This window comes from Zonotrichia leucophrys, chromosome Z, assembly GCF_028769735.1.
Source record: "Zonotrichia leucophrys gambelii isolate GWCS_2022_RI chromosome Z, RI_Zleu_2.0, whole genome shotgun sequence".
In the NCBI taxonomy this organism is placed as follows: domain Eukaryota; kingdom Metazoa; phylum Chordata; class Aves; order Passeriformes; family Passerellidae; genus Zonotrichia; species Zonotrichia leucophrys.
Window position 1 is genome coordinate 63,535,407 of NC_088200.1, and position 144,179 is coordinate 63,679,585.

The following is a 144,179-nucleotide window of genomic DNA, read 5'->3' on the forward strand; positions in this document are numbered from 1 at the left end:
ATTTTTGAAGTCATCACAGTAATGTGGAACACTAGTGAAGCCACATTTAGCACAGATTTGAACACCACAAACTGTCTCATGTGGTATAAGAAAATGAAAAATATGATTTCCAGGGGATCAAAGCTTTTTCAGATATTCCTCTCACTAGTACAGACAACTGTTACAACACCCTGTTGTAACAGTTGTATTTTTTTGGGTATCACTGGGTACAATTTGTGCAATAAACCTTATTTCTCTTTCTTCACAGAATATTCCAAGTTGGAAGTGACCCACAAGGATCATCAAGTCCAACTTTCAAGTGAATGGCAGTACAGGCTCATATCCATCTATCTGATAAGTAAGACAGGGGGTTTATGATGAACTCATTAATGAATTAATGGGGGGAAAATACTAAATAAAAACCATACCCCACCCACTCCTTCAGAGAAGAACAACACCCAAGAATTTAATACTTAACATGGGTTTCCTTTTAAAACCAGTCCAGCAAAATGCCACTAAGCAGAAATAAAACCAAGTCTTTCTGAGAGGTCCCTTACTGCAAAAGAGTAGGCAAGTAGACATATAAATTTTATTGACAGAATTACACAGTTCATCCACAGTATTATAGAGGAAGGCAAGCTGGACTGGGCAGTGGCTTTATCAGGTAAACATTTTTAAAGTCCTGTCTCTTTCAATACTTTTCAAATAATGATTTTGCTTTGTGAATGCCTCTCTTTGGTCTTTCCACTACCAGATTTCTAAGAGATGGATAATTACCATAAAAAGATATTAACCCTTTTGATTTCACTGCTGGTTAAAATACTCTAGTCCTGAATAAACAGCACAATCCAGAAGTAGCAGCTAAGGTTCAGTAAGGACCCAAAATGCAATTTATCCTAGTACTCAGTCCGCTAACAGGACATCCCAATTCTGACTACAGCTTTCGAAAATCTTTTTTAAGGATAAAATTTGTTATTTTTATTGTACTAGACCTTTGAAGTCAATAAAGAAAAGCTTTATTTTAGTGTCCAACAGTTGTGCATGAGCTTCACAGGCAAATAAGGCTCTTTCATTAAGAATAATTTTAAGGTAAAGGGCAACTTTGCTTTAGGATAACTTTAGCAATGATTTCCGAACAAGTATTTTTTAAGACTGAAAGTTTCATCAATATTTCAAAACTGTTGTGGAAGCTACTAGTACTGCAACTAGGATAAAACAACTGGTTACCTAAGGTCGTTGTGGAAGTGACTCCAGAGGTTTGATCTGGCCTTCAGCAGGAAACTGGAAAATGCTTCTGACTCTATTTTACACTAAATTTTGTAATAGGTAACTATTACAAAATTTTCAGTAGCAGTTAAATCTGGAATTCACATACTTGGTGCATTCCTGCAGCTTATTGCCTACTAGAAGTTCTTCTATGACCTTTCTGCTTCTTTTTATCTGAAATTCTTTTTAAGCGCCACCTTCTCCCCAAGGGTTTTCACGTTTCCTTTCTGTGGCTATAAGGCACATGATGTCTACCACAGGAATTAACTGTAAAGCATTGCTTACTTCCTCTCTAGACACAAAATGTTTTCAGGAATTGAGATGGCGGGGGAATTCATCCAGGAATTTATTTTGCCTGATTTAACTGGAACTGAAGAAAGCAGAAAGGGTTCTTTGTTTTGTTTTCTTTTTTAATAGTATTTCTTCTTTTGAGTTGAAAATATGACCTGCATATCTAATGAATTTCTGTCATGTTGGATCTCCAGTGGTCTAGCCAGCTGCCTCTGCAGCAGCAGGAACAACATAAATCCTTGCAGATTTGAGCTGGCTGGTACCTCCTGCATGGTGGTCTCTGACCCATGATCTTCCCACCCTCCAGGGCAATACACTGCGTCAGAACTATTTGCATATACCCCTCTCTGCACTCTCTGTTTGAGACCTGTGCAGATCTGAACTGGAGAGCAATTAATCAGGAACAGCCTCACAGGGATCTGATCCAACCTCACCTACCAGAGACAAAAGAAGGATACTTTCTTTTTTCTGTTGATTCCAAGTAATAGAATTTCTGTCCTTGTAAAACACATAATTGGTTTGTTGTTCTCTTTCATTTAACATTTCCCTTTCTATCAGAATCAAAAGCCTCGATACAGCTGGAGCCTGTTCATTCTGTTCACTGAATACCTTCAGGACAAAGGAAGTTTTCCACTGCAGCAGGGTACTCCTGTTTCTCTGTATGCTCTCCTCTAAATAAGGACAGATCATGGTCATCAACTAAATGTAACACAGTGTTATAGGATGGAATTTGCTCAATTTCTCCAAGGCATTTCCAGATTACAGTATTAACTTTTCTAAAGCACTCAGTGGATTGCTACTCAAAAGTGTTTAGACATTTTAAAATACACCATGTTTCAAAAGTTTACAGTTTTCTGTTTTTCTTTTCAGCATTTTTTCCCAAACCAATGCAAAATAAAACTAAAAAGTTGATGACTCTGCATCTTTTTAGTCCTTCATGAAATTTAAAAAACAATAAATGCTGAAAAACCTTTGGACTGTAAAATTTTTTCTGCAGGTATTACCTTGGTTTCCTTTACTGAAACACCCTGAGCCACCAGCACTGAGCTCCCATTCTGCTGCCAGACCCTGAACACCTGCCCCTGGGTCTGCAGAACAGCAGATGTCAGCACTCAACACACCTCGGTTTGTTCCTAGAGATCACAGGGCAAAATTGCCACAGGAACAACTGCAGCAGGAGACAAACCATAGAAATGTGCAGGCAGGGATGAGCCAGGAGATGGGGATCGGCCCGGCTCGCACATGGCGGCAGAGTGAGGCGACCATAACGCACGCTAGAGACGATCCATACAAGAAGCAGCGAGATGTGGTTGAATTTACTTTTAAAGGTGGAGTTCCTGGCCCAGGGGCGCTCTGCAGCTGGAACCGGGGCCCTTCAGGCCCTGCCCCGACACAGGAGACGCCCGACGGGGCCCGGCGGGCTCCCTGCGGTTGTCGGGCCGTGGGCTCTCGCTCGCGGCTGAGGGCAGGTGGCAGGTCGCTGCTGCATGAGAGGTGCCAGCCACGTTCCCCTGGAGCGCGTCTCCCCGCTTTCCCCCTTTTCCTTGCCCAGGACCGTTTAACTTTGCGGGTGTGCTGGCCCTGGGCGCTGCTGTCCCCGAGAGGAGGAAAGGCCGCTTTGTGCAGCAGGGCTCAGGCCCAGCGGCTGCAGCAGGGCCGGGTTGGCCGGGCAGCGCCCCGGCTCCGGCTGCGCGCTGCTCGCTGCACTCGCGCCTTCCTCAGCAGCAGCAGCGTGGCGTGACATTCCCCACACAGCGGGAACAAAGCCACAGTCAGCAAAGGGCATCACATGAGTGGGATTTCCAGAAATGACCAGTTCTGTTGCCAGACACTCCTGAATGTGGGTTGAGTTCTAAGGAGATTAAACAAGAAGGTCCAAAAATCTACAAACCCATACTGCAGTTTGTTTGCAGATTACTTAAAAAAAGTTAACAGCATCTATGCGATGCTGGATGAACTGATGGAGATATAATGTGCTTTCAATCTTGATGCTGTAGAAAGATTAGTACAAAGATTAGTTTGAAGAAGACAAAGCCTACTCCTCTCTTGATCACTTTAGAAGAAACAGGATTACGTAGTATGTCAAATCAAGACAATCCATTCTTTGGATTGTCTTAATTTGTTCACCCAGTGGTATTTGCTGAACTAAATTAAAACAGATTTATCATAACAATAAAAAAAACAAAACAAAAACCAGAAGGCGGGATAGCCTCAAATAATAGACATCTTAAATACAGGGATTTAAAGTTTATTAAATATTTCATAGTACTGGGATAAAAGTAATGGAACCCTAAGGAAGAATGGGAGTTCCACTATTCCACTCAATATGGCTTCCAAACAATTCTGACATCTGCCTGCACATTTCTATGGTTTGTCTCCTGCTGCAGTTGTTCCTGTGGCAATTTTGCCCTGTGATCTCTAGGAACAAACCGAGGTGTGTTGAGTGCTGACATCATGCCAAAAGCAAAGGCATATACTGTAATAATGTTTGTTGGAGAACTGCTACTGCTAGACCAAACCACAAAATTTTGCCTGGCCAGGGGGAGCAGATGCAGGGGGAAGGAAGACCGTGTGTGAGGTGTGAGGGTTATGTGGAAGAACTCGCCTTCTTACAGTAGAGTTACTTTGCTGGTGGGGATGATCTGGCTGTACAGGCCTACACTAGTTTTTCCAAGCATTCTTACCATGTGAAGAAAATATAAGGCTTTCCTATGACACTGCAGGCATGCATTTTTTGGACATGGGCTTTCACTGGGACAGTGCCTCTGAAGGAAAAAAAAAAAAATTTGGCCCAGGGGCCTGGCCAAGGGTCTGTCTTAGAAGAATTGTTTCAGAAGTATTAATACCTGCGCAAGATTTCTTGTGGCGACAAATGGGCTTTCCTAAAAGTTTTGTCTTTTCTGGATGCCGGAAATTCAGTTATCTCTCTGGGTTTCTAAATGCCTGAACATGTATCTATGTAATGAACCTGCATGTCCTAAATGAGAAGGTCTGCAGTGCTGTTTTTGACAGTTTTGTACCACATACCCTATCTCAAACCTGCTTCCCTTTTTAGAGCTTGTCCACTGCAGCCAGTGGGCTCACCAGCTGCCTATTGTTGCCAGACCCCCAGCGCTGAAAAAATAAAGATGATGCTAGCGTCCCCAGGCTGGTATTTGCACTGTGAAAAAATTGCATAGAAGGGAATGCCTTGCCTTTGCCAAGGTCTCAGAGGAAGAATAGTCACTACCACCTGCAGAGGAGAAACAGAGACAGAGGGGGCATAACATTCACCCCAGGGAGGTGAAAGCTGGAGACGTGTAGGGCAGCTCTATAGTGACTTTTCTGCTGGCACTGTACTTGCAAGTTCCTCCTTCTACCATGTGCTTTAACAGTATCTGGCCAATTCACATCTTTCAAAGGAGACTTGTAAGTCTCCCTCTAGCGAAAGAACTTTATTAAGTGAACTTCCACAAGCTATAGAAATGCTGCAGTGAAAAATATACTGTAATACTGTGTGATCAAACACATGGCAATGCAAGCTGCATAAATATTGCATGCAGAGCTAGAGCAGCACACAGATCTGAGATTGTATCTACCATTCAACCCTCTACATGTATCAAAGGGACGCTGGAGAACTAATAACCAAGAAATAAATTTAAAATCACTACTAAGCAAACATTACTATGGCTTAAGCATTATCCACCCTATTGGGCATTGCTCTTTTTAGTGATGTGAGTTGGCTTACACACCTTGGACTGCTCTTTGAACCTTTCCTGCTGGAGTATAAGTAAAAAGTCATTCTTCCCTTTTAATGTCAGAGCGCTAGGCCTTCAGTTTTCTGTGGGATACCTGTTACTTTGTTTTCAGTTCTGTAAAAGTTACTCACAGTAAACAAGACCTGCTGCCCTTGACTCTCCTGTCCATCCAAAACATCTCCAGTCACCTCTGTCCTCAGGAAACCCAGTTTGTAAATTGTAGGTACCCAGATGTTTCTGGGTGTTCGCCTACCCCCAGAAGAACTGCTAGCAACTAAATGCCTTAGAGAACATCTGTTAAAATCCCAGTGGAACAGACCAGGCAGAGGGCCTGCCTTTGGATGTGGAGATAACGCTCAGAGGCAGTGCTATGAGATTATAAAGCAATACCTTCCTATTTCTCCAGCTTTCCCCTTACATGGGGAAACTGTGAAAAAAGAAGGTGGCTTAAATCACTGGACTTTCATAGTTTGTACCTGAAAAAAATGCCTATTTATGTATGTTTCAGCAACCCTTTTGTAAAATTTTGTTCCTCAATAGCAAAAGGAGTGGTTTTGTTACAAAATTATCATTGTTCTTGTCAAAAAATTCCAAAGCCAGTACAAGTCCTTAGATATGTAAACAGCAACAACTATTTATCATCTGTGTAAAATAGTATGAGGCTTTGAAACCCAGCTGTACCAGATTTTAACTATCCAAATTTCATACTTCTTAAAGTCACAGTCTCACAGAGATCTTGTGTGTGGGGAACAGGGCTGCTAACAGGTCAGCAGTGCCAAAGCAGGAGCTGGTTTTTTGGTTCACATATATCTCCCAAACAAAACAAAATAAGAAAAGAGGAGGCACTTTATTTCAACTTACCAATTTTTAAAGCCCTTTTTTTACTAAAAGAAATGTAAGTTGTCAAAGCAGAGGGCAGGCTACTGTGCCAGACAAAGAAATGGGTGAGGTGTGGTGGAATTCTACATGGCAGGATAGCAAGACAGCGGTCCCATGAGCGTCAGAGGCTGCAGCTGGTCCTCCCATGCTGTGCAGCCCAGACTCAACCCAGCAGCTCCTGCTCAAGCTCACATCATGGCTCTGGCTACACCTGCACACTGCTGGAGCACACGCACAGCCTTTGTGCTTATAAAAATGTATAAGTATAAAAATGGAGCCAACACCCTGCTTGTTTGAAAAAATAAATAAAAAAGAAGAGGAGCAAAACCAGCAGAAAGCTTTTCTTTCCTTCAGCAGATCACAGGGAGCCTAGCATTATTAGCATTGGAGTATGATTGGCTGGGTGGATGGGGATGCGCTTTCTATAGTTACTAAGAAAGTGTCTAAGATTACAGATCAGGGTGTTCTGCATGAGGAGAGATTCAAATTGAAGCTCCTGCTTTCAGTCACAAAGAGAAAATCTGCCTTTTGATGGATGCTGAACAACCAGGTTTAGAAAAGTGTGCACAAATGCCTTCTTCGCCCTCAGCTTTGCCAAATATAAGTCAGGGAAATTTTTTTTTTTTTTGTATTTCTGGAAGGGGAAAAAGCCCAGGTATATTTACAGGGAATATTGTGATCTTAGCTTTAAATTCAGGCTGCTTCAGCTATCCCCACTTCTTCCACTGCACCATTGTTTCTCTGTAGGTAAATATTTTTCTGGAGAAATACAATTTCTCCTGCTCCCCACATGAGCACATCCAGACTGACCATGACATTGCAATCACTACACCTGGTTTGCTGGCTTGCAAATGACCTGTCTGGCTGGACTCTCAAACTGACAGCTAAACATGGCTGGCTATGAGGAACTGCAACAAACACATAGGAAAAAAACAGCATGAAAAGCAGAAGTGGTGCATTCATCTCTTTCCAAATTCTGCCTGCTTGCTTTTGCTTTATCTCTTGAGCAACTCATTCCCCTCCTTAATCATGTTCTTGTGACAGAGTTTCTTATCAGTAGCCTCTCTCCAAAGTGATAATGGTCCTTTCCCCTCAAGAATGTCTGTATTTTCCACAAGTCACGTGACTGTGGACTAAAAACATGATTGTCAGCCGCAGTTTAGCACTGTTTTCCAGTTGTCAATGAGGTGTTTCTCACAAAGCAGAAGAAATAAAAAAATATAATTTCACTAAAACATGGTTGCTTTTTATTTTCCTGACTGCTTCTCAGGCCCAAAGGAATTTCAGATGTTTGCCATGCCATAGCCACAGTATTCAGATCACAACTGTATGCTAGAGTTTCTGATATTTCTAGTCCCCTCATCTGTTTCCTTGTATCACACACTAGCAGATAGAGATGATCAGAGAAAGCAGATAACTCCACTGAAATCTCACAGGAAGTGCTCTCCTGCTCTGCCTCCCAATGCTGTTTTGGAGTTGTGGAAAACAGGCCACTGCTGGTGGCCAGTTTGAAGCAACAGAAAGTGCAAAGCTCACACCAAGATTGAGGGGAGCTGTGCAGGTAACACTGCCTGCTGCAATGACACCACATGTACAGGAGGCAGACAGGATGCTCTACTCATAGTTCCTTCAGATGAGTAGCTAAGAGATCTAGTAGAGACCTATGACCTCCTCCTCTTGCTGAGAACCAGTCAGGCATGCAGCTACAGAGTATACATAGATATAATATGCCTCAGATAACATTCACACTGATAATTTTCACTAGTTAAAAAATAAAAATGCATTAATTCCTACAATGGAATATTTCTATTTTCTACCTACTCTCAAAATGTATCACTCTAATCATAAGCACAGTGGTGGATAAAAATGCATGGGAAATGTCCCTATATTAACAAGCACTTTATGAAACCTTCTCGTTCAGCAATGTAATGTAAAATCAGCCTGTAATATGAAAACCAGGCCTTGATCACAGACAGGTATGTGTAGTAGAAGCAGTTTTAAAACATAAAAAATAGTTATCAGAAAAGAAAGGAATAGCAATGTTGCTGTTGAGACAGACACATGACATACACACATTGTTGTGTAGACACAACAATGGCTTTTTCTTTATTACAAGTTGTTCTCAAGATTTATACTCTTAACCAGGTGTGATGTTAAGTCATTAGTTGCATCAAAACAGTTTATTGTATTCATTGGATAAAGCAATAGCTTATTGTATTTTATTGGTATAAAGCAATTAAAGTCAATAATTAATTGGTAAGAGTTTATAACAAATCATTACTAAGGCACGTATGCTGCTCACTAAGGCACGTATCCTCTAAATGTAAGTATCTTTTATGTGTCTATCCATTTTTATGCTAATGCCTTTATTTTTTCCTTGCTATGGATAAACTTGCATTTTATCAATTTCTTCTGCTAACTCAGACTGGTCTGCAGACCAGCTGCTAAGCTGGTTCCATACTTCTGTACTTCCCCCTTTTTGTATTTGATCTACAAAACAGTTGTTAAGGATTTTTGTAGGGCTCTTTGTAAAAATCTGAGTAGGTATGGGAAACACAAACTAGTAATTACAATCAATAATAAAATTCCCAACCTAGTCTTCAACAATGACCTTAGCCATCTAGTGATGCTGTAAAGTGTTGATAACAAAAAATTAATAGTTGCTTTATTTTGTAAAGTGGTATGTCTAATGATGTCTATATCTAGTAGTAACCTATTTAAAGTTACAGATATTATTGCTTTGTTTGTTTAGTTAACAACTAAATTTATTAAATGTGGTTCAAGTGTGAGCTGTAGCTACTCTAGGTGTTAAAACAGATGTAGAAATAATAGAACTAGGTCTTTAAAAGGTTACATCATCATAACACTGAGAAGTAAATTTGTGTCGGAGTGATCATGTATTTCTTTTTATTTTTTGATGTATTACTGTTATGTTGGGGGTTAGCAGAGTTAATCACTCTGAACTTTAGGGACCTCCTGTTATTTTACTTCAAGTAACAACTTAAGTACAATCACTACAGGTCAAAACACACCTTTTGGCAGCTATAAAGGTATATTTAAAAAAAATAAGGTTTTTTTGCCTATAAAATACAAAATTTAACACACAAACTACTTTATCTAATCCTACTTAATCTTGCTGTCTAAATCTGTACTCATGATACAAAATTGACAGTTGATGATAACAGATCCAGTTTAATGTTTTTTACCAATTCTGTGGCAGTCAGGACAACACCTAATCTCTCTGTCCCTCATGCTTTCTTGTGGCAAAGTGTTTTGGGTTCTCTGGGAAAGAAGATAAGCATATCTATATATGATATAAAGAACACATAAGGACTGACAGGCATGGGTATAAGACGATTCTATATTCAGAACCAGACACAAGGTTTTTCATCCCAGTGAGGGGGAATTGAAGATAAACAACTCCAGACAAGCAGCAGAGGAAACATTATAGGATTTTGTTGTACAAAAGGAAGAAAGAGCATTGGGCACTGACATGGTTTTTCCAAAGTACAAAGGCAAAGCAGCAGTTCAAAACAAATAAAGAAGTGAATACAGGAATGCCTAAAAATGCAATTTGTCCATAAAAATCCACATTTCTTTTTCTGAAAAGCAAAATCAGTTTTAATAATGTTTTTTTAAACAAAGCTTTGTAAATGTTTTTCAAAACCTCTGATGGTATTTATCAGTATTTTACAAAAAGTAAAGGAAAAAGGAATCTATAAATTATTCAAAGGGGTACTAGTGTCTCTGTTGCACAAAGGCAAACCTGCATACCCTGACCACCAACATGTATACAAGTCCCATATCCAGAACACTCTTTTCCTTCCCTAAAGGCACATACTGCAGATCATCCTTCCAGGAAAAATTTATGAGCATTGCCTTGGTGCAAATCCTTATGTACTTCCACAACATCTTGGGACCTATGCTTTTCCTTCTTAATCAGATTTTATGGTTTTGGTTTTGGTGCGGTTTTTTTTCCCAAGGGAAGTGTACACTTCCAAAAAGAAATCTAAAGAATTTAAGGATACTGTCTCTCTCTGAACCTGATGCATCATTTTTAGAAACTGCAAATTCAAAATAACAGCAAGCCCTCAGCCTTCCCTCAGAAGGAGACCTATTTGCATGGAAATGGTCAGTCGTAACATCATCAGTCTTTTTTTAAAAAAGCTTAGCAATTACACAAAAGGATGCCTCTAATCGGTCTCAGGTCACTTTCTCATTATCCAGTTGCGGCTTTAATTGGAACTGTGGTAATGCTTCCCTACTGACACATATAAAAATTGCAGACATTGACAGCCTGAAGTTGCAGAGGTTCTGTCACTTGCTTGCATTTGCTGACCCCTTGATTGAAAATCTATTGGCGAAGATCATCTCACAAAGAAGTATTGGATGACTGTTCCTGTCAGGCCCACTCAGTCGACTGCCATGAGTGCTGGTCTTGGGTCACAGGCAGTCTGTTAAAAGTGCTGTGGAGAAATGTGAAGGCTAGACCAGCAATGAATTCTGTGATTCCAAAATACATGTTCTCACATGTGATGTCAAGTGTTTTAAGAGCCTGTAGGGAACCATGACAAAAGGCAGATTTAATGACTGGCAGCAGAAGAAGCAGTTACCTCTCAAAATTCTGATAGCAAAAGAGCCAGTCACATTTGGGATGATGTTCTGAAGCAGTTTGGGACAATATGACTCTCACCACATTTTTTAGAATATGAACTCTCACTAGAATTTTTTTAGATCAATAATTTATTATGAAGAATCAGTAAAGTTTTGTTGTTGTCAGATTGCAAGATAGAGATTGAAGTTGCATTAAGAGGCACTTCTTTATCTCTCTCTGATTTTCCTCCTGCTGAAGAAAGTTCCAAATTTAAAATATATCCATGCGCTTTTTCTGTCTTGATTTGAAATGTAAGTGGAACAGTGCAAAAGAGCAAATGTCTCAGCAAGCACATTTGACATCAGCAGGCTGGAAGACCTTTTAATTAGAATATATTTCCTAGGGGTCTAACTGATTTTATTTTGCCCCCACAAAAGAAAGAGTAATTACTCTCCCTCCTTACTCCAAAGAGGAAAAAACAGGCAATCCTATATTCCCACAGGATGTTGACTCCATTGGGAAAAAGACAAAAGGAAATTAATATAACTTACAATGGAGGAGAAAATTAGTACAAGATAAAAAAGGTAACAAAGCAAAAAGTGAAAAAATGGTAGGCTTGCTCAGGGGTTTCAAAGGTAAGAATGAGAACCATTTCTGTTGGTTTTGAGAGCTTCTTTTATACTTTGAAAAACAAGAACTGATTATAGTGATTTGCATTTGGGGATGGCAGGAAAGGAAAGTGCTGCTTCTGCAGTTTCAAGACCTGTATCTGTTGTCTGTGATTTTCCAGCAGCTGGTAGCCAGATTTCTACAGCTGTGAGAAGGCTAAGGTTGAAGTGAAGACTTCCCCTAGATAATTAAAAGTCAGCACATTTTTCATAAAGCCAGGCAACAGCAAATTTAGCATATAAAATACAAACTTCAAAAAACAGTAATAAATTCCTGCTAGCACACATAAGGACCTTTAATCTGCAGTCTCGTATACAGAACATTACAGACATAGGTTCAGGCATTCATTCTCAACACGGTTTCTTGAAAGAACAAGAATGGGTAAGAGCATGAATTGGGTGTAAAGAGAATGGTTTTAGTGGACATCTTGGAAAGCCACTGTAAATAAATATCTGAGACTCAAAGGCTTTTTTATCTGAAAGAATCTAAATGTCATCTTGATTCACTCTTACAAATCTCTTGTCCAGTTATGTATACCTCATAAACCTGTTTTCTCTATTCATATGAACACCAGGGTTTAGATTCTCCACACACTACATGTTCCCTAGATATTGTTTGTGCTGTGTCCATGTTTCCCAGAAGACCAGAGTTTGGGAAAACCACATTCCTCAGTGAAGCCTGAGTCCTTTTGCTTATGTGTCATCATTCTGGACCAGCAACTATCAGAGATGACCTGTTTACAGAAAGATTGCACTTATATTATTTTTTTTCTCTTAAATATGGATAGATGAGTTCAGAGAATTTCACTGTTCTTATCTAGTAAGAAACACTCTGATTCTCTATGGCAGCCACCTCCAGCTCCACTGATTTTCTGATTGTCATAACAGGTTTTAAGAATTAACAGACTGCAAATGAATAATGAAAAAAACCATTGCTCTGTAATACTTTAAATCGGTCTGAAGAGGAGTCTGCAGGCATGCTGAAAGAGTTTAGATAACAAGCAGATCTATGAACACTGGGTTCAATCAAGCTTAGTTTTCTTTGGATTTGTATCTTATTACTGACCCGAATTCTTAACATAACTTGAGTAGTGTTATTAAATGAACTCAGCTCTTAGAAGGCACAGGAGACTAATCACATACTAAGCAGTAAAAGCTTTTCATTACTGTTTGCATGCAGGAGACAGAGAGAATTGACTATGCAATGGATTCTACTGTATTCCACACTTTATAAGGCTTGGGCAGAACATCAATTACTAGTGCAGTAGATTCTCTGGGGTCTGACAAGTAGAGGGGCTGGATTCTTGCCCTTCTCAATTGCCTGCTTTCACCAAACTCAAAACGCAACACTTTTAATATTCTTGTTGCTCTTGAATGTGCGTTAACACAGACAGGAGGCAAAGATATTATTGTGGGGAGACAGAGTACGGTCATTTCTTTAGAAAACCTAAAACTGTGAGACAGCTACTTACAATAAGTGGTGCAGAAGCAACATTTGGACACACCAATCCCAAGCTTATGAATGAGAGCAGTGGGGGTCAGCAGAGGGAGATATGCTGACCTCTTTCTCTGATGACCAGCAATGGAAATGGATAAAGAAATGAAATGAAGATGCATCAGGGGAAGTTTCAGCTGAACATTAGGCAAAAGGTTCTTCAGTGAGACAGAGGGCACTGGAGTGGGCCCCTGGAGGAGTGGTCACACCACCACACCTGTCCAAGAAGCTCTTAAACATTGTCATGTCATTTAGTTTTAGGTAGTCCTGTGAAAAGCAAGGAGTTGGACTTAACGGTCTGTATGGGTCCCTTCCAAGTCTTTTAAGTCTTGACTCATATGCCACTCACAGGAATATATACCCTAAAAATGGAAAGGGATATAGAAGTGAATACATTGTAAGAGTTTCATGTTCTTAATGACTGCTGAGGTAAGATTTTTAAGAGGGAGTGTAAGTCTTAAAAAATTAAAAATCAGCACCTGATATTTAGAGTGTTGAGAAATAGTATCTCTTTTAAACATTGTAGTATCCAGACACTGTATCAAAGTATTTGAAACCATTTTCACCATGCCTTTATTCCTATACTGAAGCATATCCTGACTGCAGCAGTTTTACCCATACAGAGAAAGCTTATAACTAAAAGGAAAAAATATGACCAAACACAGGAAGCAATTAGTCAATACTTAAAGCACACTTGCAAGGAAAATATCTGGGAAGGCAAAGTCCAAGGACCACATAAAATGCCTGGAGGCAAAAGTATTTTACTATCATACTGCTTTACTCTTGTCTGCTGTGACACATTTGCACAAAACCAAGTGGCATCTAAATGGCATTAAACTGGATTCTTTCTCATATTATCTTACTATTCTGGCTTGCTGATATTCTACCAAGTGTTTTAGGCTCATCACTCCTGTGATTATGAAATAATTGTAATTTAAGTCTTACTCTGTTACCTTAAATGCAGTCCCTTTTCAATGCATGAACTCTGCTTTTTGCTTTGGAGGATGAAGCTGGGCAAAGCTAGAGCTGCTGCTTGCAATAAGTCAAATAATTGACGAAGGAATACTTGTTGCACCTTGTCAAAGATGGCATGGCCTTTCATTGCTAAATGCCCAAAGCCAATACATGAAAAATGTGTTTAAAAATTTTGGTTTATTTGAAAAATATTAAACAGCCCTGTGGTAAGGTTGTGCAATGTAAAAAACCCCAGGAGTCCCAGCAGAAGGCAGAGCAGATCAACAGGATCCTAAACTACCTCCTGCAATCTTATTTCATCTCATATGGTGTTGATTAACAGATTAAAAAAAGAAATCTTTCAAGAAGGAACACACACACATAAAGTATGGAATTGTATCTTCAAACAATAAAAGGAATTGCACAAAGGCCATGTGCAGCTGGAAATTCCTATCCACCTTGCTTCACACTGACCTCCTGTGTAGACAACAATGGATAAATAATAGTACTGCTGAAGATTCTGCGGATACTGCTGTGGCTATACCAGGAAACATTCTTACATCTATTGTTTCAATCTTCTTGAAAAAATACACAATACATTCACCTCTCTGGTCTCCTCTTTCTGCCTTGAGTTGAAGCATAACAGTAGATTCTTTACTAATGTAAATATGTGTCTCATTGTGCTAAATTTAGAAATAACAATGTTATTTGGCACAGGGTGAGAATGTGGGCGATTCCATAAATTCAAAGGAATTTAATGAAAATCTGGGGGAGAAAAATTAATTCCTCCGCATACCTTGATCTTGGCCAAGTTTTGAATCTGTTTTATTACAACAAAAATGAACATCTGGCAGATTGAAGCCATGAAGAGCAACATGATTAGGGTAGTATTTAGATGAACCGGTAGAAGCCAGATATCATTAAGCCATAAACCACTCAAATTGTCATACTGAAACATGGTATATAATCACATAATAATAATAATAATATTCATTTGCCAGTTGGAGATTGGCATACTGTAAAAATGCAGAACTGCTGTTGAAGCACTCTTTCACAGAATCACAGAATATGCTGAGTGGAAGGGACCCTCAAGGATCACTGAGTCCAATTCCCAGCCCCACACAACACTGTCCCCAAGAGTCACACCATCAGCCCAAGATTATTTTCCAAATTTCTCTTGAACTCTGTCAGGCTTGGTGCTGTGACCATTCCCCTGGGAAGCCTGTTCAGTGCCCAACCTCCCCTCTGGGTGAAGAACCTTTTCCAAATACTCAACCTAAGCCCTCTGATACAGCTTCAGGCCATTCCTTCATGTCCTGTCACTGGTTACCACGAAGAAGAGATCAGTGTCTGTCCAAGTCCTTCATGAAGCTGTTGAAGAGCACAGAGCTGAGCATGGAGCCCTGTGGAGCCCCCAGTGACAGGTCACCAGTCCGGTGTCACCCCATTCACTGTGACTCTTCTGCCTGGACTCTGAACCAGTTGCTCACCCCTGGCATAATGTGTTTATCCAGCTGTGAGCTGGACATTTTCTCTAGAAGGGCTTCTCAAGACTGGAGGGCCAATACTGAAAGCTTTACTGAAATCCAAAGAGATTGCATCAGCTGGCTTCCCTTGATCAGCTAGGTGGGTTATCTTGTCATGAAAGGAAATCAGGTTTGATAAGCAGCACTTTCCCCTCATGGAGCTGTGCCAGCCAAGACTAGCAACTGTGTTGCTCTTCAGGTGTTTTTCATTATCTCCCAAAATAATCCTTCTGTAATTTTACTGAACATTGAAGTGAAACTGACAGGCCTGTAGTTTCCACGGTCCTCTTTCCTGCCCCTTTTTGAAATCTGGGACAATGTTCATCAGCTCCAATTACCTGGGACATCTCTGGATTACCAAGATTGCTCAAAAATCAAAATAGGATTTGCCATGACATCATCTAGTTCTTTGAGGAAGCCCATCAGGCCCCACAGATTTGTAGATGTTCAACTGGAGCAGCAGATCCTGCACAACTTCAGGGTCAACTGGGAGTAGATCATTCTCACAGTCAGGGTGAGACTCTCCAGCTCAGGGTACTGAGACCCCCTTGGTTCATTATCCACGTTGAAGACACAGGCAAAGAATGTGTTAAACATTTCTGCCTTGTTTCTGTGCCTCTCAGCAGATATTTCTAATTGCCACTAATATGGCATTCACAGTGATCTGATTCTGTTTTTCTGTGCATGAAGGAATACTCCAGGTTAGAAGAAAGGACTGGATAAGTGAATGCATGAAAATAAAATACCCAGAATGGGTCAGAATTCACAGGAATACAAAATAAAATGAAACTTCACTTTAAGTTTCATCAGCTAAGAGAAAAACTAAGACAGCTATTCTACACAGTTGAAAGGGAAGCTGAGAGCTGGCTTTCACCAACCCTACCCTTTGTTTTCATTATATTAGTCTTTATTCAATGTATTGGCACAACTGATTTGTGATCATTAGCTTGGAACATTTTCACCAGACTGCTGCCTTTTCACCCCTCCCAGGATGGCTGTAGGAGTGACTTTTATATGAACTGTTACCAAATCAGGCTAAAATATTCCATGCTAAAAGCTGCTCAAGAAAATCTGGGCCTTTGGAAATTACTTTCTGTTAAGAATTTGCTTTATTTCTATAATTCTTTCTCTGTTCCTTCTCATTCTACTAGTATTTTTTATTGTCTTGGGGTGGAAACCAAGGTTCTCCACTCTTGCTGGGAAATTTTGATTGTATCTTCAGTTAGTTATGTGCAATGGAACAAACAGAAAAAACACACACACACACACACACACATGTATATACATATTGTGCATATGTAGTGTACAACATGGTAATCCAACAAGGACTCCAGGAAACATAAAACATGAACTGCAACTGAACTGCATAAATTTTGCTGCCTCAAGGCTGGGAATACCCTAATAAATTGTTGTTTCTTACTCCACTGTGAGATTGCAGGAACAAAGGCACTATTTCTGGAAAAAATACACAAAAAATTTGAGGAAAGAGGGGGAGGAGAAAAAAGAGGACTCCCAAGTAAGTCTCCTCTTTTTCTTCTGTGACTAAGAAATTTTCTCTCCATTTTGTTAACTTCAAAATGGAAATAGCTCCATAATAGCAATACCAGAAATTAAATCAGTGTACTCTGACTCCTCAGACCTCATAGCTGTCAGAAATGAAAGGACAGTGCCTGTGTTGTCCAAAGAGTCATTCTGCTGCTGCTGCTAGGAACTGCAGTACTTCTGCAACGCTGACACTTAATCCCTTACATTAGAGCTCAGCACTGAGATCACCAACTAATTTCACAGAGTCTACTCAGTATATGATTAAGGGCACCAGTTCCCTCCTTGAAAGGATTGCAACAGCTAGACTTTTCACAGACTTTCATAACTTCCTAGCAGTTCTATCACTAGGAGCACATATCTTCTCATCTGAACTAGAGTCCTGTGAGCCCATGCTGGATTCTAGCTGAACCATGCTGAATATGAAATGGCCTCACAAGATAGTGCAAGACCTTGGAAACAGGAGTGGAAATTGAAAGTAGTTAAATCTGAGAACATACACAAACACAAGGAGCAGACTGGCTGTCCTGGTTACAGCTGAGGTAGAATTTATTTCTTTTCAGTAGCTGTTACACTGCTGTGTTTTGGATTTAGAATAAGACTGGTGTTGATAACACACTGATGTTTTGGGTTTTGCTAAATAGTGTTTATCCTTAATCAAGGGCTCTCTTTCTCCCTTGTCTCATGCTGTGCCAGTGAGGAGGTATGCAAAAAACCCAACAAAATGGGAGGGAGCATAGCTGGACAGGTGACCTGAACTGGCCAAAGGGATATTCCACACCACAGAATGTCACGCCCAGTCCATAAACTGCGGGGAGTCACCCAGAAGCTCCTCCAGTCTGGGTCCAGGAGGGGCTTCTGGCATCTGTCAGTGGGCAGTGAGCAATTGCATTGTGCATTACTTGGCTTTTTCCCTTTTCACTATTCTTCTTCTTCACCTCTATTATTGTATTTTGCTTTATTTTCATTTATTAAATTGTTCTTGGCTCAACATGCAAGTTTTACTTTGATTTTCCTCCCCTTTTCACTGGATTTCAGGGAGAAGGGAGGGAGGGAGTGGCTGTAAGTTGTTTCATTTCCACGGACTTGTGGGCTTTAAAACCATGACACCATCTCACCTATCTGACAACATAAATACTGAAACAAACAAGCCTGTCTGACTTCTGTGTTTATCATGTCCAAAACAAAGAATTTTCTCCAAAAGGTTTAAAGGACTCATCAGACACATGTAGTAGAAACTGTATTTTACGATGAAACCCTTTTCATTTGATATACCATCACAACTACTTGCATAAGTGATGGATTTTACCAGTGCTGGATTTTACCATGTTACTTCATTATAAAATAAAATAGAAAAAAATAGTTTCACTTAAGCTTGCAAGACTTACTTATCCAGGACTAACCATTTCCCATTTCCTATAAAGAGGATTAAAACGATTCACATATATTGCAGACACTGGTATGGATCTAAAGCAACGAGTTTCTCAATACAGCACATTTCAACATAGCACCATAAAGTGGTACAGATTAGCAGTAGAAGTAGAGTAAGTTCAATTAACCTTACTTGAACTGGGTGTGGAAAACCTATCCAAGGAAGCGCAGAGAAAAAATTGGAAAAAACCGACAAATTTCAGTGTTAACTGAAGGTACTAGAAATGTGTCTAGAATCACTAGAAATGTCTCCAGAATTTCTGGAAACATGATAATGTTGTTATGACATTGCAATTAGTTCAGTAGAAAAGCTTGGGAGCAATACAGCAAGGGTCTAACAAAAAAACTTAACATTTGCACATCTATCTGAGGATGGCAAGGTTAAATTAGTTCTGTATTCTTTCTATATTTAACTGAAACATATATAGGTGGAATAAAGATAAGTAAACATGAAATAATAAGTAATAAGATAAACACAGATGAAGATATGCACACAGCCAGAGGTAGGTCTGCCAAGAGTCACAAGGGAGGCAGAAGGAATGAGGGAAACTTGCAGACGACAAGTGGAAAATTGAAGATGACAGAGAGTCTTGCCTCATCTCTTCCCCCTTATCAGTCCATTCCTGGGTATCAGGAAGCTACACTGTGTGGAGATGTCCAAATCAGTCATTAAGCACATTATCTAACTACCAGCAGAAGCATGGATGTTTTGTAAGAAAAAACCTTCCTCCGAAAACTTTAGGAAAAAGCAACTTAGGCAAATAAGAGGCACACAGAAAAGAAATAACCTGCTGAAGATTACACAAAGACCTCCAGTTTTCCAATTATACACATTGACAAGATGGACTTTATAGTCCTGATCAAGTAGCACACCAGAACACTGGTGGTCTCAGTAAAGCGTAAAAAGAAGTTCAGTTTTTTCACAGAGGATGGCATATCTGTCTCTCCAGCCTTTCCAGCTCTCCCTTATGCAGGAAGAGCTGCTCATGAACTCTCTCTAAGGACCAGAGCAGCAGGAGACTGAATCAGAATGAAGTCATGCAGTTCATACTCTATACCAAACCTTGCAATTTATTCCATTGAGAAAGGGAATTAGGCATGGAATGTGTGATAATGAATTCCACACAAGAAACTGAAAAATTAAGGCATGGTTTTGTTTTCTTTCTCAATTAGCTACAGAAAATGCTATAGATTTTTAATCCTTAATGTAGACAAAGGTGTTACTTAACTATTAACTATTAATTTGAAGGACAGCTGTGGAAATGCTGGATAACATAAATGATATCTGCCCAGACCTGGAAAAGCACTCTCAGCTGAATGCAGCAACTGAAAACTCTTTTTGGCTGTAACTCTTCTTTTCTTCTAACTAAGAAATCTGCTTTGTACTTTAAACCCTAATTACATATTATAGAGAGACAGAACATCTAAAATTGTAAGGGTAGTAGGCATCAGAATCTTAGCAATTCAGAAACTTAACAATTCCAAAAATGTGCAGCATATATTCAAAGTGGTAAAACACAAAACATAACTTAGGAAAAAAATATCACAAAATCAAAACTCCTGTTTTTTTTATTTCACCAGTTAACATCTTTTTTGCTAACATATAACAAAGCAACTTGTGAAGAGGACTGGTAATAATCAAAGCCACTTGATTCTTTCTTACAGAAGAAAAAAATGTATTAACTGGGAGAATGCCATAGGAAATTGGTTAATTGTACTTATATTAAGTGACTCTAACTAGATGTTACACACCAGACAATTAACTAGACAATGATTTAATGATTTTACTCAGCTGTAATTATGGAACAGAGATTAACAAAACTACACTTAATACAGAAAGGTCCTTCCTTAAATTAGTTTCACATGCCATTAAAGCAAGCAGCTTTTGAGCAAACTGCAGTTTTATATATCGGTATATTATTTGCAATTACTGCTAATTGCTATGAGCAATGATTGCAATATCTCTGGAACACATTAGTTGCTAACACTACTTGAATGTGGCAACTTCATGGCTAACAAGTGTACATGTCACTGATGTATCATTACTTGTAAGTGACTGACAGAAGTGTTCTACCTTTATAATTGGAATTACAATAGGCACTTTATCTCGCATAACGGTAGGTCTCTACTTTTGTTCCTAATAGGCCAGTTTATGTGTGCAAAGGTATCGAAAGTAGCATTAATCCTCAAACAGTCTCAGCTGGATCAGGGGATTATTCATGTAATCAAGTACAATACAAGTACTTATTATCAGGCACTCATGCAGCTGGAATAGTGGGAAGACTGTGACCAACACATGGGATGCATGATAACCTGCTTGTGAGGGAAGGTTCTCCTTCACACACCACACCATCTGGAATAAGGCAAGACAATAAACATCCCACTCCAGTGACAAACACATTTAAACTGTCCATGCTGTAGTACATATGTGACAGGCAGATACCAGACACATGCTGGCTTTCAAAGAAGAGCACATTTTTTTCTAAGCTGACTTCAAGGAATAAACCATCAGAGAAGAGAGACACTTTCAGTCTCTGGGAATGATGATACAATCCCTGCTTGTGCCACGTCTACTGTAGTAGATAAACGTACAGCCTCACAGGCTACAGCAGCAGCTGGGGGATGCACTGAGCTGCGGAGACAAGACCTGGGGAGAAAAAAAATTCCAGTTAAAAACAAGTTATTCGAGACTCAAGCATAGACCTGACAAGGAACTTGTATCACTCATATTGATTAGATACATGACAATGCTTCTGAAGTTTTTTGAAGACGCATGGTGGTGCTAAAAATCCTGATCACTACAGCCAGTGTGAGATAGGTAGGAAGCATTTCCATAGGTTACCAGATGATTACCTCACCAATGTTAACCTTGGCATCAACAAAACTCATGCCCAGTGCAGATCCTCAGAAATCTGGAGCTGTGGCACTGTCCTTATGCATATGAATGGGCATCACATACAAAGGAAAGGAAAGAACTAAGAGGAATGGAGCAAGGTGTATGAATGACAAACCACTTTAATAACAACTATGGCCTAATGCATTTTTAAAAATGAAAAATGTAATATCTAAGGACATCAAGAGTCAGACTTCACCTAGCGAATCCAGTTCCAGACTTTTACTTATTGAGGAACAGTTGGAACTGCTGTCAGCAACAACTCTAGCAGGAATTCGCACCCTGAATTCCACCCATTGTGGAAACATAATTCCTGAGACAGCAGACATGTGGCAAGCTGGTAAGCACTTGAATACAGTGGCTCTTTGTGACAGAAGCTTACAGGGACCCCAAGAAATTATCCAAGACCATTCACCTGACACCATGGCAAGATCAGCCATGTCATTACTGACAAGTTTGCTTAACCTACTCTTGCAGACCACCCAGAAGCTGCATTCAAGCAACTGGTTCCCATGCCTCCCTCTCCTACAGTTCAGAAGCACATGGGCATTCCGTACATGTACCATTGGTACTACCAACAGGAGAAAGTTGATCTTTATATAGTGGTATTTTGTATATTTGCATATTATGCTTCTGGGCAGAATCTTCTCTGCCAGGCTAAGCAACCAACCACCCACCACTAGAATGCCCTGTTTGTAGTTAGATTAAATAGATCCCAGGTCTCTCTTATCAAATTCCATTCTCTTTCTCTCCTACTAGGCCACATCTCTCTTGGAGTACAGTGTCTAAAACAGACCATGGTTTTACAACTGGATAGGGCAGAAGGCCTTCACGTGAGTTTTTTTCAAATCACATTCTTACTCAGAAAGGCTTTAAATTGATGGTTAATTATAACTAAAATCACATTTGTTATTTAAAATATTCTAGATACTTCTTTGTAAGCATTGTGAAGGGTCTTATCACAACTGACATCTGGGGTTTCCCTTCTCTGCCTACTGCTAGGATGAGGCAGTTTTAATTTCTGTCAATGATTCTGTCTGATATTCCTTAGAACAGAGAATGGATTCAAAAATTTCTCTGTACATGGGATCAAGGGCCTAAAAGCTACTTGCTGACTTATTAAGTCCTTGTTCCCCACAATTCACCACTGTCAAATTTACTCAATGTAATCAGCTCCCTAAGGATTTCATTTTCTCTCAGTCCTTTTGAAAGAAGGCTGAAGTGGCAGTTCAGGGTCTCTCACAAGTGGCTCATACTTATACATGATTCTTCCAGTACTGTCTCATACCTCAAATAACTCTCCTATCTATGAACCTAATTGATTTGACATAGTTTTGAAAAGTACTTATATCCTTCTGCCACATTTTAGCCAGGGAAACTGAAATAACTGAGAAGCCATGGCAGCCCAGGGAATCCCTTCCTCCTGCAAGAAATCCGCTGTCAGGAGTCAGCTACTTTAGAAATCAAGAGAGTAAAAGGCCCTTCTCTCTCAAATATCAAAGCTGACTCTGAAAACATTTTCAAAATCCCCCAAAACAACCAAGACTGCAAACTCAAGTTTACCACTGCATTCTAATACTAAGGGAAGCATAAGATCTGTTTATTCTGTTTATTTAGTAACTTAAAGAAAAATATGAGACCATGGAACTTTTAATTCAGAATTTTGATTGCAAGAACTGATTTGAAATTTAGACAACCACTAACAATCCAAATAAATCTACCTTTTTTCAGCCCTAAGTATGACTAATTCCTTCTGTTTCGGAGCACCAAACAAACAGCTTAATCAATCAATGCTATATTTCATAGTTGCCAAGCTGGAGGCTCCTGACCTTTAAAGGGAAATATATCAGAAGCCTATTCTTGTATGCATACTGAAACAATAACAAAGTACCAGATTTTAGTGAAGAGGTTTTACAGGTATGTAGGCATTTCCAATTACATAACTTGCATATTTCTTTTAACTTTGAAAGGACGACAGTTATGAAGTTACTGACTCTACTTGAAGGATCATGAAACATAAATTAATAAATCCCCTAAAAATTTTAAACATGTTTTTATCACAGTCTTTAGGTAAAACAATTCTTTTCAGGCCTTTTGAATAAATTTGGGAAGACAAAAAGTTAGCTCTGTACATAAGCAAAGTGCATCAACATTTTGACAGCATATAAACTTCACGTACTTAATTCCCATTAAATCAGAACACTTCTGTACTAAAGTCCGTGTTCTACTCACTGTCTTAAATCCTTTCTTTATTAAGATATGCCCTACATATTTCTGATGCTTTGCCAGAAATTGCAAAGATACAGAGGACATCAGCCCGAGCAATGGACAGCATTAGTGGCCATTGAAAGCACCCTTGATTACAGTTTCTAACCACCCATGATGCCTAAACCAAGCATGTTGGCAAGAAAATCTAACTGAAAAGAAAAAACACGTGAAGGAGGACTGCAAAATTGGAGGCAGCAACATCACATACCGTGACACAGAGAATGACAGGAACAATATAAGGCAGACAGCAGCCACTGACCCTAATCCAACAGCAGTCATGTATTGCAGAGTGGGTGATAAATCTGAAAGAAAGCATCAAACAATTCAAACAAACCAATCAAATAGTGCAGCATCAGTCTGCTCATAGCTGAAGTATAGCAACAAAACCCAGATGCTGAATGTACAGCTCAGTTAATGACAGTAATGGAGCTGACTTCCTAGTAGTTACCATCCAGCTGAGGAATAAAGATTAATTAGAGTACTAAAAAAAAAAATTGGTAAAAAATATACCTGCCCTTATAGCACTATAACACCAGTTTCCATCAGCAAATTACACATCTCTAGAGAAGATGCCAGCCCTGCATAAAGGTTGCAGAATTGTCTTCCCTCCATGTTGTCGACTGAATATCATGAAAAACCCTAAAACTTCATTTAACTTCTTTGTGGCAGAAGAAAGTGTGCTTTTAATACAGTTTTCTACCTTTTTAATGACAATTATCTATCACACAATGTCTAGCTAGATGGCACCTGAAACAGGGCCATTTGGATTAAATTTAATTTACAGATTTGCCTTCCACAAGTTGAATTAAGAAATATTTCTCAAAGGGTTCAGCCTCTCCAGCTGCATAAGTACATTAGGGTAAAGGACACTGACTAAAAGTCCATTGGATAAAAAGGCAAACAGATTTACACCAAAAGCCTGACCAGTCCTTCTCTCTTCTTTCTATGCTCATTCTTTTAGCCCCAAAACCAAAATCCACCTATTTTTAAGACAGCCTCTGATGATGTGCTGCCTGTTGATAAATGACAAATTCAGAACAGAACAGTTCTCTGTCTTTCCATAGTTATTCTACAGCTATTGCCTAAACAGTCCTAGCAATAGAACCATTGAACTTAAGGAGTCTTTGATCTTAGCACAGCCTCCACAACAAAGAGCTGCCTGCATTATATTCTAGGTATGGTGATAAATGAGCTAGGTCCTAAGAGTAATTAAAGAAAGAGTAACTAAACAAAACCTAGAAATAAACACAGAGTTGTCACCACAAGATCAGTTTTAGTAATAATTTGATATGGAGGAGGTGCACCTCAAACACTCCACGCACCACATGATTTGACATAATTCCAAAGTACTGCCTCATTTTCCAGCATTACTTCCTTTCCTAACTCAAATTTGCAAGACTTTCAATTCAAAAGCAGATTTTAGGGCTCGTAGGAGACTCCAGTGGTGCTGCTTTCTTTGTCAGGAGAGGCAGATGTTTGCTTTTTGCTGAGACACGAGGTGTGAAGAGGAGCTATGGTGGAAAGGAAGGAAAGAAGTGGATCCCAAACTGCTCTGAGATAAACTCATTAATTGGAAATATTTTAAAGTCAAAAAGTAAATCAAAATAAAACCACACTGAGAAATTTACAGGGTTTTAAAGTTATGCTACTTTTATACTTAAGAAACTGTACTTACCAGTATTCAAATTAGCCACATTTTTCATTTTTGCACAGTATCTTCTGGTTTTTTAAGACTGTAAAATTCTTGATGGACCATCTGAACATTCTAAAATAAAAATATTGCCTCTAAAAGCTAAAGCATATTGTAGCAATATGTTTGTTGTTGTTGGGATTCTTGTATTTTGTTGCTGGTTTTGGTGGGGGGGGGTTGTTTGGGTTTTTTTTGTTTGGATTTTTTTGTGGTTTTGTGGGTTTTTTTGGTTTTTATATATTTTTAGTTTTAGTTTTAGTTATTGTTTTTGTTCTTTAACTGATTTTTTAAATCTTTAGACCAATATAAAACTATCTTAAAATACACTTCCAAAATGTCGCATTTTCTGTGCTTCAAATCCTTTGTGCACAAAAATTGCTGTAAAGATTTAGATGTGATGCAAAGAAATAACAACAGTGAAAACCAGGGAAAAACAGGAGAGTCCATTTTAGAATGGACTGCTGAATCCATTGGAGTGGAATAGTGAAAAGCAAGAAAATTTTTCACTCTCTAATGTTTTCAATCCTTGAAGTCAACAGATCATGAATGGCAAAAAAAGAAACAGCCACAGCAATTATTAGTTTATGCTTCCAAGCAAAGCCATGACAACTTAGATTTTTTGCTGAAGGAAAAATTTACTTACTTTTAATTTGTGCCCAAACAGCACAGGACTGTGTTCTTACCTAAAAAAGAAAACACAAAAAAATCACTGTTTCTCATGAGAAAAATGTATTGTTATTAACACCATCTGAAAGATCAGCCATCAAAAAAAATTACTATTTGGAATGGAATTTGTTATTCCCTTGGAATAACAATATAGCAGCCTCTATATTGTCTTAAGAGATTATAAATTATAAAAATAAGATTAGACATAGAACTTTGCTGAAAGGTTGGCTCTAGCTTTTAGCTCATTATTCTTTCTTTCTTTTTACAACCTTCCTCCCATGGAAGGCTTTTTGACATTGCTTTGATCAGGGTTCAGAATTTATGAAATGTGAAGATAAGGATAAATATACTGTGTTAACTCTCTCCCATGCAGAACATGTAGGTTAAAGTCAGGTATCTGACAGCATGTTTTACAAATACTAGATGCAGCATTTTCTTCAGTTATGATAACATGCTTGGTAATTTTTAATAGCTGTATAAAATACTTACAATGAAAGAAATATTTATCATGGGTCTGCTTTTGCAGATTTGTTAAGCAAGTTTGATTTTTTTACAGTAAGCTTTGGTCTCTGTAGAGCATTTTTCCCCAGCTCTTCATAGTCATAGATACACAAAAAGTTCTATTATAGGTTCTATTATCTATTGTGTAATTACTGTGAAGTGTATTTTTGTAGTGCTTCCTGCTAAATGACTTTCACAGACTTTCTCATAATGCATACACGATACATGCATTTTTCATATTGTAGCAAAGTGTGTGTTATGATGTTCTGAATAACTGTATGTTTGAGAAAGGCTACAGTTTGAAGCTTTTAGATTAAAGGATGAAGGCACATTTGTGTGAATAATCTCACTTCTGTGTGTCTGCATGCTGAATTGTCAAACATCAATGATTCTTAAACCCATTATTTATCAGGAGTTTTTCGGTTAATTAAAAACACAAAAGACTGACAAGAAAAATCTTCTTAGAAGTGGGAAGATAAAGGGATGGGTTTAGAAACCCAATCAAATGCCAGATTCTGGGGCAGAGGTGTGAGCACCATCATTTTGAAATAGTTGCCTTCATGACACACTCTAGTGTGCAGAAAATCAGACATCTCCTGCCTATCAGAGAAGTTACTGAGGTCTCATGAAGCTCAGCGAAATAAAAAATAAATAGAAAGTAAAAACCTCACAGCAGGCACCCTTTTCAGGACCTCCAAATCTGAACAATGGAAAGATGAACACAATAATATGTTAGGGATATTCAGTAATAACGTTAATAAAAATCAAAACCAAGCAATGATTTTCCAGCATGATAATACAAATTGTACCATTTTTAGTATGAAAGGAGACAGAAGGGACCCTTAAGGATGCCCAAATATGAAAGGGAATAATGAGAACATTAGTTAGAAGCCTATTACATCTATTTCTAATTTGTCTGTATTCAAATGGAAATGTGCTAAGAAGTAAAAGACACTTCAGAAATGCTGATTTCACAGGTATTAAGAATTGAGGGCCAAGCATTTTTTAAAAAAGAAGACTGAGCTCTTGAATCCAAATCAGTTACTTAAGTAATCACATTTTTAGAAATGTGACAAAACCCAACAAACTCAACAACCTGCAATTCATAATTCCGATTTTTTTCAGCTAATACCAGCAATTGCACAAAATAAAAGGGCATGACACCTGAAGATAAACCAACACTTTTGAACCAGCAGTCCAACTTCCATTTTGAAGAAGCACAGCTGCAAACCAAAGCAGTTTGGTATTTGCAACCCCAATAATGATTCACAACTGTTGCATATAACTCTGTGTATTTCATCAACCAACAAAAGCCATACAGGAAAGTGTACCTGAGGGAGATGATGCATTTTTAATGGTAGGAAGCAAGAGTGACCTCTACAAATAACTGTAATATTAATCCATCAAATCAGTGCCCTAGAAAGCACATCTGCAAATATCAGCAGTGAAAGATCAAGAAATAATCCATAAGAAATAATAATGTCAGTTAGAAGCAGCTTCACAAATGGCTGGTAAAGATGTATAAGAATCTACTTTGCTCTGTGCAGCAAAAACCTCCGCAAAATAAAAGAAGTTAAAATACTCCAGTATTAGAAAACACTGAGGGGTAAAGAGCTAGGGAAGCCAATGCATAAACCCCCAGGATAAATAAACTAAGCTCAAAGATATATTTAGTAGTTCTTGAGGAGGCCAAACTTTGACTGATTAACAGTCCTGCTCCACAGAGCACATTTTTCTATGAAATACAGTTCATTGTCCAAATTACAAGATATTTTGGATGTCAATGTTAATAACTTTACACTACTTATGAAATGAAATGCCTTCTACTATAATTTTCCTACCTTACCCCTCACACAATTAATTAAAAAAATTATGACAACAGACTTGTATCAGGATCCAAAACCACTTCATCTCTGCTATAAAAATTTCTTAGGCTATTGTTAAATAGTACTGCACAGATTAGTAGATACAAGAATCCTCTTATTAAATGCACTTGTTTTATTTCATTGACTTTGAACTGAGGCAGTTACAGGTAAAAGGTAAATCCTTTTCTCTAGAAATATATTTTGATAGCAATACACTACTAGGATAACAGCACTTTAGAATATGCATAAATGAGGATGTTACTCACTATTTCTTAACAGAAGCTGCTTTAACTTACTGAGATTTGGGTGTAGGCTTCCAAAATTGCAGAGAATTATTTTTAAGTGACTCACGGATCAGTTTTTGCATGCCTCCTTGCTTTGTGCTGTACACACAAAGTCCTAAAAACTCTATTTTGATGGCAAGGTAAGGTGCTGTTTAGGTGTTTCTTTCTTTATTAGAGGTTGCTTAGTTCAATTTTTGTATTTGACATTCAGGAATTGTATTGCACACAAGGAGTTATCCCTTTCCCATAAAAGAAAAACTTTCTACTGCTGAGACTTATATTATAAAAAAATTTAAAACTGTTGACTACTGAGACAGGTACAACTGGAAAACTAGATGATATGTGCATTTTAGAAACTTTTTGTTTCTAATTAAAAATGCGTATTTACTGTAAAAAGATAAAAACTAATGATAAAAATATACTTTTTTTTAAACAAGACTTCCTCAATGGAGCTGGAGCTTACATTCACTGTTCTTTGGAAGGTAACAACACATAACAAAATATATTTTTCCATGTAATTTGGAGAATTGGGACATTTTAATATAAAATATTTAATTAAAAATTAAAATGGGTGAATTCATCATTGCTAAGGAGTGATTTTAAAATTATCATACTAATCTCTTTTAGTAAATTCTGGAACAATACAGATATCTTCAATTACTGTGGGCAGGGATGGCCATTCATTATTTTCCATTGTTTGACTTCTGGCATTCAGAGTTGCTTCAACATTACAATGACCTAAGTACCATTAAGGAATTTTAAGAGATATTTAAAGAGCTTCAGATTTAATCTAATTCTGTCAACTAGGAAATCCTTGAAGTGTCATAAAAATTTAATACCCAGCTAACATTTTCATCTTTTTCCCCAGCAACATTTCATTCAAGAGGTGTAAAGAAGAGGTTTTAAAACATCCATTACCTTATTCCACTCACTTATTATTTTCAAAAAAACACAATACTCTTCTCCCAGCTTTAGAGGAGCATTATAAAACTTCCCATAATAATGTCTGTCTCCAAGAGCAATTGACATATTATCAGCAACATCCTTTGCCCGAAATTCAGCTGCCACATATCCTTTAGTGTCAGTGGTGTTACTAAAGAAAGATGTAGCAGCAAAGGAGTCACAAATAAAAGTGCTTTGCAAATCCAGAGGAAGCACAATCACTTGATAAAGACTAGAGTGAAACAAAAGAGAAAAGTAAATATTAGCCCTCATTTCAATGAAATAGGCATCAGATATTAATTAATCCATACTGTTTTTTCTCTATTTGTAGCCTCTTAACTGTTTTTTATTAACAATGTCCAATACAAACACTTCTTATACTAAAATATTTCTCTGTGTGTGTGTTCCATTTCAATTTTAACTAAATGCACTGCATGCACGGCTTAGAGCTGGGTCTTCTCATCACATTCATGTTATTGCTACATGCTTATTGATGTTGAGAAGAACATAAAACTGACATCAGACTATCTCCTCCTCCTCCTCACACTGAAGCTCACCTGTGAAATAATATACAATTTTCTCAAAAAATTACTTGTAAGTTCAAAGAAACAAGACCTCTTCTGTTGAAAGGAGGAGTGGACAGGTACCATTAAAAAAATTTCATCAAACCTGTTTTCATACCTCTCAAAACAAGGTTTAGTCTATTGTATTCAACTACAGGAAGACTATGGTTGTTACACCAGCCATCCCATGAGACCTTCCTAGCTTTCAAATATTTTCTGCTTCAGTGTAATATTGAGTAACCTTTCATTTCTGTCTCAGTAAGGGGTCAATCCTTTTACTCCAGAAATACATTTTGATAGTACTACACTACTATAAAAATAGTACTTCAGAATATGCAAAAATGAGGACATTATTCACTATTTCCTCTGGTTCTGGGGGGAAAAATGTACCATTTGCATGAGTTCATTGGAAAAGAAAAATCACATCAGTAGAGGTGTGTTTGTATCCATCAATAAAGATCTACTGTAACCTCACTGTAGATAAAGGGAAAAGAAAAACAAAATCAAACCACAAAGCCAGTGGTGAAAACTCACAATTATCCAAACTAGGATTTTGTTCCAGAAAACAGCAAAAAAGCCTGGGGCTAAATATTACTCTGCTAAGGGGAGAGAAACTGGGAGGTTCAGTTCAAGTCTTTTTCTCATTGCTAAAAAAATAATCTTGTCACCCAAAACAGTTCTAATCTGTATGTAACATGAATCTGCAGAATGCTTTTTGAAAGGGTGAACAGCACAAAGACAAACCTGATTGGTCCATTTTGATCTTCTGCTTTCCGGAGTCTGAGCAAAGGTGCAGAACCTTTTACTGCAACAAATTCTACTTCTGGGAAAGGGGGATCTGAAAAGTGAATAAACACCTGTGGTTCAGAAAGGTTTTAGAAATATTTCAGGCATCAGTTCCTATCAACCTTTCAGTTCTTTTTTCAACTGCTGGCTAGCTTTTCCGCCAAAACATCCTCAATTGAGACTTGAACCCCAAACAGCTAAAGCTTCCAGGCAACATAAAACACAGAGACAAGAAAAACACAGAGCTAATATGATCAAGGTGGTCTGGCAGCCCCTGTACTTCTGCTAGCTGGGAAAAAGAGAGATGCTCAAAAATGGTGGTTGACTCCAGAGAAATGAGCCTTTCTGACTACAGAAAAATGACGGCTTTGTTGGAGGAAGCAGTATTACTTACTAGACTAATTGAAATGGTCAGGGAGAAGAAAAATATCAAGCTGTGCACAGAGCCCATTGCAAGAAATACAATGGTATGAATAGAAGAGAATTTAGTAGTGCCAAAAGTACTTTCAAGAAAGCAACTTCCTTAGATACTGCTCGTAGTCAGGTAGCAATCTCCAGGCCCTTAAACTGGATTTCAACATGGATACAGAACCCTAATCTGTTTTAGTGGGAATTTGCATCAAGGGCAAGGCTGGAAAAATAGTTCTTCCTCTAATTCCAATGGTAATGATGACAGCTGCACACTGAAAAGGAAATTACCACTACCAGCCTGGAAGCAAAGCTGAAAATAGATTCAGCGTGTACAGCCAAGGGGGCAGAGTGTGAAGCATAGACATCATCTAGCCCAGAAGTCTAAAAGAACTTGCACAGGTCAATACAGGTATAGTTAGGCTTTTTGAACACCAGTGTATCAGGCTGCTGATATGATATCTGACTGAAGAGTAAAAAATGCAGTGCTTATGCACAGAACCAACGCTTCAGAGCTAGAAAGAATAATCAATATCATGAAGAGAAACAGAAGAAAATCAATGCAGATTTCCCAAACTTAAGTGACATCAGGCAGAATATTGCAAGATGCATGGATTTTCCAAAGATCTGGAATACAAATAGCTGCATGTATCTTTTGAAGTGTAGAAAATCATTAGTTTTGCAGGAGAAAATGAGGCTTGTTAGAAAAACTGTCAAGAGGGTAACTGCTAAAAAGGGAGCTAGAAAATCATGTTGAAAGCAGAAGTACTGGGGTGCAGGAAGGTTATTAGAGGTTAGTACTGCTAGCATTTTGGTAACAATCATGGTGCAAAATCCCAGTATGTACAGATTAATTTTGCTGCTCAATGTTAGAAACACAGAGATTTTACAAAAGGAGAATTGAACCACCCTAACAGCTGTTGTTGTTCAAAACTGGGGTTAAATTCACTAGTACAAAATAAAAGACAATACACCTGGGCTTCTAAGAAGAATTTATGCTAAATATTCTAATTGCCTTTGAGTAGTAGAAATGGCATATTAGTGTATCTCAGAATGAGTGCTAGGCCCCAAAATGACAACAAAAAGCAAAAATCCAGAAGGCTGCTATAAAAGGCATATGAATCAGGCTAACACTAGAATAGTAGCACCCAAAATACACAAGGCCCCTGTGTGATCATTTCATATGACCTCTGCTTTAAACACAGATGAAATTTATGAGGGGGTACAACTTTGGCACAGTGTGCCCAAAATAAAGCTAACAGGCCATACAAGCATCCCTATCAAGAAAAACCTCTACCCCTTGACAAAAATCATCCTCAGAAGAACCTCCTGAAAGCCTACCTACCCAAATAAATTGCTTTGGTAGTTCCCTTTAACAGGTTATCTTTAAAACCACGGTATGGGTGAACGACCAGAAAAGAAACCAGCTGTGAATGTTTAGGATTGAAATGAGAGTAAGATTTATACAATGGTCTACAGCTTCCTTGCCTGGGAAAGCAGAGGGGCATGCACTGATCTCTCCTCTCTGATGACCAATGACAGGACCTGAGGGAATGGTCTGGATTTGTGTCAGGGGAGGTTTAGTTTGGCTATCAGGAGAAGGTTTTTCACCCAGAGGGTGGTTGGGCACTGGAACAGGCTTCCCAGGGAAGTGGTCACAGGACCAGCCTGACAGAGCACAAGAAGGATTTGGACAATACTCTCAGAAGGCACAGGGTGTGACTCTTGGGGTATCCTGTGCAGGGCCAGGAGTTGGACTTTCACAATCCACATGGGTCTCTTCTCAGCATATTCTATAATTCTCTGAAAGCAATTGCTCTACAATGACTTGCTTCCCTCTAGTAGAGTCAGGGCAGAAAACCCTTTCTGAGAGTTTTCTGAGTTAATGAAATGTACTGCATGGCTTCCTGCTGGAACAGGAAACATTCTTTGCTCCTGTTTTCAATACATCTGCAGCCACAGATACTGTAAAAGGTACAGGCAGAATTTCTATCTGAACAAAATAAATTAACAACTAATATTTGACAGCCAATCTTTAGGCCCTCTGCACTTTGCAAACTTAAGGAAATATTAATTAAGAGACAAAAATTATCTCTTCATTTCAGTGGTTTCTTAGCACAGACACTATCAATAGGGAGAGTGACAGTAAAATATATCTCTCAGGGTGGTTTTATCTGGTATACTCCTTCTATCTTCCTTTCCTTTGACATTTAGTATCACCACAAGACATTATTATTAATTTTCCTAAAGAATTTTTCAATTTCCAAGAAAAACTTGGGAATTTCTTCTCTAATGCCAGCCAGAATGACCATTGCATGCACAAGAGGAAACCGATGTGGACTCAGATGACAAGAAGATGGATGATGACTAATTTCATAACAATTTATATTTTCTTTAATTTGACAGGAAAATACAAATAATGAAAATAAGTAGCCATCCAGAACTGACAGCCCTAGTAAGTAAGTAAAAGAGAGAAGAATCTGAAGAAACACATAGTGCTGTTAAAGGATGGAGTCTTTTGCTATGTTTAGTTTCTAGTAAAAAATACTAGTTATTAAAAACATCAAGCACGCAGAAGACAATCTACCTGTTTTAATAAAAAGAGTGAACTGTTTGTAGCAATGTGAAGGAGTAATAACACTAATAATAATATAATTGAAACGAGTAGTTTAATTTTTGCTTTGGTGATCAGAAAATAAACTCTGAAGAAGTTGTTCCATATGCAGTATTTGCCCACTCTGACTTTTTTAATAAAATAAGAACTTTGCCCAGAAATTAAACACCTAAAAATATAATTTAAAAGAAGTCTGCTGGGAGGTCAATATGATTACCAACCTAAAAATTCTCTTCTTAAAAACACTGACTTAACACCACAGAGAACAGCTGGAGGGAAAAGGGGAATACTACAGAGAAGAAAGGACTTGCACTAGGTGAAGAAAACAAGATCCTCCAGTCTGTTCAGGTCCTGTTACCACCTTGCCTTTCTTAAAGAATTAATTTTTTTAAGTCTTCACAAGCAGAACAGACTAGCCTATCTGTAGCAACACCAGGAAAACAGAGAAGGGCACAGTAAGAAATCAAAGTATATTCATAGATTTATGCATACATTGTCCCACTCTAAGCACTTCCTTGTCATATCAGTCTTATGGTTAGCAACACTTGAACATTTAATACAAAGACTAATTTTCTACAGTGAGAATCCATCTTCTGATTTTCTCTCTGAACCTGAAGGCAAGCCACAAGGAAGAAAGTACATGCCAGGAAGTGCTTCCTGCTGCAGCAACACTGAGAATCATCCCAGGCCTCAATGCTGGAGCCAAAGCCCGCTTGGTGTTACACTCTAAGGGCAATAACAAAGCTTTAAAAATAATAATGTAATTGAACAACAAAGTTCAAATTCACATGGCAATTCTTCACCAAACTTGACATTCAAAGAATCCAAATCAAAGACTCTTCTTAAGGCTGGGTTTTAAATAAAACAACCCGTTAGTGAAACAAGAACACTTGCATGAACTTAGTTCCCTGTACACAAGGGATTTCTTTCATCTGATGCCTATATAACTTTGATCTAAGTGACAAAGTGTTTCTATAGCTTGAGTTATAGGACATCAATATAACCTGATATATCTATATAACCTGATATCAGTGCAACTTGAATCATAACTTTATATAATAAGTAACCAGAATCATACCCTTTTATACCTATATGAACTGAATCATAACTTTTTATACCTATATAACCTGGTAAAAAATAACTTTCTGTACAATGTAAAGGCTAGTATATGTTTAACTAGCTGATTAATGCTGAATAGACAAAAAAGAAGAAAAATCACACCAGGTGGATAGCTTCAGAAAGAGATAAGTATAGTACTAATGAGAAATTGGCAAATGTAAAGCCACTTAGCCAGAAAACAAAGAATTTAGGCCAGCCAGGACCAGAAAGACCAAGGAACACCATAACCGTGCATGCTCCAAAGACAAAGCTGAAAAGTTCAGATGTGAGAAGACCTTGGAAGCCTTCATCAAAGACCCCTGATGACCCCCAAACTGGGGAGGCACAAGTGCAGTGCAGAGAGCTTTTTATAACCATGAGATCATACCATGTAAATTAGCTCTGGCATTTATGTGATGATGTTGCAGTGACATAGTGACACGAATCAATACTTACTGTATAAATATATACCACAGCACTTGACAAGGGTGGGTGAGCTAGGTGGAGTTCTGTTCTCACCACCAGCACTAAAATAAACAAATACCTACTCTACAGACACAGTTCTATGGGGTTTTATTTACAGCCTTTTTTGGGCATCACATGGTTATTTGAGGGCTTTATGTCCAAAAAGTTTTTGCTGAATTTTAAAACAAAGAAATAAAAAATACTGCTGTAAAAGTAAAACTAAAATAAGGTAGAGATATTAATAAAATAGAAAACATTGTTTACTGTTTTTATTACTGTTTGACGAGTAATTAACTTTACTGCACATATTTAAATCAAATTGTTCTAGTACAGAGTGAGAAGAGATTTTGCAATTAGAGAGGAACATGATGTAAAAAGAAGGAAGGAGGGAGAATAAATAAATCAAGACCACATCTACAGAAAAAATCATTTAGACCATCTTTAAAGACTGGTCATTTCTGGAAATCCCACTCATGTGATGCCCTTTGCTGACTGTGGCTTTGTTCCCGCTGTGTGGGGAATGTCACGCCACGCTGCTGCTGCTGAGGAAGGCGCGAGTGCAGCGAGCAGCGCGCAGCCGGAGCCGGGGCGCTGCCCGGCCAGCCCGGCCCTGCTGCAGCCGCTGGGCCTGAGCCCTGCTGCACAAAGCGGCCTTTCCTCCTCTCGGGGACAGCAGCGCCCAGGGCCAGCACACCCGCAAAGTTAAACGGTCCTGGGCAAGGAAAAGGGGGAAAGCGGGGAGACGCGCTCCAGGGGAACGTGGCTGGCACCTCTCATGCAGCAGCGACCTGCCACCTGCCCTCAGCCGCGAGCGAGAGCCCACGGCCCGACAACCGCAGGGAGCCCGCCGGGCCCCGTCGGGCGTCTCCTGTGTCGGGGCAGGGCCTGAAGGGCCCCGGTTCCAGCTGCAGAGCGCCCCTGGGCCAGGAACTCCACCTTTAAAAGTAAATTCAACCACATCTCGCTGCTTCTTGTATGGATCGTCTCTAGCGTGCGTTATGGTCGCCTCACTCTGCCGCCATGTGCGAGCCGGGCCGATCCCCATCTCCTGGCTCATCCCTGCCTGCACATTTCTATGGTTTGTCTCCTGCTGCAGTTGTTCCTGTGGCAATTTTGCCCTGTGATCTCTAGGAACAAACCGAGGTGTGTTGAGTGCTGACATCTGCTGTTCTGCAGACCCAGGGGCAGGTGTTCAGGGTCTGGCAGCAGAATGGGAGCTCAGTGCTGGTGGCTCAGGGTGTTTGGATTAGGGTCCTTCCACAATGACAGCCTCCTAGCCCTAGAGAAAGAGGTCTGGTCTGAAACAGCACTCACTGCTCTCACCCCAGCTCCTAAGCCGATGGCTGGACCTTGCCTGGGTAAGCAGAGGGGTGCAGCACTTTGCTGGACTCTCAGGGTAAGCACCCAGGCTTACAGCACCAGATACTTCCTATATCCCCTGCCTTTGCACAGCACTCTGCAGCTCTCCCTTCCTCCTGGACCTTGCCCGAGTGTCATGGTCCTGTGCACGACCTGGAACTGCTTTAATGGGATGTGTGGCACAGGAGACTGGCCACATATGCATATGTTCATATGCACCAAGATGAAAGCACCTCCCTGGCCATGGGAGAGGATGAAAATTTGGTCAGGGAAAACTCAGGAAGGTTTCTTTGGTGCTTTCAACTAGAAAGCCTGACAGAAGACACCATGTTTACTTTTCATTATTTGTCTTCTGTGAGCAACACACCCAAAGCAAACAGTATGGAAATCAGAGTTCTATTTCTCTTGCAAAGCATTGGCTGTAAAGCATAGACTGTGTCACTGATATTAATTGCTTTGTAAACAGAATAAGAGAAGTTATCTGAGAGAAATTATTATGTTCATGAGTTCACAGAGACTCATGAAAAACTCTTACTATGGAGGAGTTCATAAAAATTATAGTAAAGTGGTGTTCATATGAACTTAATTATCATGCATTTAAATAATCTCTGCACAAAAATACAAAGTGTATGCATATGTATGAAATTATTTATATGACTGGCAGCTAATTTCCCCCTACATTAAAAAAAAAAAGTAATCATGCTCATGTTTTCCTCACTTCTCTTCCCTCATTATATAAATCAGAAACTCCTTTCTTGGCAATTCCCATGCTCTGATGCTTCACACTTTACTGGATAGTTTCTCTGGAGGTACATGATGCTCTGGTCCTCTCAGAATAAGAGCTATGAGATCACCGCACCTCCAACAGTCTTTCACTTCCTCATTGGAAAGTAGATTTTGGGTTTTCCCTCCTTTTCCAGACCTTAAAGGACTCCCTTTATGAAAGAATGAGTATAAATGTTTTCCATCCTACATCAGATCAGAACAATAGTCTATCTTTTATATGCATGTGTACATTCAGAGGCAGATGAACAAATCAGACATCACAATCTGATCTGTAATGCTGTACATTTTCCACACACCAAGACAAAGGGCTCTACAAGTTTATACTAAATATATGATGGAATATATTCTCCTTATTCAAGTAACTTTCTAAACTTTCTGCTTGTGAGTCTACTTTCTCACTTGTGTTCATATGAAGACAGAGATGAGACACATGAGTATGTGGCTTGCAGACAAATCTTGGGCTAAACCAAAAAGAACAGCAGCTGAGAAATACAGGAAGTACTACAATTATCTGAGGTAGACAGACTCAAGGTCAAGCCTACTCAAACCCCCTGGAAAGTACATGTACAAATATGTAAGGAATTGCAGCATGTGTGAATAGTATGCCTTGAGCAAACTCAAAATACAGCTTGATTCTAAGCAGAATTATTTTAATAAGATAATTATAAGAATAATTTTAATAAGAATTATTTTAGAAGAAGGAAATGTAATCAGTTACTCAGGGACAAAAGTTCTATTTCTAGTGTCCAGAAACACTTTTGGTCTTACTATGTCTTAAGTCCTAGTGGTCTGCTCTAAAGCAAAAAACAGCTAACCAGACTCAGTAAACATATACGCATTCATGAACTCCCAAAACACCAGAGTTTTCATAAAGAAACTACCCAAAGCAAAGCTCAAAAACAGATTGAAATATCAATAGAATTCTAATGTGGCTGAACTGAAAAAATTACTCTTATTCAGACCATTAGCAATGAAAGTAAAATAGGCCTAGCTCCTTATTTATTATTTTGTTTTTCAAACACTTTAAAAATGGTTACAAAATGGTTCAATCATCTTCATTTCATATGTAAAAACAGGTAGTGAAATTAAGAACAATGCATCTCTTGAGCATGCTTTATTAAAGGATATTCCAAAAGGAAAATTAACAGAGCCATGTGTAAGTAGTATATTCACAAGTATGCCCACAAGACACTCCTTTCCTTCTCTGGAAAGGGACACGAGATTCCTTGCTTAAAAGACAATCTTGCTACCATCATTTTATAGCTACAATATAATCACTGCCTAATAATTTTTGATAATTGACTCAATTTCCTATTTCCAGTAGACAAGTGGTGAGAGCTTCTTTAAAATAATTTAAGACAACATAAAAGACTGTGCAAGATGCCTGTTACAATGGTCCGTGAAGCATTTGCTAGACTGCATTAACCATCAACAAGCTGACAGGCAAAACCAACTTTGTGCTCAGCACTGAACTAATTTTTTAGAGGATGCTACTTGACAGGGATAAAAACAGGCTTTTAGGTCCAAGTTCTTGGGTTTTTTTTTCTTTAGAAATAATACAGATATATCCTCATTCAGGATGAATATGGGCATAGATAAAGTTATTCAGGATATAAAGATAACTTTCATTACAGGCATTCACAAATCTTGTTTTTTTAAAAAAATACCCAAACTTATTGCTAGGATTTACATACTTATTGTGTTCTGCAACAGTCTAAAAATTTACACAATCAGTATCCTTGTCAGGAAATTAGGTCTGTAAGGCAATGATCATCCAATTGCCTGGGACATGTCTCTTCACACTATTCATAACTCCACAGTTAAGATTTTTCAAACTCAAAATATAGAAGGTTTGTAAAAGTCAAGGAGACACAACATCTGGATTTGCACCCAGCTGTGGCTACAAACCAAGTAATCATGTACCTCTTCAAGGATGGCATATGAAACCTCAAACAACCTATGAGAACATAATCGGTAAAACACTTTTGTAAAAAGTCTCAGTTTCCCTAGAGCTTCTGTGCTTAAGGCATATCTTGCATTTCTACAATACCATTTAGCTGGAAAAGCATCAGAACTAACAAAGCCACTTTTCAGAATTAATTTGGCAGATAAATTGAGATCATTCCATCCACCATGGAAAATGCATACATGATTACAAAATAACTGAACAAATTAAGATTAAAATAATAGTTAAAATAGTTTAAATAATAGTTTAAATTATAGTTTTTATATAAATTAGGCTGCTTGCATAGGTAATACAATTCCAAGACATAAGACACATAAGTCAAAACAGCACTGCCAGAAGAATTATTTCAGCTGGATCCTTTTCTTAGATGAGATAACAACACAACTAATCCTATTTAAATTTCATTATTTGGCACGTTTTTCCACAAGATAATTTTTGACTTTTTAATTTTCTGCAGTTTCTGGAAAAACTTAAAAAAATACATACTTTTATGTTTTTTCCGTAGAAGTCAGAAAATAAGAAATGTTTTCACACCAAGTTTTTGATAAAGACTCCTAATATGATAGAGCAACACCCATCTTTTATTGCCTATTGAGTAAGATAACTATCAGGTATAAATGGGTTTGTGTAGTAAAATCTCCTTTCAAAATGGAAATAATCAAACTTTTACACAAAGACCTTTCCTGGGGCTATGCATATGCATTTGTTAAGCACTAGCTCAGCAGAGAGAAAAATATGCCAGCTGCCAAGACACAAATACCATTTCACACAGCACCTGCTGCAAAGTGTTCTCTAGGGCTCTGCTGAGTAAGTGACCTGATGCAATCCTGCAGAATTCAGGAAATACCACATGACGACAGAGTAAAAAGCCTTTTCTTTTCTCTGAGTATGTATTCAAAAATTACCACTATCAACAAAATTCTGAGATATTTTACCAGCTTTTTAAACAAAGACACATGTACTCATGGGCACTACTTTTGAGTGACAATTAGGGAACTAGTGAAAAGGAATTACCAAATCATTACTGTAATTTCATTTAAAAAAAAAAGAAACAAATAGGTCCTTGTATATCTTAAACAGCAGCTTTAAGAAACAAGAGATGTTTTACCTTTCATGAAGCTTAAAACCATCAGGTTTACTATTGAAAATGCATCAAAACTATCAATTTCAAAATGCAAATCTCCACCTCTTCCTAAGCAGTCAGAAGAGAATTGATTCCATCTAGTGGCTGAACAGTTACAGACACTCAGAGAGCTTTCATGTTCCTTACCTATTATATATAATTTGTGTCCCTGACAGGAAGAGAGACACCATCATCAAACACTGCACTGCATTTCATCTAATACAGAGATTCTGACAGTACAGGGATGGTGAAAACTGTTCTAAACAAATCAAGACCCATAAGATGTTTCTCATCACAGCATTTTAGTGACATACATCTTGCTAAATTGGGAACCTGAGGCTCTTCCTTCAGAAGCTAATTTGCTCAAATGTCTTTTATGTTTTGTACTCTGCCAATTAGAGGCAAAAGTATCTGCATGAGGTACTTGCAGATTCCTGTACTCTAGTGTGGATTCTTGCAGACTTCAGTGGTATCTGTTTCTGTTGTCACAAATACCAACACAAAGTGCATCTGAGATATTAACTCCACTGCGGGGAGAAGTTTTTCTTAAAAAAAAGCCTTAGCCTCTGAAAGGATGAGGAATTTAACTCAGCTGTACTAGATACTAGTCTTGTGGCCAACCCACCAAACTATCTTTTCCCTGATGTCTCAAAATGACACATTAACATCTACACCTCAATTTTTCTCCCCCTTCTGGCTCTGAACTCTACAAAACTCATGAAAACAAACAATGGACAGTTTTAAGCATGGAAAGAATACTTTGGGAACCCACCATACAACACTGAGATCAACAATGCAGATTCACTCGAGTCTCTTACGCCCACTAGGTGCTTTTGTAATGATACAAAATAAATGGCAAGACCTACCTGTAATTTGTGTTGTCATAGAAACAAGCAGTGAAAAATTCAAAGCTACCATGGAAATATTAATAGAGTAATTGGTGCCTGGTTGCAAGTCTAAACAAACTTCAGGAACTTGCTTGTGTGTGGAAAGTTCGAAGGTCATTTCATGAAAGAAGTTCTTCTGATACCAGCGCTGGCCTTGCACATGAAACTGTAACCAAACAATCACAGCATGAAAATTGAAATGTTATAATACAATACATGCAATCAGCCATCTCATGCTCTTAATTAGAAGAAACAGCAGAAGAGAGCACTGTTTATGATGTGTCAAAACTGTAGGCATTGATAGTTACTCAAATTTTAATCCTTCCAAAAGTTGATTCGTCTTGATCAGATCTGATATTTTCCTGGTTCTTTCACTTCTCTTTTTTTATTAATTTCCCCAAGACCATATTTCCTGCTGACATAGAGGCTTCCACTAACGGCTCACTTTTATTGAAGTATGCCCTCCTGGTGAATTTAAAAAGTAAGCTCATGTGAGCACCTCTCCAGTAACACCCTGAGGATCAAGACAAAATCAAGTTATTTTGACCCATGTCAAAATGCCAGCTACATTCTGGGATCTGTCTACAGACACCTATATTTCCAGTGAAATTTAGGCTCATAGGTTCTTTTTTTTGTTTCAGTAGGATTTCCTGTTTTATTGTTGATGACTGAAATGATCATGAAGTCAATAACTTAAAGCCTCCCCTGATCAAATGATTTTTCTGAAATGAAAACAAAAATGCTTGCTGGATATGAATTGTGCATTAATTTTCCTTCAAATAGATCCTATGCCGTCAGATAATCTCTTACTGTCTCCTGGCACAGAGAAACTTGAGACAACAGCAGGTGGTCAGGAGTCCTGGCAGAAGTGGTTCATGTACAAATTCCCCATGTACTGGGATAGGGGAAGACTGAAGGCATACCGCAAGGCAAAGAGAACTGACTCAGTGGAACTGGAATAGAGTCGTGTGAGTTGTTTGCCTGAACATGGCAAAATTAAAAGTACAGATAAGGAGAGTAAATTAAGAGTTAAGTGTGGGAAAAATTATCAAGAAACAGGGGACTACAAGAGAGCATGGTGTTTCTTTGACTGCTATGCAAGATTATTCTTTGGGGTTTTACAAGACATTATTATGATAAGGAACACTGCAAGCAGTGAGTGTTTGAAAAATTAGGTTTTTGATTGATAAAAATTGCTCTCTAGATTCAAAATACAAATTGTCACTTACTGAGTATTTGTCTTCCACATCAGTTCCCCTGACATTTCTCCTCCATTTCAAGCAGGTATCATTAAAAATTAATACATTATTGAAAGCTTCCTTTACTGTAAAGACAATTAAAAAAGAGATCAACTTAGAAAACTCTACCTCCTTCAGCTTAATTGAATATGAGCAGCTGAGAAGAAAAATTTTTTTAAAGTTTTAAATTTCATTCTTTTCTGAGACAGAGGGGTTGGCTATAATTTCTTTTTGAATGAACAAACAGGATAAGTAAAGCATGATCTTTTTATACAGAAATCAGTTTTTGGGGAAACCCAAGCATGCTACTTAGGAAATCTAACACATTATTTACTTGTCCAGGCCTAGAAGGTTATAATGACAGAAAGATCAAGAGTTCAGGCCTCCTGATTTAAATAAAATTATCACAGAACAATTTGTCATAGTTGATGCCCTTTGGGAAAAAGCATGTGAGCAAAAGCATTTTTGTGGATTCCAAAAGCAATTATTTCTCAAGGTCTGTCTCACCAGAATTAGTATATCAGAAGACAAGCCTAAAGTCTCTATGACTAAAACACTACAGAAATCCACTGTTAGAACATGACTTCTGTACAGCTACTGATAACTGCCAGAGCCCTGTTAATCACTGCTAAACACAGGAGCATTGTCTGTAATGCTCATACCACTTCGATTAGCATCACACAGCCAAGCAACAGGGAACTCTACTACAGAGAGAGAATCATATTTCAAGGCAAAAAATAGAAACCAGTAGGCATTGTACCATGGACCAAAATTCTGTACCAATCTTGCCTCAGTCAGAAGGCAAGTCCTGAAAAAGCAAATTTGCAGAATCTTTCAGAAGGGCACTTTCTGGTCTCCTTGCTCATAGAGTCACTGGCCAAGTGAGCAGAAAGAAAAACATCTTGGAAAAAAGAGGATGTTGACAGTGGCTACATGCATGTAGCCAGCATAAAGAATTATGAAGTCTAGGAAACAGCTCCTTTTCCTGTCTCTTAGACTCAAATCAGTGAACTCTGCAGCACAGTAAGTTCTTTTATAAGCACATAGAATACAAAACACAACCTACCCTTTGTCTGAATTGCTACTGTAACTGAGACGGTGATGTTTGCAGAAGAAATGGTAGTTATATTCACTATGTAGTTACTTCCAGAGTCCAGATCTAAACACACCTTTGGATTATCTTCACTTGTACTGATGTTAAATATCACATCTTCTGAGAATATCTTCTCATCCAATCTTTGGCCCAGTATATGAAACTATTGAAACAAAGACAGTAATGCAATTTGTTGTGACTCTCCAAAATTCAGAATACTAGCTTACTTCGTCCTATTGGTTCTTAAAGGGAACACAGGATTACATCTGGTTTAGAGAATCAGTTCAAGGAAAATATATATTTTGACTAGCTATGGAATGTCTTAACAAACTAGATCTTTAGTTCTTCTGTCTGTTAAAATTATTAATATTATTTCATATATTTCTACAAGAGATAGAAGGAATCTATAATGGAATCTAATCCAATCTATTAGGAACCTAATCTACTGCGGACCCTACAAAGACCTCCAACTGAAATAGTAATGTGTATGCAAATATTGTTTCTTGTTTACAGCATACAGATAGAAAGTACATCTACTTGTTACTTTCTTTCCCTTTTGCTAGTTATTCCCCCGTGCCCCACAGAAGCAATAGTAAGACAAAACGCTAAAAAACAGTAGACAAGCTTGTCTAAGACTGTCCCAGCATAGTGAAAAAGAAATCTGTTGCTTGTATGACATGAAGGGACAGACAAAGTTCACCTTCTCTGGCTATTCTGAAGTGTCTTTCCGACGACAGAATTCAGGAAAAGCATGTGAAGAGAGCACATTATACCAGAGACCCACAGCTTGCCAGTTACCATTGGCTACATAAAAAATAGTTTCGACCTGTTAGGGAAACTGGGAAGCTGTGTTTTCCATCTCAGCAGTGCTCAATAAAAGTACACAAACTAAAAATACTTTGGTTATAACATAGGAGGAGAAAGATGGGTTGTTTTCAAAAATTATTACCTAACCTTGAAATGTTTTCCACATCAATGTACTTACCCTGGACACCCTAAATAATCCTTTTTATTTTTTTCCTTACTTATAGATACTAAAAAAAAGGGAAAAAACCAAAACCAAATAACACAAACACAAACAAAACCCCCTTTCTTGGGATGTTATTGTGAAATCATGGAAAGTCTTATCATGTTGTTTTGGCTTTCAATAACACTGACCAAATTTTTGTTTCTGGAAATTTATGCCTTAAGCTTTATTCTTATGCTCATGTAGATTTTAAAAAAGAAAAAAAAGTCCTTACAAAAGTTGTTTTCAATTTCCAAGAAAAATGGTTCTAAAATGTTCAGATATACATTAGTTGAAACTTTTGAGCAAGGCACAGTATTTTGATATACCTTGCATTTTTAAAACATGTTATATCCAGTATCTGCAAGTGAGACACAGTTCAGTTGAGATGCTTGTCAAAGACAGGGACAGAGCCCAAGTGCTGCACTGTTTTCTGTGGCAACGTGAGCTTGAGCTCTTCAACGGAACTTCATTAAAACATAAACTTATGCAGTAACCTCTTAAAGATTCAAACAGGCATTTAAGTGATTTACGGGAATGACACCCTCAACCCTGAGTTTTTTCACCTACCTTTAGGACAGGAATTTTCTTCTTTCTTAACACAGCTAGTGACCTCCAGGAGGTCCACTGGGAAGATTGAGACAAACTGCCTCACCAACAAAACCCACAACACAAATATCCAATGCTGAATCAGCAGATATAACCACAACAAAGTTACTCCCAATCTCAAATACTTCCATTATTACTTACTGTGTATGTTTCCTGCACTCCCATTCTTCCGCTTTTCCTTTGCCACCTCACACATGTTTCATTGAAAATGGATAAATTACTAAATAATTCCTCCTCTGTGACCAAAAGCATGAACACAGAAAGAAAATAATTACTTCTCATGCATAGCTTATATTTGGAGCAATTGCTTATTTCTTACTTTTTCTGTGGTTTGGTATTTTTTTTTGCTTTGTTTTTTTTGTCCAAACAGGAAAAAGCCAAAGAAGGTAAGCACATGTTAGGCAGAAAGCTTTCTCTTAACTGTGTTGGCTCCTAAACTTAAAATAACAGGCTAACTGAAGAAGCATGTCCTGAGCTAAAGCCTGTGAACTCTTTAAACATACAGCCAGCATTACATAAACTGACCCAAGGAACTTTTAAGAAAGCTTATGTGTTAGACTGGAACAGAATTTATTTGTAGCTAAATCAAAGTTTTGGTTCATTATTGACTCGAGTTGCTTTTTAAAAGGTCTTGGCATTTTTTTCTTGTTGTAGAATAAACAAAATTAAATTACACAGCAGAAAACTTTTCCAAACAAACACTAGATTAAAACAATGGAGCCCACAGAACCAAGCATGTAGGAAATACAGCTCTAGCTACCAGAGATACATCCCTCAACACACAGCTGTTAATTTGTACAGCAGGTTTTCTCAGAGACAAAGCACAGCTAGAAGGTCAGCTCATCCACACTTTTTCAGCAGGTCTCTCACTGCTGTCATTAGACACAGTGCAGTTGCTCTTACACTATGAGATAACGTTCTCACATAGCTAAGAGCTAAGCTCCTTCTGGTCACAACTCAGATCGACAGCGAGCATACCTACTCCTTTCCTTCACCAGCCTTCAAATTTTCATTCCTTTCTCCCACCACCATATTCTCTTGTTACATTCACTATGTGGCCAAGGTCATACAAACCCAACCTCATATAGAATCTAAGCCGAAAAACACTTACTAGCTGCTGAAAAATTTGAAAGGTATTTATAGAACAGCATTGGTAGATACTTCAGGGAATATTCACAAAATAGTTAGTGAATTGTTCTGACATTAAAGCAAGCACAGGTCAGGGCACTCTTCCCTTGCATATAAACTTCATTACCATCTCACAGGGCATGTGGATATCAAGCTGGCACTAAAATAAATCAGGATATTAAGAGTTTCTATCATTTCTAGCATTCCATACTTAGGCAGATATTTACAACTACAATGTAACAAATGTTAATGTATTTTGCAGCAGTTGGTTTTTTTTATTATTAGAACTGCCATAAAACTGTTTTCTAACATTATCTCCCTCTCCATATATTCAACAAATACATGCCTCATTCACTAGACCAGTTCATCTCCCAACTAATTTTAACTCCCCCATTCCACATTCATTGTATTTGGAAGTGCTGTTGAAAGCTTTCATGTTTCCAGGACAGAAGAAAGGGATTAATCTGTGTGTCCTCTAAAACAACTTTCTTATAAATAGCTGTGTGATTGACTATATTTAAGAGCTGCTTATTGCTATTGTTGTCTGTTTTGCAGTACTGCCCCAAACTCCGCAGTCTAAGCAGGCTGTTTTGGTACAGTCTGCTTCTGTACCAAAACAAAGCAAAAGATTATGTTCAGTTGTTGCATTCTTTAAACAAGACACAGTTTTTTTAAAAGAGTGGATAGCAAGAAGGACACGGAGACAGAGGGAAAATGTTTCCATATCCATGAGATCTGAATTAAAATGCATAACAAAGAGGCAGGAGGGAAGAAGAGAGGGAGGAGTAATCTACAAGACTTCTTGGCAAGAAAATCTGCAACTTGACTTATGAATGTATATAATACAGCTTTAAAAAAAGGAAAATAAAGCAGAAAACAACAAAAGGGATTGCACTGGATATTTAGGCAAGGAAAGAAATCTTTACAGTGACCTCCTTGGAAGAAGGCAGGACTAGTAGTGGGTTTTTGGGTTTTTTTTCTGTAAATACATCGACTTTTTTTGTTATACTTTCTGAACTTTGAGGACAACTCCACGGGGCAATGACCATAAATTCACAGAATAGCTAGCAGATCTTTTCTCGAAAGTTTCCACTTTAAATGGATGTGAATGAAAGAGCAGGAAAACCTCTGCAGAGCAATTACCACAAGAAAGTCTACAGCTTTCTGAGGAGACTGATTTTTCTCCTTTACTCTTATTGATCACACAATCTTTGTTTGGACAACCAAATATAAAGAAAGGGCCTGGTTTAACATTAATCCCAGCAGCATAAACAGAGTCTCCAATAAACAGCACAAAGATTTCTCTGAAAAAAACATTCTGCAACTAGAGGGAGACAGGTTTCTTGAAACATTCATTCTACTCTGAAATATAACAGTGGCAGTGACTTATAGAGATTGGGAACTCACTTTGTGAAACACACAGTAGCAGACAGTAGCATCCAGGTCTTAAATGTATCTGATTTTGATCAACAGCTTGTACTTAAACTCACAAATAAACTGGGAGAGCAAAGACCCTGCATTTGCCTGTATCTCAGCACTGTAAGTTTAAACTTATGATTAACCAAGGCAAGTGAAGTTCACTGCTACCCCACTGATCTTCAGGTTACCTTCACGACCTTTTCCCATCCCAAAAGAAAGTGTCCTAGAAACAACATGCAAATAAATACCTGGAGAACCAGAGGTGAAAGGTGAAAAGTCCTTCAGGAGTCAGAGAGAAAGGCAGATTTAGGAGAGGACAGAGAGATGCAAATAGCACCTGGCTGTTGGCAGCCAGGAAAGACAGGCGTTTACTAACACAACACAAATGGTAGAATGCAGAAAAAAGCAAAGTATTTCAACAGCACCAGTGAATGATGGAGAGGGAGAAATTACATCAAGAAATTCAAAGATACCAGCTTTTTTACCAGAAAGCAGACAGAATCAGCTCCACTCTGACATTTATCCTCAAGTAGCTAAAAGAGAATCCACACATGCAAGTTTATTTCCAGAGTTCTTGCTACCTATCCCCATGCATAGAAGCAATTTAGTGGAAAGAAAAAACCCAGGTATTAGATTTCTTTGTATATTTTTGCCTGTTCAATTCTGTATCAATATCTTTGCCCTGAACTCCTGAGGAGAAAGGAGTCTGTGCCCAAACAACCCCATAGCTCAATTCTGTAAGTGGTGAACAATGTTGCAAATGCCATCTGCTACTAACCAAACATATTTTTGCAATTAAATAAATTAAAATATCTCAAAGACAGGTGCCAAGAGAGTGGTGCCAGACTCTTTTCAGTGGTTCCCAGAGACAGAAAGATGAGCAATGTCCATAAACTAAAACACAAGAAGGTTCACCTGAACACAAGGGAAAACTTCTTTACACTGAGGGCGGCAGAGCACTGGAAGGGGCTGCTCAGGGAAGCATGAAGACATTCCAAACCCACTTGTTCCTGTGTCACCTGCTCAAGGCGACCCTGCCCTAGCAGGGAGATTGGACTGGATGATATCCAGAGGCCCTTCCAACAATAACGGTTCTGAGATTCTGGGAAACCAAGCACTTCTACTCCACAGGGAAAGAAGTTCTGTGAGGACCAGATGTGTAGGCTCACACGATGAGCACACTAGGCAACAGGTATTTTAATTGCTGGTCTGTTCTCAGCACTTCAATCACCTCATTTCATGTGGATAAATGAGAGGTTGGTAAAAATTCCAATCCAGCTTACTACTGCCTAACCTTACTGATGGCTTAATCCAATCAGCATCACAAATAAAATTAACTTTGTAATTAAAAAGTTAAATTAATTAAATGTAAAATTAATATTTTTTAGCATTTAAACTAGCTACTTAGAAAACTACTATTACACACACACACACACACACACACACACATATATTTACCATGTATCCAAACAGACAGTGCACCAAACAATGCAAATAATATGCATCCATAGCAATCACTTTTTAAGAAATGAAGAAATTAATTGTCAAAGAGAATTTCTTGCAGATGTTCTCTCTCTTAACTGCCTCATTTCTAATGGAATTTTTCAGGCAGGATAAAAGACAATTGGTTTTCCAATGCCTATCATGGATTAGTTTGGAATGGAACATACTTTCTTTCATCTTAATGGGTGTTGCTGTTACATGCCATTAAGAACATGTAAATGTCAAAGGCATTCCTGCACAAGCAGAAATTTTATTTAATTTTAAAGCAATTTGTTAACTCTAGTGAATATGAAAAATGTAGAAGTCAAGAAGACAGAATATTTGTAACAATTTCCTGTTGATTATTTTTTTTTAAAGAAGTCTAGACTAGTTAGGCAATTTTTGTAACTCTTCTTTGCCGCTCTATTTGACAATAACTGACTTTTCTGGCTCTCTGATCCAGCAGCTAGGGCTGGAATCTGGCAAAGCTCTTGCTGAAATCCATGGTAATCCTGTGAGTGCAGTCTGCAAGTTCGGGCCCTTCAAAACTACACAGCGCTCAAGACAACTCTTGGCACTTCAAAGACTGACAGACCTGACTAACTTAGTCACTTTACACAATGCTGGCTTCAAAATCAATTCACAAAAACAGTCATGTGAGTTTCCTGAATGAAATATGAATCATGACTTCTAACAACAGCAGTTCCATTTTCACTTGGACACTTTAACAGCTGAGAGAACTGCTTTTCTGCATACTCGTTTTACTTGGTATCACATGTTTTACATTCACCATAGATGCTCAAGAGGTCAAGTGAGGGAAGAGAGGCCTCATGCAGTAACTTTGTACAAAGTTAAGTGGCAACAGGCAATGACACATTTCTAGTCATTTTGAAAACCATGAAAATGTTTCAAAGCTAAATGAACACTATCTTCTGCAAAAGACATCACTGCTAGAGATAGAAAGTGATAGACTACTCCTTTTTAGGACACAGGAGAACATTAATGAGCACAACAGTAACAGTCCAAAACATCTGCTTGTTGTTGCTGTTAATAAAATGTCAGTACATCCTGTTTCCAAGCACACAGTATGACAACACCTTTATTACACATTTCCCTTGTCAGAACTCACTCTTTAATAAGAAAATAATTCTGAAATGAAATTCAGAAAACTAGATGTAGGCTGGAAAGGCAACCATGAACAAATTTTGCTTTGATCATTACAAGAAAACAAAAAACAAAACAAACAATGAGGGAGAGAGAGAGATAAAGAGCTTCAAATTAAATTGCCAGTATTTTCACTGGAGTGCATTTTACAGTATTAGAGTAACATGAAAATATTGTTAAATGCCTTCTGCCCCTCTGGTGACACTCCATGGGCTTCTGAAGCTGAAGGCAATGTGTGAGGCAACAAAACTCCAGTAGCATTAGTCAATTTCTGCTTGAGAAAAAAGCAAGACAGCTACAGAAGATCTGTGGCATCCAGTAGAAGTTGCTGTATTGTAAACACTCTCTTCTGTGACCTCTCCATCCAAAAGTACCACCACATTCCCTACATCATAAATCAGAAAGGAGTTTCTTGCCCTCATTCTTCGTCCGGCTCCTAACTTCAGAAGAGGAGTGACAAACTAATTAAATTGCAATTTAAATAGCAACTTTGTATGGTAATACTTACCTTGACACACGTATGTAATATTCTCCCATGACTGATCTATTGTGCATTCTGAAAAATTCCTGTCTCCATTGAAATAATAGCCTTCTTTGCAGTGGTAGTACACTCTGCTCCTCAGAGTGGTAGAGTTGTCCCAGGTCATTGTCGTGTGTGGAATCAGCAAAGGTTTGCCACAGTCTACTTCTAGAACAGAGAAAAGCAGGAAAACAAAACACTTAAATGAAAACAGGCAAGACATATTGAAGTCCTAAAGATGGAGGGATGAACTGTCCCAGCTTTGTTCTTTCCACTTCTTAGAGATTCCTAGAAGTCAGGGAGGTCATCAGACCCCAAAATTTTGTGGTTGGAGACCTTCTAGCAGGCTGAGATATTTATCCTACAAGATGACCCATAAAATAAAAGAAAGTGTCTTGATTAGAAATGGAGAGCAAGGATCTTTAAGCAAATTTTTGTGAACAAGTCTATCTTCCCACAACACACTCTTAACCTCCACAAGCTATTTATTCCCTTATTTTACCTACCATTTGTAACAGTAGATATTAAAAAGCACACTTGGTCCTAGGATTATCATGAAAGAACAGCATCAAGAAGGTTATGTTCCTTTGTCAGTGGATTTAATTCAAATTTTGAAAAGAGATGCTGCTATAGACAAGATGAATGAGCAATTCTGGGGGAAAATTTGATAGATTATGCAAACCACTTCACAGATAATTAGAAAGCTGGGATAATGAATTAATAATTTAATTCATTTGCTCAGGTTTTGGGGGCTGAATAATAGAACAGGGAAGAAAAATAATAAAAAGTGAAGATCAAATAGATGGAACAGTATTATTTAGGGTAAAATCTGCTTTTCAATTCACAATGAACGTTATGCCTCAATAAAAGATTCTACACCCCTTCAGTTATAAGAAGCAAATACTGCAAGAATTAAAATCTTACCCTCATTAAAGCTCATATGGAGCAAAAAAGTTCTTTTAAAACCTTTCAATAATTTTAAGTGATTCTGAAACTCTATTAAAACAAAAGGAAAGCAAAGAAGTAAAAACCAAAGCTTATAGAAACATGATCTGTACAACATTTAAAGGAACATTTAAACTTATGTATTTCAATGGATAATACATCCACCATCATGACTATCTTCCTTTTCATACACCAATGAGTATGAATCTATCTACTATAAATCATGAGAATAAGCCTTGGAATAACTAATGCTCATGGAAGCATGTGCTTAACTCATGGAAGGACAGTATGTGATGAGACAGAAAAATTCCTCCTGTTCCAGCTACCTGCCCACGGCCAATCTATAAGCAGACTGAAATGCAGAAGCACATTCTTGTGTAACATTGCAAACCTTCTCCCCAGACTCATGACACAGAATAAGAATATTAAAGGCCATTCTAAAAGTGGAGAGTGGTTATAACATACGCATGGAGCACTAAAAAATTACTACATTTGATTGCAATAAACTGAAAGCTTGATCCAGTATCAAGCTGAAAAGATATTGCTTAACCAACAAGTGGAAAAGTGAAGCTGTGAAAACTGACTAAAGAGTGTAATTATTCTAAGGTCTCCTAATGAAGAATATGAGCCCAGATTAAAAAAAAACAAACCTGAAGAGTTTTTTTTTAAATGTATCATTGTGTTCCATCTTATTGAGGAACTGTTTAGACTACATTCCTCCAAATCATGGCACTGTAAGAGGCCTGACTCATCTCAAAAGGCAACAGCATGTATGAGCAATCATAATTTGCAACTGGAAACTGTCCAAATACAGGAATTTTGAAGGTATGTTAATAACTAATAGCAGTTTGATTTCTGATAGTGGCTTCAACTGCCATCAGAAAAGTAGAGTGGATATTGAACTGGAAAAACATCAGCAATTTAGGCTGCATTTTCATCTCACGGTAATTCCATTGGGATTATGTTCTTGGAATGTTAACTTTCAACAATTTATTGCAACCTCATTAGCAACACAAAAAGAACCACCCTGTTAAACATATGGATTTTGTTTTGTGACCACTTTCTATGCCAGAAGACTGTGTAAACTGAATGTCCAAAGAGGATGACTGATATTTATTACAGTGACTTAAACAGTACCTATGCTAAACAAACCAGAAGGCAGGCTTCATTTACCTTTGCAGACCAAATCAGGGCCATCCCACTGTCCTCTGGCATTGCAGACTGCAGTGCCACTGCCACCTGCCATCAGGTACCCATGATCACAATCATAGGTGACTTCACTTCTGTATGTGGTCCCATTCACGGATGTTGGACATGCATTCGACACAAAAGGTGGAGCCCCACAGTCCACACCTGAGGATATGAAGCAGGAGGAAGACAGACCCGTTAGTCAACCAGCAGGAGCAATGACAGCTGTACTCACATAACTATTTCTCCATCTTTACCAGCCAACCCTTTTCTCCTGTAGTAGTGCAATATTTCCTCAGGTCCTCTGCAATATTCCCACTATGACTGACAGTGCTGTAGCTACTCCAAACTTCTGCTTCCAAATAAAAGGATGCTTTTCTGTCCTTCTCTCAGAATAGCATGCTAAATCTGTGACTCCCTCCTCAGTCTAGCTAATAGTATACAGAAAAATCCTGGTTTTCTTCTGAATCTTTAGACTCTCCTGCTTTTACAAACCTGATTACATTGGGTGAGGTGGTTCTTTACCATTCACAATGAGCAACACTCAAAGGAAGGCCAATGAGCAGAAACTGCCTTGAGAAAGCAAAACTTTTAAAAGTATACAAAAACTGTAAAAATGCAAAACCACAGAAAAGGTTACAACATACTATATAAAAGTTTCCTGTTAAGGCAAGAGTCTACATAATGCTTAAACAAAGAAGTCAAGTAGCACACACACACACACACACACAGAACTTGTTAAAGGTACATTTACTAGTTACAAAAAAAATCAGTCTTTGCTGGTTTTAGAAAGAGAAGTCCTAATTGAAAAGGGCTTGGAATATAAGGAGGAAATAAGTTTGAAATTTCAGACTTTTGGCTGTTTCTTGGTGTATCATCTATGTTATTTCAATTAACCATAAAAGAGATGCTGAGAAAGTCTGACCTGACCTACTGTTTGATTGTAGAAATTTAAAAAAATCACATGAAAAAGCAACTTCTGAAAAACGTTAACAAAAAAAAAAATATCAACAACTCGCAAGAATTACATTCCACAATCTTTCTCTAGGAACCTCTTAAGACTCTGGGCACTCCCTTCTTGTTTTCAAATTCATTGTCCTTTGTTTTTTGGGGGTGTGAAAGTGTTACTTGCATTTTTTTAAAATTGTTTTTTCTTTCTTATGAATTTCTAGTGATAGATAATATTTTGCTTTTCCCAGCCATACTGTTTTAGCACCCTTATTTTAATTCACTTCTCATAAATGTTACATTTCTATCCATTCTGGGAGAAAAAAAAAAAAAAAAAAAGAGACGGAGAAAGGGAAAGAATTGGAAACAAGGAGGACTGTTTCAGAGAAAGAATGAACTCTCCTCACTAAGTGACAATTTCCAGGATGACAATTCCCCCCTACACAATTGCTATCACAGTGTGTCTTCTGTTAGCTAGCACTTCAAGTATCATGTAACTACACAAAGCCTTTCTAACTACTCATGGGAACACAAAAAGAATCCTGCACCCATAAGTAGTAATATTGCCAGAGAATGGATGATTAGAACACCAAAGCAAGTACATGTTTTAAAGACAGTCATAGGAAACTTCACTCTTCAGAGATGTGGAAGTGTTTGCTCATGCACAAATGTTCTTAAAATTATGAAGACTACCCAGAGATGAGGAGTGCTATGATGCCCTCTTTTGCACCTACAGCAAACCTTCAGACAAAAGTTCACAAGGTGTCAGGAAAATTGATGCCTTCATAAGAGGTCAGTGACACCTTTCAACTCTGGGGCCTTTCCCATAAAATGCTAAAGAAATCTAGTTGTTTTCTAGGCCTCAGCTCACAGGCAGGAGGACACACTGCAGTGTCTGTAAAAATGCAGAGACTAGCATAAAAAATGTTACTACACTAAAGAAATAGGCAAACAATAACATTTCCTTTAATTTTCTTATTTTTCTGCAAATAACCAGATCTTGAAAAAACATTTCCTTCAGATTGTGGAAATAGTCTACTATCTTCACAAACACACTCCCCATGCATGAACCCCCTTAATGAAGAATTTAAGAAAGATGTAAGACTCTTTTCACCTTTACAGCTTAAAGAGGCAGGTTCCCAAGTTTCATTTGCAGTGCAGTACGAGAACTTTCCTTCATTGCTGTAAAACCCTTCTTGACACTCATAATGAACTGCACTTCCTGGTAGCAAGCTGTAGTTCCCCACAATGTAGCCATGCTTCATTTCAGGAGGGGAACCACATCCGATTTCTGCAAAGAGACTGGGTTGAAAGATCTCACAGTACATAAATCACAACATTGACTCTTTAAAATCAGCTAAACTAGATAGTCACATCCCAAAATACACCTGATCTGATGAGTCTAAGGGCTTACCAAAGAGGTAGAATAATAGATTTGAAGAATTGTCCTGGCCACAACTGGAGGAACACAGGAAAGCAGTTATTGAGCTACACTTTTACTAACATACAGCTGGAGCCATTCACAACACCAAAGATGAGACACTGCACTGTGATGGTGCTTTGCATGGGCCATCTCGTTACAGCCATGGCTGAATGATACTTCAACATCAACAGGAAAATTTCAGGCCCCAAAGCACAGCTTTATTCCCCTGTGCATGGGAAAAGTGAAGGACTCTGCAGCAGATAAATTGAAATGTTCTGCCCCTCAAATCCTTCATCTCATTGAAACAGCCTGCATACAAAAGCTCCACTCCTCAGCACATCTGCTTGGACAGGGCTCCCTTGTGCAACTCTGCAAGAAACACAATCGGTACAGACACTCTACTTCACCACAGAATATGGAGAGGCCAGTCAGTGAGATAAGAAGCAGAATTATCAGCAGTTCTGGCAAACCAAGCGGAGCACTCCAGTCAGAAAAAGTGAGCAATTACAGGCTGTGAGATGTGCTGAAGGTTCTGGCAATAATTCAGGAATAAAAGCTGAGTATAATCTAGGCAGCTCCTTCCACCTGGGATGCCTGTGTTCACTATATACTCAGATATCCACAGCTTACACTGCTAGCAGTTTGCATCTGTGAAAACTGACACTAAAGACACACTTTCAAATTGGAAACGTGATTCTGTTTTTTTTTTTGTTATGGCAACATAACCTGAATTGTTTATTTATGCAGGAGGCACAGTACGTAATAAATAGCTAAATTGTTATTTTATTATTCCTGTTCCCTAGGCTTTTTTCATTCATCCAACCTCTCTTATCAGCTATTCAGTCTCTCTTCTCTTCCCCTTTATGGGGTGTGATTACATAAACAACTGGATTACAACACATTTCCTTTCTACTCAGAAACTAACTACATTACTTTCATAACATCATCAAGCTTCTCTGACCCTGCACATCTAAAGCACTGCTGAGAACCTGTAGGAATATCTGGTGTTTACTCTGGGATCCTGACATCACTGGAACAAACTGAATACAAGAAGGGAAAAAAAAAACAACCTATGGCAAGCAAAGTCCAGAGAAAGGGTTTCTGCCTGGAGAAGCACAGGCCAGAACAGGCTCTACACTATGGTGCAACACGTGATTTTATCTGCTAGCAAAAGGAGCATCCAAAGACTCTCACCTTTGCATGAAACTATGTCTCCATCTTGACGAAAAGAACGTTCTCCAGTTTCTAATTTATAACCATCATTGCAGTAACACATATAGCTTCCTTCAGTATTCACACATCTTGCATTGTGACCACACAGCCCAGACTCCTCACATTCATCAATATCTAAAAATCCAGAAAAAAGTAAATGCACTTCATAATAGGGGGTTTTGTTTTAATTAATTAATAAAGGGCCCAAGCTTAACTCTTCCTTGAAGAGTTCTACACAGCTTCTCACAGCTCTTCTAGGAAAACAAAGGAGCTTATCTTTGTCTCATCTTCGAGTATCTGGAAAGAGGACTGTTGCAATTTTGTCACTAGCTATCTTTAGAATTACTGCGGGTTTACTTGACAAATAGTTTCCAATGTTATATGCTGTTCAAACAATTCCAGAAAAATCCTGTATCTGGACATCTCTTAGTTGGTTATAACAGTTCATCACTAACAAGAAGCTGGTTAATATTCTACACTAAACACAACAGTTTAGTGCAATGTGGGAAATTTTAAGTATCATCCTATTTCGTTAATCAAGCTGCTGCTGCTTCTTCTGAAAATACCATTGTTTGAATGAGATTGCAAAGTGATGATTTGTAACACAACAGAGTTCAAAATGGAACTATTTCATATCTGTTAGGAACTTGGATGTCAAACAAACACATTAACAACAGCAGTTCTCTGATACAGTGTCAGAAAATAAGTCCTACAGTGATAGGAAAGAAAAAAAAAAATTGTGCAGTTCTGGATTTGTCAAGCTCAGGATTCTTTGTGATATCCACCTGTACAGTTTGTGCCATCATTGGGAATAAATGTCTTGTTGTTGTTGGAGGCTCGGTATCCATCAAGGCAAACGCAGTAAAAACTTCCATGTGTATTATGGCACAGGGTATGATTTCCACAGATCTTGCTGGCTCCAATCTGGCATTCATCTTTATCTGTCAGTACATTCAAAAAACACCAGAGAGAAATTAAGAAAAATTGGGTGACTTCCCTTCCTCACTCATGCTCCAGTAACCAGACTTCTCCTTACTGATTTCCTTTATAAATTATTTGGGATGGAAACACTGCTAGTAAGCTGGAGAACAACAGAAACTTTTGTCCCTGGGTGAAAATGTGAATGCAGTTTTGTGACACAGCTTAAGTTATCTAAGAACTCTGAAACCAGAGGGTGCTACTCTATCCTTCCACTCTTCCTTATGGTGTACATTCCATACAGCACTTCATGGAACACCTGAGTGGGGGCAATCCCAATCCCCCTACAGTCTGGGTAGAGCATGGATCAGGAGCAGCCTTGCTGAGGACTGGGGGGTGCTGGTGGGTGAGAGGCTGGGCATGACCCAGCCAGGAGCACTCCCAGCCCAGAGAGCCAAACGTGCCCTGGGCTGCATCCAGAGCAGCGTGGGCAGCAGGGCAGGGAGGGGATTCTGCCCCTCTGCTCTGCTCTGGGAGAGCCCACCTGGAACCTGTATGCAGCTCTGAGGTGCCCATTGCCCAGCTGGGGCAAGTCCAATGGAGTCCATGAAGATACCCTTGGGCTGGAGCACCTCTTCCACAAGAAAAAGCTGAAGGGGTTGAGGGTTGCTCAGTCGAGAACAGAGAAGGTCTGAGGAGCCCTTATTACGGCCTTCCAGTACCTAAAGACTACTTTCAAGAAAGATGGGGAGGCACTTTGGACAACATCCTGTAGTTCTAGGACAAAGGAAAACTGCTTTAAATTGAAAGAGGATGGATTTAGATTTGGCACTATGAAGAAATCCATCATTGTAAGGGTAGTGAGGCACTGGAAAAGGTTGTCAGAGAAGTTGTGGATGCCCCAATGCTCCATCCCTGAAAGTGGTCAAGGCCAGCTTGAACAGAGCTCTGAGCAACTTGGGACTTGTGGAAGCTGTCCCTGGTCACAGCAAAGGGGTTGGAACTGTGTAATTTTTAACATCCCTTCCAACCTGAAGCATTCCATAGTTCTATGGCTTTCCTACAACGAGATACCTGAACTCTGTGCAGGATCCAGCAGCTTTCAGTGCTTTGTGAAAGAAGGGTAAGAGACAGGGAGAAGATCATCATTGGTGAAGGGCCACCCCCTTCAAGCACTGGTAAGCTATTACAGACACTAAGACACAGTGTTTGACATTTTCCTTTGATTCACATATTGATATGAGATAGTCTTACAAGGACATTATCAGCCTGGTATGTTGTTCATTAAAATGTTGCTAATGTTGCCATGAGTAAAATTAGTTACACTAAATTACAGTAACAAAATGCTAAACAGCACTTCTGAATATGTACAAGCCTTTTGGTGAGGAAAAACAATCCAAATATATTTCATGGGAGATTCTTCCAGGAAATGACAAAGTTTTTAGCACACTTTGAAGAATTCATTAAAATTACTTGAGAAGGAGCATTTTAGGAAGTTACAGAGTTTCTTTCCATTTTAGATGCAGGTAGCTTACCTTGACAATGGGTTCTTCCATTGCCTACAAATCCATAATTGCAGATACAAATACTTTTTCCTCCACTTTGCTGACATGTTGCATGAACGTGGCAAGTTGCACAGACATCGGGAATGGATCTGTTCACAATTACTTTAAGGACAAAAAGCCACAATTACCTTTCTTGAAATACCCAACAAGTGGCATGGTAGGATAACCAGCACAGAATTGAAAGTGAAGATAAAATTCAGATTAAAACACATAGAATAGACGACTACCTCCTCCCACCGCATTTTGGAACTTGGAGGAAAACCACAGCTATTGTATTAAAAGACTAAAGATTAAAAATAAACAGAGAGGATTAAACAAATAACTACACTGAACATTTTTGTCCATCCTTCTCTTCTCTGAGAAAAGAACAAAGAAAAGAGTTTTTCAGGTTTCAGAAAGAAGGTATATCGTAAGTAGCTCTATCCAACATTACTAATTTTTTCTCCATGTGCATTTGTTTATCTTTTGTCTTTATTTCTGTTTCCTCTGTTTTGTTGTGCTTTTTTCTATTATTTAGGCATAGACATTTGGGATAGTTAGCAATCTGTTTGTATCATGTGTCAATATGGTAAAAATGTTATTAATAAAAATGTTGCTAATGTTGCCAGGAGTAAAATTGCTCACACTAAAGTAATTTTATAAATTAATTTATATTAAAAGTGGTTGAGAAGTATACAACCTAATTTACTATAATTTGACATGGCTGTAAATATACATGAAATTAGAATAAATTTTTTTTCTTTGCATTCATACTTTCAGGGCATAATGTTCATTTTCCTCCATTTTTTAATTAGCTCTTTTTGTTATCACACATACCTTCACCTTCCAAATGACGAATGTCAGAAAGGATAGAGTTAATGTAGACAAAGCATTTGTATGCTGATGCCTTTTTACATTTAAAAATAATGAACTAATACTGCACAAGCTGATGTCTGATGTTGCTTGACATAGAAGTATGGAATTTTTTACTTTTCTAAGATAGCTGAAATTGATAAGAATACTAACATCACTGCATATTTAGCATCTCTGACAAATTTTGACTACTCTACAATGTCTAAATACATAACCAGAACTGGAAGGAGAAGGAAGATGAACACTAGTATTATTTTATGCATCAAATTTATCACTGTGATAAAGCTGCCTTTCCATGCAGGGGTTCAGGTTTTTATGGGTGTCTCAAGGCTGTGGGAAGCGTCATAGATTCCTATTCCTAATTATACATGCTTTTATATACTTGAGTATGTGCGTGTGTTTCTGATAAGAGCAGAAAAGAAAAACTGTCAGCATGCAATGGCAGCCTACGTAGGTCAGAAAATTAAATGTACAAACAGCCACAGAGAGAACTTTCTTGTGATACCTCAATCTTCTAATAAGACATGGGAGTATCCTCCCCAGATTGCTGGTTCAGGAGATACAAAAACGTGTTTCCACCCCCCTCCCCCCCGCCTCCCCTTACTACTGCAGCTGAAATTTTATTACTTTTTTGTCCTTCACAACACACAATTTATGATGCCAGCACTACAGTCCTCTCACTGCTTTGGTCCTACCCATGCGCTCTCTCAGGCTCCCGCTGTGGCAAGGCCCTCTCAGCCCGGCAGGACACGAGGTCGCTGCCACCACCGCGGTCAGCAGGTGTCGAGGAGACCGCCCAGACAGCGCACAGGACAGCACCCACCACGGCCACCTCCGCCACCAACGCCACGGGTACCATCACCACCACCAAGGGATGCTCCGCCACCATCAACCACCATGGGATATACTCGGGCATGCATACCAGCATGGGCTGCGCCCAAGGAATGCTCCGCCACCCCCACCAAGGACACCCATCAAGGCGGGCACCTGAGGTGGGGCAGGGCTGGCCCCGCTCCGGCTGACACTGTCCCCCCCGGCCGCACTCACCCCGCGCCGCGCCCCGCGGCAGCGCCGGCAGCAGCAGCGGCAGCAGCAGCAGCAGCGGCCCCGGGGCCCGGCCGCCCCCTGCGCTCATGTCCCCAACGCCGCCGCGCCCCTCGGAGCCTCCGCATCGCCCCTGGGGCGGACGGGGGACGGGAGCCGGGGGCAGGGCAGAGCCGGGGGCAGGGCCCGCGGCCCCGGGCGGAGGGCGGCTGCCGCTGCCTCCCGGCGGGCGGGACGCCCTTATCGGCGCCGCCGGGCCCTCGGCACCCCCGGGGCTTTCACCCTCAGCGAGGCCCCTTTCCTCCCCCGGCTCTGCCCGCAAAACCCTCTCTTTTTCTTCCCTTTTTCTCTTATTTTCCTTTTTTTTTTCTTTTTCTTCGCTTCCCTGGCACAACCCCTTTCCTTCCCCGGGACACCGCCTCTGCCCCGGCCAGGCAGGTGGCAAGGCTGATAAGGGCTGCTGCTGCCCATAGCCCGCCGGCGGGGGGAGAAACGGATGGTAGGATTATTTATGATTCCCGGGAAAGGCGGCCGGATAGACACACCTGTTTGTACGTGGGAGCTGTGCCGCCTCCCGCCAGCCGCCGGCGAACGGGACCGCGCCGCAGCGCCGGGCCGGGGGCGCTCGGTGGCCGCCAGGGGAGGCGCCGCAGCTGCCGCCCGGCACGGAGCCGGCGCATCAGTCCTACGAGGTGCGGAGCTGGTGCAGCCGTACATGGCCGGCCCTTACTGCTTGAAATAAAGTAAAACTTTCTCACAGCAGGCCTCAGACGCCGCTGACGTTAATCCCCGAACCTCGTGTTCAGGCAGGACCAGGAGTGCTGCCTGAAGAGTTTTCTACTGTAGAAAAGTAGTAATAACCCTAGCGCTCAGAGTCGTCATTCGTGTCCGTGAGCCTGCACTTTAGAAAGCTGCATAAACTTAATCTACAAATACAGTTGCCCAGTTACCACAACAGAGGAGTGCCAAGGTGAGGAATCGGGGAAGCTTAACACAAAAGTCGAATTTGGCGTATTTGATAACTCCAATGAGATTCCTGAAGTTTTGCTCATGTGCAATGGTGTCTTTTCATTAGTGCCTTGGAATGCTAATTCAGCCCAGTCCTCCATCACCACTGCATTTAAGTGACATAACCTGATCTTTTCCTGCTTCATTATAACAAACACCAAATTATCGCGGTCTGATTTCAAGGGACGCAAAACCCACCTTCATTGAATCATCAGCTTTATTGATTTATTTACGTAAGCTGCTCTCTTCCAGTTTTGGGGATTTTGGGTTTTGGTGGGCTTTGTTTGTTTGTGGGCTTTTGTTTGTTTTGGCATTTTGTTTGTTTGCTGTTTTGTGGTTTTTAAATTACTGTTCTGCCTACTTAAGCATGTATACACTTTAAATCAGCTTCTGCTATGCTTATACATCTTGACCAGATTTTTCAGCAGCAGCCCGTTACATACAAGTATCCTGCTTTTGGAAGAACACACTACAGATGTCATTACTGCATATTTCTCCCTTAAACTTACTGAAATTGGAAGCATGCATTCTCAGTGGTCATAAGTAGCTTATCATTATAGGGAATGGTTCAGAGAGCTATTGTTTGGCACAACATATTTAAATGGTTTGGAAATTACAATTTTCCACTTCCTTGGCAGCCCACTGGGTAGCAGACCTACTAATCACTGCAATTTCTACTATTCTTTTCATAAAAAGTAGTTGAAGCAACTTTTTATAATTTTAAACACCTCATGCAGCAATCAGGAAAATACTTTTGGCATAAAGCCTAGTGAAATGCATCATATTTATAAAGAGAACAAATTAAAAATTTTAATAGAAATATTCTTTAAAGAAAGTACCAAAGATGTGTATCAGCTGAAAAAAGTACAGTAGCTAGACTGGAACTGATCTCCTTGTTATGTCCCTGTCTATGGTGTCTCAAACACACAATTAATTGCTGTTTAAGATATACTTCAGAACCAAATAATTAAACTACATACAAAGGCTACTTTAAATTCAATGCATGGCAATAAGAAGTAAGTGTCAAAAGATGTTTAGAGGTCATTTGTTCTGTTTTCTGCTCTACAACAAGGTCAATAATATGGTTCCTGACTTGTCTAACTTGCTCTTTATGCTGACAGTGATGTAGAATTCACAGTGTTCTCAAACAATCTCTTCCATTACTTCAGGTTTGAATCCACTGGTGAGATTCATCACAGATCACTTCTGCCCTGAGGTCACCTGCCCAAACCCTAGTTAATTGGTACAAAAAGATAATTAAAGACTTGGGAGGGTAAGACTAGTGTCCCAACACGCTCATCCTTAACATCTTCAGCAAATCTTGCTTGTTTCATGTAAAATTTCTTTATTGAAAACACAGACTAATATCTACTTATATTTTCTGTTTTGGATAGGATCAAAATTTTAATATTTTCCTTGTCAAACTTAAAGAAAGCCTAGTTTTTAATTAGTGTTTTCTTCACCCCTAACGTTAAATTCGCCAGAAGATGTATGTACCAGTATTTGCTTCAATTGTTCTCTGTGAAAAGGGTTGTGATGGTCAAAGTAATTCAATTCATCCAGAGATGCCTGGAAGTTTGCTGTGCATTTTTAGCTTGCAAGTGTCTAAATGCAGACAGTTGAAAATCAGAAGGGCAAGCTGGATTAAACATCTCCTCAGCCATATGTATTTGTTCTGTCTCCTTTGCAGACAATGCATATCACCATGTTATCTAAATCTCTTTATTTTTTCTCCTAAGGATTTTTGGCATAGGCTACACTGCTTATTTTGACACATGAAGACAAAGTATTTTATATTAATAGCTCTTTCACCAAATACATTTTTAAAAACTCCACAGCAAACATCTTCAGCTAGAGTGAATAAACGTATTTCATCCTTGTTAACAGATCACTCAGCGATTCATGGTGCAGCTGCATTCTTGAACAGTTTTCTGTCAAGTGCTTCTTTCCAAATGGCAATAAAAAGAGTAACTACAGCTTGATGGAAGATTCCTTCTATCTGAATTCTGTCTCGCTTGCTTATTTACAATTAATCAAATTAATAACTAGTTTCTGGTTACTCAGCTCCCAGAATAACAAACACAAATTTTTGAAAATAACTCAAAATATTCAGAAATAACTGAAAAGATTGGCTGATCCTCTTCAGTTTTTATTGAAAATGCTTCAGTAAATACTGAGCAGAAGTAAAGAAGTATCTTGTTTGATTTTTTTTTTAAAGGAAATATTATCACTCAAGTTGTTTGAGGTATTTCTGTCTGTACTCTCAGGGTGCCTATGCCACTGTCTCAACTCCTAGCAGATGAAGTTCAAGATGAAAAGTAAATGAGATTTCTGAAAAAGCATTGGACACCTGAATTTGAACCTTAAATATTGAATGTTACAACTGAATGAACAATTTGCCTAGAGGATACGTCTTGGACGTGACATATGTCAGAGCATGCCCTGTACATCTCATAACAAGGGCACAGTTGGTGATAAAGCCTGCTGACAGTTACTGCTAATCAGCAAAGCAGCTCTCCAGAGCAAAACTCTGCTATCTGTGGGTTTTAGCATAGGAGACCAAACTAGGCTTTGCCACAAACCCACTGGGAGCTTTGATAAGATAACCCCTCTCTCCCTCTCTTCACTTCTCCCTCCCACTTGGATGTGTAACTGGGATGGTATTCCTACATAAGTGTGTATGGTGCAACATAACCTCTGGTAGAAGCTTTCATGCCACAGCACCCTGCCCCCGTTTTTAGAAGTTTTTAAGCCACAAGCACTTAGTGTATATTGCTTTATGGGGCCATGTCCTGGTGTTGTCAGATCTTGGAATATCATCCAAGAATACTGCTGATAGCCATTGTTTCTGATTGTTTCATGCTGTGTCATTATTTTGAGGGTTTTGCTGACTGAAGACCATAGTTGGGAGGAAAGAGGCAGAGAGGCACAAAGGACAAGTTCAGAAAGGAACAGTAACAGCACTTCCTTCATACATTTAAAAAATAATAATAAATAAAAAGTAATGTTGTGATTTTTCCAGCTCCAAGTAGATGAACAGACATCTTTTTCTTTCAGATCCTAAAATATCTGCTAAAATCTGCCAATAAAACTTGGCAAAAAGATTCATGCTTTCTTCTCTACCAGGCTCCCCAAGCTCACCCACAGAGGTGTTGGCCTTTCTATTGAAGCTGCATAGAACTTAATAACAGCTTGTCAATAAGGCAAAAATTAATTACAATATCTTTGATAGGTACAGGAAAAAACCCAAATCCCACTGACTACACAATTATCCTTGTATTTTTCTTCTCTCAATATCAGCTTTGCTGTATTTATGGGCAAGATGAGTCTTAAAGTGAGTCTAGAAACATTAGATGGAAAATACAGCAACTCTCAAATTATATTATCTATGAAAATAAATGCCGTATTTGTGTCGTGTGAGTTCCTGGCCATCCTGCCTGAACATGTTCCTGTGAACCTGCTTTAGCAGGGAAGTTGAACCAGATGATCTCCAAAGGTCCCTCCAATCCCAACCATTCTGTGGTTCTGTGACCAGAAAAAATAAACCAAACCACTCTGAAGCTGCTCAGGCAGTTGGGGATTCTTTTGCCATGGTTTCCTTCTCCATGGACCAATTGTATTTTGTCACCAGGCAATCTCAGATTTGCATCAACACTGTGTAGTGGGAAAGAAAAGGGAAACTAGTAACCAAACATTTCATAGTAAATACCTCAGTCTTACTCTCTGAGTTGTTATGTAAGCAATTAAACTTTTACATGCTGTTCATCAAGTTCAAAGTAGCTGTTTTTATCTCAATTAGAAAGTACCTTAAAATACTGTATATTTACACCCTGGGAATACAAAGCTAGCAGAATGAGTTGGATTTTAGATTCATAAAATTAGGCATTCATTTGCATAAAAAAAGGAGAATGCTTTTGTTTTATTACAAAACCAGCACAAGCCCTGTTCTTTGATCTTGGAATATTAAACTAGGTGTTTAAACTCTGTTATTTCTACATTTACTGGCAATCAGAGGAGAAATACACCCTGGGTGAGGGCATTTCTGTGTTGTCATAAATTGTAATAAAAACTTAAGATTAGCATTTCTGTGGCCACTTAATCTTTTTATTTTCTTTTTCATTCAAATTCCAAAGCTGAAAGCCCTATTCATCTTCAAATAATACTTGCAAGAAATCAAGTTTGTCTTACAATCACAGAACCACAGAATGAGAAAGATTAGAAGGGAGCACTGGAGGTAGCCCAGGCCAACCTCCCTGCTCATGCAGGGTTATCTGAGAGCACATAGCACAGGATTCCATCCAGATGGTTCTTCAATATCTCAATTGAGGGAAACTCCATGAACTCTCTGGGCAACCTATTCCAGTGCACTGTGACTCACACTGTAAAGAAATTTTTCCTTATATTCAGGTGGAACTTCTGTATATCAATTTCTGCCTTTTGTTCTATTCCTTGGCATCACTGAGCAGAACCTTGCTCCATCCTCTCAACATCCTCCCTTCAGGTACTCATGGGCAGTGATGGAGTCCCCCCTCAGTTGTCGCTTCTCAAGGCTGAAGATGCCCAACTCTCTCAGCCCTTCCTTGTCAGAGAAATGCTGCAGTCCTTTAATCATATTTGTCACCCTCCACTGGACCCACTCCAGGAGCTCCATGTCTCTCTCGTACTGAGGAGCCCAGAGCCGGACACAGCATTCCAGGTGAGGCCTCTCCAGGGCTGAGCAGAGGGGCAGGGTCACCTCTCTGGACTTGCAGGCACTGCTCTTCATGATGCAGCCCGGGATACCACAGACCTGCTCAGCCATAAGGGCACCACTGGCTCATGACTTTCCATATAGCAGAAAAACTTGACATCCAAATAATGTAAGCCTGTGAGAACTAAATAATGACTGACCATTTGGGCCTGCACAAGGCTGAGAATTTTTTTCTTGCTATGTGCTACATGAATCCACTAATTACAATTACAGATTTTTTATTGTATACCTGTTTGATGCACAACCAGATGTACACCAGAGGGTGTTTTAAACTTTGGCTGAAGGTACAGCCCCATCATTTGGAGAGTAAGAAGTTATGTGTATGTCAGTTTACAGTGTGGTTGTTTAGACTGGATCCCAGTCTTTGAAAGGGACAGAATCAAGACTAGTCAGCAGGATTCCCAAAGTTACATTCAGCATGTTAATCAAGACCAGTGTTTTTAGGCTTGATCGGCAAAGTTATCAGCAATTTTCCTGTTAGATTTCATGAGACAGTAAGTGGCCAAGATATCCCAGGCAAGACAGGATGCTGCTGCTAACATCTTATGGTCAGGCCCTTCAAAAGTAACCTCTTCCTTATCTATTTTTCTGTTGATGAGTGGCAACAATGACCTAAATATTTTTGAAGGGCCTTGATTAAAATCAGGTGCATTAAAATAAAACTAAATGGAAAATGCAATCCTCCCATAATATAAAATTGGGAGAATCTAAGTCCTGCAGAATAAGCAGTTTGTGTAAAAGCTAGAGGTATACAGTGATTGAACAACTTAAAGAAAAACTGTTCACACAAGTAGCATAGTTCTGCACTGACTGGTGAGTAAAGAGCTCCACAAAGTGTTCCAATAAGTTCTTTGAGAATCTAACAAGCACATATAGCATGCCTTGAAGGAGAAATTAACTCAGGCCATCTTGTGATAGGCAAGCTGTAACCAGCAGTGCCAAACCAGAGCAGAAAAAGAGAAAAAGACATTTCTAACATAACAAGTCTTAGCATCAAGAAGTGTGGTGTTCATTAACCTTCATATCTCTGTGGCTGAATCAACATTGAAAGATCTAATGCTCAAAGAGCAGTTATTTATTGTTGAAACAAACACACTCAATAATGATGGAGTTGACTGGGAGAGGTCCGCTATCAAAAATCTTTACCCAGTTCAGTATCTGATAGACCACTGAAGGCTCTGAGAAAGAAGATAAACTTGTTGAAACACAAAGAGCAACAGTATAAACTCTGTATGCTTTTGAAAAGATAATTATAGCCTCAGCAAGATAGAGTTTTAAGCTGTTGAGTCATAATGAGAACATATACACAAAAAGGAAAAGAGCATGTCACCAAATCAAACATCACATATGAAGAAAAGTATAGAAACCATTTTCAGTTAATAGATGTGATAGAAGAGATTACTTGGGTAGCTAACTGTTTTTAGAAATTTATTGTGACCTTAAATAGAAAATCTACTTTCAAAGCTTTTCACAATGGGGAACCTTAGTTACACAACTCACAAAATACTTCAAATCTGATGACCAGATGACTTTGAATTCTGCATATACAGATATGACATTTTGCTGAAGATACTGTATTGCTGCTATTAAATCTCACACTGCTTTTGGATAATTTGGCCATAGGAGAGAATTTGAAGAGGGAAGAAAAGGAAAGAAAGAGAGATAGAAGAAAGTCTATAATGCTGAAAAGTCAACCCATAACAGTGGTTTCTTGGTAAGAACTATACCTGACAACTTCAGGTTTTTGTTGGAAGTTTTTAATTAGAAAAGAACCCACAATCCTTCTTTCCAGCACCCACCCACATTGCACTGACTAAAATAGACCATGGAACTACAGACAGTTCTTCCTAGATCATCAACAGAATTCATAGTACTGAATAGCAGAGTTATCTTAATTTCTTTAGCTTTTGTAATTTTTTTTTTGTGTTGAGATCATATTTGTTTTAAAAGGAGCTTCAATTTTATTTTTATAGGCAGTGATACTTACTGAATATATTCTCTAGGTATGCGCTAGGCAGCACCATGGCAGTGTTGAAATTGAACCAGTATCCAACCACAGACCTGCAAGCCTGCAGCATTATGCAATATCCTTCAGTCCACTCTCCTTTAAAAAAAGTTTCCAAGCATTGAGCAATGTGGCTTTGCAGACCAAGATGGGCTCTGGAGGAAAAAAAGAAACAGAGAAGACCTTCAATAAAAATCCTTACAGACCCCGCATTGTACAATGTGCATGCACAAGAGAAACATAAACTGTATAATCATACAGTCTCACTTGGAAGCACCCTTAAAGATCATATAGTTTGACCTGCCTGCCATGGGCAATAACACCTTCTACCAGACCAGGTTGTTCAAAGTCCCATCCAACCTGGCCTTGAACACTTCTAAGGATGGGAAGTCCACAACTTTTCTAAGTCAGCCTGTTCCTCTGTCTCACCATCCCCATAGTAAAGAAATTCTTCCTAGTACCTAATCCAAACCTACTCTCGTTAATCTTGAGGCCATTTGCTCATGTTTTACTGCTCCTTTGAAAAATCCCTCTCCAGCCTTCTTGTATCTCCCTAAGCTGCACAGCTAGAAAAACACTTATATAGTAGATTTAATGGAGGAATTACAGACAGTATACTTTGCTTCCACTAAAAGCTCTGATTCTCACAAAAGGACAGAGTAGTTGTACTTGAAACAGACTGGAAATGAAACACAAGACCTAAAAGTGTTACCCTGATGAACTGTCTTAGATTAAGCAGCAAATATTATGGAATAAGAATGATCACTAACTTGAGATTAAAGTATTACTCTCATTGTAAGAGCTTTTTTGGAGCCAAACAACTCATACTTCTACCTTAGCACTACCTTAAAGACATTTGTTCTCATTGTCACCGGACTGCTTCTCTTCTGGTATTTTTGCAGCATCTGAGATGAGTTGATATTCAGCAGCAAGGGCATCAGTCTGGAAATGGTCTCTGGGATGGCTCACATTTCTGAGGTCTCTTCTTCCCTCTGCCTCTATGCCCCACACCTTCTCTCACCTAGATATTCTACCACAACTTCTGCTTTCATTATATTTTGTTTAGACATACTTGTACTCACCCGCTACATGCCAAAGAACTCAAGTACAACTATCTCAGCACAGTTAAAACGCAAGTGGGAATTTTTATTGTATTTTCAAAGCACACTTCTTTCCACCTCTGTAAATGGGTGAGCCCTGGGGCTATAAAGAAATCTTTTGGGTCTGATTCAATCAAATCATGAGAAAGTAGATGCTGGCAAATTTGCCAGTTACTGCCCTTTCTCTTTCAGCTTGCAAGTAATAGAAGTTCTGGTATCAAAATATTTATATCTGTGTTATTTAAAAGTTGTATTTCATTTTTCATTTTCCAAGATGGACACTTATATAAACTAATTACGGAAAAAATTACTGTGATTGTATTGCAGGGTTAACAACAGGAGACAAGAATTCAAGATAGGATTTACTTTTTGGTTAAGGAGTAATGGGAGAAGACAACAGTCGGGAATTCTAATTCCTCATACATTCTCAGGCAGACTTGGTCAAAAAATAAGAAGCCAAATTATGGCCACTAAAAGCTAGCATTTTCCCCAGAATGCTTATCAAATATTTAAGTATCAAGGACAAAATCAAGAGTTACACATGGGGACTTCACATCTAGCCTTTGAAGAATAATTTGCTGAAACCTGCAATTCAGTCTAAACTGAGTCAGATTTTTCTCCCCACAAAAGCATCTACACTCAGAGACTGACAATTGCATAATCTATGGGGACAGACAATTAAATCTTTGCCAGGCTGGCTGAAAATTTTAGTTCAGAAAGAGGTGTTGCACTCCCCTCGTATTTGTATCTATGGCCTTAGACTACTATCTGTTTACTATCAATCCTGAATTTTGCATGCAAGAACAAGAGGGTCTAAATTAGTGTTGTGCAACATGGAGAAGAGTAACCAAAAGAGTATGAAAGAAAAGCAATCAACAAGACAGTTGAGAAACAGGAAGCTGAAAGCAGACCATCTTTTTAAGCTGCTATTTACATTTTTTAAATCTTTGTGCAAAGGATATGAACTTCAATCCTAGGACTAGAAAAGAGTACAGCATGGTAAAAGATAAAGGAGTTCTCAACGATAAGGCTCCAAGTCTCTCATCACTGAAGCCTCTCATTCCTGCCTCAAATAACATAATAGTCATCAACTACTGCATTGGTTTAGAGTTGTAGAATAAATTTCCATCCTACTGAAAATAAACATTTCTGCACTGCTCAGGAAAAACTTTAGATGCTGCTGACCTTCACTTCTTGCTGAAGATGTGCACTAATCTTGTTAAAATACTTTTGATATGAAAAGCTTTTGTTTAGATGCCCATGTATGCTAAAGGAAAAAAACCCAGAAAATTAGATGTTATTAGCTGCACAATTTTAAGACCAAAAAAACCCCCAAAGTAATAGTCAAGAATACAGGAAAATTTAAGTCATAATTACATTTATTAAAAGACATGCTACAACAACTAGAGTTAAGAAATTAGTTAAGCATAGATATAATGTAATCAGAAACCACACTAACCTAAAAAACCAGAATATATTACAGCACAAACAAAATCATATTCACCATGCACTACACAGTCACAAAATAGGTTTCTTTAATACATCTTATATCTCTTCAGTTTTAAGTCATCTCCACAGATATAAAATACTTTTCATGCAATGCCACAAGATGCTTTACAAATGAAAGCTTTTGCTTATTAAAATATACAGACAATATTTTTATATAAAAACATTTTTCATTTCCATTTGTTTCCCCAAACACTCTTTTTCCAGATTAAAAAAAAAAAAAACAAAAAAACAAAACATGATGTTACAAATATTTACAGTATTTTCTTGTGTTAGATGAACATATTTAAAAACTGAAATGGAATTTTTATGAACAGATCATGTGAAATGAGGAAATTACAGCAATTGTTAGAGATGTTTACTGTGTCTTGAGTACAGTACTAAAAGCAATATATTAACTTTTTGCATTGTCTCACACCATTTGGTTCACATTACTATTTTCATTTTCCACTGTTTCTATCACCAGTAACAGTCTCAAATAGAGGCCACTTTGCATTGGGTCTTCCCATCATTAAGGAATGTGAGAGAAAACAGGTTTTCATATCTCAGTAAAACCAGAACACTCTTTGGTCAGAGAATGAAGTGACATTCTGATGCAATAATCTGCTTGGTTAGCAACTTTCGTCTTGTGCTACTGCAGTTCTATGGTGAACTTCTGCAGAAAGTGGGTAACACATTCAAAAAGAATTGGAAAGTGCTTGAAATCAAGTTTATGTGTGGTACCTTCCCACTCATAAACAAAGCACAGTTTCCAAGAACAGAAAAACTGCTTACAATGATGACATTAACTGCTAAAGTAAAAGCTTTCTTCATTTATCAAGGACCTTCAATTATGTAAGCATTTAATTTCTTTGGGACTGCTCCAAGCACAACATGTCATTATTATCTGAAGGAGGAAATAATGTGAGTTATGCTTGGATTCCTACATATTGCAGTTAAAAAAAAAAAAAACACAACCAAAAAAACCACCCTGTAATGGGAAAGACAGTAGAATAATTAAATATGTATTGAAACAGCTGCAGTACACTTCTTGTATAGTCAGTAGACAATATTAATTTTTCACAATATAAATATATATTTTCCAGAGGGGAAAAATGTATTTATTATACTTAAGACACCTACATATATGAAAAGCCCTACATATAAAACTACTGAAGGCATAAAAACTTTGGTCCAATTTTGTTCCTATATCACATCCCCCATCAATAAAACCCTGAAGTTAAATACTTCAGAAATTTTATATTCTAACTGTTAGGATTTGCTTTGAAAAGAGCAGGCAAAGAGTCTTGTACATAGCAAACCAAACTTCAGAAAGAAGATAAAGTTAATGTAAAGAAAAAATTCTGTGCAATCTGACTAGTACAGTTTCAGCATAACAGTAACAAGACTAAGTCTAGTAGTTGTGCTCTGGCTAACAAAATGTCAGGGCCAAAGGTTAAGGCAAACAATGCTTTTTGTAGGCAGCTGTCCTCTCATTTGAAAAACAGAAATATAAGCTAACATGAAATGGCAAGTAGTAGGTCTACATCTCTTATAAAAAACCCCAACTTACCACTTTCCTACTACATGAATCAGAGAAGGCCAAGATAATTGATCAGACAGACCTCACTGGCACTACTGTCCACAAGGACTAATAGATTTTTTGGCACACAAACACAGGTTTGCTGCCTATAATCAGAAAAATGTCAAAAATAAGCAAGTTTCCACAGGTATGTGGAATATCTTCTGAATAAAAAGGACCTCAATTTATCAGCACACAAATCCAGTGCAACTTACAGGACCAGCAGGCAAGGCAACTGAGTCAAATTATAAGTCAAAGTTTCAAAAGTTGATTCTGATGTTTTAGGAGTTCTGCAGAAATTAAAAGAAATGAAAGTTTTACCATTATATAACAATAAAAATAAAAATCAAGGATCATTTGAAAAGGCACTTAGCTGCTCCTGGGTTGTTAAAAAGTCCTTATTACACTTTGAACCAAGCATGCACCCATCAGAAAAAATGGACTAGGAGGTAACTCAGAGTTGATTCCAGGACAAGACATATACAGAGGCTTAACCATACAGTCACAGAATCATAGAATATGCAGAAGTGGAAGGGACCCACAAAGATCATCGAGTTTGACTCCTGGCCCTGCATAAGACAGCCCCAAATAATCCCACCACGTGCCCAAATTCCAACTTAAACTGTGCACATTACCAGATATTTCACAAACAGAAAGTAATAACATATGTTAAAGAAATTATAAACATATCTTTAACAGCTTAAGGCCACAGTATAGAGAAGATGAAGCCAGAATCCTCTTCAGAGTTACACAGGTAACAGGGAAAAAGGCAAAAGACATAGAATGTAGTATGTTTAAAGCCTTACATATTAAGGAAGCAAATTCACATTGAGGACCACCAAACAGAACTGTGAAGAACAGAGAATTTGTTCCATTTGATTATTTTTTTTTAAATTAACATGGACAGTTCTTTGAGTAACTGCTTGAAGTTATCTATAATCTGACTGAAAGGTAGGATTAAGGCCTTTGGAGGCCCCATTCCATCCACATCACCATGAGACTCTGTAGAATATCATTCTTTCCTGAATCTTACTCTTTTCACAGATATCAAGGGCTTTAGAGAATCAAGAACTGAGATGCAACTGTGCTTCTGCACCAGGCATTAATGAGTCAAGCACAAAGTATAAAAAGTATTCCTTCTGCTATGCTTCTTCACTAACAATACATTGTAATAACTAAAGTGTTGTGTTTATGCTTTCAATTTTCCCAGGTGGAACACTAAAAGGGAAAAAGTAGCCTTAACTAGTGCCTTCATGCTGCTAAGCAAATGTTAAGGTGTACTGTCAAGTTCCAGAGCTTATCTGCGTATCTTGTAAAAGCAGATCTCCCTAAGAGGAAGCACCTTTCAGATACACACAAATCTAAAAGTATGTTGGTAAGAATAATTTGGTTGCAAAAACAGAACAGTAACAGTGAATCAAGATACACAATACTTGCATCACAAAACCAGAAAGCAAACATAATAAATACCAACATTCAAATTTTTTCTAAGTTAAAATATTTAAGATTCCACAGGCAGTCTTTTATCAATGCTCACAGTCAAAGGAAAAGTGTTTGAAAGGGCCAGTCAAATCCGGTGAACCAACAAATGCCTCTGGGGCTGTATCCCAGCCAGGGGTTTGCCTGCATTCATCATGGGACTTGCTTTCAGAAACTGGGTCTACTGAGAGCTGACGGGGTCCATCATGTTAGAAGAGGGAAAGAGCATCTTCTGCCACAGGCTTGCCAAGCTAGTGAGAAGGCCTTTAAATGAAAGATGCCAGGGGAAGGAAACTTCAGTGCATCCCTGTGGGAGGATGGATTGTAGGAGAATGGATATAGTGCTGAAGGCAATCTCGCACCTGAGGAGCTGAAGCTGCACCAATTACCAAAGAGTAGGAACAGCCCTGCCCTTAACAGGCACAGCTATGTCCAGTAAGGATAGGATGGGTGTCATAAAAGAACGGGTTAGCTGGCTGAGAGGAGAGCTGGAGTTGGTTGGCTGTGCTGTGAGGAGTGGGAAGGGTCAGGCAATTGTGCAAGGGACAGGGAGGAGTCAGCCAGCCATGCAGAAGGAAAAGGAGTCAGTGTTGTGAGAAGCTGCCTGTGGGAACTCACAGAGAAGGCATGAAAGCTTTACAGTAATGATAAACTGATGGTGACAGTCAGTTTCCATCAACTGGTGCCAAGGACTGACACCAACACTTGGTGGCCCATATGGGGATGGGTCCAAACACATCCCACTCCTATTAATTTGGTGTCAATGCCCAGAGCCTTAAGAGGGATCACAGGTCAGCAGAAAAACACCAGAAGAACAACACAAAGGAATTCCAGCTACTCCAGCCAGTAAGTCAGCTTCATTAGGGTCTCAACTCCAAGAGTTAGACATGTGGGCATGCCTATGACCTCATTGGTATGTCATGGACACACAGTGGGATGGCTCCAAAGAGTAGACTGCTGGAATGCAAGGATATAGACTCTTCAGGAAAGACTGGAAGGGTAGGCAAGGAGTTAATGTTGCCCTCTATGTCAATGACCAGCTGGAGATCACCGAGCCTCACCTGGGGATGGATGAGGAGCTGACTTGAGAGTTAATGGGTCAGGATTAAAGGCAGGAAAGGGAAGGTGGGTGTCTGCTACAGATTGTCTGACCAGGGACACAGAGAACATGAGGCCCCTTTCAGAGAAGAGTAGCCTTACACACACAAACCTTGTTCCTTATGGAGAACTTCAACCACTCTAATACCTGTCAACACAGCAGCACGATCCAGAAGCTTCCTAGAATGCATTGATGATACCTTCCTTCTTCAATTGATGGAGGAGCCAAGGAGAGGATCCTGGACATTTTTTCCCCCAACAAGAAGGGGCTGGTGGAAAATGTGAAGCTCGAAGGCAGCCTTGAATGCAAAGACCACAAAATGGAGTTTGAGATCCTTAGGAAAGCAAGGCAGGTGCACATAAAGCTCACTACCCTGGCCTTCAGGAGAGCAGCCTTTGCTCTTCTCAGGGATCTGCCTCATACAGTATCATGGGATAAAGCCCTGGAGGGAAGAGGGACCCACAAAAGCTGATTGGTATTAAAGTGTCACCCTTAAATAAAGGATCATCTTCTCCAAGCTCAGGAGTGATTATCCCAACAAAGAGGAAGTTGGGCAAAAATATCAGAATGGTGTTAAGATGGACAAGGAGCTACTGGATGAACTCAAAATATTAAACGAAAGGGTACAGAAGGTGGAAGTAACATGTAGCCTGGGAGGAAAAGAGGTTTTCTGAGCAGCCTAAGTCTATGAAACTGTGAAAGCTAATGCTTTTCTGGGAAAGGGGAAATATAGCCTACATTTGTAAAAAGGGAAATAAGAAAGACCCAGGGAACTATAAGGCTGGAAGTCCCACCTTGGTTCCCAGTAAGATTATGAAGTAGATGGTTTCACTAAAGCCAAATCATGCCTGACAGATTTAAGGACCTTCTACAACAGAGTTACAGCAATGGTGGTTAAGAAAAGAGCAACTGATGTTAACTCCCAGGACTTGTGCAAAGCATGACACTGTCTCACAAAACTTCCTTGTTTCTAAACTGGAGACATGGATTTGATGAGTGGAGCTCTAGCGGGAAAAGGAAATGGCTAGATGGCCACCTTCAAAGAGTTGTCCAAGCTCCAGCTTGATGTCCAAGTGGAGACCAATAATGAGCAGTGTTCTGTAAAGATAATCAGGTACCAGAGCTGTTAAATAGCCTTGTTGGTGACATGGACAGTGGAATCAACTGCACTCTCTGCAAGTTTGCTGACAGCATCAAGCTATGTGGTGCAGTCAGCATCCCTGGAAAGAAAGGATAGCATCCAGAAGGATCTGGACAGACTGAGCAGTGAGACTGTGAGAACCTCATGGAGATCAACTCACACCATTCTGTGATTCTGTGAAATCCCAAAGATAACGTCCCTTAGGGGAATATTTTTTCTAAGCCAGTTGAACTTTCCAGTACATAGTACATTCTGCATATTTATATAGTTGTGTTGTACAGCACTTCATATAGCTACATCCATGCAGTCAGATTGGCTGCTGCTGTTGAGGAACATGTTCCCTGAGGCAGCTCGGGGTGCAGCTGCAGTGGGAGCTGCAGGCTGAGCTCAGGCTGGGCCAGCCCAGGCACAGAGGCCCTGAAGAGCCCATCCTGGGCACACAAGGGCCTGTGGCCCAGCCGGGGCACCGGACACTGGGACACGGCAGGAGCCGACGGTCCCACACCTTCCCATGCTTGGTGAGGGGATAAGAGCCCAGGGGTTCCTTTGTTCTGGGTCCCTCCCCAGAGACACCAGCCCGAGCTGTTTGTTTATTATTGTGCTGTGATGAAATGATTTTAATGGCTGGGATGCCTGAGAGTGCTGCAGGAAACCTGGGGTCAGCCCAGTAAGGAAACCTGTTCTGACTGTGGGAATGTGGGAGCTGTAACTGGGAAGAGCCCCAGGTCCAGCTCAGGTGGTGCAAGAATGACTGCCAGAGTGGCTCCCAGATGGTCAGGCAGGCAAGTTTCCTTAATACTACACCTGAAATAAATTTACATAGATCAAGGTAGTATCTGGCAAGCTACTATAAGGCTGATTTTGCAAAAATAATTCAGAGAGAAAATTTGAGAAAGCTCACTACAGAGCACTCAGATCATGATAGAAACATACTTTTCTTCTAGAAAGATAAAGTCTTACAATTCAGATGAACAAAAACAATTATGAGTGGCAAAACATTACAGCAGAAACAAATTCTGCAATAGTTAGAAGTAAATAAATGCCATGTTTGAAAGAAATAGGTCTTTAAAATGTGGTAAGTAAAATTAAATTAATTTTCAATTAATTTATGTGAAAGAAAATACTAGGGGGAAAAAGCTCTTAAAATTAAATTTAGCTTTTTAAAATATGATCAGTCATTAGTATTCATCTGTACACTCATGGCCAAAACCTAACTGCATCTCAGCTCATTCCCCAAAGAGGAATCAAGATTCAGTATCAAACATTTTTTCATACTTAGAAAGGAAAGAATGATAGTATTCTATTACTTTAAGTTTAATAAAGTATTAAGTTTAAGTAAAGTATTAAAAATAAAAGAAATACAGAAACCTGAAAGAATATCCTGATACAGCCAGTGTCTCTCAAAAAGTCAGATGAAGTCCAGAAAACTAACTGGATTTGCTGTTTGGCCCTCCTATATAGGTTTATTTCATTTTTTAGTATATTTTTTCTGGATGTGATTTTTTTATCAGTGAAGAACTACCATCAGAGAAGTGCAACTAGGTAAATTTAAAGAATCCCTAAGTGATTTCACAACAAATGAAACCTCAGTCTCATCTACGTCCAATCTCCATTACAAAGCACAACTGCAATTCACAATATTAATTATTGAAAAAATAAATTTTGAATTATCATGGAAAATATTTACAAAAAGACCAGAGGAGAATTTTCACAAGCCCACAATATTTTTGCAAGACACTTCAGGTAACATTCTAATCTATTCATACACATATAGTAAGGCACAAAATAAGAAATTAGGTAAATACACAGTAATTTTAGTATTAGACTGTAGAGTGGTAAAAAACCTCGAGGTTCAATTTTTCTGCCCTGAAAGATGACCTTAGCAAAAATAACTTCGTAAAAACTTGAGAAACCATCACAGACCTGAATATTTTCCACAAGATTGCAAACATTTAATTATTTAGAGAAATGTAAAAAAAATTATTTTAAATCAAGACCATTTTCTTGTTTTATTTTCTCCAAGGTACTGTTACACATCCCTTCATAGTAGAAATAGGACATCAAACTTCCAACCCAGAGTCAAGTCAAACTAATTTTCCAATACTACACCTTGAAGAAACTTGTCAAATACTTTTATTCCACAGAGAGAAGGCACTGCCTTTTCTCTAATAATTTAATCTATAAGAACAGCACAGACTTTTTATTTTTATAAACAAGTTATTTGTAAAGATTCACCAAAGTATGAACACACACCTTGGTAACATAAATACTATTTAGAGGATACTCACAGTTACTGTTTGCTTTTCTTCAAGAAACCCAAGCACTATTTCACATTCAAATTAATCTGCACAGAGTAGGTTTACTTTTTCATTAAACATACTCATTTGGTACATTGTTGTCTGATTTTCGGCTGTTTGGATGGCCTGGAAAGGCCCAGGGTGGTTTTGGGGCAGCTTGCGTTTCAAAAGATGAGAAGTGGCTTCAGTTCTTTTCTCGTTCTCGGTGTTTATTAATTGTTTATCTAAAAGATTTTCTCTCGGCCCGACAGAGGTCTGCTCAGCAGCCAGCCATGAGCACACTCCTTGCCCTCCGGGGCGGTCACCTATCTTTATACCCAAAGTTACGTATACAATATTTATCATTTTTCTCCAATACTTTTCACCCTTATTGACCAGTGCACTTTTAGTAATAACCAATCTCAAAGTGCTACTATCACTACAGAAGATGGAGGAGAAGAAGAAGAAGGATAGGACACGCCCCAATTCTTCCATCTTACTTCTCTAAACTCCCCTGTACAGAAATCTTAAACTTTGTGTTTCACTCTCTAATTAACTTATCCCTTCACCATTCACCCCGGTGAACCCCTCCTATCCTCATACAAGTGTCATCTCCTGTGTAGGATCAAAGTCCAGCCACCAGACACTTCTGGCAACATTTCAGGACTCCCGAGCCCCCCAAGGGTGGTCTCGGTGACTCGGCACCTCAGTCCTGAGGTGCTGAGATCCCACACATTGTAAAAGCACTCAAAATTGTTTTGTAAGGCTGATTTCAAATTAAAGCTGAAAGGATGGTCTCAAAACATAATTTTAAGTAGGAAATTTGATGATAAATATTGTTGCTAAAATGATTTCACAGAAGATCTTTCTATGGATGACATAATTGCAGCTAGAATCAGAAAAAATAATCACTTAATTCTTTGTGTATGAATGAGGTTTTTCTTTTAAGGGACAGAGTTGGTCAGAGCTGTCTCTGTTTGAAGATTTTACTAAAACCATTATGCAGCTTTAAAGGGAAAATTCACAGATAATTCAGATTGAAGATTTTGAGAACGAAACTCTGAGATGTTGGTTTTCTCCAAAGTCATGATTGTGAAGCTCAATGAGAGCGTGAACTGCTTCTTCCACAGAGCCCAGCTGGATAAGAGCCATTTTGCAATCTTTCCTGAAGAACAATAAGAACTATTATTAATCCTAACCAAATTTTCACTAGCCAACCCAGAAAAGTGGCATAAGTGGGGTTTTTTTCTCAGCTATATTACACACAGTTGTACAGCAAAAGAATCAGAGCTATTTATGCATCTGCCAAAATGAAAAGAGAAAAAAAAAATACATAAATTCTGTGAATCTATGGCTTAAAGTCATGTCATTCTTTCATTACACCAGACTTCAAAAAGCTAGGTCAAAATAAGGCTTGAAGACCCCTAAGAAATACTTGCATTGTCTATGTATATGGGATTATTCGAGCAAGCATGATTGTGCTAAAATAATGCTGCCAACTAACCTTAATTAATGTAGATACATTGTCATCACCGTCATTTTTATATGGCATTTTACACAAAGCTTGTGTTTTTTCAAGAAGTGAGCATTTACTTTCCTTGAACTTGTTTTACTTTGAACATACATGGAGTTTGTCAAAAGGCTGCATATTTTCAGTTTAGTTATGCCAACCCAGTATTCCATTTAAAATTTTAAGACAAAGTATCATAAAAATCGTGATAGATCTACCACTTTTGACTATACCTATACGTACACAGAATTTTGCCTGTAGTTGTATACACATATAAAGTCACAAAAAAGCAATTAGCTATTTTCTAGGATGAAAGCTTGCTTAGCAATTTTGCAAGAGAACTTACTGGAAAAATTTGAAGCCTTTCACAGTAGATCCTTTACTTGTAAAAAGGTTCTTCAAATCATCAACAGTAACAGAGGGCCTAATTGAAAACAACAAAAAACAAACAAAACAAAAACAAACTCCCCTCAACTTGTAGAAGAGTACAGAGTTCTGAAATAACATCAAGATCTCAATTTTGGCTTCTAAACTAGTTTTTGCTGTTTAAATGTACCTCCATCAATTTAACACTTCAGCTCAAAACACTTGCATTTACTCTATAGTTTAGTATCACATCGTGCTACAAAAATATTTTAGACACTCTATTGTCTTTCATCCAATCCTGTTTCTTTGTCAGTAAAATTCAGATTGCATAAAAATCTCCTAAAAATCTTAAGGAACACATTTCATCTTGCAATTTGTGCAAGTGCACGTCACATATGTTCAATTTTGAAATATTTTCATTTTACTCAAAAAGCTGTTTTCAAAGTGTCTTATAATTTATTTTCGTACTGTGGCAAAACTCCATAGTTTCCTTTTTTCTTCCCTGCACAGCTGCCAAACAAGAGAAGCCTGTAAAACCTATGTTTGTCTGTTAGTCCACACACTACTCATAATATTCTAGACAAAAAAAGACTATTTCAGTCTTAAAGAGCACACTAAATTCTTTCTCACTTTTTACTTTCTCACATGCCCTCTATGTAAGAGATCTGAATTCTGTAGAAACTGTTCTTTAAAAAGTGTTAGAATTATTGTCCTAGGTTGACTATATGATGCTTTCATCCCCAATTGTCTTGTTCTCTTTAAGCTGAATAATAAGTTTTGCACCTTTAAGACTTGTTCCAGAGAGTGAAGGGGGGAGAGAAGAAGCAGCAGTTTGTTTTCAGACACTGCACTCACTCCTCCACATTCCTGCTCCTGGACTGTGTTGTCTGCGGATGGACAGACAGCAGGACAGAGCTCTGTTTTGCCTTTAGTGAGTTTGGCTAGCTGAGGCAAAGAAGTTCCCTGGCCTGTGTTTTTTCCCTTTTCTCTGGAGCTGTTTAAACCTGCTCTGGACTGAACACCCAGCAGAGCACCCGCAGCTCACACCTGGGGCCCACCGGGCCGGGCCTGGGCCGCAGCACTTCCAGCGCCCGAGGGCCTGACCACAGACTGAGCGAGCTGAGCTGCAACCCGGGGAGGGACTTTCTCAGTTTGTCATCTCTTTGGACCAGCAAGGGGTCTTACTGATTAATACTGTTTAGGTTTTATTGTTTAATAAACAGGTTTTTTCCACTTTTCTCCAAGGAGGTATTTTCTCCCAGACCAGTTGGGAGGAGGTGCCGATTGAATCGGCTTTCCTAGAGGAGCCTCTCCGGGGGTTCTCTCCCAAATTTGCCCTGAACCAGGACAATTATTAAACACTGTATCTATGTTCATTAACAATGTTCAGGATGAATTTGATGTCGTCTACATTACCTCAAAAAACAAGTCTTTAACCTTTGTGAAAATTTGTGACACATGATTTAATATGTCAAAAACCAAAAGCATAAAAAATATATGAAAAGAAAATATAAATTGATCAAAACTCAAAGAAGATAATTCCTTCAGTTATCCTCTTTGCTAATGATAAAAATGGGACAGTTAAAGGATTCACATATTGCCAATAACATACCAGAACGACCCACAGCAGAATGAATTGTAAAAGGCCAAGGAAAGAAAACCAAAACTTATGTTAGACTTTTTAACTTCACAACACCACCTAAGAAATATCTTTCCAAGAAGATGTCACATGCAGATACTCACGGGATGTTGGACAGATGCAAGGTTGCAGATGGAGGAAAGATATTTTGGAAATTCTTAGAGCAGGGATTCTTAAAGCGATGTAAAGGGCTATTGCTATAGTCCTTTGTCAGACCTTTGTCCTCTTGTCCCTTACGAGGAAGTTGAATTGTCTGATATTTTGAAAAAGTAGCATGCATGACCCTTCCATAAAGCCTCTGTCCATTCAAGTAGTTGATAGCTAACAAGTGGGAATGTAATTTGAACAGGCATTAATGGAGTGGAAGAAAAGACAATTCTTTGAATGCTGTTTTCTACTTAGTGTCAGATTTCACATTCTAAATTAAAACTGCAACTTCCACATCTACCAGGTGGGCTATGTCACATTACATTTTTAAAAAGTATAAGGATATAATATAATCTCCAGTTGAAATACAAAAAAAATGCAAACGGCCTTTCAATACAGATAAGTTGATCATTCTTAAATAGGTAGATATAAGATTAATTACAAGAAAACAATACAATGTATTATTAAAATAAATGACAGGAGAGTTGTATGTTTTAGTTCTATGATTTAATATATTGAGAGTCATAGGACTATTTTTTTTCCAACCACTAAGAGTATTATCAAAGTTTGCATGTAGTAATGCAGCACAATGATGAATTTTATTTGTTTATGCTTGTCACTGACAGACGTAAAATTCCTCCTTTATATTAAATTAATGTTAGCTTGAAGCATAACTCTGCCTTAAAAATCAATACCTAACTGAGCTTGGGTTGCATCTGCCATCTGAACCAAAGCAATTCCTCTTTTCTTAAACATGATTTTGACACGATGCACGTCACCATACACACCTGTGGAAATCCAGAAAGGAAATTTTTTTCAGAGCACTACTAACTAAAGCACAAGGCCGAGTCTGTTTCTTTTGACTAACATTGGTGTTACAAAGAATAATACCTCATTAAACAGGTTGGTTAAAATATTAGTATAAGGAGAGTTTTAAAGTTTATTATATTCTGGGGCTCGTAAGTGGAGGGAAATTCCCCAGATCCCAGTCACACTATTTCATGTTTATGTTCAGTTTTTAAATAGTGCAATAGTTGTCAAAGTCCTCTTAACTGAGGCATATTAAAATATTAGTCTAACCAACAATGTCCCCTGCAACTAATGTATGAACCAATTCTGTACAGCATTTCCTCTGATGCAACCTCTGTTTTTACATCTTATTTTGCTTTCCCATTTTCTGTAGTAAACAAAAAAAATTGGACTACACACCAAAATTTTTCTGACACTGTTTTGCCATTTTGGTATATGAGGGTTTTATGTAATGACTCTATTTACTGCCATTTTAAAACCAGTCCATTTCCTGGATGTGCACAGAGCAATGGAGTTTGAATTAACCAGCATGGGTCAGATAAAAAAAAAAAGAACCACTAGCCCTGCTGTGGTTTGTCAAGGTATATTTGACATATCTTACCAAACAGGATGAATAGTCCATAAGGTGTGATGGCCTGTTTAAATGATAAAATGAGTACATTATTTCTAAAGCCATACAAATGAAGACATCTATTATATAAGTGCATGGTAAACAAAAAGAATGGAAGAGATGCTATAGAATAATACATAAACCTGTCTCTCCAAAAGCTATTCCTTGAAATAATCAGTGTATGGCATTCTTGTTAATACACATTTGCTATGCACATGTAGAATATGTAAACAAGCAAGCACTTTAGCTCATGCATTTTCATCACTCAAGACTCATTCTATCATGCTGCAGAAGCTATTAATATTTTAAGTAGCTTCATTATTTGACCTTATCCTTTCTAAGCTCCCCGCTCATTCGATGAAAATAATGAAAGACATTGGTAAATTACAAATAAAGCATTAAAGAACTCTTTGTATTTTGTAAACAACAGACAATAACAACAAAACTAAACCTAGTTGCTTCAAAATGTGTTGCTTTGTCTTAAATTTTTTTCCCCATCCCCCTACATGGCCATGACATTCTAAAGGGAGACACAGAGAATTTAACTGGTTATGTATTAAGCATATAGAAAGAGGTATTTAAATTGTATTCAATTAGAAGCTGTGAATAGAAAGGTAAATATTCAAAGAAATTTCCCTTCAGCGATTCTCATTACAAATCTTGTATGCCAAGTACTAAAGAAGAAAATTTGCCATCTAATGCAGCCAAAATTTTTCTGCTGAGGCAAAGGTTTTGCCAGTAATGAGTTCTAAAAATACCTGCATATCAAAAGCACTACTCACACTCTCTAGCCCTATTCCTTCTCAACTCAACTTCTTAATTGAGTACCAAACATACTAAATTATCCAAAAAAGAAGATATTGCAGCTTAAGCACAAGGCCATACCTATTTATCTTCAGCATTTAGTGGTAGAGAACAATTGCTATCAATGTAAAATTTAAATTCATCAAGAGTTTTTTCTTCTGGCCCAAATATTTAAATTCATATAGAATTTATTCTTCTGACTCAAATATTTAAATTCAGGATGGAGATTTCTGTTTTTAAATAGAAATTTCTTATTCAAATGAGACTGAAATATTTCTACTTAAAAAGAAGGAGGGGGGAGAAGAATGGAAGACAAAACCAGATAATTTGAAAGTCATGAAGGAAAATTAAAATGCACACTGAAATTCTGCAACAGGAGAGAAATATGAACTGAAATAAGGTCAACCAGATTTTCTATACAAAGGAAAAGGAGTGACAGGGGTCAGACAACAAATACTGAAGAACAAGTGCTACAGAACTGCCAAGAAATAAATTTCCAATAATTAATGCTGTAGTACATTCTTATTTTTATCCTTTTAAGAAGTAGTTTTAATACATTGCTATTGTATCATGCTTTACAGCACTAAGTTCTACATTAATTCTTAGCTATGATTCGTACTAAGTAAAGCATCAATGTCCTAAAAAGAGCTCTGACCTATGCTTTATATATGCTTAAGAGGCACTCTCCTTTTAGATTTAGAAAATAAATAGTCAGCTGCAGAAAGCACATCTGCAGTCATCATCAGAAACTCACTGATATATTGTAAAATTAAAGAAAAAGTGACTTGTCTTACAGCCCTGTGTACATCTGGGTTTTGGATGCTTACTGTGAATTTGGCTGTTAGTACGAAAACAGAAACACAGCAATTACTTAAAAGAAACTGGTGAACAGATTTTTAAACCTCAGAATTCCAAGGGAACTTCAATTTTGCTGACAACTCCTAACAGTTTTACAGTTAAGAAAATGTATGGAGTGTGTGCAACAAGAATTTTACATTGCTGCAACAGGACTGCTTATCAATAGTCAAAAAGAATCGTGTTTTAAATCAGGCCCTGGTAAAGCCTGTTTAATTTAAGATGATGTATATTGCTTCTAATTAAGAACAGATTAGTGTTCAAATAACATGAGGAAGATTATAGACCAGCCTATGTCATTTCCACCACAAAAATAACTTTCCAAATTGTCCTTGGTAATTTTATTGCCACCATAAGAAAAAACATCTGTGTGGTACCATGAAAAGTGAACATTGGTACTTATTGACATCATTCTACATTTAATTTTAAGGGTTAATAACAATGTACCCATGTTCTTTTACTTCAATCTCAAAAAAGTTGCAAAACCAGAAAGATCCTACACATATTTAGAAAAGCACTTGGCAAGCTTTTATTTCCTTTTCTGTTTCCTCCCTTCTATTTAATTCCCTGTTTTTTAACCAATGTAAGGAAAAACCCTTTGCCTTCTTCACAGATAAAAAAGCACATAGAGAAATCAATAAATTATCATATGTATATTGTTTACATCTTCAAACATTTCTTACAGTTGACCATAGGCTTCTCTCTAATTACTTGCTACACTGCCAACATAGGGTTCCTAAAGTAAACTGTGTTAGAAAGCTTTTCACTGATGATGGGAGTTTTTAAACCTCACCAATATTGCTAGCTACCTAAAACAAGTATAGATGTGTCCTGTTTTTTATATTGTCAGCATAGAGAATTTTTCTTATTCCTTCAGCTAATGTCAGTTTTCAAGGATAATGGCAGTTGGTACAAGGTGACACATCAGTTCCACCAATCAAACTTACTTCAGGGTTGAGGTTGCTGACTAGTAAAACGGAGTTTCCTGGAATACCAGGAATAGTCATGTGTCCAGGTGCTGCAGATGTGGTGACTGTGAAAGGACCAAGTGCTCCAGGAACAGGCAGAACAGAAGGACCTGGAAAGGTATAAATAGCATCACTTGACATCTCAAAGCGGGTAAGGAAGAATACACAAGCAGGTTATATTTGGCAAAAACATCAATATCCAATTTAAAAATGATTTTAAGGAATTTAGTTATTACTAGTATCTGAACAATAAAGCAGGAAGCACCTCCCTTTCATGGAAAAAAGAAACATTCAGCTATACAAATAGACCAAAATAAAAGGGGATAATAAATTGCAGCCCAAGAAAGAAATAAAAATAATTCAGCACATAAGTTTATCCTGTGCTAGAAAGGGAAAGATCACAGTCTAAAAACTATGTATTTATCTCTTGATAGCCAGAAAAGCAGACTTCCCTCATTTTGCATTGAATATCATAGCAGTTTTATGATTCTGAGAAAAAAAATAAATGCTTAATTTCTTCTCTTGTAGGTAATTTTTATCATGGCATTTAGATTCTTTGCCTATTGAATGATAAACTACATCAGGATATGATTTTTATTATAGAAACTTATTTTACTGAGTATATATATGAGAAAGAGTTATAATTACTCAAATTAATACTTTGTTCTGATTGCTATATTTTAAAACAAATGGCTCTGAATGGATGTATTCAGATAGGCCACTATCCATAACTACAAACACCACATTTTTAGAAAACAAACTTACCTGCTCCCTGAGGAAAGCCCAAGGCTGGGGCAAACCCAGGAGGCCCTGTATATGATGGAAATACGGTATTTTGGGTAGCTAGAGAGAACAGATAGATTTTTTAAAGCAGATTTAAAAAGTTCTAGAAAACAGAAGAGATTTCAGCAATCAGAATCAGCTACCAGTATTGCTATTTGGACTTTATATGTGATTCCAGATATTTATAAAACTTTTGGGTTAAAGCTCTCATTGAAATTCAAGATTCTATGTTGCACAAAGACAATTTTCAGCCATTTTTGAAAGCAAATATTCTGGTCAGCCTCAACATTCCTCTCTAAAATGAAGTCTGGGCAAAATGTAAATTAGATAAGTTTGAATAGGAAAGCACAGCAGAGACTAGTATCCATTAAAGCCTGTGTTCATTGGTTTCTATTCACACAATGAACATGTATTCTAGAAATTTTCTGCAAGTAAATACAGTCAAAGGTGTTTTCCAATGATGAGCTACAACTCCTGAACACTAAGATCAGTATAAGCAAAACCATACAAACTTCTACAACTAATCTGAGGTTCTGAATTTTACTAGCTGCTGAAATGCATAAAGCATATATATTCTGCTTTTTAAGGAGATGCACTTTCTCAGTTTGTGTAACTTCATATATAACCAGTGTTTTTTATAGTTCCCCTGGAAATCGCATGCATAACCAGATTTGGAATAGCAATGTATGGAGAGTTCTGGCATCAAAGATAGCTCAGTAATTTCCACATTAGTATGTGGAGTCAAGTGCTACTCAGGGTAGCTCACAAAGCTGTATTCTAAGCATTTAAATACAAGTTTGAGCTGTGGATTCGTTCATATATAAGGACACACCAGATTTTAATTTTTTCAAATGGGGCATGTATGATTAGAAAACATTCTACAAGCTTGGTAATATGTCTGTTTTACTACTCAAACCTCCACACTACTGACTAAAATACAGCTACTAACAAATGATTATCAATAGGGATAACACAAAAAAGTACCTATTATGAATTACATAAAGGAATGCAACAGACACCACAGATCAAGTATCCATGAATACTGCATCACATTACACCTCTTCTTATCTGTGGCAAAAAAGTATCTTTCATACAAAAAACTGAACACCTTTATGACACTAAAGCAAGTAAACACATTTTTGAAATATACTGACAAGTTCTGGCAATATAGTTACGAAACACTTATTCACAATCCAAGAATGGCAATGGAAACATTAATAAATAAATAGACCAAGAACTTTTATTCTGCCAAATAAGACCTGCATGTTGCACCTTGATACCAAAATCTGGAATGTAAAAATTGTCGAACTGAGCTAATGCAGAAAGATCTAGAATTCTTTGTTGCCTTTTTTTGGCTTTAATTCATTTGCTTCATGGCTCTCAGCCTAGCTTTCTAAGCAAGCCAATGCAGGTATTTCTGCTCACTGGATGCAAGAACTCTTTAAATTAAGAATATGCACAAAATCTGTTTACAGTGCTTTCTTTTCCACAGAAAGCATAAGAAAATTAAAGAAAGAAGAAGAAAAACAAGTTTCAAGAACAGTTTAGTTTTGCTATTAAGATAATTTCAAGTCTACAATAAAAAAACAGATATATTATTCTCACAGTTACCAGCTTTGTCTTATAATTCTACATCAAAACTACATCCACTAGTAACAGGAAATAGTGAAGGTAGTCACATGACTTAGAACATCTTTTCCTCATGTTCTGTAACTAAGCTTCACAGAACAAGCCAATGACAATATGTGCATGTTGTCATCACTGACAGAAAAGCTAGGAAGCAAACTTCTCCCCATTTACAGCTATTTTTTACTGTTTTTTTTAAATAAATGTGCAGCTTCTTCACTATGAATGTACCACAGACAAATTTTGGTACAGACATCAGACTATTCCAGCACTTCTTACTCTTACTCTTGTTTTAAAAGAAAACAAGGCTCCTAGCAATGAGAAGTTTGGAGAGTGAGGAGGAAGATAGGGAGGTGTTCATGTGTTATTCTCCAAAAGCATCATTATTTCTGCTCTAAAAGCAAGTGCAGAAATAAGCTACTCTAATTGTACTTTTCCCTTCAAATAGTGCAAGTCTAATTAATTAGAATATATTAAACTTGTAATAGCATATTTCTATAATGCTGCATGGCAAATTCCACCATCCTCCTCTCCCCACCCAGTAATGACATTTGTCCATTCCCTAAAGATCCAAGGCCTGCATTTTAGGGGAGCAGTAAAGACAAAAATCAAGAAAGCAGCGAGTGCAACTCACTTTCTTATTCTAATCTAAGCTAACTCAACTATCCAAAAAATCAAACGAAACCTAGTATTTGTCCTAGCTGCCACAGAAAAGTAAAGGAAAATAGGGAATTATTCTCCCCACTTTTTACTGTGATAGTCAATTGGACAGCACTTAGATACCTATTCAACAGCTAAGTCAGTTCTTCGCTGTGTATTATTGCTAATAGTTGTTATTAGAGAGAGAGAAAATTAGCTAAAATGGCTCAAATTGTGTTGTGAGCATTTCTCCAGTTTCACTTCAAGCAGACACTGTCTTCTCTATGCCAAAATGACTTCTAAAATTTAAGAAAATGTCTTAAATTTTATATTTTAAAAGATAAGTATATAAATATAGCATTTTGGATTTTCTTACAGTTTTGTTTCTTGAAGCACTCAATTATCCTAAAATATCAACAAATAGGAGCTAATACCCTTAAAACACTTATTTTCAAGCAGCTTTAGGCAGCCAGTGTCAGTTTGTGATGACTTCCATTCTGATACACAATATTTACTACATTACCTGCACGAATTATACAATTTTACAGCATTTTCGTAGTATTTCGTAGCTTTTTTACAACACTTTAAAATTTGCCCACTAGTGTTCCTCATATTATTGTTTCAGACACTGATTTACCAAGACTTCAACTTCAAGCTTTCCATAAGAATTTTACTGGATGTAGAAAATTAAAATGTATGCCAAATGTACCCCTCTATGCACCTGATAGGAAGCCAAAGCATAAATGCAACATAAAAATTATGATCTCAATGTGTATTTAGCACTAGAAGTGAAGGTTTCTTACCAAAGGGAGTAGATAAGGATGCCTCCATGGTTCGCTGGCCATCACCAAAAGGAAGGTCAATGCGAGTGAAATCTCTACTTCTGTCATTGTTGTACTTCACCGTTAGGTCAGTTAACTTGGAGAAATCAATACGCAGAGTGCAGCAGCCAGCGTAGATACAATGGCCATCCAGAGACTGAAGAAAAATAATTACATTTTCAGAGATAAAACACATCATGGCAGCCATCACTGCCATGTTTATATTATTATTGCAGCCTTTCAGGACTGTCCTGATCTTTCTTATAGACCACTGAAGGTGGTCTATAAGAAAGATCAGGACAGATTCTTAGTAGGACAGGTTGGTATCGGACAAGGGGTAATGGTTTTAAACTGGGATGGCTGATTTGGATTAGCTATAAAGAAGTTTTTTACAATGAGTGTAACGAAACATTGGCACAGGTTGCCCTGAGAGGAGTCTGATGCCCATTGGACAGAGCTCTGAGCAACCTGATATAGTTGAAGGTGACCCTGTTCACTCCAGGGGATTGGACTGGATGACCTTTAAAGGTTGCTTCCAATCCAAACCACTCCACCATTATAAAGTTTTCACTTTGCAATTGAATCGAAACAGTAATTCACCTTCTGCTATTAAACCCTCTTTTTAAACATCAAGTAGGCAATTATGCTGTAACTATGCTTACCTAAACTTCTAGTGTAGTCTGCTAGTTAGTATTGTATCACCTTGTGTCACCTGGACAAAACACAGCTTTAAGCATGACTTGAGTCTTCTTATGTCTCTAATCTTACTTCTCTCCCATTCAACACACAATATCAAATGGTAATAGGAACACTAATTTGGAAATTTTAACTGCATGAACTGACCCTTACACGAGGGACTCTACTGTAGGATCTGAAGCACAAGCACCATAAGGAGTGCTGGAGGGAGCTGGGGTTGTCTGCCCTGAGGAAAATGAGGCTCAGGAGAGACCTTACTGCTCTCTAGGACTGCATGAAAGGAAGCTGTAGCAAGACAGGAGTCAGTCTCTTCTCCCATGAAACAAGTGACATGACTAGAGAAAATGGGCTCAAGTTCTGCAAGGGGAGTTTAGACTGGATATTATGAAAAATTTCTTCATCAAAAGGCATTAAAACAGACAAGTGGTGGAGTCACCATTCCTGGAGGTATTTAAAAATGTACAGATGTTGTGCTTCAGGAAATGGTTTAGAAGTGAAATTGGCACCATTCGGTTTATAATTGGACTCAACGACTTTAGGGTCTTTTCCAATATAAGTCCTAGTCCTAGGCATGACTTCAATTGAAACAACAGAGTGTACAGATACTGTGCCCAAGAACACCCAGAAGTGGTGCATAATTGTTGTAGGTGACGCCCTGCCAGCACAGAGGCACCCATCTGCTGACCTGATCATTGGTCTAAAACGTCTCCAGTCTGCCTCTCCGGGACTTGAATCACAGGTGTCGTGAAAGGATTGCTAAAGCTTTTCTACACAACTGACTATTAGTTACCTCCTGCTCCCTTTATATGAGAACTAAAGATGACTTGGATGAAGGGCAGAGGCCTCCTAAGCAATTTCACTGACAGCACAAAGCTGGGAGCAGTGGCCGATAGCCCAGAGGGCTGTGCAGCCCTTCAGAGGGACCTCAGCAGCCTGGAGAGATGGGCACAGAGGAACCTGCTGACATTCAGCCAAGGCAAATGCAAAGCATAGATTAGGGCCTGATGTACTGGAAAGCAGCTCTACAAAGAATGTGTATCTTTGTGCACGACCACAAGATGCCTGTGAGCCAGCAATCTGTCCTTGTGGCCAAGAAGGCCAATGGCATCCTAGGATGCATTATAAAGAACACTTCCAGCAGGTCAAAGGAGGTGATCCTGTCCCTCTACTTAGCACTGGTGAGGCCACATTTGGACTGCTGTGTTCAAATGTGGGCTCCTCAGCCCAAAAGAGACATGGAGCTCTTGGAATGGGTTCAGTGTAGACTTACAAAGATGATTAAGCAATTGGAGCATCTCTTTCACAAATAAAAGTAAAAGGGAGCTGGGCCTCTTCAGCCTCGAGATGACAGAGACAATATTATCAATGATTTTCATTTTGACAGACTCATGCATGTCCTGGAGTATATGCTATAGATTTGTTTGCAGTTGATGATAGAGAGCAGTCCTCTTAAATAAAGAGAGATGTCAAAGTTATTCATGTGCAACAAAAATGTTAGAATGATGAGATATCACAAAGTTAACAGTCAAAATATTCCTAATGCTTCCCGTCTCTTAGCAAGGAAAACCCCCCAACAAACAAACAAAATCAAGCTGAATACATTATACTTACCATTTTGGCATAATATGCATGCATTGCATCAGCATATTGGAGCAGAGCTTGAAATTGATTGTTCTTATGGAACATGACAATCTTCAAGACAAAGCCAAATTTAGAGAAAATCTGTTAGGGAAAAAAAATGGGCTATAAGAAGCAGTGAGTAATTCATGCACACTAAAAGCTAGCATTTAATATTCCAAATAAATTTCTGAAAAATATTTCTGTTGCAAGAGCTGAACAAAAATTGTGTGAACTCAGAATTTTGTTTCAGGTAAAAAAAAAATTAAAGGAAGGCTACAAAAGACAGGCAAGATGGATATAGTGTTTTTAAAGAATTAGTAATGGCTTATCAACTAAACAGGGAAGGACAGTCCAAACAGGCATTTGTCAAGTGTCTGCAGATAAACTGTGAATAATGAATCAGAGTTGAGGTTTGAGAAATGGACTTCATAAGTCTTAGAGTCACAGAACACATTGAGTTGGAAGGGATCTACAAGGATCATCAACTGAGTGCAGTTCCCAGCTCTGCACAGGACACCCCAAGAGTCACACCATGTGCCTGAGGGCATTGTCCAAAGGCTTCTGGAGCTGTCAGGCTTGGTGCTGTGATCACTTCCCTGAAAAGCCTGTTCCAGAGCCCACAAAGGGTGAAAAACCCTTTCCAATCCAACTTAAGCATTCCCCAACTCAGCTTCATGCCATTTCCTCAAGTCCTGTCACTGGTCACAACACTGAAGAGATCAGTACCTGCTCCTCCCACTTCCCCTCTGAGTAACCTGTAACTGCAAGGAGGTCTCCCCTCAGCATCCTCCGGGCTGAACAGACCTACTGCCCTCAGCCACTCTCCATAAGGCTTCGCCTCCAGACCTTGTGCACTGCTGATTCATATTCAACTTGCCATTGACCAGGATGTGCAGGTCCCTTTCCACAGTGCTGCTCTCTAGCCTCTTGCTCTCTGTCTTCTACACATTACCCTTCCCTGTTCCAAGCTAGTTTAAGGCTGTCAACAAGCTCCATTACTTCCTACACTAGAACCCTTTTTCCCCTCTGAGAAAGGTACATCACATCAGGTATCAGTGGAACAGGTGTTGACTAGATTATCCCATGGTCAAAAACCCCAAAATTGATTCAAGTACACAACAGAGCCACCTGTTGACCTGATGGATCTGTCTATTTCTATCAATATTATTCCTTGTTACTGGAAGTCAGTTGAGATGGGAACTTCAATCTGCATTTCAAGGTATCCACCTTTATGTTCTGCACATTACACAAATTCTGCAAATCTGTTGAATAAAACAGAACTTAAATAATTGACGTGTTTATTAAGACTCACAGCCTAAACTAAAAAACAAGGAAAGAAGCAAGACAAAGACCTAGATTTGAACCTACCTCTATACTTTATAATCAAATGGTATTTGATTTATTGCAAACATAAGCACTGCAGACATACTTTTAAAGGCTGAATTTAAATATATATACATTCAAAATGAGAGTGTGCATTACATGAAGGTGTTTAAACAAAAGCAATGCCACAAAGAGGGAGGACAAATGTAAAGCCAGGATGTATCATGCAAGTGCAGGAAAAAAAAGGCCAGTCAGAGGAAAGATGAGTTTGAGAAGTACTATTGGTTTCAAACAAACTGTTAGAATCAATGCACAGTCAGGAAAGCAGAAACCCCTGAGAAAGATTAAGTCTGCAATGGAAAGAAAGGCCCTAGATAAGTATAAGCATCTCTTGTCAACCTCTTAGGGCCAAGACTAATGTCCCAACCATTTGGACCCAGTTTCTCCATCTGTCAGAAACAAGATTTTAGTGCCGAAGTCATCACTTAGTTGTAGAAAACAGAACAAAAACCTTTTCACAGCAATTTAAAATTAGTCTTTGAGTTCCAGTACATAAAGCACTTCCTCTTAAAAAATGCCTAAATACAGCTTTTCAACATATGTTTATACAGAAAACTTAATAGAAAACTTAAATTCAAGGTAATGAAATTTAATGTACTCATTCCTGTTTCATTTTAAACCTAAACACACTATATATATCAACTTTGTTTCTGAAAAGATAACACTGAATTTTCAGCTTCATATGATAAATATTTTAAGGCAAATTGTGATTTTAAAAAAATTAATTTTTTGACAGGCAAGACAATTTACAAAATACAATCCAAGTATGGACTGACAGCTTGCCTAGTAGTGTTCCATAAGACGCTGTACTTGCCAGTGAAAATACTCATTTTCATTAACCTTACTATACAAAGTGGAAGTTAGATCGGGCACAAAGTGCTGCTCTAATTAGAGGAGATTGTGCCCTATTAAGAACTCCAAATAAGATGCCTTTGCAAATATTGCTAAATTTTCAAGACCTATTGGAAAAGTAGTTGAGAGCAATTCAAATGCTGAAAATATAGTTGTGCTGCACTGAAGTAGACTAAAATCAGAGGAAAGTAAATTAATATGAATTTCCTCTTTGCTTTTGCATTCTTAGAACTAGTACAGCTTCCATAACCACAGGAGCTTGTTCTGAGGTTATTCTGAATGCAGCAATAATCCTAAACAGCTAACATAGTATTTGCACAGGTTCAGTAATGAGTGAGCAACACTCAAAGACACCTACAAAGGTTTAGATCCAAGTGGCAACTAATATGTACACTAGTTAATCAGTATAATGGTGAGGAGATAAAGAGAAACAGAAAATTTTAAGAGGTAAGAGGAAAAACAGTGTTGCTAAAAACAACTATTGTTTGAGATCTTAGCAGAGCAGGAAAAGAATCTTCCAGGACTGCAGGTTCCTACAGAATCATCACAGTTATTCTAAATTGTGTTACTTAAGAAACTTATATGTGGGGCATGGCTTTTACTGCATAAATTACTATCAATTACAAAAGTTTCAAGTATGAAAAACTTTGCAATATTTGTGAAGTATCAACAAATATTTTGGATGCAAAGAAGTGGTCTTCAAGTTATTATTTTTAAACTTAGAGCTTTCAACAGCATAGGCCAAACACCTAGCAGAAGTTATAGCATTGTCTTTCATAAATACAGTCTGCCATTATTCTAAGTTTAGAGAGGTAGTCAAATGACATTCTAAAGACGAACAATCAAAACCATTTGATTTTAACAAGCAATTTGCATATTACATCACTTGCACTGAGGTATAAAAGTGAACATAAAACCCTAAATATAAAGCAAACTACAGAGGTTACTCAGCAGAAAGAGTGATAAAATATGGATTCACTAGTTCATAACATTCAGTATTTCACTAGTTCATCAAGAAAGCAGAATTAACCATTCAAGTTTGTTGCTGCTTCCACAGCAAGGAACTAAATGAGACAACATGAAAGTCTGAGTACTGAAGCCCTGTTTACTTAAATTTCATTTACATAAAACTATTTCAATCCTAGATCCCTAAATCCAGGAAATTATTTTTATGAGACAGTCCTCATTCAGAAGATTCAGGAGCCACAGATATAAAAAAAAAATAATTAATGGATTTACAGTAGCAACATTGGAACAGATTGTGACTTTTTTTAAGCAGTCCTCATTACCTGATAAAGTATGTCTAAAGTGACAGGGCAAAAAACATTTTCAACAACGATTCGAAGAACACAACCATTACTTGGAAGGACCCCACCTTCAGCAGCAAGAGCACTTGTAATACCCAGGTTTCCATGCTGCACAGCATTCGCACATTGCAGCGCATGATGGGGTCTCTGAAATTAAGTCACAGCAGAGAGTGCAGTTATTTTATATACAAATTATTCATACTGAAATAAAGTTCTCCTAAATGAAAAGGACATAAAAAATAACTTCATAAAACCATATTTCCTTCATATTATTGATTCAAATCCCACATTAATAAATAATAACTCTTACTTTCCATTCTCCTCCCTTACAACTAGTCAGTGTAATTCACAGAATTACAAGTATTTTTTTTGTTAAACTGCTACTACTTTGTAATGATTTTTCTTTGATTCAGTAAGCTATTGTCATTGTAGACATTTTTCCAGCAATATTATAGATGACAATATTGTAATCTTGTAATAGACAAACAATAAGTCAGCATACCAAAAACTAGGATTAATTCTCTTCAAGAACTAAGATTTGGTTGGAATAAGCTTAAACCTGCACACTACTTTTCTTTCAGAGCAAAGCCATCAACCACAAAAAAGAGGTTCAAATTTCACTCTTTAAACTATACTTCTGTGATTACACAAGTCTTTTCACTTGTTTTTCATGGGTTTTCCTCAAAGAGGTCTTCATACCTCCTGTGAGTAGCAGGACTGTGGAGAGATGTTCCTTTCCAGACGCAGTATTGTGACTTAAAAGATATGTCTCAGCTACATAAATTCTTTAGAAGACAGATTAAACAGGGCACATAGTACATGTTACCTAGTTTCAGAAAAATATAACCCTGCAAAATAATATGTACTTCAGGGCTCAGACTAGGGACTAGCACAGTAACAGCATTTAGCCGTTCTACTAGGGTCTCTTCAAATTTTAGATAAAACTCAAATGTAAGTGCCAAACAGTTTATTTTTAAAAGTAGACAATGTTGTTATAGAAGAACCAAGTGCCACGTACCAAGTTGAAAATACTCAGAAAGAGACCCAAGGCGTCTTATTTGCAAATATACATATAGTTTTCCTGAGGCCGTTATGCAAACCACATCCCTAAAAAAAAATCTTGTAATTTGTTTGGTTTTGCAGATAACAAACTGATACAGCAATCTTAGATGAGGAAAGAGACAAATAATATTTACCAGACTGACAAGCTTGCAAGACTTGTGTGACTTTTGTGCCAGCACAAATGAATGATTTATGCCCAAATCACTACTGTCAACATTCTTACAAAGGAGAAAAAAATCATGATATACATATCACAGTATATAACTTAAGTATCTAAATGGGAGGTCAACTGAAATTCATCTAGAAATCCAAAATCCAGTATTAATCCCTAGGGTACTCTGCCAGTGACTGGACCCTAGCTTTAGGCCACTGGTCACAATCATTTCAGCCTTTTAAATCACTTCACTTAACTAGACTGCATTAATCAGTTCATCTATTTGGATGTTATTGGAAACAAAAGTCTCGTCAAAGTCAAGACACCCAATCTTCCCTTGTCTTGTCCACCAATCCAGTCATCTCACCATAAAAGGCCATCACATTGCTCTGGCATAATGCGCTTCTAAAAACCTATGCTTGACTATGACTAACCACTTTCTTCTCCTTAGAATGAGCTGCTCCATTCCTTACCCAGGGACCCAAGTAAGGCTGATCAAGCAGTGGTTCCCCAGATCTTTCTTTTCATCTTTCTTGCTGTCCTTCCTTAAGATAGGAGATGGAAGGATTTTCTTTTTTCTAGTCCTCAGTAACTCAGTCACTTTTTCCAACTGCCATGACATTTTCAAGATAGTACATTGGCATTGCAATGACACCAACCTGCTCCCTCAGCATTCAAAAGTGTATCTCACTAGGGACATAGACTTTTTGTTTATCAAATTAATTTAAATGTTCTCTGATGTGATTCTTCTCTATTTCCTTAATCAAGACATTTCCACTCTTCTCAAGTGCAACTCTTAACCATCACATGCTGCTGAGAAGGCTGTCGGTAATTCAGCCTTTTCCATCTCCTCTGTTCCTGCCCCTTTCAGCAGCAGGCCTATATATTATTTTGGAAAAAAGAAATCTTACTTCTATGGCTGATATACCACAAGGAACGAAACTTGCTGCTTTTCACATCTCTCGTCAGAGACAACTCTGTGTAGCCTTTGACTTCCCTAACCATACCCCTGCATGTATAAGTAATGCTCTATAATCTATGCCTCTCTTTTATGTTCAAGCCCAATCAGGAGCTCCTTGTTTATACAAGCAGTCCTCCTGCCACCTTCACTTGATTTTATGGTCATTATGATGAACTACTTTTGAACTTTAGCTCCTTCACAATAATTTTATAGATTTTGAGAAGACCCTGTCTCTAAGAAGTTACTGAAATTATACATATCAGAATTTGTCTACCGGTATAGTGAAGTGCAGCTGTTTATTTACTAGTGTTGTGGTTTAACCCTGCTATACAGCAAAGTGCCACACAACTACTCAGTCACCTTCCCTTAGCACAACAAGACAGGGAATTGGAAGCGTAGAAGTGAGAAAATTGTCATTTACAGCCAGTTGAACAGGCAAAGCAATAGCTGCATATGCAAGTAAGGCAAAACAAAGTCTTTAAACACCTCCCCCATTGGCAGATAGGTGTTTATTTAAAGACTTTCAACAAAGTAGGAACTTCATTGAGTGTAACAATTCCTTGGAAAGAAAATGGCCACAACTCGGAACATTCCTCATCCTTCCCCCAGTTTTCACTGCTGAGCCCAACACCATACAGTGTGGGACATCCCTTAGGTCAGTTGGGATCAACTGTCTTGGTTGAGATCCTTTCCATCTTCTTGAGCACTATCACAGGCAGGGCAACGTGAGAAGCAGAAAACACCTTAATACTTTCTGTATTAACACATGCATTCACAACTCATGCAATTATATCCTGTTAAATGGAAACACTGTACTTACAGCCTGATTATGCTGATTGTCAGTCCTAAGTTCCTTGTAATGGGAATACTGAATATAAACTGGCTGATTGTGGAGGTGAGGTGTAGCAGGAGTGTAGTAGTTCACCATAGAAACAGCAGCATCTACGGAAGCCATTTCCAAAAATGCCTGCAACCAATACATAGATGATTTCAAAGCTGATTTTGTTTACATGAGAGAAAAAAAGCATAATTTTTTCCCAATTCCACTCTCACTAGAAAAAGATTATGTGAAAGTACAATACTGATTTCCTCAGCATTAGAATGCATTTGTGTGTGCATGTTTATGGGGCTGTTTAATTCCATTTGTGCATTTTCATAGAAAGTTTTATATTGTAAGTACACTATATCATCTAAGAAGAGGGGGAGTAAGTATGACATACGGGAAATACTGCTGCTAAAAGTACTACACTGCTAATCAATTTGCTAAATTCCTGAAATCAAGCACTATTACTTAAGTAGCTGATATGCATACTGATTGAAAAAGCTGTAACAGAACATTAAACATCCATTCGTTTATGCATTGTGTTAATCCAGACAATTTTTGAATGTTAATTATTTTTAGGATTTCTGTGCTTCTTCATGACATAAACTACTCTGCCACATCTAACAGGATTAAAAGATGTCAAAAAATTACACGCATGTCAGTAACTTAAGCAGGCAGGCTCATTGTCACTGTGTCATCAACAATGACAATGCAGTTCTTGATAATCCATACGTTTTCACATAAAGTGGATATAATGTTTGGCAATATTATTAACAAATTTCTAGTTCATTATGCAATCTGAAAGCATATTAAAAACTTAAAATAAATTTCAAAACGTATTTTCACATTTAAAAATATGAAAATCTTCTACTATCAATGAAATATTTAGACATTGTTGCAATCACTTCACTCAAGGTCAAGATCAAAATTATCATAACATGAACCACATCTTCAGTCTTGCTCTTGTTATTGAAACATTGAAAACTACATACCTGACCTTTTCTTCTTAGCATCAAGAGATTGGTTACTTTGCCAAAAGGGAGACCTAATGAAACAACTTCTGCTCCAGTAACACCATTTGGAATTTGACGAATATGAAGGACACGTGAAGGGGAACACGGAGATCTTTTTCCTTTACTTTTTTTCTTCTCATTACCTAAAATATTTTAGGGAGGGAGACAGACAAGTAAACAAGACAAACCCATTGCAAACCCATTGCACATCAAAACCTAAAGGAGACAAACTGCTGCCTCAGCACTGACATTGACTTAGGTACTTAGTTCTTTGAACCGTATGAAAGGATATTCCATATCTAACAAAGGGACAGTGTAAGAAGATCTCATCAGCTATTCCAAATCTTGATAGCAAGGGGAGGGTGGGGTATGTCTGGCTTTGTTTTGGACTTGTTTATTTTCTCAATATTTGGTTTTGGTTTGCTGTTGTTTTCTTTTTTTTTAATGGGACATCAGTAACTTCTCCCCAAATGCCTACATAAGATATCTATAAAACACTAGTTGCACAAAAGAGAGGAAAGTCCCAATTGGGAGGTAATAAATTGGGAGATAATACATTAATTTTCCTTTCATCACCAACTTGTCTTTCTGTGACTGAATTGCTAACTTGAGGTTTTGAGTTTGTTTTTACTTTAATAAAGAAAGCCTACTGTTACAAATTATTTTAAGTTTTAAAAAGTCTTTGAGAAAGACAGCATGAAATCCATGCAAACTCTTACATCTTCCACTTTGACATACTGCCAGAAGCGGGGTTTTTTTGAACATATGCCTGTTTGGATCCTGTAAGGGACTAATTTGGACTGGTAAGTGACCAATGACTGCATTTCAGGAACATTACTCAGTAGCCTTGAGAGCACTTCAAAGCAGAACACCATATCTGGAACAAGCATATTGTTCTAGAAGCAGTTGCAATGGAGGCAAGAGAGATAGCCTTAATATCTAATCTGTTGCATTTAGCCTTCCAAGGAGAAACACAAAAGATTAAGAAATTTCTGTGGGAGCTTTATAAGAAATTTCAGATGTTACTGTAGGTTTTGCATACAGTCTAAGGCTGAGAACTGGTTCACACAAGTCATTCTGCATAAGGATGTTTACAGAGGGTCTTTTTATTACTGGAAACCTGTAAAATTTCAAGATGGATGATAAAGCCCCAACTATACCACACTTAACAATTCTCCCACCTGCAAAACTGAAAAGTCTGTTATGCATTCATTTTTCCATCAAGAAATTTTAAATGGCTTCATGTGCTCTGTATGCATTCTGAAAAATGTGAACTTTAAGACAAACATGACCATATTAAACACATATTGGTACCAAGCCACGACAGGACATATTACCAGTAAACTTAACAACCTATTTCATTACTTTTTAGGTTCAAAATTTATAAGATGTCCCTGACTTAATATAAGTCAAGGAATGCTTGACCAAAGAAAGCAGGAAATGAAGCCTAGAATTAATTTCACCTCTAGTTTTATATGAAGCAGAAGCAGTATCTTCTGGGTTCTGACACATTGTCAGAGGTGACAAAATAGAGCTAAGCGGCAAACTGTTGAAATGTTTCTTTTCTTGTGAAACTTTAGCTAATTTACTAAATCGGCAATAAAAGCTAGCACATCTCAAATATAAAACCTCGTAGTTTTTTAAACCATGCTTCTTTCTCCAGCTATGGTACAATACTAATTTTGATGCAGAGTGATAACCATCTGTATCTTCCAACATCTAAATTTCAAAATTCATTCAACATTTCTTTAAAGCATGCCAAAGGCGATCACCTTTCGGAATTGTACTCTCAATTGAGTGAAAGTAAAAAATGCTTTCAGACAGACCAAAAAACCCCTTATGAACAAAGTGAAAATTGGTTCCTGATGTACAAAGGGAAGCTCATTACAATCACAATTTATGACCAGTACAAATGTATTCCCTGTGTAGCCTGAGATAGAAGGGTATACATTTTAGATATGCGACCCACCAGACCAAAAAAGCCCCAAAACCCCAAACATAACAACAAAAAACAAGACCTGCAGCTGGAGCAGCTGCATTGGGTAAAAAGATGCATTTCAATAGTGATCATATTTTATTTTAGATTTATATGATTATTAATGAGAATGCCAAGTAATATATCCCAAAAACCTCTATATCATTTAGATATCTTAGATACCACTGTGAAGGATCAGTCATTGCGCTGTTAATTAATAATATATATTTCAGCTATTACATTGTTGAGCTATAAGCTAATGCTATTTCAAGCCAAGCAGAAACATTTGGACCTCACATTGAATTGATCAGCAGAAGTATAAAGAACCTGACATGTGCAAATCAAAGAAATCAAAAAGAAAAATCTTCAAGTTAGCTCCTCAGACTCCTCCTTCCCCACCAAAAATACAGCAAGTCTCAGAGACTTGGTGTCTAAGATCACAAAAGGTGATCTGCTCTGTCCTTTGCCCTGATATAAAATAAACTATTTGGAAACCACTGCTGACAGGCAATTGTCTAGGTAATGATTCAGTCAACTTATTTTACATAAAGTTACTTCATGCAACCATTGGTCATTAACACTCCATGTATACCTAATGCTGGAAGTAATATTAACTAAAGTAGTACCAGCTTTCTCCCATTTTCAACTTCCTGTCTGGTCTAAAACTACAGGTAAACAAATACATACACTTACTGCATCTTCCTCAACACACAAAACAACAAAAGAAAAAAAAACCAACACAGAGAAAGAACAGATGAAGAACTTTAAGGGGTTTTTTTAATGTATACCTGTAGCTGGAGTAGAGTTGCTCATGGTAGAAGGTCTGTTACTGACACCAGAAGCAGCTTGTCAGGACCACACTAAAGAAATAAAAGACAAGATTACTAGTGAAGCTGTTACAGAGAAAGCTCAACATAAAAGTGCAACAACTCCCTTTACTTATTCTTCCCAAGAACACCCCCTTCCTATACACAAAACCCACAACTGCCAGGAACTTGTTTTTCAGGAAAAAAATGCCAACAACATAACTTTTTCCCATGTCTCAATAAATCAGCAAATTCAGCTATATTACACTATTGATTTAAATCAATATGCTACACTGATTTAAATCTATCCCACTACCCTTTTTAAAATAAGAATAACTTGGTTAAGAAAACATGGTTCAGAAAAGAAATGAGGCTGTAGGCTGGCTGTAGGCTTTGTGTCTGCAATACAACATTACTTCCATAAATGCACAGCCACATAGGTAAAACCTGCATTCTCAACAGGACACAGGGGACCTTGAGCAAAACTGATTTGACATATATTTAAACACACTCATGGCACATTTAGAAAAAAAAAAAACAACTTGTTTCAGTACATTTTTTTAAAATACATATGACTTACCATCAAAGTTTTAGGAGAAAGATCAAGGTATTTGCTTTAAGAATGTTAACAATTTCAGACTAACTACTGACAGAAAAGAGTTTGAGTACTACAGGTCCTTCATTCAAAAATCAGCATCTAGCTCCAGTTACATCTGTTTACTCATTAAGACTGCTGTAATATCCCAGCCAAGCATCAACTTCAAAACGCCAACAAGAAACAGGGTACACCTTGAACAAACAAAACACCTCTGAAAGGAAGTTACATTTCCTGAAACTTTCACCACTTTCTTCCATAAAAGCATTTTAATGGAAAGTGGAGACCAAGGGATCCTACAAGATGGAATAAGTTGATCCAAACAGCTTCTCAGCACTTCGGTGGAAAGAGAACTTCCCATTGCCCTTCGTCCAACATTCCTACATGTGCATGAACTGTTTGTCTTGCATCAAGTCTAGTGCCCAAGAGTTATCCTATGAGATTAATCAATTCTCCAGCCTACCAGCATTCCGAGCTGAGCTAGATTAGTTATTCAGCTGAAAGAGACATTGAGAAGTGGCAGGATCCACTGCAAAGAAAAGGGTAAGGAAAAGCCATCATGTTGGCTTGCATCGGCTGCAAAAACACTGCTCAGAGTACCGGCTTATATGGGGTCTGTGCTAAAAGGAGCAATTAGATTCTCCTCATCCTGGCTAATCAGGTGTTCTTGCTGCTTCCTTAGTGTGGGAAAGTCATTCTCAACAGAAGACTGTGACTAGGCTAGGGTGCTTAAAGACCTTTTCAGCCAAATTTAGTTGCTCATGAAGGACCACAGGTGTTAGTGTGGATGGAAGAAAACATGAGTGTGTTCATTCCTCTCCAGAAACAGTAGAGACTTATTTTTAACCATGAAACTGCATCTCAACACTATATTTAAATACAACATCTAATTGTGACAAACAGCAAAATCATTTTTACATTTAAGAGAACTAAAAAATATAAACACTGTATTTTAAAGAACTGTCAACTAAACTGTTACTAGATGTCATGCATATTACACTGTATTTGCACAGACACTACAATGTAATTAACATGCAATACTGATATTAATTTTCACCTATTAGCATTACATTGAGTATACCAGCACTCAGGTATTGCACCTAAAGAGCATATTTTGATTGTAAAACGCATATCATGCTAATTAAACAAAAGCTGTATGTGCAGATGTAGTAGAAATATTAATGATTGTCCTTTATTACACCAAACCTACCTTTTATTTACTGGAGGGCAGGAAGAAAAACCACTACTGACACAATTCCTGCTGTGGGGGCTTTAATTTGGTTTTTAACTTAGTATTTATTCACAGAAGAAACATCTGCATACTTCCAGATGGCTGTGGAAAAAACATGGTGTATTACCATGTCCAACATATATTCTTACAATCTCATATTTAATTTTATATACACTGATATTAAAAAAAAAAAAAAAAAACACAAACATTTTCAGAAGAAAATATTTTCCAACTTCTTTCATTTTTAGCACACAAATACAAAAAAATACACTGCAGATGGCTGCAGTGACCTGTTTTACAACTCTGTGTAACTGGCCTGTATCCATAAAATTGAAGATGTAGCTCACTGCAGCACACAATGAAGTGCTGCTCCAGAATGGTGGACTAAACCAGCTTCGACAGGAGAAAAACTATACCAAAATTACAACCCTCATCCATGACATGTGCCTGTACTTACAACTGAGACATCATTCAGTCAGTATATCCTAAGACAGTTCACTAGATTTTGCCATCACATTCATAACCATTAACCCACTACAGCAGTGAAAACACAGAGAAACTCTTTAAACCCCAAGCTTATCAGCTATGCAACTGTTTTATTTGGTTTAATAAAAGATCAACAAAGCTTTGGGGTTCTTACAATACAGGGAACCATCATAATTTCAAATGTCTGTCTTCGTATCTTCAAATTGATACATAGAGTGGTTTTAAATTTACATTCTTTTAACTATGACTGCATTAAAAAACAAAACAATTAAACATTAAATCAAGACACTCTAGAATAATTGGCCTGGCTAGGCTTGCTAACTCTAGAGCCCTGACTACAAAACTTAGTTTCTTACAGGACAATTTAGAATCTTACCTGAAGATTTTGTTTATACTTTTTGTTATTGTCTGAGTGCTCCACTGAAACACTACTCCAATTTTTAACTTTTAGTATCAATACGAAGTTATATACCCACCCAAACAATGACAGTGCATTTATAAACTATAGCATGCCCCTTGGAAGGATGTAGTATATGAAAACTGCTAGGAATGCCACCAGTGTTTTCTCAGGTGGCTGATCAAGGTATTTTTCAAGTAGAAGAATACAAAAAAGATGCTTTTCATCATCTCCTTGTTTAGGCAGCTTACAAATGATAAGCCTTCTCATTCACTGACAAAGCAAAACCAAAGCAAACGCAAAAATATTCTAGAAGATTGCAAAGATAAACTGACACCATGGCAGTTGCGCAAGTAGAAGTACAAAATGTGTGTGTTTGAGATATTTTGGATTAATGAAAAAGATGACATTTACTTCTTCAGTGTTTTCACAATTCTGCTCATACAGTATACATGAAGAAATTACAAAACTTCAGTCTGTAAAGACCGTTTGTTCCATCTCTTTCTTTCCCACATAGATGTGAAAGAGATATTTTTAAAATACTTTGTAACATGAAGCATTTAATGTAGTGAGGAATATCTGCTACAGGCTGCTCTGGGTTTGCAAGGCCTTTGTTGCTGAAAGACTCCACACAATAGGGTAGTGCCCTAGATAATGTCTTAGAGGATTCTAATTGAATCTTTTTTCAGATGCTAGGAGAGTCCTACCATGCCCCTAATCTCTCTCTGTGCACAAGTCTTCCACTGGTTACTTCTTAGCTATACAGTTGTTAAGTCCAGCTGAAAAACAGTCAAAAGAGTAGGCAAATCTTGCTTATAAAGCTACCTTGATACACTTCCTTGTCCACAGTTCATAGACACTTGACAAGCACTTCTTTAAGCAGAGACAGGAGTTCACACTGCCCTTGTGCCATCACATCCATTTCAGTTTCCACAGCACAACCGCGTGGAGTTAGGCAGCTGCTTAGCCTCAGCAAGCTGCTTGCACCAGATCTCTGTGAGGCCACACAGGGAACGTGAACAAGCACGCAGGATAAGTAACTATGCTGCCTAACCCTTCCCTAAGGAACACTTCTTCCAGCACAAAGCCTACCTCACAGAAACCAGCATCTGCCTTCTGAGTGCCAGTTAGATGGCCAATATTCCTTCCTTCAGACTGTGGTAGACGAGGTAAATGGAATAGCTCAAAACAAGGACAGCTATCAAACCAAGGCTGCAACATCCTCCTCTATTCCTGCACTCGTTCTATCATTCCAAACATATTAATCATCTCCTAAGATCTTAAGACTCCTTTTTTTACATCATGAGACTTTCCACCTCTTCTACTTCAAGGCAGCATTTTTACATTTCTTGGGGGTTATTAACTGGCAACAGGTAAGGCAAGAGTAATAGAACAGCTACAGCTAGATTAAGTTTATTCTTTCCTTGTTATTCAGTAGGAACTAGAAGCCAGTTGCTTAGAAAGCTCAGTTTGATTTTGGAGATTTCTTTAAAAACAGGTAATCTCTAGCACTGAGTAAATAGTCAAATAAGAGGCCACCACAAAGTGTGGCACTCAATGATAGGTCAATGAAACAAAGTATTCTTCCATACCTACCAGATCAATCTCCCTGACTAAATAAGGCATATTACACAACTGACTACAGCAACAGGTGCCTGTCCTGAAACTACTTTAGCTGTTCTATGATTTTGAAAATTCTGATAATAATTTATGCTAATTATTCTGCAATTACAGGATAAAACCCATTGCATTCATAGCAAAAACCATAAACATCTGAAAGTCAGCAACTCTAAATTTCTAAAATCTTTGTGAGTCCCATGTAGTTGGAAACAGAAGAGTAAGTCTAGTATGGCAAAATCCTTCTTTAGAACACGTCAACATGTTAAAACTATGGCAGGTATCTATTTAGCATTACTTCTGAAATCACTGAATCCTATAAACAATCTTTTCATTTCTAAAATAGCTGTGTGTAACTCCCTTATTAGCGTCCCCTCAGCATTCAGCTGAAGTATTTTCTCCCCTTTCATTTTCTAGAAGTCACAAATTCCGCAGTACAGTTCAATTAGAAGTGGGGTAGTTCAAGAGAAATGTACATCTGTATTGATGGTTTTCCTAGAATTTAGCTAGTCATCTCTCTATGATATTATTTTTAAGTCAACAATAAGGAAGAATATGATCATAGGTTTCATTATGAAAAAAGAGCATGGGCAACTTTAAAGGAAAATAATTCTTTCAAAAAGGACCTCTCTCCACACATGAAAATTAAAACTGCACATTTTTCTACAAGATTCTACATGGCAGAACAAATTAATTGCTTGAAATTTGTCCCAAAAGGGCAAATTTCAAAACATGACAATTTCAAGCTATACCAGTGATAGCCATAGCTATATTTAAACTTAATGCTATATTTAAACTACTGCATTCTTTATTAATTTTTATAGAATCTGACTGTGAAAAGAAAAGCTAAGTGTCACGAGAAGAATGAAAATTTCTTTTATCTTCTACTTCTGCAGTATGTCTCTAGATAATTACTATATTCATTTACTCTGTTTTCCTCTTTCACATTCGCAAAGGAGATGCAGCTCCTACTTCCAAAGTGGGGATTTAATATGAAGTACAATGCTGTTGGCGCCAAAATAAAGATTTCAAAGAAAGTGAAGCCAAACTATGAGAAATTTCAAAACCATGTATTTGTATTAAAAATAAACTGACCTTACGTAGATAAAGCCTACCCTTTCAGTAAGCTGAAGAAGAAAGAAATCATAGGCAATGATCACAAATAAGAAAGCCTCTCTTCCTCTGCTATACAGACCCCTCCCAGACACAGCTCAAGCTGCTGATTGCCAGTCACCCTAGAAGCACTGACGGCTGCTCTTCCATAGGCCTGAGTGCTCAGTGGGTCTGCCAGCACACAGCTTGCTCCACTGCCTCTGCTGTCAACTCCTGAAGCTCGCTCCTGGATTGGTAACAAGGCACTGCACACCTTCAAAGAGTTATGTAACGGTAATTAAAATGTTCAGAGAAAAACATTATGTACTTTGCATTTACGCTACATATAGGGCAAGAACACAAGAAAATAACATTTTCCTCTTGAAGATGCAAAAGCAACCTTGACCATGTGACTATCAAGAGCTGTAAAATTAAGAGTGAAAAGCTTAATTTTTTAATTACTATAAAATATGCATTTTCATTCTAAAGTCAGAAATACCTCTACTTAGTGTGAAAGCCTTAAGCTCATCCAAAAGGACAATAAGCCACATACCATTTTGAATATTCCAAAAATCCAGCAGGCATCATGAACCCAAAGGCAGAGCTTTCTTTGAAACAGTCATCAAAGATGACTGCTTTTCTTTGTGATATCACTCATTTACAATTTCCACAAATATTGTTTTCTGACAGTATAAATACAAACTTGACTGAAAACAAAGATTGATGTCTCCGCTTCCAAGGTAGCTTAAGCCTTAAATATGTGAAGATTAAGTTTTCCTCAAGAGTCAATTAAATTTTCTTCATAAAAATCCTGTGTTAAGTTACTGCAATATATACTCCTTTCACATATATATTTTTAATGAAGTGTACAGATGTACAGATGAAGACACTAGGCTTTAAATTTAAAGTCACAAATGTTCTATACAATGCCACACTGTAGGGTTTTGGATCATTTTATACTTCACTATGTACAAGTTATGCCATAAACATCCAAGATCTCAAACCACCATTAAGCTTTCTCTCTTGACTTTAGTCAGAAGGAAATTTACACAGCCTTACAAAGTACCATAACTTGACAATCTGGTTCATAATTTATTATTAAAGTTTAAAATCAAGAAAGAAGAGCTGAAAGAAACAACCACACCAATGCCAAAAAATATGGCTGGGGTTAACACCCAGGAGAGGTTTTAACAAAAGAACTAGTGTGTGAAAGGCTATAAAAGATATTCTTCCATTTAAACCAACTGCTAAGAAATCTGTAACAACACTAATGCTACGTAATAACATGTATTAAAAAAAATTGAAAAAAAGACTGAAATATGTCAGCAAATTATTCAAAGGTGACAGCAAACAGCTTAAAGGAAGAAAAAAACCCGACTGTGATAAAAGTAAAAATGTGACGAACTGTAGATTACTTTCTTTTCTCTTGCAAAGGAAATAGTTTAACTTGCACAGCATGAAGAAAGAGAAAGAAAACTAGCTGATCACAACAGCCATCAAAATTTCTGCAAAACTGCTATCTGAAGTATCCCTTTTAGCATTCATTTTTAACACTAGTTCCTTCTGGAAACAGAAAGATTCCAGGATTCAGTGTTTATCAGCACCTCTACCTTGCAGCATAAAAGACATCTACTTTTGTTACTTTGATTCCTATTGTTTTGCAGAAGTAAATATACACAGTTTTGGTTAAGAAAATATTTGGGGGCGGGGGGGGGGGGGGGGAAGGAAACTCACTTCCCATGCATCCAAAAACTGCCACAGATTCATAGGAAGATACCAAAAAGATTTGACTCTTAACTGATCGATCATTTAACTTAAAAGCATGAAACTACTTTGTCTAACTTATAATATTTTCAGAACCCAATAAATAGGTTTTAAAAAAATCTTTCCAGCCTCAACTTAACTGTGATACTCAAAAGACATGTGTTCTTGACTGTATGGTTTTTACTATTGAATTTTCTGCTTCACAATTAAAGATTTCATCCAAAAGAGAAGAATTTTTACTTTGTTTTTTAAGGAAATTCATATGCACAAACACTCACTTAAATCTAGGATTAAAAGCTCTAAGAATCGCACACTTAAAGATGTTGGAAAGAAATAAATGTTTGGTGATGTGTATCACATAAATTAGGAGTTGAGTAATTGTTCTAGCATGTGAAAGATTTGTCTCAAGATCAACAATAGATTCAATATTTTTATTTGCACGCTGAATTTTTAATTACTCCTTAATGCTTTCTAGGAGACTAGTGTTGCATGCAAGGAAAACATGGTCACAACTATGAACCCTTGTCCTTTCTGTCTCATGTACATTTCTTTCCCTCTCTGCTTTGCATTGTTTCTTATCAGTTTCTGACTCTAAGAAACTCTCATGCAGCGGTCTGTGCTTCTCAGGCCCACCTTCACTTCATCTTTTGGAAAAATTAGTGATGAACTAACCTCTGTAAGGATCATACTTTAAAGAAAGCTTCTGTATTAATACACTAGTTGCACAAATGAGGGGGAAGTCATAATCTCACCCAGTTGGCAGACACAGGAAATAGCACAGCATCAATAAACCTCTATTTTTGTTTACATCTCCCCCATATCCAGAAAACATGCATCTTTTGTTGAAAGCAGTATTTCATCTTTTCAGTATACATAGAAAAGGACAAGTTCTCCTTGCTCAATTGTTCACCTAAATATTGCATCAGTCACACAACATGAATTTTTCCCGTCAGTTTTACTTCACAGTGATACATCCTCTAACAGTCTTAATTTCTTCCACCTCTCAATGGAACACACAAGTGTTCTGTAAAGTGTAAAAAAAATATATTTTTCCCTGATTAAATTATGCTGTGAAGTGATTTAATAGTAAAACCAGCTATGCAAGAAACATGATTTTGAGAAGAAAACCCATGAAGCAATACAACTCCTGAAAATTATCAATCATTAAATCCATGCATCCTATTAATACTCTGTACTCTATAAAATACTGGTTATTAAACAAGTTATCACCTTTGGAAAGTCTACTGCTTTAAATTTCACCATTTGATTGAAAATTGAATGATTAACACTTTTCAGTCTAGGACAGTTCAAATCTAGTCTTGGGATTACATGCTTTGAGAACCCTGGATCCTGCTGAGATGCTGCTTTTTGTGAGAGTGTGTGTGTTCTGACCTGCTCTCCTTTTATTTAAAGGTACACACTAAAACAGCAACCATGATAAAAAACTCCTCTGCGAGAGCATAACATCCTTCACAACACACTAGGCTAGACTTGTTACACACAAGCATTAAAAATACAAATTTTGTACACAAAACAGTTGGATCCTAGGTGCCCAAAATAAAGTTCACAAAAATAAAAAAATTTCAAATGAATTGAAAGGTTGTTACTTCAGGATTCTACACCAAAGACTGCATTTACTGTCCAATCTTCAGCCCTACAGAGGACAATCATTAAACACCAAAAACAAGCTATATAAAGCAGATGCTACGGAGGACCAGTACAGACAGAGTGACCTTTTCATATATACAGAAGTCCCATTACTGTACATACATACAAATATACACACATAGAGTTGAAACTTAATGCGATAGCAACACAAAAATTATCCTGAGCAAACTGATCTCCCTACAGACAGTATACTATGGAGCACTGTAGGAAAGGTTCAGCAATGAAGAGTTATTTTCAAGTTACTTTCACACTTTTAAAGCACTCGGTTTTACTTCCATACATTTGTTTTCTATTTTAGAAAACTACTGTGCATTTACAAGCAGGGTTGTACACAGCAGTAGAAAATTATATAGAAAGATTATCTTCTGTGACAGAATTTCAAACTAATGACAATTAAGACATCTCAGTTTCTCTACTAGGTTTTATTAAACAGAAAAAAGTTTCCAGCACTGACAGAAATCAAGTGAAAAACAAGCATATCACCTACTTTTGAGTTCAAGAAGTTTCCTTCACAGAAACTAAGTTTTGCACTACTGTTTCCACCCTATTCAAGGTGATATACTGTGTATTGAATAACTTCACATTAATTACTTCAACATTAATTGTGTTTTGGGAAAGGACAGATAATTGAGACGAAGGGGAAAGAACAGACAACAAAAGCTAGAGTAGTTTTCCTGGTAACACAAGACCAGAACAAACAGCTTGTCTGTATAGATGTAGCAAGAAAGACAAATCAGAGACTAGAAAATCAAAACAGATGAACTGACAAATCAAAAGAGTGAGAAAATGAATTCAGTATCCTGTGTAATAAAATGAGGAAGTGAACCAGCAAAAAACCTACAGAAATAGAAAAAAAAAGAGAAAAAAATTCCTAATTAAACTTAGCACAATCAGAAAGACAAAGAAGGCCTAAAAATAGCAAGAGGGACTACATGCAATTTATTCATTAACTGCATCACCTCTTAATGTGACAAGTCAACAAAATACTTGGATGCTATATTCTTTCCATTTTCAGTAGTCTTTGGAATCACTGCACTACCATGCATATTTCATGCTGACTCCTGAACAGTATTTGTGTTTAGCTTAGCAAACACTATGGTTAAAAGCCTGAAGACATAGAATCATTTAGGTTGGAAAAGACCTTTAAGATAGGGGAGTCTGTATCTCAAAGTGTTGAAGCATAATTTACATATTCAAATGCAGTGTGAAGTATGCTATCACTCTGGATATATGTAAAAATGTGCCTTGAATTCTTGCTTTAAAAATGCTTATTGTCTTTTCCAAAGAACTGCAGTCTAGGAATCACCTAGTAAGATGGATCAAAAGCTGGAGCAATACTCTAAAATTTTGTCACATCCTTCTCATGTGCCACTTCAATTGTATCTACCATGCAACCTACTGACAAGGAAAGGGTTACCATTCCCTGATTTTGCCATACAGTGGTAAGATTTGATTTCTGCGTATATGTGAACTAGTTTTAGATCATCCTTACTCCTGTAACTAATGCAATCCACTTTCCAAGAAAACAGTAACATCTCATTTAAATAGTAGAATCCTGATAGAGAGCACTGAGCCCACCATACACCTCTCCAGCTGTATGAAGTATGCGCACTTTCACAGACTGCACATGTGTAAACACAATTCCGATTCCTTTGCTTCTACTACTCACTGTGCAGAAAGAATCATTTATCATCTCCTTGACTTTAAATGCCCATGTCATAGACCATGTCTTTTAATGAATAAGAATGACAACAAGTTAAAGCACTAGTAGTTCAGTGTGATTAAGGAAGTTAATTGCAAAGATAATGGTTGGTTTATTGAATGTTATGAGCATTCATTCCATTGGCTTTCACAAGAAATTCAGGGTGTGGCTTCCTGGTCAGTTTAAGCTGATCTATGGCTAGAGAGAGCAAAGGCAGTCATGTCATTCCTCACCCTCGTGTTTTCACAGCTCTCATCACAGTGACTAACAACTGCAAGGCAGCATGGTACCAGAATAATTTATTTTACCATGCAGTTCACATACGACAGTTGCTACACTATGAGGGAGGTGTAGAAATGCACTGTTGAAGATGGTGCTGCTCTTTGGGCAGCAGACCTGAGTTTCAACAACTTCAGCCAAGAGGGAAACAGCAAGAGCAGGGAAGAATGGTATCAACAGAAGTAGACAAAATACTTTTTCACCTACCCACTATGCAAAGAGTTTTCAAAAATGCTGCCTCTAACTCCAATGTAAAACTCACGTCCACAGACCTGAAGAAACAGGAACAATTTTCACATGCTGAAATGAGAAAAGAGAAATTTAAAAAGTCTCTTAAATATGGTCTTTCGTAAAAAATATGCAGCACCAAATGAAACTGCAAGTACAAAATATACACAATGGTCAAAAGCAGGAGAACCAAAAGCAAAAGTGCAGTTACATGCAACAGTTAATGAGTGCGCAAGAATTAAGAACTGCAACTTGAAACAACAGCTGCAGGCATAATTTTATGATATAACTAACTCTCATCCTGTTTTGACACATGTTTTGTTTAATTGGGATATTCTCTAAAAGAAAGTTGACAAACACACACTTGTGCTTATGACTTAACACAGGATTAGTTCAGCAGAAAACCTGGTAAGTGCTCCCTGGTAGAACCCAAATCAACTCCTTATCTCCCCAGACAGGGTACACAAAGCAGATTAATTGTTTTGACTACAGACCAAATCAAATGAACAGCAATTTGACAACTGCTAGGGAAACTAAGAGATTTATTCATATTTTGCTGTTTTCATGTTTCTGATTGTGATAGATTATTTCCATTTCTGATTATATCAGACAGTAGTAGTAAACAAGATTTGGGAGTGAACAGCAAGCTCTGGAGAGAGAATTTCATTCATACCAGGCTATACTACCTGTTTTCCACAAGCACCTAACTCAAAGTGGGCTAAAAACAGGTATTTATGAAGCAACTATATCAAAAAACTATGTAATTCTATGTAAAATATAAATTTTTAAAAAAGGCTTCTGAGCCAGAAATCCATGGATAATAAGAAGGAAGTGGTTGATGACCCTTAAAAAGCTTGAGCATTATCTTCTAAAATTCCAAGGTCTTGTTACCTGAAGATTTAATCTGGCACCAGAATGACTGGATTTAATTTGAAAATGAAACACCGCTGGTGTGTATAGTGTTGTTACTGGGTTTCCCTCTTATTAATCCACAAGGAGGCCACTAACCTCAACTATAAACACCCATAGGTTTAGGTACATATCTGGTCTGCTGTTGATAGCTAACAAAAAATTACAGTTCATGCCACTCTGGTTTCTTTAAATTTTTTAAGTTTAACTTGAGTCACATATTCCTGCTAACAAAATAAGCTTAAATAAAGAACCAATTTCTTTGCCATAAAACTGAAATTCTCACAGCTTTTTACAGAAATTTTCTGATCCAAATAAAAATTATTTTTCTGTGCTTACTTTTACATATTCTCACCCTTATTAAATATAAGGTTTGGATCTAAATTAGCCTCAGCATTCCACAGAAAGAAATTAATTTTATTTAAGAAATTAAATTTATTTTTGTATTAAAGCAGCATGAGGTGTAATTTTTCTTCTTTGCCTTTTTTTTTAGTTTTTGATTAAATGACCTTGAAAATAAAAAGTCACAAGACAGCTTCTGAAAATTTTGTTTTACTTTAGGTTTACTGGGGCAGTTTTAACCAACACCTCAATAGCTTGCATTTTCAACTAACAGTTTGGAGATCAACCAATGGCATTCGATTCTCAGAAGGTATTTAGCATCTTCTAACAAAAAAAGAACATTTCCAAATCACTCAAAAACTTCCTGATGTGTCACAGGCAGCACTTAGCATCTCAGAGCATACTCAAACTTGCAGTTATCACCAACCACCTGTATCTTCACTGAAACACATAAAGGCTCTACTTCAGAAAATTTCTTTAAAAACACTCAGTTTATGTTTACACCTTTATTATGTCTATAATCTTTGTTTCACTCTCTCAAAAGGAAGTTATTTAGGGAGGTTCTACCTTGCAATGTTAAATTAACATAAGTTATCTTTATTCGTATTTCGGGGCTGATACGTGACTCTTCTTCCTTCCTTTCTCAACTGAAATAATAAAACCTTCATGAAAATTAAGAGAAAAATACTTTAGAAAAGAGGTCATCATACTAATTGTATGACAGCAATACTACACCCACATTAGATAGCAATTCCACAACTTAAGAAAAAAAAAAAAAAACACCACCAAAAAAGCATCCCTGCATTCTCAAACAGAACACAGGAAAAACAAAATTACAAGTTCCTCTACAAGCACATTTGACAAATTAATAAAAGAAATATTCTCACTCCAGTGAGATCTTTCTTAATTTTCTCTTAAAGTTTTGCACTTTTAAAACAAATGTGAAAAAATGCTGATCATAGCAGAATTACTCAGTATAAATTTTAATTAAATTTTTCAAAAATATACCTCTTTAGACTATTTGCTGCTTCATTAATCAGCATTTATAAAAGACTTTTCTCATCAGTATGTCTCCCTATAAAGACTTCTACTACCACAGTGTGTTAAAAGATGTCAGGAAATTTTTTGAATCACAAGGGAAAAAGAAGCCTTAACTTCTGTATCAGAATACCTAGATTTTAAGAACAGCAAAGGTCTTACAAGTCACCAACATGCAGGACACAAGTTTAAGTTTAGTGTAACATCTACATCTTTGCATGAAGTTGGATGCGCTGACTTCCATGAACATTTCACCTCTGCATACGGTTACAATGAAAAAAATAAACATTAGGCATGGTTAGTTTCCTGGGACAGCTGAATTTCCCACCATGGCCAAGACTTTGGATTTTGAAATATCAATAGGTAAAGGAAAAATATCAGCAATCAAATTTTCACTTAAAAAGTAGCCAGGGAAGTTAGCAGTACACACAATGAACTTGGGTTTATTACTTAGTTTCAAGTTGCAAAACTTTATCAAGACATAAAACAGCCAGCTACCGTCAAACTATCCCAGCAGTGGGAGCACAATAATTCAGACTTGTTTAAAATATTTTTATCTTCTGAGGACTACAATGCTGTAGAAACTTCATCCCTGTAACAATCTGCTGCATAGTCAAGGCTTTCAGTAAGGTCTATAAAAATGCATTACATGAATAACCATCCTGATTATTGATTAACCCCGCAGAATAGATGTCAATCAGTTCGCTTCCACATATGCACTTCAACCAGGCACCAGCGACAAGGCGAATAGCAGCGGCTCCACGTTTTCTCTGCTATACAAGCACCCCCCAGACTCGGGGTACTGAACTTCAACTACCACGTGAAACCGCAAATACCCAAAAACTCATCGCGATCCACCGCTAACCCGCGCGCCAAAGGATTTTTTACCACCTTATTAGGGCTAACTCCGTTTGTTAAAGTTTAAAACCCGGGCAGGCCCCGAGCGGCGGCCCGCACCTCCGCCCCGCGGAGGGTCGGGAGCGCGTCCAGCCCCGCCGAGCGGCGCCTCCCGGCGCATCCCGGCCCGCGGCCCCCGCGGGGCAGGAAACCGGCCCTGGCCACGGCCGCGGGGAAAACGCGACGCCGGCCGCCCTGGGAGAAAAAGAGAGAAAAAGAAAGAGGAAGGGAACGGAAGCCAGACCCGCACGCCCGGAGTACCACAAAGTTCCCCGCGGCAGCGCCCGGCCCCTCAGCTCTAGCTCGGCGACGGCCGCCGGCTTCCTCCTTCCACAAGTACCTGGTGGAGCAGCCCTCGGGAATATCCCCACCCCAAGCCCGGCCCCTCCGAAACCCGGCCCCTCTCCGACACCCACCTTTCCCCTCGCTCCGCTCCCTCCGACGGGGGCGGAGAGGACCTCCCCCAGCCCCTCTCTCTCCACCCCCGCTGCTCCGAGGAAGAAGGAGCCGGGATGTGCAGGTCACCGCCCTGCCCCGCCCCGCCGCAGGCGGCACCAGGTGGAACCCTCGGGGCGCTCCCCGCGGCCAGCGGCCGCCGCCCGCCCCTCAGCGCGGCCCCGGCGCGGCGGCGGAGCGGGACTCCCGTGCACGGCCCGGCCCGGCGGGGCGGGCGGGGAGCGCCCGCGGGCGGGGCCGCCCCGGAGCGGAGCGCGGCGCAGGCGCACCGAGGGCCTGCGCCCCCCCCCCCCGGCCTTTCCCTCCGTGGCGCCTGCGCAGTGCGGCGGTCCCGCCGCTGTGGGGCGCGGTCGGGCTATGCAGGGGCCTCGCCCGCCCGCCGCAGAGCACGGGAACAAGGCATCGATCGCTCGGCATCACTTAAGCTGGAAAAGACGCCGAGGTCATTGAGTCTAATCTGCGACCGAACACCATGTCAACTAGACGATGGCACTACGTCCAGTCCTTCGTTAAACACCTGGGTGACTACTGGGGGACGGTGACTACTCTGGGCAGCCCCATTCCAAACTTTAATCCCTTCTGTGAAAGCGTTCCTCCTGATGCCCTCCCCTGGCACAGCTTGAGGTCATTTCCTCTTGTCGTGTCGCTTGCTGCCTGGAAGAAGTGACCGACCCCGACCGACCCCGACCTTCCTTTCAGACAGTTGTGGAGAGTGGTAAGGTCTCTCTCCCCTGAGCCTCCTTTTATCCATCCCCAGCTCCCTCAAGAAGAAGGAGCTCTTCGGAAGATTTGGGCTCCAAACCTTTCCTCAGTTATGTTTTCCTTCCCTGGGTTCTCTTCAGAACCCTAGTGTCTTTCCTGCTCAGAACTGAAAGCTGGACTTGAGGCACAGTCTCAGCAGTACCCAGTGATGGTCAGGAGGATGGTCAGTGTCCTGGTCCTCTTGGCCACACTATTGCTTGTACAAGCCAGGACATCATTGTCCTTTTTGGCCAGCTGGGCACACTATGGCCTCATGTTCCATCATTTGTCAAGCAGCACCTCAGGTCCTTTTCTGCCAGGCAGCTTCCTATCCACTCCTCCCCCAGCCTGTAGTGCTGCAAGGTTCAGGGCAGCAGCCACAGGTCAGAGGCTTCATCATCCCTTGAGGGCCCCAGGGTCCTCCTCCCCTTTGGGTCCCACAGACCACCTGAGGCAGCCAGGACAGAGGGAGAAAGCTTGCCACTCACCCAGCATCAGAAGATGGGATTCAGGTACCAGCCCTGCCGTGGATGCTGGTTGTGCTTTTCCTCTGTGTGGTACAGCCTCAGCACTGGCTGTTGTGCTGTTAAAAGGTGGTCAGCCCCTGTCCCTGTAAAAGCTGGACATGTGGGTTTGTGAATTCGCTGAGCCACATGTTAGGGAAACTTCCCTACTTGACCAGGAGCCACTCTGGCAGTCAATCTTGCACAAGCTGAGCTGCTATCAGGGCCCCTTCACAGCTACACTCCCCTACTCACACTGTAACACCAGATTTCCATGCCATCTCCACCCCAGGTTGCCCGGAGCAGAGTTTCAGAAGTCCACATTCCCTGGGTGCAGGGGACAGATGTCTGGTCCCCTGACTGGAGAGTAGAGCAGGAAGCTGGGTGATGCTGGGCAAGGTCTGGTGACGTACTTGTGGCTCTGGGCAGTTCAAGTGAGCTGCATCTACGTCCTGCTCCTTGCCCAAGGGCAAGAGGTGCCCTGGAGATACCAGATAGAGACATCTGTGTTTCATGTAACTGCAAGGAATTGTTTTCCTCTGGTTATGTCCTGTGTAGGGTGGACTTCCCAGAGCTAACTTTCTTTTTTTGGGCTATGTTATTAAAGAAAAGTGTAGCCTCAATCAAATGGATTGCAGTCGCAGGACAATTCTTGAATGTCCTGTGAGTATGATAGATTTCACTCCTAAGAATACAGGAGTATCTAGAAGTTTGCTTTTCTGTTCCCCCACAAACTACAGGAACAGGACAAGTCACCATGATCAAAGTACTTTGGGGAGTAGTTGTTTGAAAAAAAAATGAATTTTTGTCTTAACATAAGGGTCAAAAATAAATTTTAGACATAACAGCAGACTCAGAAATTATTATGTTTGAATCAGTTATTATGAGAAAAGGAAATGAGAATATTTATCAATGTATCTATTTTAGATATGCTAATATGAGAACATACATATAAACATATGAGAATATATGAATATATTCAATATTTCCAATGTATTGGAATATATGTTATATATGTTAGTAATTAAACTTTTATATGTATATAAATCTAAAAATTAAGGATTTTTGAGTCCTTTGAAAGAACTTTTCTTTAGAGGTCAGATTGTGAAAAATGACATACAGTTTCATCCCTTAGCACACATGTTTCTTGTTACAAGTTAAATATACAACGTAATTTGAAAATACTATAAGGGTTCTCCTGTAATTGCTCTGTACACTATAAAAATAGAAAGAAGTGTGTTTTGCCAGTAATCTAGACTTTGCTGCCATTGAAGAATGCTTTTAAATAAGCTTTCAACTGCAATTCACAAAGCCAATAGAAATTTTGATAGATTGCTATAATAGAGAAAGAAAATAAATCCTTTGTGATGGGGCCTGTGAGCTGGTTGCTAACACAAGCAGGGAACAACACAAAGGAAGAAAACTTTGATCATTCCCTTCCTGGGAGGAAAGAAGTGCAGGGGGGAAAGAGAGATAAGGATAATGTGAGGGAAAACACTTCTAGGAAGCAAACTTGGGCTTTGGGAGTACTATTCCTACTTCACCTGTCACACTTTTAGTGACTGTATGTTTGTTTTCGGTTTGGAGGTTTTGTTCAGTTGTGGTTTTGTTTGTTTGTTTTTAATTGGTCCCCTCTTTCTGTTTATTAATTTCAACTTGCTTTTCTGATTTGTTATGTCTGTAGCTTTTCTCTTTTTCTCATTAATTTAAACTGTATTCTTCCTGACTTATGTCAAATTCATGTTTCTTGCAACTTTAGGGAAGTCCGTGGAGTTGTGCTCTCTATAACTTAGGTGTGTGTGATTGTGTTGAACAGATATGTTGTTTCCAGCTGCCTTTTTTATACATTCATATTAACTGAATGATGGTCTTGTTTACTTTAAAGAGGTATATAGTGTGATTTAATTAGATAGAACTTCGAGGAAGAACAGATATCTGTATGCACAGATCCAATTATAGCATCAGGGCCTGGGTGCACGATATTTTGTCTGCTCAGCCTACAAATACGAGTAGACAGATGCAATTAGCCAAACCGATCTATTTTAAACAAACTATGTTTATCTGGTATTAGCAACACCATATTTTACTAAAAATTACTTGTCTTTGATGTTATTCTATCAAGTTTAAAGAAAATAACAACTACTGTATTTTTCTCTTATTGATATTGTTGTTGTCCATATTGCTAACACTTGTTTACAAACCAAAACCAAATTACCTGGTTTTGTGTTTTGGAGTTGTAGTTGTAATTCCATGGTTTTGAGTGTTTATGACATAAATTAATATTTGGCATCTAAAAGGTCTTCTAAGCTGCTCTCTATTCAATGAGGACCTATTATCCATTTTATGTAGCTCCTGTTTACTCAATAATTGGATACATTGTTGGTTTTCAGGTAATTCTTCTACTAAAACTCCAGTTCTTTGTAATATGTTATGTTTATGTAACCAGATTATATTTCTGAGAATACTATGCAGTACCACTTATAGTAGGAACTTCTTTGTTTAGTTTCCTGGAAAAAAAAAAAACCCTAAGAGATTTCTTAACAGGGTAGTCATTGACTAGGTCATTTGACTTGCTGCAGCCTGACAACACAAGGCTTTCAACTAGAGACTGTAGCTCAAGAAACAAAAGTCCTTATTAAACCTTGCAATTCACTGCAATTTTACCATCTCCTCAGCTGTTGTGGTGCAACTAAACTGCAAAGTTACTCCACAATCTGCATTTAAAAAGGTAACTTCCTCCACCTTTTTTGGTTTTAGGATTAATACAGTAGTGTAGAACAGCAGACATCTGGAAAGAGCAGTCATGGACTTCCATGGTCCTACCCCTCTCAGGTTTACTGTGCGCTGTACAGGCTGGCAGCTCCTCTAGGGTATGGCTGCTCCCCCAAACTGCTCACTGCACTGAGTCAGAAATAAAGCTGCATCTTTGATCATCACTTCTGGAGAGAAGCAAAAGTAGATGCTTTCTCTGACTAAACCAGTTCCTTTAAGGGAAATACTCAAAGTGACAATTACATATTGTGATGTGTTAAAATACATGTGCTCTTGCCATAGTCATGCATTAAGTTACCATTAAAGAATTTAGCTACACTGTTTAACTATAAAGTCTATAATAACCTCACATGAGGAAAATGTAGCATTTGAGACCATGTTTAATCTCCTGATTTCAATGCAGAATCATTCTAAGATCACAGTAAACCTAAATAGCATTTATTGGCAAATGGCAACAAATTAATATATGTCTGCCTCTTGGAATGTACTAACTAAATGACCAGTGCTGGAAGAAACATAGCTAACCTGTTAACTATAGCCTGTTCAAATTAGTCCAGAGCTGGCAAGATCCTTGGATGCCTTAGGAGGTGGCAAAAGATCAGGGGAGAGCAACAAAAGGCTTTTGCAGAGTTTGGGTTTCAAGAGTGTGTAATATTTAAGAATATTACAGTGTGATAGAGTGTGTAATATTTCAAAATAGTGTGTAATATTTAAGAATGGCAGAAATTGAAAGATATTATGACTGTGTTTGTTGATATAAAATTTTTGGTTGTTCCTAGACCTTAAAGGAAAATGCTGATGCAAAATGTAGCAAATTTGGGACCTAAAATTATGCTCCAAAATCAGTATTTGTGTATAGAACTGACAGAATCTGTAAAATCTGGAACATACAGCCCCTAGCCCCAGTGAGGTAAATACATTTTGTTTTTAAAATAAATATTTACAAACCTATTAAGTGTTACAGATGTGAGAGATCAGAGCATTTAAGGACTGTTTTTAAGGAGGACTTCCAGAGGCAGAAGTTACCAACCTATTTGTGAGGACAGGTGGGGCTCTTCTAGGAAGGCAAGTGTCTTTTCATCATGGAAAGGTCAGGTAGCAGCAAGAAAAGGCTGTTTCTCCCAAAAGAAGGTTTAAGGAGAGCAGCCACAAGGCAGGCCAGGTAGTGACCTTGGCAATACAGTGCTGTCCCCTGGCACTGGAGGCAGGGGAATCCAAACAATGATTCAGGCACAGTAGGGGCAAGTGCACCTATGATGTAGCTAAGCAGAGACTGAAGGCACAGACATGAGGTTAAATGGAGACTCCAGTCAGAAAGTGTAGATGTAGGCTCTGGGAGAGGCTTGTCAGAGAAACCAAAAGCTATTTGTCATCAAGGTTTCTGACAGGGTCATACTGGGTGTGGACTCTCCTGTTGACTCTGTTTATTTCAAAGGGAGAAAGAAGATGGGATACCAGGATGAAGAGAAGCCAGAAGAAAGTTTTTCATCTTCTCTAGTGTGAAGGGCTGTTTGGAAGAAAACTAATGGTCAGAGTTTCCTTTGAGCAGAATGTTTGTTGGAAAAGCAGACATTGCTTTTGGATGAAGAAATATTCCTACTGTTTTTCCTCTGATGGGACACAGAGTAGTGATATCATCTTCTATTGAAAGAGATTCCTCCCCCAAGCCTTCTGGATAACATCAAAACACTCTCTCTCATGTTTTTCTCACTCCATTTTTTCCCCAGATGGAAATGGCTTGTTTGCATTAGTTGCTTTGTGTTTTACAAGTACTTACAGTTATGATATAGCTAATGTAGCTAATGAGAATATCTTCAGGATGTAACAGTTGTGTTAACTTCGTGAAAGTTGGAGATAATTTGGCCTAGGGTTTCTTACCTGACTTGGTTGTTGACTGATTGCCTATTTTAAGCATCTACTTTTTAGGATGCAGACTAATTTATTGTACTTACATCTTGACATTCTGTGACATGGATTTCTGGTACAGCTTATCTTCTGTAAAACTCTATAAGTTTATTCAATTTTTTGTCAACTGAGGCTACTGCTGTGCCTAATAATGGAGAAATGATCACATCTTTTTTGTAAAGAAGCCTTTGTACTTCATTGTGTGAACAGCACCACATGGGTATAACAGGTTTGTTGCCCCCTTCATGTGCCTTCCTGCTACATCTTGACATAACACCTGTGTAATAAATTTGTTAGCACCTCCAGGTGCCTTTCTTCTACAGCTTAGCATAACAATACCCTCCAGAGGTAAGCTTTTTTTGTTTGTTTCATATTTGGAAGTGTCAGGGAAATGGCAGAACTTCCTAGATGGCCAATTAGCTGATAACTGTTATAGTGGAATATCATTATCACACAGCACAGTTTTTTTCTCCCTGAAGAATTTTCTTGACATTCTTCCAGTGTTTATTAATGAACCAAATTTCCTATCAGGGCATGGCTCTAACAATTGAAACAATTGAAAAGATCTTTATTTTACGTATCTAGCATACTTATATGCTAGATACGTAAAATACTTATGTATCTAGCATACTTATACTTTTTTTATTTCCAAATATTAAATAATCTGCTTTTGGTAGGTAACTGGCAATTTAAATTTTCTCAGTATTCATATTGTCCCTTTCAGACTTTGATTTATTTGAAAGAGTGTCATGTTCACGACTTGTTATTTTCATACATCTGTCATTAGTTAGTTGTCCCTTAGGATGCTCCAGTGTGATTTTAGAGTTCATTTCCACATTACACTCAGAAAATTACTATTTCTAGTTCTATAGGCTTTGTTTCACAGATACAGAAGCACTGTCTCGTATGAACTTTGTAAATACCTACATGTGCCAGCTTACACATGACTGGATGAGGAGTTTAAGCCAGGGAAACAGCTGCTATATGTTTAATTTCTGGTCATCTGGAATAAGGATCATTTGCAACTGCACAGTGTTACTTGTATGTATTTTTTTACTATAGTTAACAATTCTGTTCCACAACTTTTTGGAATTACTTGGTACCAAAGAATTCACAGACTTGCAGAGTTTGAATTTAAATTTGTTCATGTGTTTTGGTCATGTGTGGTCACAAACTGGTCAGGGCAAATGGGTAATTTCTGAAGATTAATCTCTCTACTTGCAGTCCCATGGATCTAAATAATACATCGTTCTAAACTAAGCCATTTATGCCAAAATTTCTTAGGCTGTAGCACAGTGTCTGTTTCTGTCTTTTATCAGGTCATGGTCTAAATGCCTAGAAAAGTGCTGAAGGACTGAGACCAAATCTGGTAATTTTGGTCCTGGTCTTATGCCTCCTCCACTGGAAGAGCTTTTAATTGCTGCTGGTAACAGTGTGTACTGTAGACTTAAACCTAGGCTTTCTTTCATACACCAAATTGTTCATAGACTCCTCTGAATGAACTTTTGATAAGCCCTGTCTTTCTGCTCAGGAAGCCATCCATATTCCTGCGAGATTTACAAGGTTACAGGTGCCTATGTGAGGTTGTATTTCCAGTCATAGTTCTCTTCTGCTTTTTTAACTAACTGTCAGGTGAAAAAGAAAATTGCAAAATGAACATGAGAAGTGGAGTTCTTTTGCCTTTTAGGCTGAACTGGAAAATAATATGAAAAGGGTGCCCTTAGTTTTATTTGAGAAGACTGCTTCTGCCAGCTCAGATTAGTCCCATTTTACAAACACTTGACCTAGTAACACTAACAAAAAGGTGATAATCTAGCAGAAGATGAATTGAGTGTTAGGAACTGACTAATAGAGATTTGGCACAGCTTTTAGGAGAATGCTTTTCCACTCTCTTTTTTCTTTCTTAATGACTCATTTTTCTCATATAGTTTTAAGGAATGACTAATCAACTTTGTGTATGACTGTACTTGAACACAGGTGGGGAAGATGCTCATTTGGGGAAGTTGGGTAATGCTATCAAAAGGTGATGAACATCTGTCAAAATCATAATTTATAAGAGTTACAACAGCTGTATTAATGACTGCATTGTTGGTCTGCTCTTTCATGTATCCACCCTCTTGCTTCGGTTTGGCTTGCCCATTTTTCAGGGCAGGGCTAGTCATGCACTCTGTGTTTGGCCAGGAAGTCGCCCACAGGACTCAGTCTTTAGTGTATGCCAGATAAGCAACAAAAGATAGCAGAATAGAATAGAATAGAATAGAATAGAATAGAATAGAATAGAATAGAATAGAATAGAATAGAATAGAATAGAATAGAATAGAATAGAATAGGAGTTGAATCTTTGAAAGGAACCTGCAAAGATCATCCTGTCCAACTGCCTGGCCCCTTCAAAGCTAACCAAAAGTTAAAGCATTTGATTAAGGGCATTTTCCAAATGCCTCTTACTTGGGGAATCAACCACCTCTTTGGGAAGCCTATGCCAGTTTTTGACTGGATAAGACAGACTAATGAAACAATCCACTATCCTCCCAGGCTTTTACTTTTGCTCCTTCCAGAGAATCACACACTGCTCCATTACCTTACCACGTAAAGCATACTTAGCCTGGGCTTACTGAGGTCAGGCTAACTGGCCTATAATTATCAGGATCCTCCTTCCCACCCTTGTTGTGAATGGGCGTCACCATTCAGTCCTCTGGAACCTCACCAGTGAGCCAGGACTGTTGGTAAATGATGGAGAGTGGCTTCACAAGCTCATCTGTCAGCTCTCTCATCACCCTGGGGTGGATGGCATCTGGGCCCATAGGTTTATGAATATCCAAGCATCTCAGAAGTTCTCTGACTGCCTTCTCTTGGATAATGGGGGGACCATTCTGTCCCCTGACACCATCTACCAGCCCAGGAGGACAGTTGTCCTCAGGACAAGCCATCTTCCCACTAAAGACTGAGGCAAAGAAGGCATTAAGCACTTCCACCTTCTCCTTATCTGCACTTACTAAGTTCCCTCCCATATCCAGTAGAGAACAAAGGTTGGTCTTACCCTTCCTTTTGCTATTAATATTGTAAAAACATTTTTTATTATCCCTTACAAAAGTTGCCAAATTAAGTTCAAACTGAGTTTGGACTCTCTAATTTTTTTCCTAGATGCCCTAGCAAGCCCTTTAAATACTTCCTGAGGGACCTGACCCTCCTTCCAAAGATGATACATCCTCTTTTTATTCCTAAATTCCTTCAAAACCTCCTTGCCCACCCAAGCTGGGTGTTTACCTCATTGACTCGTCTTTCAGCACACAGGGACAGTCTGTTCCTGTGCCCTCAGGATCTCTGTTTTGAAGCACACCCACCTTTCCTGGGCTCCCTTGTTTTTAAGTGCTGCTTCCCAAGGAACTCTCTAAGTCTCCTGAGTAGGCCAAAGTCTGTCCTTCAGAAGTCCAACATAAAAGTCTTATTGGAATTCATTTCACCAAATATCAAGAACTGTGTAATTTCATGATCACTCTGCCCCAAGCAGCCTCCAAGCACCACATCTCCCACCAGCCCATCTCTATTTGCAAACAGCAGGTCTAACATAGTCCCTCCCCTGGTGGGTTCACCCACCAGCTGTGACAAAAGTTATTCTCCACACACTCTAAGAACTTCCTGGACTGTCTCTGTTCTGCTGCATTAAGTTCCCAGCAGATGTCTGGTAGGTTGAAGTCACCTACAAGAACAAGGGCTGTGATCCTGACACATTCTCCATCTGCTTGTAGAATAAGTTGTCCACCTCTTCCTCCTGGTTGGGTGGACAATAACAGGCTCCCAGTAGGATATCAGCCTTGTTGGCCTTCCCTTAATTCTTACCCACAGGCATTCAGCTTCATCATGATTAGTTTCAATACCCATAGCATCAAAACCCTCCTTAGTATAAAGGGCCACCCCTCCACCTCTTCTCCCTTTCATGTTTCTTCTGAAGAACTTGTAACCATCCACTGCAGTGCTCCAATTATGTGAGTCATCCCACCACGTTTCTGTGATGATGACTACATCACAGCTTTGTTGTTGCACCACAGCCTCCAGCTCTTCTTGTTTGTTACGCTGTGTGCATTGGCATACATGCACCTCAGCTGGGCTACTGATTTCAGCCCTAACTCAGGCTTACCACCCTTAGGCCTGCTTCCATACAGCTCCCAGATACATCCCCTTCCCCCTTCAAATGTAGTTTAAAGCCCTCACAAGTTCCACCAGTTCATAAGCTAAAATTCTTCTGCACTTAACAGAGAGATGGAGCCCATTTGGTTCCAACAGGCCAGGTGCTGAAAAAGTTGCCCCATGATCAAAGAACCCAAAATTCTGCTGATGACACCTACCCTTAAGCCACTTGTTGACAGTGTGGGCTCTCCTATTCCTTTCACTTGCACAAAAGGACCTGAGCAGAACACTACCTGCACTCCTGCCCTATCAGCTACTTGTCCCAATGCCCTAAAGTCCCTTTTAATTGCCCTGACACTCCTCTTTTCAGTGTCATCACTGCCAGGCTGGAGTATCAGCAGTCAGTAATAACCAGAGGGCTGAATCAGCCCAGGGAGTCTCTCGGTAGTATCCTGTACCCAGGCCCCAGGGAGGCAACAGACCTCTCTGTGCAGTGGGTCCACTTGACATATGGGGCACTCTGTTTCCCTCAGAAGTGTGAGGGAGGCTCTCTGGGCAGATAATTTTCTTCTGCCCTCTGGCTGACCCTCTAGGTCCAGAGGCTCATACCTATTCTGAAGTGGACCCAGGTAGGTAATAGGGGTCAGGAGGAATTTTTATTACCTCTCCAAATAGGCACCCATTTCCAGTCCCCTTCATCCTCCAGTGTTGTCCTCTTGCTCCTCAGAAATGTTTGACAAGTGAGAAACTTTGTCAAGCAGTTGCAGTACACAGTCTCTTTATATGTTTCTTGTAGCATTTTTTTGTGTTCCTCCTTTTGGACAGAATAGTAATACCTGGTAATATTTATTCCCTATTGTTTTCAAGTACAAAAATCCTTTGACCATAGTATGAAGACTTCAGATTTAGAGGATGTGCCTTATTTCAGTTATAATATACTGGGATATCAAGAGCTCTTTACAGTCTGAAGGAATAAAAAATGTAGTATTTGGCTATAAATAGAACTTAAATTTATATCATGCACTGGATGGCAGTCATTTTAATCTGACTTACAGTAAGGGCAGTACTTTAAGAACAAGAGCCTAATTCTGCAAGTCTTTTGTACTGAGATCCAAGGACTTAATTCAGGCTCTATGAGATACTGGACCAAAGTTGCAAAGAGTTAATATCTGTGTGGGGACACTGGGCTAAATCCTTAAGTGTGTTTCTATTTCTACTTCTGTTTTCAAACTGTGTTTTCAGAACCTGTAGAATATGAGGTGTGATCAGTTGTACCAATAACAATGATTTTTTAGAAGGCTTGAAGGAGTATTGTGTCAGAAAGGAGTTAATTAAGTAACTTTTTCCTGTATTATTATTGTAAAAGTGACCAGGAAGTATTTGGCAGCAGTGGGTAGGAAATGCTTCTTTTGTTGCATTTCTTGCCCATCTGTAGTCAAGATCCATAGATATGGAACACCATAGCTCTCATAGTTATGAGAACACCAGCTAAATAGAGCTTCCTGAAAAAAATTACGAGGCCGGGAACTCTAAATGGCTCACAAGATTTTTAAAGAATGTATAATTTCTACTGCATAAATGGCTACTCATAATCTGATGCTTTGGACTGCATTAAAATAAGATACATTTATTAAGAGCCTGCATGGTTTAAAGCTGTACAAAAAATTTTGGTAGAAATAGGAGGGCCTCATTTTCAAAGGCACTGGGAAATGGAAACAGTGAGTTTTGTGGTTGGCACAGGTGGTCTGGCCCTGTCTGCAGTTAGCCTCAGCATATCAAATGAAGGAAGAATGTAGCAGGAGTCTTTTTAATTAATCTTCATGTTTACATTGGCCCTTTGGTTCTTTGTATGCTTGAGTATGTGAATGTACAAAGGGAAGGCTGCACCTTAGTTAATACGTTATGTAGTGAGATTTTTGTCAGCCTAGCCTTTATGCTAGTTGTACTCACCAGTAATTTATTACAGACTTATTAAAAACTTCACTTTGAAGAAGGCAATGACTCTATTTCAGCTTTTGTTTTGGTTTTCTGTGGGCTTAGCTTTCTTAAAAACAATTTTAAGATCTGCATCAGTGAGATATCAAACAGAAATAAGAAATTATCCATGGACACTTGGCTTAGTCACAAATTTTTCTAGCCATCTGCATTTAGTTGTGCAGATGTTACAATCAGTGTTCCCCATATATCAACTTATTTTGAGATATTACTCTGAAAGTTATAGCATAGATATTCCTTCTATGTTTTCCCCTTGGTTTTCTGTATATTACATACATAAGCTAAAGCATGCAGAATCCACAAAGTGAGCACAGAGCTTTGTCCTCACCATTGCTGCGGTGTGGAAACACAGTCAAAATACAAATATCCCAACCGTGAGATTGCCTGTTACTTTGGTGTGCTCAACACTGAAAAGCTTTTGCTGCCATGAATGATGCAGATTAGGGAATCTTCCAGAGCGTTGATGCCTATAGCTGAGCACAGCTGTACTGGCAAAAAAATTAAATAATCCTTTTGACACTATACAAAATTAGGTAACAGAGACTAACAAAAGGTTTATCATAGAAATTAATTTCTTGCAAGAAAGAGAAGAAGCTTGCTTTTAGTTCCACCACTCATAATCTGAATTGCTTTTACACAGAGAAACATTGCATACTGCTTTATAAAAAACTTTTCATTTCAGCTGCTTTATCTTCTCACTGTGATATCACAGTAAAATTCCACAGAGCTGTTGGCATAAGACGGTTAAGAAAAATCTGTTGATTCCTGTTCAATAGCACAAAATATGTGCTAGAAAAGAACAACTGTTTCTGAAGAACACATGTTCACCAGCAGAAAATTGTGAAAGAGATCCGTAAGCGCACCCTATCAATCACCTGAGGAGAAGGGAAATGCACTGTTATAAAAAGGATGGAGCCAGATTATTTGCTTTCTTAGACATTTTTTAGCATCTCATTGTGAGTGGAGAGAAGGGAACTCTGGTTCTTAAAAGAAAGCAATATAGCTTCCAATGAGCTGTAAGAAAGAATGCAGCACTAAAAGAAGTTTAGGGTCATTCTAATGTTTTTCACTTCCCTTTTTGAAGTGAAAGCAATGAAGTCAGTATGGCTTTGCTGAAAAGCAGATCACAACTGACAGATATGGTGGCTTTCTACCACGGAGTTACAGCAGTTATGGGTGAAGGAAGCGTGATTTACATCTATCTTGGACTTGTGCAAAGCATTTTACACTCTTCCACATGACATCCTTGTCTCTAAACTGGAGTTGATGCATGTAACACTTTGTGGATAAGGAATTGGCTGGATGGTTGCGTTCAAAGAGTTGTGATCACTGGCCCAATGTCCATGTGGAGACCAGTGATGAGTAGTATAGGACAGCCCCTAATGTCTTTGTTGGTGACAAAGCCAGTGCACCCTCAGCAAGTTTGCTGGTGATATTGGGCTGTGTGGTACAGTCAATGTGCTGCAGAGAAAGGGATGCCACCCAGAGGGACCTGGACAGGCTTGAGAGAGGGGCCTATGCAAATGTCAAAAACTACTAAGCACAAACACAGACTGGACCAAGAATGGTCTGAAACCAGCCCTGAGGAGAAGGACTTGGGGTAGATGAGAGGATGGATGTGACACAGCAATGCTGGGTGCTGGCAGCACTGTGAGCCAATGTGTGCTGGCAGTCTGTAAACTCGACCGTATCCTGGGCTGCATCCAAATCAGCATGGCAAGCTCTGCTCTGTGGGACCCCTCCCTGGCATGCTGAACCCATCTCTGGGTCCTCAGCATAAGGGCATTGACCTATTGGAATGAGTTGAGAGGAGAACCATGGCAATAGCAGGGCCTGGAGCACCTCTCTTACAAGGACAGACTGAGAGGGTTGGGGTTTTTCAACCTGGAGACCAGAAAACTCCAGGGAGAAATTATAACACCTTCCAGTATGTAAAGGGCCTAAAAAAAGACAGGAGAGAGACTTTTTACAAGGGCATGTAGTGACAGGACAAGAGTGAATGGCTGCAAGTCTGAAGAGGGTAATCTTAGGTTAGATACCAGGAAGAAATTCTTTACTGTAAGAGTGGGAGGCACTGGAACAGAGAAGCTGTGGATGCCACGTCCCTGGAAGTATTCTAATCCAGATTGGATGGGGCTGTGACCAATTTGATCTAGTGGAAATTGTTCCTGCCCACGGCAGAGGTGTTGTAACCAGGTAATGTTTAAGATCCCTTCAACCCAAAACATTCTATGATTCTATGTATCTAGAAATACTAAGAAAACTCACCATCAGCTTGTTTGTGCATATGAAACTGAGGTGTTCTGAAGGATTTTGGTGTGAACCTGAGTGTTTCAGTTTTCTGGGGTTCTTGTCAGCTTTTTTACACCCAAAGTGGGAAACAGAGGACCTTGGACATGGCCAAACAGTTCAGACAGCTGAACTTCAGAATCAAAATCTCAATAAGAGATTATGCAAAACCCCAACTGTAGTTTAGGGAGGATGTGCAGAAACCTGAAGTGGAAGAGGTCACAGATGAGAGCCTGGAAGTTGATGCTGACTGAGGATTCAGGAGTGCAGTGCCTTACCAGCAAAGTGGTGAATGGCTAACTGGGGCTGCTACCAGTGCAGCTGTCACAGGCTGTAGTTGTCAAGTCCCAGCTGCCAGCTGGATCCCTGTGGTCAGACCTTTGGGCCTGCACAGTGTCTCATGGAAATAACTGCACAGACCAAGGCAGCTTTTCCTTATAATAAAACCTACTGAAGCCAGTGGATACTGATTCTCTTTGGTTTAATGAGAAGTGATATTTTATAATCTTGTGGTGTCAGTTAGGTAACAAAGAAAACTGTTTCACCTGCTTTTTCTGGACTTGGGATTGTGTTGTATTTTGTTCCCTTGTTTTAGATTAGTTTTAACACACATTATATTTGGTTGTAGACTGATTTTTTTCAACTCAATTACATACAGAAACCACAATTTTGTATCATCATTTTGTATAAGGTTTTGGTTTTATTTGAACAAGTTTAATTACTAATATTTCTTTGGAGTTGTTTGATTGAGTCTTGATCTCGTGTATTTGAATATGCTTATCTTATATTCCTCATGCTCCAATAAATATTTGTTAATCACGAATACTTATAAACCTAAATCATTGCTCCAAGCATTACCATCACAGTTTTTTTCATTCACTGTGTTTCACTGTGACTTATTATTAACTGACTTCCTTTGTAAAAAATAAATCATGTTGTTTATTTTTGACAGTCCTGCTGATATTTGACATTATTTCATTGTGGTAGGGCTGTATTAATGTTTATTCTAAAAAACAAGGTTTCTCCTTAATTTGTTTTAAATTCCTCTTCTCCTGAATATCTAATTGGTATTTTTTCAAGTGGCTTGGCTTACATCCTTGTTTTGGAAAGTTTTATTTATTTATTTATTTTGTGTTTGCTTGTTTTGTTTGTGGGTTTGTTTCTTTGGGTTTTTAAAATTTTCTGTTTTATTACTGTTTTTTTAAAAATAATGTTCAGATAAGTGCTGCAGACAGCTTAGAACATATTCTAACAATTTTTCTTTGACCTGTTCATTAGAATACCACATAGATCAGAAGATAGTAGTTCTGATTGCTGGCATATTTCCTGTCTTTTCCCTTTGATCTATAAAATAGCTGCTCTATAAGATGGCCTCTCAGGCAATTCTTTGTAAAGAAAGTGCCTCTTCCCAGAGAGGTTTCTGCATGGATTAGAAGGCTGAAGCTGTTGGCCTTACCCAAGTGCTCACAGCCTGAATTTTCCCTGGAACTGTGGCTGAAAGAGTTGACAGCTGTGTGGATGAGTAGTAGCAGGAAACATTTGGCTGATCAAGCAGTTCTTTGCCTATCATTAGGGAGAACTTTGTCTGGTACTAACAAGAACATCTCTTAGTTTAGAAACACCTACTCCTGGTGAACCATTGTTAACCTTCTGCAATGATGCTGCACGGTGCATCAAATGGCTGTGGGCATTTCACACACAGAGCATGATGTGTCTCTGTGTGTGTGTGGAGGGGAAGTTTTCCTTTGCAGTAACTTGTTCTCACTTTCTTCTAGGAAAAAATGAAGCTGGTACAGGCACAGTTTCTTTCTCTGCCAGATGCACTACCTCACTGACGTAACTAGCTTTATTTGCTCCGTTTTGCACGCTCAGAATAAAATTAAGCTATTTGTTTAAGTGACAAATGTCAGGATAAATCTTACACTAGCCTGTACTTTGCTGAATGCAGTTATTAATTGAGTCACTGGTTGATTTACACAACGATAGGATTACATAGGATGCCTTTTCATCATGGAGTATTGCTCCTAATTTTAATCGCATGAACAAGAACAATACATATGTTGACACATAAAAATAAGAAAGACCTAATACTCAGAATCTGCAGGAGTGCTATAAAGAAGTGATTCCACTTGGGGGAAAAGTGTGTTAGAGACGGACTAGTTTACTGATCCTGCAGCCTTCCTTGTGCACATATTTTTATTCTCATTATCAAGACCAAGTTTAAGACAAACACAAATACACGTGTGCACGAGGGCGTACTCGGCCCTAGGTCCGGCTAGCTGGTGAGGGGCGAAGGCCAACGCCCCAGCGCATCTGAAGCCAGCCCCCCTCGGCGTCTTGGCCTCGGGCTGGGCTGGGTGATAGCTCGGAGCGGCGCGCTGCGAGACGAATTAGGAGGCGACCACTTGTTGGAGGTAAACTGTCGGTTTATTGCAGAAGCACCAACGGGGATGGGCACCACCAGCAAATGGCCCCGAACAGGGGGCGAGACAGGGTTTTAAGGGAAAAAGGGGGGAAAAGGTAGGGAAGCCCAGCTAACCAATAATAATACATATTTGGAGGTGCTAAACATAATTGACATACCTAAGTAACCAACTAATATAAAGCAAAGGAGGGGCCCCGGGACGGCAGCCAACCATAACCCCCAGAGAGAAGAAGGTTCTCGAAACCTGGGAGGAGAAGGGGATGATTGACTGGGCCCAGGGAGGAGACAACTTTCACTTATAAGGGAAAATAGGGGAGGAGCAATTACATATCGGCAACTAAAAATAGCGAGGTTACCATAGCAACTTAGCTGACAGGGTAGCAGTGGCGGGAAAAACTGGGAAAGGGAGGAACCATTTACAGAAAACAGGGGGATACAATACAGAAAATGAGGGAGCAAACTGAAAAACTTAAGAACGCACTACAGCACACATGTACATATATAATGCACAGCACCAAGCAAAAGTTTCTCTTTCTCTTCACTGAGTTTGATGGCTTGTTCAAGTTTGCAGTACACTAGCACTCAAGTTTGAGTTTCACTTTCAATAAGGAATTCTCAACAACATTCAGAACTGGATCTTAATAGGGCTAAATGATTTGGTAGCTAGCAAAGAGTCTTCCTTTTGCAGTGTTCCATTTGAAGCAGTATAAGCAACAGAAAACTCCAATAATCTAATAATTACTTATCACTAATAATTAAAAAAGAAGACAAAAACTGGCACTTACCTGATCCCTGCTGTTTTATTTAGAGTAATAAGGCTTTGAAAAAATGTATCAGCTCAACCAAGACATGCAGAATGAAAGTGTTAGCAATGGCATCTTGAGAGGACAGGTAGAAAGAACCTGCACTCTGCTATTTGCACAGCAAGTCTGGTATTATCAGTACTAATCTGCAGGAGTAGAAGGAGACTTGAGAAATGCCAAAATGACAAAGACTGGGTTACTGTAGGAGCTAAGCCTCTAGCCACAAGTATTCTCATTCATAGATGACTGACTTAGAATTGTTCTGAGTTACCACAAACATTTGTATTTAGTGAGTGACTCAGTATCGAGCGGTAAATTGTAAAGGATTGATCTTCCCTCTGCTACTTAAGGATTTAAGAGCTACATTGGAAAATTCCAGCCCCCTTGATGCTCATGAGAACTTGTTCAGTCACAGACTGAAGCATAATCCTTATATATCTGTTTTCACTGGATATTAATTCAAGTGACTGGCACACAAACAGAGACAGGCAGTAGCAGATAGATTGTGAAGTTGGTGAACAGTGCTGTATTTATCTCAGTGTATTGCTTCAGTATATGAGACCATGTTTCATAGTCCATAGAGATGCCCTACACAGACATGACCCATGTATGAGAATTTCCTAGGTCATTGTAGAGGCTGTGTGAGACAGGGCTGTGTCTGTCATTTAGGAAACATGCAGAAGTGGTAAGTAAATTAAGTGGATGGGTTGACTGCCTGGACAAAAGAGGCACTATTCCTGTAATTTATATTCCAAGCAGGGTAAGGACCAAAAGTTCCAGCGATATTCAGAAAGTGAAATGGAACGTGGACTGTGAGCAGCTTTGCAGTAAAGGAGCTATAGTTAAGCTAAAACATTGCCTGCAGTCATTTGCATCCCTGTTGGAAAGAAGTCACATCAGCGAATGTGCCGCTACTGGGGTACAAGGCCTGGTGTACTGAAGGTAAACTGTGTGGGTTCAGTGGTTGCTTTGCAAGCAAGAAAGGAAAAGTCTCTGGCCCTTTACAGAAGATGTGAGGAAGGTAGCTCCATATAGGAATTCTCTCAACAATCCAAGCTTAGGAAACAGAAGTTACAGGTGTTAGTGAATATTTGAACAAGTTTGAAAACTGAGATAATTAATTTCTTATCAGAGAGAAATTATCTCAAGGAAGATTTTAAAATAAATAATCAGTGTTTGAATGCAGATAACTGAGAACAGCTATTGGAAGCATCTACCTTAAGGTGACAGCTCCCTTTACCCCTCAGTAATGTGTGTAGTTTGTCTTTACATAAACTCTCATGACCTATTGTTGGTGTTTCAGAGGAAACCAACCTATTTGTATGCCTCTACAAGCATTGCCTATTTTTTGCTTTCTCTTGCCCTTTTTTGCTTGCTGAGTCAGGTGCTCATGGCAGAGATCCTAGATCCTGCTGCCACCTGAACATATGGAGGTGCCCATGTCTCCAGCCACAGACCCATGCCAATGTGGCAACAAAGGGAGAGAATTCTTCCTACACTAAAAGCAAGGGTGATGAGAGTACATCTGTCTGAAGGCCAGTGGTTTAAATTAGATTGATTTGACTGATTATGAAAGACTCCTCAACCCCAGCGTTTGTGAACACCTGCTGTAGCAAATCTGCTGTAGACAAGACACCCAGTCAGTATGGATGATGACCCCAATAACAGGAATACTTGGAGCAAGTGGAAAAGCAGCTCTCCTGTCCAGAGGCCTCTTAAAGGGTTACTTCAGAGGCTCCCTTCTTTTCTGAAACAGCACAATGAGATTGTCTGTGTGGGTTTCTTTTAAAAAATTGACAGTCATGCTTTGATTCAATGCAAGAACTGTGTGGCAATAAATCTCTCCAACTATCAATAATGTTATTTTTCATCAGAAAGGCAGTGGTGTGGCAGACAGGAGCAATTTCCTTGTTAGTTTCCTCTTTTAGAAAAACCTTTCCTTTGGAACTTGCCTCATGGTAGTGATTGTTAAAAGAATCACAGTCTGCAGTGTCTGTGCTCCATTCTTTTTCAAAGTCCTTTCTTCAAGACACACCTTGAAACACTGAGCCTGTGTTAACCCTTTCTTCCACCGAAAATCCTTTAACATCTGAATTACCTTTTCTGACCCTCAGCCTTTAGCAAAGTGCTAATAAACTAACTAATCCACATTTATTTCTATTAGCATTCTTACCAAGGGTGAAAAAACCTTATGGAAGTCCAAAAATAACATGAAATTATGCAAAGATACATTTTCATCTTCTCCAGTGGGGCCAAACACATCTGCAGAGAGAAGGACTAACTGGGATTCAGCTACAAGTTTCTGTTCTGTAGCTCAGCTCTCAGGTGAAGTATTAGCTTTTTATTTACAGATTTTTATAGAGTGTTACCTGTAGTTATATTTTGGGAGGACCACAGTCAATGAAACCTGAATATATTCTCAATCAGGTTATGAATTCTCAGTCAGTTTTCAAAAACATTTGATAAATACAACAGTATTTCTTTGTCCTGGTTTAGGACAAATGTGACATTTTACAGACCATTTGCATTGTTCCTTCTTTTCCAGCCCATGGTTAAAACTGTGTGCTAACTGTAAAATACAAATTATTTTTCTAAAGGAGATGAGCTAAAGTTTTACGGTGGCAATCAGGTAGGTATCACTGGTTCTGATGCTGGAAATGCTGCACAGAAAATATTTTGTTTTCAGTATCTATGCTTAAGAGTTCGCAACTTACTATACCATCACTGCAGAAATAAACCACCTGTTAGCAAAAGAAACAGCATGTAATATATAAAGTTTCTCTTTGGTTCTAGCTTTTAATTTGACTTTGTCTTCTTTTAAGTAAATGATTCATAACATCTTCATTGTCAAACCTTTATTCTTCAAAACACATATTCTAATTGTGGTTCTCACCCATACTTCAGCTCTGTTAACCCCATGGAATGACTAATTAATTCAGTATTCTGGTACCTATCTTCTCTACTGCTGTGAAAGGTACACTGTTGTATTTTTGTTGTCAATTTCTAATAAATTAGAAGCTTTGATTTGCAAGTTATCAAAGAGAAAACCATACAGACAATCTTTAATGAACCAAATACTCACTTGCTCTCTGTGTTTAGGATGTATAGTAAGTGTCATTATAACTTGCTTTTCTAAATTTTAACATAAAAGTCAGATAGTCTGAATCCTTTGTCCAAAGAATGAGGGAGGAAGGCATTGTACCCTCCTCCTTGCATACGTGCCTGAAGACCAAGGATGTAGCAACTCTGATAGCATTACATTGACAGTTCATTTCAAGATATAAACAAAGGAGGTGTTCTGTTGCTTTTTTAAAAGTAGACTCTAATTATAAATGTTAGGGGAATGTTTTGAAGAGAGATAGCCTTCCCTCGCTGCTTCACTCCCTCACTTGGATTTTTTCTCCAACATAGCTGGCAGTTATGCTTTTGTATGAAGAGGCTGAGGAGCAGATGAGGTAAAGCAGGAAACTGGAATTCTTTCTAAGTATTAGAGCAATTTGCTACAGCAGTACAGTTGTAAGAGTCACCCTTTTATAACAAGCAGGAATGACACAAAGGATCTGCAATGTGAAGCTGAGATAAGGCTATATATTATGTACCTGTACCAGAGGCTCCTGAGGACAGCAGTGGGACAAGTTGTACTCCACCTGGTTTCGTAAGTAAACAACCTTGCAGGTGATACAGGTTGCAGCAACCAGGATGGAATCAACTGTGGCCAAGTGCCAGCTTTGTTAATACAGTTTTTATTTCCAGAAATTTCTTGCTATACATTTAAATCAAAAGCATTCTGCTATGCAGCACATTTTTTACAGTCCATTTGCGTGGTGGAACTACAACATTGTTACAAATCAGCCTGAGAGAGTTGCACAGGAAATGGCAAATGGTAATGCTTTTTCAAAATGCAACCAAAGAATATCCTATATTTGAATTTAGGAAACCTGTATAAAGTTGTCAAATTTCTAAGTCTTATAGCAGCTTATCCTACTACAATTTCTATGAACCAAAAAATTCTGCCATATTGGTAAAATGTTTTTTTCTTATTATCTTGAAAAGAGAAACTCTCAGCTTTATGAGTGTCTGTGAGATGTTTGAAACACTGGAAGAAAAGACACACTTAAATTCTAGCAGGATTAGACACTATGGATGTAGTCTTCAGCAACTTGTACAACTTGGACTTTCCTTATTTACTCTGTCTAAACAGAAAATCATCATCTTCATCACAGAATGATGGAATGTTTTATGATGGAAAAGACTTCAAAGCTAGTGTAGCACCCTGCCATGGCAGGGGTTGTGGCCCAGGCTCACTCCAGCAGCTCCCTCTTCTGTTGAGAACCCCAGAGCTGGATGCAGCACGGCAGGTGGGGTCGAGCAGAGCACAGGGGCAGAATCCCCTCGCTCACCCTGCTGCCCACTGCTTTGGATGCAGCCCAGAACACTTCTTGCTCTCTAGGCTGAAATGCAAGTTGTTGGGTCGAACTCCACAGCCACCAACACCCCCAAGCCATTCTCCTCAGGGCTACTCTCAATTCATTCTCTGCCAAGCCTGTCTTTGTTTAGGGACTGCCCTGACCCAGGTGCAGCACCTAGCACTTGGCCTTGTTCAGCTTCATGAGGTTTGCATAAGCCCACCTCTCAACCTGTCCAAGTCCTTCTGGAAGGCATCCCCCTCCTCCAGCATGCTGGCTGCACCACACAGCTCGGTGTCATTGGCAAACTTGCTGAGAGTGCACTGGTTCCCACTCTGTGGCACCAACCAAGGAGGTTCAAAGACCACTGGTCCCAACACCAGTCCCTGAGAATGCCATGCAATCTTTAAATAAGAAATAGTTTTGTATAATTCTTTTCCTACAGGTTTCATGGACTTAGTCTGTTAAAAACAAGAGGGAAAGCCAAAACACTTATCAGTATCTTGCTGAAAATTTTCTCTTGGCTTCAGCCAATACATGCTGAATGAATGTAACAAGATTTACCAAAAAAGAATACATGTCTTACATATACACCACTGCTTTATCAAAGTCATACTCTCTAGCTCTTGAATGTATGGCTTGTCTCCTGGCTTCAAATTAATTATTAAGTCTCCCACTAGTTTTTTGTTGTTGTTTTTTTTTTTTTTTTTTTTTTTAATAATGGAAGGCTTTCCTTTATCTACTGATTAGTAAGAAAAAAGGAAGAGACTTTGATGTTCTCTCCTTGGAATTGTTGCAATATTTTCAACTTAAGCCTGCTGACCTGATTCATAAGTGTTCAAGTCAAGAACGATTAAAATTTTCTCTTAACTTAAAAACAGTTCTCTACCACTTGGTCCTTCTGAGATTCTTCTCTTATCTTCAAGGTCGGGTTTAGAAATATGCTCTGTCAGATAGGTCAAAATGACCTTGTGTTCTCCTCCCTAAAAAAAGCATTCATGTATTTATTCTTCATTTAGGCTCAGGCTGACCAGAAAACAGGACAAAATGCCTCCAGCAGCTTTAAAACTGATGGATGTTACTTAATTTTCAAGCTGTTTCAAACATCTTTCACTTCTTTCTTGGATGAGTTTTAATAGTTAATATTTTTGCAGGATGCTATTGCTTCAGGCTGATGTTCTCTGCCTTACAGATTTTTTTGTTTAGAATTTCCTGCCTATTGGCAAGACCTGCTTTCCGCTTTACTTAAGAAATCAAGAAGGATCTCTTCTGCAGATAATTCTGTGCTGCTGAATTGTCCTCATAATGCTAGCTGTTAAGGGAGCATTTCTTTGTTGCAGCAGTACACACACGGAAGTTAAGATCTTCGGGGTATCTTCTTTGTATCTTGGACTGGCATCCCTAACATCCCTAAACTGTGCACTTTGTTCCTTTTCACTGCCTTCCTCTTTTTTTTTTTTTTTTTTTTTTTTTTTTTTAAGTTCCTGCGGTAGGTAAAAGGTAAAAATCCCCTAGGTCTGACATGGTGCTTTTAAGTGACTGCTTTTCAAGCATGAAGTTACTGTGTCCGTGCTGTCTAGAGTACATATAGGCAATATGGTGATTATTTTCACTGATTGCTAGGTGAAGTCAGCGGGGTTTTACCTGCGAGCGTTTTGCTTCCCGAAATACTCGGCGACCTACTCATTCTTACTACTCACACGCACCCTCGTGCGGTCAAATTCCGTGTCGCTCCCTCCTGCTCCCAGTTTCCTAAAGTACCTCAGCGAGAGCAGAGTCGTCTAGCTAGTCATCGTGCCCTCCTCGGAGATCTCCACGGAGCCATGGGATATTCTGAGCTGGAAAGGATCCACAAGGATCATCGAGTCCAGCTCTTAAATGAATGGGCTGCTGCCGATCTAGCACACAACTTCAGCGTTATTGGCACCATGCTCTCACCGACTGAGCCAATGCTTCCAGCCCTCCCCCAGTTTCCACACATCTTCCAGAACAGCAGCTCCCTCCTCAAAGCCAACTGCAAAGATCTTGGGAAAAAAAAAAAAAAAAAAAAAAGAAAAAAGAAAAAAAAAAGTTAAACAGCAACCATCGCTCACCACATGTGCTTCATTTTTTTTCAGGCTGGCAGTGACTCACAGGTTTTTATAAACTTCATTGACTTGCACAGTATGACCTTATTAGATAGAAGAATATGGAAAAGGAGGGCTTGCCTGTAAGCACTAAAGTCATGCTTTAAACAGAAAACCCAGACAAGTAGCCTTTAAAGAGACACTGATCTAAAAATTCCCTAGAAAAGACAGAAAATCCTCACCAAAGGTGAATTACTAAGTCTCATTTGGCAAGGGAACCTGTTTCATGTAAAGGTAGTCTCATGCACTTTAGTTGAGAGCACAATGGTCACACCAGAATGCACCGTGCCATGCCATGCCACATCATGCCACACCATATATTGTGCATTCATGCCATTAAGAGGAAAACTGCTTGAATGACAGTAAAAGATCTAATGAGGTTGACCACAGATTCCATTTTACAGCTCTTTAACCTTCTATCAGTTTCTTCATCTTTCTTACATTGCTATTGAACTTCATGTCTCTCAATCATCAATTCTTTTCAACCAACCCAGAATGCCATTATATATAGAATGTATAGAAAGATGCTTCCATTGCAGCGAGATCATAGAAATACTTTTTTAAGGATTCAAAAGCTGTTTAGAATTGATAATGAAATACTTGCAGTGGAAAATGTGGTTCCTAACTAGGTAATGAATTCTGATAGAATTCTGTGTTTTAGCTGTTCTTATCCTAACTCAGGATATTTGCTATTCCACATTTTTGTTTGCACAGTAATAATCAGAGGACACGTGACTAAGCCAACTGTTTCTGAAGAAAAAATAAGTGAGCTTGACATTGATCATCCCAGTGTAACACGATATCTGAGTCAGCTGCACGGTTAAGTGAGGCACCATGAGCACTGCTGTAGGCTAGAGGTCTTTGGGAGAAACACACTCAAGTGAATATCAGAGGAAATTCTCAAGGGAAGCAGATGGCAAGGAGATGCTTCTAGAAGGACAAAGAACATCCTACAGATAGAAATGCTTTACCCAAATAGTTTGATTTGTCCATTTGAGTAAATTCTTACATGACTAGATGTAAAGACTTCGCCGACTTCAGATAAATCAGAACCACAAACTGAAGAAGTAACTTAAAATAATGTAGCAGGAATGTATATGCCTTCAACATACTACGTTAGTGCTGAAGGCATATACATTCATAGTATACTTTCTGTTCTGCACCAAGATCCATGTATACCCAGCTTTACATATCCAACTTCCATTATTTTTTTTCCTACTGTTACAGAACAAAATGTAACTGTCTTTCTCTATTGTTTTGGTTTTGCTATTTTGTTTAGATTTTACTATGTTTTATGGGTTTGGTTGGGTTTTTTTGTTTGTGGTTTGAGTTTTCATTGTTTTATTTTGGTTTTGTTCTTGAGTTGTTTTTTTTTTTTTTTTATTATTTTAACAAAGTTGCAGAATTCATATGGGCTAATTTGAAGAAAAAAGACATAATCTCTCTGGCTGCATTTCCCATTCTGGTTAATAGTAGGACCACCCAGTTTTATACCAGTACTGCTGAGCTGCAGGTATCCTTGTGGGTTGGAAATCACAGGAAGAGACTAGGAATGCTTCAGCTGGCAACGGAGGGTGGGGTTTTTTTTCTGTTTGTAGTTTGCCTGTCACCCTAAACAAGGAGGAGAAGGGATCTTAAATAAAAAAATCACAGAGTACAGACCTGGCACAGACCTGAGAACATCAACCCTATCTCTAAGTGCCTGTCTTTTGTTTCATTTGCTCTGCATAGATCAGAAGATCCCAGATCATGATCTCCTGGACAATCTTCACAACTTCACAGGTGACTTTCTCTGAGCCCACAAATACACTTACCATCATGGAAAGGTCCTCATAATGGCCTGAGTAACACTACAGGGGCACCTGATAGATGCACTTTGTGCTGCCTTCTCTAAGCCTCCTCATATTTTTGCCTCTGCCCAATGTGATATGCCACTCAGGGCTGCAAAATATG

General features: G+C 38.6%; 2 protein-coding genes across 4 annotated transcripts; both read right to left on the bottom strand.

Moving 5' to 3' along the window:
* Positions 1–19,925: 19,925 nt before the first annotated feature.
* On the bottom strand, positions 19,926–73,531 carry SUSD1 (sushi domain containing 1). 3 transcript variants are annotated; one of them, XM_064735158.1, is made up of 17 exons: positions 73,426–73,531; positions 69,026–69,198; positions 59,355–59,486; positions 57,687–57,842; positions 56,884–57,036; positions 55,381–55,557; positions 53,304–53,483; positions 51,174–51,353; positions 45,614–45,708; positions 43,831–44,020; positions 42,756–42,850; positions 41,506–41,692; positions 30,779–30,872; positions 29,448–29,703; positions 25,857–25,896; positions 23,732–23,825; positions 19,926–21,009 (listed from the first exon to the last, which is right to left on the bottom strand). In XM_064735158.1, the coding sequence occupies exons 2-17, from the start codon at positions 69,114–69,116 to the stop codon at positions 20,871–20,873; spliced, it is 2,259 nt and encodes a 752-aa protein (XP_064591228.1). In that variant the 5' UTR covers positions 69,117–69,198; positions 73,426–73,531; the 3' UTR covers positions 19,926–20,870. The 3 variants fall into 3 exon arrangements, with proteins under 3 accessions (XP_064591228.1, XP_064591226.1, XP_064591227.1); XM_064735156.1 differs by lacking the exon at positions 73,426–73,531 and adding an exon at positions 71,329–71,410; XM_064735157.1 differs by lacking the exons at positions 69,026–69,198; positions 73,426–73,531 and adding an exon at positions 61,284–61,423.
* Positions 73,532–78,949: 5,418 nt separating this feature from the next.
* On the bottom strand, positions 78,950–118,335 carry PTBP3 (polypyrimidine tract binding protein 3). The gene is made up of 15 exons (XM_064735159.1): positions 118,097–118,335; positions 114,474–114,566; positions 103,418–103,489; positions 100,634–100,797; positions 99,639–99,785; positions 96,624–96,788; positions 93,091–93,201; positions 90,766–90,940; positions 87,680–87,757; positions 86,894–87,024; positions 84,279–84,312; positions 83,563–83,655; positions 82,825–83,041; positions 81,062–81,139; positions 78,950–80,370 (listed from the first exon to the last, which is right to left on the bottom strand). Exons 3-15 carry the CDS (start codon positions 103,440–103,442, stop codon positions 80,238–80,240), a joined length of 1,551 nt encoding a protein of 516 aa, XP_064591229.1. The 5' UTR covers positions 103,443–103,489; positions 114,474–114,566; positions 118,097–118,335; the 3' UTR covers positions 78,950–80,237.
* Positions 118,336–144,179: the final 25,844 nt, after the last annotated feature.

What these genes read in the sequence shown, in the direction of transcription:
- SUSD1 (XM_064735158.1), bottom strand. Translation starts at nt 69,116, where the DNA reads ATGCTGCAGGCTTGCAGGTCTGTGGTTGGATACTGGTTCAATTTCAAC. An exon ending in GATCAAAATGGACCAATCAG is followed by an intron (nt 29,704 to 30,778) that starts GTTTGTCTTTGT and finishes GTTTCACTCTAG; the next exon opens with TCTTTATCAAGTGATTGTGC. An exon ending in TAATAAGTGAGTGGAATAAG is followed by an intron (nt 25,897 to 29,447) that starts GTAATGGATGTT and finishes TTTCTTTTTTAG; the next exon opens with GTAAGAACACAGTCCTGTGC.
- PTBP3 (XM_064735159.1), bottom strand. Translation starts at nt 103,442, where the DNA reads ATGAGCAACTCTACTCCAGCTACAG. An exon ending in ACAATCAGCATAATCAGGCT is followed by an intron (nt 96,789 to 99,638) that starts GTAAGTACAGTG and finishes ACTTAATTTCAG; the next exon opens with AGACCCCATCATGCGCTGCA. An exon ending in AAAGGCTTCAAATTTTTCCA is followed by an intron (nt 80,371 to 81,061) that starts GTAAGTTCTCTT and finishes ATTGTTCTTCAG; the next exon opens with GAAAGATTGCAAAATGGCTC.